Raw genomic sequence first — 121,896 nt, 5'->3', positions numbered from 1 at the left:
TTTCGTTTAGCAAATGCTCTAAAGCACTTTCACATCTCACAGCTTTACTTTAAAATTAAGATGCCTATCATTGTGTTGGTTCTTCTCCAAGTAAGAAAGTAAAGGCAACACCCATGGTAGTGGTAAGTTAAGAATCGGCAGTAGAAAATGCCTGGGTACTTTTCCTGATGTCAGTGTTACAATAAGTTATCTTTAAATTTTTCCAAAATATGTGCACTGTATTAAAGCCAACATAGTCAAACTTGAAAGAATGAGTTCACAAAATCTGATTTAATTCAGATCTGGAGGGGGGAAGGGAGCACACTGTGAAAATCCTATGCTAGACAAATAATGTATTAGTTTACAATATAACAGGATAAGCACACATAGGAAGGCTCTAATTCAGTCCATGAGCTGTAAGCACAACTTTATATTTGGCTCAAGTGGCGCTGAGTTTCCTCACAGCACCTAAGGACCCCCCTTGGCTACAGAAGGAGCTTCTCCATAGTCTCAGAAGTCCCAGTCATCCCTTGTATTCTTTTGGCCTTGGGAGTCTCTGCTCCCCTAAACACAAATGCAGGCCCGGGATTCCCAGTGGCCACATGTTATTGCACAGAGAACAGTCTGTCCTAAGCCAGACTCCTATGGCTAAGAAGGTGTGAGACTAGCCTTAATATAGTAGCCTAGCATTAACACCATCTACAAAAGCTCATGAGCAGCTACTAGTTATCAGGCTAACAGAAAAGGCAAAATGGCAGCTTCACATTTTACACAGAAGACTAGCAATGACTGGGCCTGGCTTGCTGGATTGAGTCTCCCATAAATATAGTGATCATTTTCTTCATTTAGACCCAGGAAAACATGACTTCATACCAGTCTTTTCTTCACATAAGGTTTGCGTAGCATTAAAATTGTTAGGGACTAATGACTAGCTGTGAAGGCAAATATGTCTAACTCTCCTTTGTAAAACAGAAACATCCCTGTTTTGAAACATGTCCAGTTTCCCCAAACAAAACATACACCTTTGTTATTGCACATCTTTCAGACAAACTTGTGTGTATGTGATATATATATTTAAATATGCTACACATAAAAAGACTATGGCACTTTACAGAATGCATGTTTAACAAAAACCATTCATTACATCACAGATGTTCAGAACTACATAGAAACCCTTCCACAGTTATGTCATGCTGTTGAATTACCACACAGGTTTAAAGAATTCACAGATTTCCGGGGTCTCTGCTTTAGTCTTCATTGAGAGGCTGAGCACAAACACAGGCAAAGTAAGACCTTTCCTGTAGTAGGAACAGTCCTATTACTAGAAAAATGGGTATAGGCCCATAAGTGGTTTTTAAAGAGCCAAAGGTAAGTTTCATTCTACACTACCATGATTGTAGATGGGCCTTTCATTCCCTGAAAATGTCTGTATCTTGGTTTGAAGATCTCAAATGGTGGATGTACCTCTCTCTCTGCTCCATCAAGTCAGCATCTAGGTGGTTTTCAATAGCAATGGCATTTCATCTGTGCACCCCCCCCATTTTTGGGGGGGTTTCTCTAATGAAAAAAACACTGTTAAGTAACTTTATGTGGCAGAGTGGTCACATTTTCATTTGTGACTGACATAGTCCACTGCCACCTTACTAAAAGAACAGGCGATGGGCTTTCATATAGGATCCCTGGTTTGGGACTAGCTTGTATGTAAAAAAAATACCTAAAAATTAATCTGGTTAAGTTCAAGGAAAACAAAGTATTCTCGTCGAACAAAACTGTGTTTTGTGCCAAGTATTGCCCAGGTTGGAAACACAGTCACTATGCTGGCAGAAGGACAAGTCTTTCCACATGCTGTATGGCCCATGCACTTGGTGATCTGTTCCTGTTTCCCGAGTCTTCCTAGGGGCCTCCCACTTCTAATTCTAAAGAAGGCACAGCATCTTTACCTTGCTGATTTTGAACACTGGTTCAAAACTGAACTTAAGATCTGATTCAATACCATCTTCCCTAACCTTTCCCTTCATGAGAGATAAGATGGTTTTTGGTATAAACCAAAGGGCAAATAAATATAATTAAACCCCAGTGGGCCTAGCCCATCTCTATATAAGGCAGTTGTTCTGGAGCAAGGCTGTAGACTCAATCAGGGTGTGTACCTGGTTGTACTTAACAAACACTTGCCAGTAGAAGGTGCTTAACTATTTAACTGTTAAGACAAAGCCCTTAGTGGAACATATCTCTAAAACCAAATGGGTCCACTCCACTTATGCTACTGCAGATGGTCTCTATCTGCAAGGCTTATTTGTTGCCAGACTGGTATTTCTGGCTGCTTTGGTTATATGGATAATTTACAGAGACTGGATTAAAAGCCCTGAGTCCTTTCTAGTAGTGGTATTTAGTGGGTTTTGTAAGCATGCTTAGGCAGATGTGTTAAGTTTGGTCCAGCCCCCACTTCTGCATTAAATTTTTGTTCTTTGCCTCCCTGGGGATGGGATTTTTGATGCAAGTCTTCAGTGGCATGATTCCGTGTCACCCAGTCTTTTCTTAGGCTCAACACTAGAAGCTGCCATGGCTAGGTCCTGCTTTCTCTGCAAAGAACACCAATGGGACTGGAAGCCAGCTGACTATACAGCACAGTCAGGCAGCCCCTCCCTCTGAACATCTGCATGAGCCCCAGCTGGGCTGGAGGCTGCCGCTGTCCTTGGAAGGAGGAAACACTGAGGTTTCCCTGGGCAGCCAAGCACAACCCCAGGAGAAAACTAACTAATGAAACAGGACTAGTTTAGGCATTAGGCTGGCTGCAGGGAGCCATCTGCCTGACTGCCTGGGGTGATTGTCTGTCTGTCTGAACTCAAATCCTGAGGATAATTCCACAGATGCATCTTGCCCTGGAACACAAATGTAGAGTAGTCCGCAGAAGGATTCTACATTTGTCCCTGTTAAGCCCTTTGGTCTGATAAGCAAAACCTGGTATCTTGCTGTGACCTTCAGCATACAACCTGCCATCAGTAAGTCTGTAATCTTCCTTTCAGTCTCCAATTGAAACAACTTAGAAGAAAACCAAGACACTGCCTCCTGCCCTCATTCTGAGATGTTCACAGTCACACAGCTGTGGGCCAGAAAGCTGCCTCAAACCACCCTGGGGCTGGCTGGCCTCTCCTCTGCTGCCAGCCTTGCTGAGTCAGATCACTATCCTTCATTGAGCCCTGGGCAGACAGAGTCTGACTCCACAGTCAGGGGCTAAACCATGTCCTTGTCTGGTCTGGTCTCATTATTTGCTTGGTGGGTGATGCCCCTCACTGGTCCCACGAAGGCCTGGGGCTGTGGAATGTGGCTCTGGTAGGTCAAGACTGGTTCCTCACTTGATTCAAATGACAAAGACTGTGTCACAAGTCATAAAGGTAACAGTAGCAGTCATGTCTTCCAAACTAAAGGAGGCAGATCAGGTTCTTCCCCTCTTCGATTTCTTCCTGGACCTTGTCACTGGAGGTCGCAATTTCTGCTTGTGCGGAGAAGACAGCACAGATGAATGTGAGAACTGTGCCCCCAGTGGCTGTATAAAAGGCCCAGCCCAGGGAGCAGTCTCCAGGTTTGTAGGGAGATGCATGCCGTCCACAGTCTATGGCTTTCTGGCAGCCCCAGCCTGCAGGGTAGAGTATCAGGCCGAGGATAAGGAACAGACCTGAGGGACAGAAGAGAAAAACAAGTGAAGCCCCTTGGTGCCTGATAACCTGCAGTACCTGCTCTGTATTACAGAATGTATCATTTATATATAAGCCCCACCCAAATAACCAATGCCACTGTGTAACTTAGGAGGAGTTTGCCTAGAAATGTTTTCAGCCAGTTTGTATATCTTGGAATGTCACTATCAATTAGAAAAGTGAGTTTCTTTGCACAAGGGGTTACTTCCAAAGGCCAAACATGGCTTTATAAAATTTTAGGATCTGGAGAGATGGCTTAGTAGTTAAGAGCAGTTGGTGCTCTTGCAGAGAGAGGACCTGGGTTTGACTACTAGCACCCACATGGTGGCCTACTACTGTCCTTAACGCCAGTTCTAGAGGACAGGACACCCTCTTCTGACCGCCATAGGTACCAGACATGCATTATGGTGCACATACAACCAAAACTCCATAATAAAAATACCTAAAATTTTATTAGAACAGAGCCATGCCCATTTTTTACAGACTTGCTTTGGTGATAGAAGAACATGTGGCCCCACCAAAACACAAAATAGTTACTATCTGGCTTTTGGCAGAGTTTGCCAACCACTGGTGTAAAGTCATTCACTCAGAACCTTCTGGCCTCTGCTTGGTCATAGACTAAAGACGGGAGACTGTATCTTAACCTACACCTATGAAAAGTGTTGTTTGTACTGTATGCTAAGGGCAGTGATATCTCCATGCCTATTTAGAAATAAATTGTAAGCGTCACAGGACTTTTCTCTCTGATTTGAAGTGAACTCTCCCTTGCATAAAGACTAACATGCTTGGCCCCCCTTGGCCAGCTCGCTTCTGTACCTCACAGCTGCATGTTCACGGGTCACTGCAGATGTGGATACACACTAGTCCACTGTGGATGGAAGGCTGATTGGGGACTAGCAATCTCGAGCAGGGTCTCAATTCCATTCCAAAGCCCATAAGTGGATGCAGAAAAGCTCCTAGAGTTTATCACAGCTCATTTGTTAGGAGCCCTGACTTTGGAGTAAGGTAAGGTTTGAATCAAGATCTGGCCTCTATAAGCTGGATTCTACTTCGTGACCTGCCTGATTCTTCATCATAAAAATGCACTAATCTTAGTGGGTGTGATTTTTTAAAGTCTGCAAACAGTACTTTCTAATAAAAACAAGACTGACACACCCTTAAGCCAAACCGAAAGAAAAAAAGATAATAGTTAACCAGGGAAATTGAAGGGGTCATTTGGAGATTGGAAAATCTACAATAGATAAATCAAGAGGATACAAGCAAAGAGGTCGCTTATGAGCAACAAGACTAATAAGTCTCCCAGCACGGTATGAACTCATTGCTGAATTCTAGATATTTACAGATGAACTGACACCTTTAACTATTGTAGGATTATTTTTTCTGTCAGTGAAGAATACTTTTGGAGTCTGGATGGAATTCAAGCATCTATAAGTTCTGAGAATTTTCTGGTAGAGGGCTTAGGTGTTACTATAGGATTGTGTCTTTGCAAACTGGGACCACTAATTCTTCCTTTTCTATTTGTCCCCCGCCCCTTTTTATTTCTTCCTCTTGGCATTATTGCTGTGTCTGAGACTTTAAGCTCAGTATTGAATAAAATTGGAGTAGACCTTTACCTCCAAAGTTTTGGGATAGAGATAATTACCCCCCCCATTTACTATGCTTGTTATGTGCTAAATTCAAACTATTTACACCTAATAGTTTAAAGTGCTCTTCAAAGTATTCGTAAATTACAAAGGGAATGGTTATTACTAATCTCATTTTTAAGAGCCAGGATCACTCTGGTTTCAAAACCAGATATGAGAACATGCACATAAATGAAAGCCACAGCCCAAACTCTTCGATATACATTTGCAGACCCAAGTCATCAACAGAATAATGGTCATCTTGGATGTTTCAACAAATGTAAACAACAATACATAAGTTATAGAAACAAAAATCTACAGCATCTCAAATGATACGGAAAAGACCTTGGGCAAACTTTAACATCCCACTTTGATAAGGCTATATATAACATACTTCTAGCAAATGTAGTATGGGGGAAATTACCTCGAAAGTTTGGGGATAGAGATAAAGGTCTGCTAGAACTTTATTCAATATTGTGCTAGAAGTCTCAGACACATTAATAAGGCAAGAGGAAGAAATAAGGGGAGGGGCACAAATAGAAAAGGAAGAATTACACTGGTCCCTGTTTGCAAAGATACAATCCTATACCAATACCCTAAGCCAACTACCAGAAATTTCCCAGAATTTATAAATTGAATTTCATCCAGACTCCAAAAGCATTTTTCATAGAGTGAAGAAAAGTAATCCTATAATACAAATGTCTCCAACTAGCCAAAGCACTCACAAGAAGAAGAGCAAGATTGTAGACATAGCACCCCATTTCCAGTTATACTGCAGAGCTGAACTAACACAAACAGCAGAGACCAGAGTTAGAGGACACAGAAATAAACCCACTCACTCTACAGCAACTGATTTTCAACAAAGGTGTCAAAAACACACAGGAGAAAACGTACTCTCGTCAATGAATGTGGTGTGTAAACTGGACACCCACACGTAAAGGAATAAAAACATCTCTCAAGTAACTTTAGTACAGGGTGAGACGAGGGGTAGAAAGTGGGTCAGTAAGGCATGAAACCAGAAGAGGAAACACTTCAGGATATAGACCAAGTCTTTTCTGAGAACTCCAGCAGCAAGACTTGATTAATAGGACTATCTGCAGTGAAAGAGCTCTTACACAGCAAAGGACAACCTGCAGATGGGAGAAAATTTCTGTTATTCGATGGGCAGAGGATTAATCCCAGATCATAATAGAAGGTTACTCAAAAGATTAAATACCAAATAATGTAATCAGTGAGTTAAGATGCAGCTTAAGCACAAGGAATCAAGTTTGGATGCCAGCACCTATGCAAAAAGCCAGGCTCGGCTGCTTCTGTGCCCTTGTAACCCCAGCATCTGGGCAGAGACAAGTGGACTACTGGGACTTGCTGGCTGCCAACCTAGCTCCAGGTTCAGTGAGACCCTGAGCTAGAGAGTGATATGGCAGGACCCCTAATGTCCTTCTCTCTGACCTTTGCATTCACCTGTGCACGTGCACCTATAGCACACAAAGGAGACCCCCCCAAAAAAAAAAAAACAAATTCAAACTACATTTTGAAATGCTATCTTAACTCAGAGTGGCTATTTTTAAGAAAACAACAAATGGTGGTTAGGGTTGGGGAGGGGGAGAGCCTCTGGGAAGAATGTAAAGTACTGCCTACATGAAATTGGTATGCAAGTTTTACCAAAGAACTGGAAACAACTACATCCCACCCAGTTACACCAGTCTAACCAGCACACAACAGATACAATGTGCGCCCATGTTTCCAGTGATGTAGCCAAGTTGGATGTCACCAGATGAATGAATACAAAAGTGATATGTATATAAAGAAGAATTAAATGTGTCATTTGCAGGAAAATGGCTTGAACTGAAGATTAAAATATAAAGTGAAATAAGTCAGATTCAGAAATGCAAATATCCCATTTTTCTTCTCACATGGAATCTAGATTAAAATTGGACATACCATAGATGACATGAATGAATAAGGTGGGCACGATGGCACACACCTTTATTGCAGCACTCAGGAGGCAAAGGTAGGTGGTTCCCAAGCCAGCCAGGGTTACATAATTGAATGGAGGTGAACAAGGTAGTGTGGGGGATGTGACGAAAAGTATGGTACACATGGATGAAAAGTTACAATGAAGCCCATTTAAGAAAAGTCTACATTAAGCAAGAACAACAAAGACTGACGGCTGATGCCAGAGTAAAGCCAGCAGTAGAGCTCTCCAAATACAAACAAGTATAGCTTCCATCTGAATAGAGCTTTGCTTGGTGAGGAGACCTAGTATCACTTACCTAGTTCTTAAGTTCTGCAAGGCCACTAAGAAACCCCAGTTAATCCTGCAGAAATGCATGGTTCTTTAGGAAGCCTTCCACAAGACACCGAGGAAATATTGATGGAGTCCTCCATCCAGGTCCTAAGTGGCTGGTCTTAGAAGCTGCACACCACTGCTGAGCCTTTTACGGTCTACAAGCTGGCTCACAGCACCTCTTCCAGTCTAAGGCTCCAGGTGCAGGCCCCACACAAAGGCTGCTCTTTGGCGAAGATTGGAGTGTTCCAATTAAGCATCAAATACTGCACATTTCTAGTGGCACCCTGTTCTAGGCTCAGACTCACTGGAAAGTGTACAACATATGTGGCTGATGGGATCCCGTTAGGAAAAGTTTCAAGAGGTATCTTCCCTTTAATAGCTTCAAAGCCCCCTTTTGCAGCCTGCCAAAAATATATCTTCCTGTTCCACAGGGCAGGTGTGGTTCCTTGCCCTACAGACCATTTGAGAGCCTCATGGTTGCAGGGAACTTATCACAGAAGTGTGTCAGGCTCAAATCTATCAAAGCCTTGGCTAGGATATAGGATCAACAAAGGGTCTATGTGGGAGGGTGATGAAAAGTGGGCCATGGTGTATCCATTGGAGGCACACAATGTGTGCAGCGGCAGCAGCTACCATCTCTTCCACCAGCCTGGCAGCCAGCTGGGTTGTGGCAAGACCTGAGTTGGACTTCTCAGCGTGCCAGTGGAAGGAATCACCCTGTCCACTCCAAAGGCCCTGGCTGGTGTACCTTTACTCTCAGCATTCACCAGAGCCATCACTAACATGGCCAGTGCCATGAAAATGCAAGAATTAAGTCTGCTTGAGGGACAATGGTCCTTCAGATAGATAACTCTTAACAATACACATATTCATTCATTCATACCCCCCCATCTCTCTCTCTCTCACACACACACACAATCCCAAAGGGAGGCAGAGGCAGGTGGCTCTCTGAGTTTGAGGCCAGCCTGATTTATAGAATGAGTTCTAGGACAGCTAGGACTTCACAGAGACACCCTGTCTGAAAACAAAACTAATCTGTGTGTGTGTGTGTGTGTATCCCAACTGTCATTTCTCTGGGTTTAGGTAAGGCCCCGTGCTTCTGGTGGCCCCTTCACATGAATGCCACACTTGCTTGTTTCCATAAGAGCCACTGTGATGAGCACAGCCCAGGGTTTCCGCAGTCTTCAGGGTGGGAGCAGCTGCCCTGGCAGGGGTCCCTGGACCCTAGCAAGTATCCCCTAGTCACAGTATGTTTGAAGCTGTTGTGGAGGGCAAAGGAGAATGCTCTCTTGCTTTCTTCTGACTGGAACCTTAATGTGATACCTGGTTGGGTTGTGGTAAGACCAGGAAGAAGAAATGGTGGAGAGAATGGCTGTGGCCAGCACCTGAAGACCATGGACCCAGCATGGGAAGCTCTCACCTGCTGAGGTCCTGGGCTATATCTAGACCTAACAGGACAGTGTTCTAGAAGGTTCCATTTTCATCATAACTAAAGGAAATCCTCATCCTGTCTCCTTTCTTGCTAACAGCCTCACAGTCCACTAGACAAGAGGGTTAAAAGATGGTGGCATCTGCTGACCATTGGTCACCACTGTTGCCTGTGAGAAACACTGTTTCACTCAGTCTGAAGATAACCACTCAGGCTCTGTGAGTTTGGAGTGCAAGGCACAGGCAACCAGTGTGTGGAGCACAGTGGAGGCAGGGGAGGCTTGGTGGCTATATTACAGCCTCTCCTTCACCTTTTGACACCTCACTTCCAACCAGTCACACGATGCTACACTGCAGGTCAAGGAGCCAGACCGAACCTTCCTCTCTTAGTGGATCACCCACTACTTAACACAGGTGCCTGGCCAGTGAACACTGCAGTCCTGCCTGTGGAATGTCTGTCTGTGCAAGCTTAATCTCCACGTGACATTACCTGTTCCTCAGAGAGACCTGTTTGCAGAGTAAATTTTCTAAGAACATGAATGAAGGAAAGCTACCTGTAGAGCACCACAGTGAGACAGAACACTGACCACTTTCTCTAAGTCATAATCCAGAGACCCTTTGTGAAGCTACTGGGCACCCTAAAGTCCCCGGAGAAGGATGTACAAAGGGATGCCAGAATGCACACTGTGGGCTTGTGCTCTCGGTGGCACATTGTTGAGGGCCATGGTGTGTGTGTGTGTGTGAGCATCCACATGTGCATTTGTAGCATATATCATTGAGTTTCATAGTCTTTCTGCACCTTGGGCCAGAGACTCTCTGGGCCAGAATCAGATCAGACTATGTAAGCTGCCATTCCCCAAACAAGGCACTCTCATGTCAACTCTGTACTCAACATCTGCCTAGAAATGTCTCCATCATCTTAGTCCAAATGTCACCACTTCCTATAGGATTACTTCTCTATTCCCCACTGCCCTATGGACTGCCTCTTCAGCCATTTGTCACACTGTTGTTTTCATTTATTCAACTGCTACATACCAAGTTACCGACTGTAAGTCATCACTCTTAGTTCTAGAGATAGTGTAGCTTCTTGGTGTGTGCCTCTGAGCTGCTTGAGTATATAAAGGTTTTATTCCTCATAGAACCTCCCCTGTCTTGCACACATGTGACACATGCTCTTAAATATTTGCTGACTGATTCAATGTCCTAATGACACATCTTAATTTGGTTTTCATCATAAACATACTGGGTATGTCATGGTTAACACCGAGTAACCAGGGTCAAGAGTTAATGTTATTTCAGACTGTGAAACAGCCACCAACTGTTTGGAACACAGAAGACCATCTACCACCAACAAATAGCCAATTCCCTTTCCAATGTTTCTGAAGGAACACAGAGGTGTGGTGGGGATCTACTGTGTGGTGTCTTCCTATCTAGTTAGTGACTCAGAGATCTGGACTTGAGTAAGCTTACTAAAGTAAACTTCAGGCCTGGTCTATGTTGATTCAGCTCAGTCTACTACCACACAGCACCAGAGGACCATTACTCTGGGTCTCTCACTCCCATGTGACCATCAAACATGAATCAAGTCAACTAAAGGAGTGACTGACCTCCAGAAACCCATCCATTCTGGGACATGGCTCAGAAGTTGTCCTAAGTCTGTGAGGGGTGTTCCCTTCAACCACCAAATTCAACAAGTGCTGTTGGTACTAATTAAAGAGCAAACCAAGACAGGACTGGAATTCCCACCTGGAATGTGGGTCATGTGTCAGTGTCCTCCACTCCCAAAGCTGCTGTGGCTTTTCTAGAACCCTGTGCTGCCTTCCCCAAATCCACAAGTCAGAGAGCATGTGGTTCTGTGGCTCCAAATACTGGCCATGCTCCTGCCTCCAAGTTTGGGCTACAACTCTGCACATCCAACTGCAGGTGTGGACATTTGATAAGGAATATGAGACTACCGACCAAACCTGAACTCTTGTGCCTCAAATTACCAACTTTACCTGCACAAACTTGAGTTCAATTCTTACACTTACTTAACTCAGAAACCTTGGTGTCACTTCTGACTCATCTCTTTGTCACTCACACATTAGTTTCAGGAACGGTTGGTTTCTCAGGAAACCCTGCTGACCTTTGTTTTAGCCTTGCGGATTGCTGGGAGCACTCTTTTTCTGAATCACCTCCAAGTCATTTTTTTTCCCTCTCCAAGGAATTACCTAGCCTTATCTCCCCAGTGACTCCCACCCAATGACCCATCTAATTTATGCAGTTTCTCCTTACTACTCCAGGGTATGCTGGCTATGATGGGTGAAAACAAAGTAGGCTTGATTAAAAAGTCCAGATACCCTGGAGTAGTAAGAAGATGGGTCACTGGGTAGGAGTCACTGGGGAGATAAGGCTTAGCACCCTTTTGCAATTCACTTATTCATTTGTTCATTTCCTGTCTCTAGCAGCTTGAGTACCAATTCCACATGGGTGAGAACTGTCTGCAACTTATTTTGTGCTCCAGTTGCCTGAAAGAGTATCTGATGTGTAATCTGTACTTAGTGAATATTTGCTCACTGAATGGATGATTAAAACTAGAACAGCAAGATTTCACTGCACTGTTACATGGAGCCATCATGGACAGTTATTGTGCGGGCATGCACACATGACACTCGAAGAAGACCATGTTTAGTGATTTAGGAACCATCTATTTCATTCACAGTGGTGTTAAGAGCACACCTGTGCTGGTTATCATTTACCTATATGTCTCCCCCTTTAAGTTTTCTTTTTCTAGAGTTAGCGTGCATGTCAACAACCACGACTCAGCAGTCCCCAAGGTCTTTGGGTCAACACCTATTGTTAGATGGGGCCATTTTTATGTGTCACTTCTGGGGTGGACATTACAAAGACTGACAAAGGTGTACCATAACTGACCACAGCTAGCTTCCAAGCCACTGCATTGGCCACTGAGGTCTGAGATCTGTCCTCGCACAGGCACAGGAGTGACCTGTATGCATCTCATGGGCAGTGCCTCTGGGACATTCTTCAGTGAAGACTGACTGCCACCAGGACAAAACCCTGAGTAGGCTGCCTTGGGAAGAGGAGGCAGATATGGGGGAATTTTTTTAAAAATTCAGAAGCAAAGCTTTGAATAAAAGTTTTAAGCAAATTGTCAGCCAACTAGTGGGAGGCCAATGTATTTATTTTGCTCAAATGAGGACACACTGGAAATAACAAATAAAAAGGGTGAAGGACATAATCTGAAAATAAAGGATTATTCTTAAACATGAATATATCTAGTTCTATGGACTCTCACTAAACTGGCCTTAGCTTTCTGTTTTGCTGTGGACCAGTGGAGATCTTAGCAGGGTATATACTGACACTTGATCCCAGGCAGCAACTATGGGTGAAGAGTTCTTCAGAGGAGTCCTCTGGAGGCTGCTGAGTGGGTGTAAGGAGTGGGTGAGTGTGTGGGGACGACGCTGGAAGAACTGTGCCTTTATGAGGTAAGAGGGAAGGAGGCTGCATTTGAGTCTTCTGTCTTCTTGCTGTCTAGCTGCAAACTTCCTCCAGTTGTACTGCTTTGGAAAACCTTTTAGAGTTTATGATGAGGCAGGCCAGGGCCTGGTTTTGATGTTCAGTAACAGCCTCACAGACTGAACCAGGGGCTGCAGTCAGAGGTCACTAGTAAGGAACTGGCTGTCAGCTGATGGCTAGTGGGCCTTTGTGGAACAGTGCTGTCTGTCAATGAGGTATATGATTAATAGTAATAACAGGGGCAGGAGAGGAAAATCGGAACTGGGCGATATTTCAGATGTTAATAATTACAAACAATAACAAAAGGGCCTGCAAGTAATGCTTACTCCATCTCCCCAGAGGTACCCAGTAGGCCAGCTCTTTCTACTAACAGCACTCCCATGGTAGAGTAATTGGCAAGGAAAATACTCTCCAGTGTCAAGGGTGGGGTGGGAGGACATGGAATTTTCTGGATGACAACCAGTGGAAGCTGCTGTTGTAATTACTGAAAACTGATGGTGGCTAATTAAGAGTTATCTGATGCCCTTGGAGTATGGAGATGTGATATGGGGGTCACATCTCTGTGGAAGATGGGGCCTCTCCTCTGTCCATGCCTCCCTAGGTCTTTCCCAGCCGACTTAGCAGGAGCAGCTTTCACTCTAAGCTGGAGAAATCCATCCCACAAGCCAGTTTCACTTACCATTCCCTCCAAGTGATGGGGACCATTTCCCATTCAGAGAGAACCTGCTTATCAACTGCAGTTGGGTAGCAAGGAGAACTTTACAAAGTACTTAACCAGTGACTTATTCATCAGTCATAAAATACGGCTCTTGTGTGGCAATTCCAGAAAACCTTGCATGGGGCTGGAGAGACAGGTCAGTGGTTAGAGCAGTTGTGGCTTTTGCCTGAATTTGGTTCCCAGCACCCACATAACTGCTTCTAATTCCAGTTCCAGGGCATCCAAAATGCCCCCTTCTGACCTCTGCACACATATGGTCCACATATGTACATCCAGGCACACCCACATACACATAATAAAAAGTGTGTCATGCTAAAAGATACTTATTTTCCTTTTCGGTGCTAGGGATGGAACCCAGGGCTTAATGCATGCTAAGCATGTACTCTCAGAATTGACATACCCCTGTCCCTAAAAGACACTTAAAAAAAATCCCAAAACTTAAGTGATTGAGAGTGAAAATTTCCAGACAGTAAGTGACCTCTTGCTCACTAAGGTCTCCAGGTACAGCTGTTAAATAATTCCCACAGCACACTAGATGTCATCTCTCAACTCCAAGCCACTGGGATTGGCCTGTATGACAACACGGCCACTCTGCACTTTGACTTGAAATTAGAGTTGTGAGTTGTGAAAACAGACAGGCACTGTATTTTGTTTTCTTTCTCTCTCCCCCCCCCCAGTGTTGGGGCTAGAACCGAGGCCTTTATACATACTAAACAAGCTTATCACCACTGAGCTCTAAACCCCACCCTTGGTTTTCTTAGACATGATCTGAACATGTAGCCTACATTGGCCTGGAACTTGTCATTCTCCTGCCTGACTATTAGTATTATAAGTATGTGCAGTGTTTTAACACTGGCTTTAAATTCTCAATGTTTGTATTTTTAGAGTGTGTGTGTATTAGCCATTGGGAAGAATACTATTAAATAAAGAGCTCATATTTGTGCTATGGCACAGAGATGTGGATTGTTTTTAAAGTGACTTTATAGAGCTGAGTGTTGGTGGCACATATCTTTAATCCCAGCACTCAGGAGGCAGAGGCAGATGGATCTCTGTGAGTTCAAGGCCAGCCTAGTCTACAGAGTGAGTTCCCGGACAGCCAAAGATCCATAGAGAAACCCTGTCTCAAAAAAATCAAAATTAAAAAAGTGATTTCACAGCTTAGGAGAATACTACCATTGCCTTGAGCTCTTAAAACAGAGTGCCCCAAATGCCCAAGTAAATATTCACAACCATGCTCAGGTCATTATTTGCCAATGCAGGTTGAACCTAGATCATCAATGGCTCCATAATTTTTGTCTGCAATGGAGTAGTTGTCGTGGCAAACCATTTTCACATTTTACTTGCAGATCAAACACAGTATCTGAATTTTAGGGGGGTTTGCAATTTTCCTCAGGATTTTACAGCAGACCCTTTAAAAACTACATCCCAGTCTCTGTCTTCTTCACATTAGTGGCTGGTTTATTTGTGTTTTGGCATTAGTCTTTTATTTCACGATATATGATACATATTTATACATCTTTGTGCTTCGTTAGAGTACAGTGTATGAAATGATAACTAACGCTCTAATACACCTTGGAAACAGAAATTCAAGAAGCTTGTCAACCCCAGTCTACAAATCTGTGCACTTAGTAGGTATCTTATGACATCTTCTTGGATTGAGGTTTGCTTTTGGCCTGCCTTAGAACACGTATTTCTCTACTTCCTACCAAGGGATCACTAAAGGCTGGTCACTCTATAAATGTATCCATTGGTGGCATTCTGTTTTACTTTTAAAAGTATGTGTGTGCATGTGCATGTGTCTGTATACTAGTGCCTTTGGAGAGGGCAGAGGTGTTGGGATTCTCCTGGAGCTGGAGTCCCAGTGGTTGTGATCCACCCGATGCAGGCTCTGCTATGGAACTGGGTCCTCTCACAGAGTGGCACATGCTCTTAACTGCTGAGTCATCGCTGCAGGCCCCATCTGTGACATTCTTAAACTGATTCAAACATGAAACTGCTAACAGAGATGCTATCTACTTAGGGAAATCAAGAGTCCCTCATTGGTGGCTGAAAGTCCTTAGTGCCTGGCTTTCACCAAGAAGGAAAGCGGGCACATCCCCACAGTTCTCCCTAAGTCCCTTCTCGTGGGTAAGATTTGGAGTGGCTCACTAAAGTCACACTACCTTCTTGAGGTAAGGTAGGTGACTTTCTCAGGGGTAGAATTATGGCCAGGCTCTTTTGCCTCCCAAGTCCCTGATTTCATTTCTCTCCTCTTCCTAGTGAGTTCATATTTCTGACCTTGAATGAACGAACAGGGATTAGGCTGGGACCAAATTGTGCTAGCGATTACATCTTGATGCTTATTTCACATCCTGTGGAAGAAAAGTAATGAAACCAATCCCAGATGGCAGTCATGGTATATCTCATACCCACTCATTCCTCTCAGACTCTGGTTCTGGAAGGTCAATCCTGGATGGAACTCGTGGTGTGTGACCTGCCCTCCATTGCTCCACTCACACTCTGGGGTCCATGGAGGAAGGCTGCCTGGCTTGCAGTGGTGGTGTTCTCCATGCCACTCATCCTTCCATACAGGCTCAGATTGATAATAAATACGAAGCCTGGATGGCAGTTGGTGTTGCACACGACCATTCACACTCTGATCCATGACAAAGGCAGTGACACAGTTACCAAAGCCAAGTCTTCCATGTCCTCTCACATTCTTTTACTCCCTTTCCATTTGTTCCAGTCTTCCCTACACTACCATTCTGTTCACTTTTAAGGAAGCAGAACTATGCAAACCAGGCCCTTCATGGCCAAGGCTACATGACTCCACCCTCCACTGCATTCTGTAGAGACAGGCCAGCCCATAGGAGTCTGCCTAGTCAGAATGGTAGGAGGATGTCCTGCTAGGCTGAGATACACAGGGCTGGAAGGAGTAGAGAGGATGCGAGCCAACAGACAGAAAGAGGCCTGTGTAGACGGACTGGAAGACAGCAGACAGACAGGCCCACAACCCTCATGGTAAATCTCAGTAGAACAGTCGCTGCCAACACAGCTGAGCCAACTCCTGAGCTCATTTGAATGGCTTCTGTCCCAAGCCTGAGTCACTGGGGATTCCACGGACTTCTACATTTACCCTCCATGAATTTCCGAAAACAAACTGCTTGGTGCTGTCATGGAAAACCTGGATCTTTGCATTCTACAGTTTCACTATGGATTACATCCAGGTCACAACCTAAGGAAGACAGCTGGCAAAAACCAGGCCTGCTGGCTGGTTACCCAGCATTTGTAATGAATCCCAGAGGAATCTGAACCCATGTGTGCAGCTGGCTCTGCCAAGTCCCAGCCATGCTCTCCTCTAGTGCAGGCTAGTCTGAAGTCTCTGCTGCCAGGGGAGTGTGAGCAGCCACCTGCAGCCAGACTCAAGTGTGGATGCTGCCTCCGGGAAGAGAGCACAGGGAAGCGTATGTGTGGAAGACAGGGAGAGGTGGATTGTGTTCCTCTGTTTCTGAGAACTGTGGTCTAAGAAGATCTAATGGTCCAAAGCCTCAGGTCAGCTCTACACCTGCGCCCTGCAACCTCATCCCAGGCAGGCAATCAAGGAACTAGAGAGCAGTATCATGCAGAAAATACAGGACTTGAGGACAATAAGGTCAATTCCAGAGGCCTATAAAACATACTCTATTCTGTAGAACACATCAATTCTTGGAAACACGGAAACATCCTAAAACTCTGCAAGAAAGCAGAAACACTTTCATAGTCACCGCAGAGCTACCATGGTTTCCTAAATGCCAAACATCATGCTTGTCTTGCTAACATATTATCTCATTTAATCCTCACACAACCCTGAGCTATGCACTATGATTATATCTGTTTCCAAGTGAGCAAACCTGGAGGTTACGCAAGTGGGCAAATTTGGTCAGTAAATCCTAACACCAATGATGGCCTGAGGTGACTTCTGTGTGAAGGTAGGAACGAGCAGCTTCCTGGCTGCCATTAGGTCCAGTCTTGAAACAAATTCTGCATTTTCAGGTAACTGTAGTTGTTGCTTTAAAAGCATCAGGTAGAAATTTCTACTGAGGTAGAGTCTTTCACTTTCTCTACTGAGGTAGAGAAATTTCACTGAGGTAGAGTCTACTGAGGTAGAGTCAAAGCATCAATATTTTAAATGTATGTTTTATTCTGAGAGAGGGTCTTGATATGTAGGCCAGGCTGGATTTGAACTTATGATCCACCCTCTGCCTTCCTCTCCCAACTGCTCAGATTACAGACATGACGCCACATCCACTCCACAGTTTATATTTCTGCAAAAGCCTGTGCACTATTTATTTTTTTTAAATTATGTGTGCCTGGGCAATGTGCTTTTGTCATCTCATAGTTTTATATCCAGCCAGTTGCCTGTTTAAGTGTAGTTTTGCTATAGGGTAAGAACAAATACGTCCCCAGCACTCACTTCCTTGCTCCTTCTCTGCTTCACTGTAAGCAGACCACAAGGGGGCGTAGTAGAGGAATGCCTGGGGCAGTCATTCTCATACAGCTCATACAGCTGCTTATGGAGATAATGACAGCCACTGTCTTCACACTGGGGTGGCTACTTTTGTAGTCAAATATCCCAGGATCAGGCCTGCTGCCTATACAGGGTTGAACTCTCTGTGGTGTGGACCTCCTTCCTGAGAGCCCCTCTAGCAGACGTGGGAATACAGGAAGAATAGTTTATCCATATCTATCGTTATTTCACTGTGGTGTATCATCAGTCTGACTATGGACAAAAAGCCTGCCTTTTCTGTATTTCAGATCTTCACCTTAAGCCTGTGGCCCCTAGAGAGCAGAGTGCCAGACAGGAAGGCCCTCTGCCTCTTGCCAATTGAAAACTGTGAGTAGCTTCAGAATTTCTGAACTGTGCCCAAGTCATGGGTTAGAGAGAAAATTCAGATCTCTTTAGAGAGCTCACATTTTTGGAGCTGCCATCTCTATCTAGCAGGCTGGTTCATGAGGGGTACTTCTCCTCAACTCCTCTCAGCTAATTTATGCATGGAGGGAGGGGGAAAGGGAGAAAGAGGGAGGGAAGGGCATAAAAATTCACTGGTGTAAATACACATTGAACACTGTAAGAAAATGTTTGCTTGCCAATTAAGTGCAGCAGCACACAAGGGCATAAGGACATCTGTTGGGCTAACTCATCCTCAGGGATGACATTGACTGGAATGACCCTTGTTAAAAACAACAAATAAAGCTGGATGTGATGGTCCAAGCCTGTAATGCCAGCACCTAGAAGTTGAGGCAGGAGGATTCCCATATGTTCAAGGAAAAGTGAAACAGAAACATAAAAACAAAACAGGCTGCATGGGACTGGTCTTCAAGTCCAAAAGATAAAGGATGTCTCTACTTTGTACCCTAAAACTACAAGACATGTGTTGGAGCAGAGATGTCTCACCCCATGCTGTAAATGACCCCCCCTTTTTTTGCTAGATATTTCTGTGATGTGAGCTTCTCAGGGGAAGAGCTCTCCCACGAGGACAAACCACTAGAGTCTCCCAGGCCAGCTCACTAATAAGCCCACAAGCAAGCTGTGAAAGCATGGAGGGTCTTTGGATGTGGTTGGGGTGTCAATCCCTCCTTTCTTTACCAGGGCTCTTTCCAAGAGCATGAATGAACCCTGAGCACAGGCCATGTGTTTAGATTGACCTTTTAAAACCTTTTGGTAACACTTCACAAATAAATGTTTTCAGATGGACACCTGAGGCACTATGAGGAGAAGAAAGCTAAAAAGAAAAAGGACCCAAACCCTCTGCCTTTAATGTTTCTCGGAGGTGAAACACCAAGGGACAGACTTCAGATTTCAGGCCTGAATCTAAAGAACAAAGAGCTTCACAGAATTAGAACACTAAGATTAAAACAAACAAACATTGAGGTGATGTCATGTTCTAGTCTTCCCACTTTTCACAGAGAGGTGGTACTCTGACCCAAAGTGAATCTCCTAGCTAGTAACAAAGCAGATTCTGTGAGTGTCTATAGCTACCTGGACCATTCATGGCACAGCTGATAAGTGCCTGAAGACTGTCCGTGGAGAATAACCTGTGGAGGGAGCTCAGGCAGAAAAAACATTCTGTCATCTCTTAGCCCATTACCCCATCCTTAATCACAACGTGCAGTGCCCGCCCCTGCCCCAGATCTGAGGAACAGAAAAAAAATGTTATCTTATCAGTTGTTTGGAAAAAGCCCTGTCATTTGATCTGTTTATTTGGAAGCAGCCCTGCTGAACCCAAGAGTTGTTATGAGACTGAGTGGAGTTAGTTCATGTAGGGTCTACTGTTCGCTAGCTCCCTGGCTCCAGGGCTCAGCTGGTCCCCACTGATGAATGGCCCAGACCCAGCTCCTGCCATGGTGAGAGGTGAGAGGGAACCACCAGTGCTCTTCAATAGGGCGGTGGTAGACTCCTGCCCCTCCCACCCCTCCCACCAAGGCTGAAACAGAACAATACCCTGTTTAAAATGGTAATGCTCCCCTGTCCATTCTACCTCTGTGAGATGCTTTCTAATTCAGCTGCCTGGAGGCAGTCCCTCCAGCTGGGCTAACGGCTGCTGTCTTGGTTCACTGTCCACCTTTGAATCTTTGGGGAAACCTGGGTAGTATCAAGAGTCCACACACCTTTTCTTGCAGCCTTCCCTCCTGGATCACTGTCAAAAACTCAGACTTTCCATCCATTTTCAACAAGCTCATTAGTGAGAAATGCCCAGAAAAATGAAGTTAGCTTGCATCTCTGATCTGACTGCACAGAACATGCTATGAGGCTCCAGGAGACAATTTAAGTGGAAACACCATTAACTACAGAGCAGCTGACGCTAATCCCCCACCCCTACCCCCATCCCCAGTCCTCCCATTCCAGAGCTGAACTCACCAGGGTAGGGGAACCTCTCTGCCTCTAACTAAACAAGGAACTAACTAAGGCAATGCTTTTCCGTGTTAGCAGAGTTCTTGCTGCAGCTGAGACTAAGCTCTGATCAAACCTCTCAGACATGACTCCCCCTCCCTGTCGACCCTAAAGTTTTATTTTAATAAGAAAAGCAAAAAAGTAGGCACAGTTACTCAAACAAAATCCAACAACTCAGACCCACAGGAAACAAGCAAAGAGTGCCAGACTGCAAGCCTGGTACTACTGAAAGTGACCCCAGGGGAAAAGGACCCTGGCCAGCCCTCTTCAGCAGAGGCAGGCAGCACGTGCCACAAGTCCCGAGCTCAGGCTCCTCCCCTCACCCCAGTACTCACCTGCGATTCCCTGAAGGAGCCCGCAGACGTTGAAAATGCTTTTTTTCATGATGCTTTGTACACACATGGTGAAGACGGACACCAAGGCCACCACACAGAGAATGAAGATCCCCACGGCCAGGAAGATAGCAGTGGCCTGCCAGAAGCCGCTGGCGATATCCCCGAAGCTCTTGGCGTAAGTCCCGCACAGTGCGTCTCTAGGGGCTTGCTGCATGCCGGGCGTGCGGATGCAAAGGATGCCCAGATAGTAGGGCTCTGAGTCAGTGTCTGCCGGCTCAGCGCCGCGGGTCTTGGCTTTTCCGATCAGCCAGTCTGCGCTTATGAAGGCGACGAGCTCGGCAAAGGCCACTACGATACTCAGGAGGGTCCAGAGCATCGAGCGGCAGGTGACAATGACATGACACATATTGATGTTCACGGTGGGAAAGCGAGGCAGGAGGCCACGGGGTCAATCCAGAAAGACAGCAGTGAGATGCGAGGGGGGCCGGGAAGGAAGTCGCGGCAAGGGTCGCTTAGTTCCTCGGTCTGAGGCGGAAGAAGCAGTGAGGTCCTGGTCCCAGGCTGGCGGCATTCATGCAGAGTGGGAAGTCCTAACGGCCTCTGGCCTCACCTATGTCCAGAGAGGAGGAGTGTGAGCAGCTGGCCAGGCCCCGCCCCGCCCTGCGCCGCCCCCACCCGGGACGCCCGCCACCTTCCCGCCCACCTTCCCGCGCTCAGCTCCCAGCCCCCCAGCCCGGGGCACTTTCTGGATGTCATTGTTTCTTGTTCTTTGAGGCAACACCCAGTGTGGGGCGGTAGGGGTCCTTATCTGGCTCCCACCAATCTTCTGCTGGGGCGCTCTCAACCTGGGACACTGCCCCAGCAGCCAAACATCACGGACAGATGCAGGCACGGCTGGCAGGGAACTTTGTCAATGCTCTGGCGGCCCTTTGTAGAGTTTGTGAGGCAGTGGCCACTGCTGTGCTACCACATGAGCTAAGTTCTCTAAAACACCAACCGTCTTGGCTATTTAACCGCAGTGAGTAACGAGCTTCAACAACAACAACCTGGAAATCAGATCACCAGTGTCTGGTTCCTGGCTGAGTAAGAAGGTAAAGGGAAATGATCCCAGGAGAAAGAATAAGCAGGCCATTCTCATCCATTTCTCACGTTATTTTTGAGAAGTTAAATTTGTGCTAGTTAAAACTTTTCAAAAAGCCCTAAAGAGGTCATGACTTAAGAAAACTGTTCAAAATGGTACACTGAAGACGGTTAACTGGGCACCAAAACAGCGGGCTCCACTTGTTGACAACATAAAGTTGTCCTTGAAGAATGCATCTCTTGAATTGTTCTGATTCATCTCACGTCCCTTGGCCTGAGCTTCCATTCACCCCAGGTCTTGGACTCAACATGCTCATTGTTTGTGATATCACAGAGAGCTCATTCTTGCTCTTGAGGACACATGACTTCATTACCAGAGGACTTTTGCCCCAGTGGCTCAACCTTCCTTCAGAGTTTGAACCCTCAATCAGGGGCTGGCACTGCTGGTCTGCAGCCGGGGGTTCTCTGTCCCCTCTCCAAGGTCAGGCAGGATCATATGGCTCCTATCTGACATCTGGGCATATGGCCCTGCTCTGAGCAACTCCATCTCATTAACCGAGGTCATGTCAACGCCATGAGAACTACAAAGAGCCCCTAGAAACACTGGGCTTGGGTGAGGCAGGCAATTGTGGGAGAGGGAGGGAAATAGGGAAATAACAAAGTCCACTGTCAAAGCTTAAAATGGCGGTTGGTGTGCCACACAGCAGCACTCTGCTTGCTGGCTGACACTCCAGGGAGCGGCGACTGTACTCATCCTATGAAACATGAAACAGGAAGTATTTTAACCCTACCACAGTAGTTATATCGTATGTTATTCCTAAAACGCAGTCTGCAGAATATGAAGGACATATGTGCATAAACTACCGGGCTGTGCTTGGCTTGGTGAAGGCAGAAGTGGTGTGTTCCACTAAAAACCTTTTGGAATCCCTCAGATCTGGGCTCTGGAGCTAACACCACCACTGTCTGGCCATGTGGATAAGTAACTTCTCATGTGCCATACAACTGTATTGGCTAGTTTTGTGTGTCAACTTGACACAAGCTAGAGTTATCAGAGGAAGGAGCCTCAGCTGAGGAAATGCCTCCATGAGATCTAGCTGTAAGGCATTTTCTCAATTGATCAACGGTGAGGGCCCAGCCCATGGTGGGTGATGCCATCCCTGGGCTGCTGATCTTGGGTTCTATAAGAAAATAGGCTGAGCAAGCAAGCCATGGGAAGCAAGTCAGTAATCAGCACCCCTCCATGGTCTCTGCATCAGCTCCTGCCTCCAGGATCCTGCCCTGTTTGAGTTCCTGTCCTGACTTCCTTCAGTGAAGAACAGCAATCCTAAGTGTAAGCCAAATAAACCCTTTCCTCCCAGCTTGCTTTTTGGTCATGATGTTTCGTCGCAGCAATAGAAACCCTGACTAAAACAACGACCTACATGGAGACTGCAAGGCTGCCTCTCCCTCACCAGACAGTTGTAAGAGATGAACAGGAGCCTGTGAAAGCACCATACCCCCTGCCCCCAGCAGCTTTTCTCCCATGCCACTGGTCTGATGAGAGCTGAGCCAGCAGAGATGCTTGGGTAGGCCAGAGGTCATGATGATGGAAAGACTGAACATGAGCTATTTAACGATGATGGAGCTGTCACTCGTGCCTAAGTCTGACCTCACTTGGTGCTTCTGCACTGTCTAAGCTAGACTTCCCAATTCAACTGGAGAGAAAAGATTAGCATGAAGCACAAACACAGGTGTCACTTACAAGTGCATCTTACCACATACTGCAACACAGAAAAGCCTTCTGAGAAACCAGAGAGTTTCACAGGCAATTGTTTGATTGTTTATAATGAAAACGATCATGCTGGATGAGAACTGGAAAAGGAGCCAGGAGGACTCCCTGGAGGCCCTGGGAGGCTGCACCTGCCCTGTCTGTTAAGAGAAGCAGAGAGACCTCTGCCCCTCCCCCCGCACCCGGGACTGATTGGAAAAGCAACATGCTATTACTTCCAGTTCATTCCCACCCTTGTCCCTCTTCACTTTGAAATGGTTTTTCAGAATGTATTTGTTTCCTTGCTGAACTGTGGGGCTCTGTCCTGAACTCTCAGATGGCTTGTACCAACCACAGTGGCAATGCACAGTGTCCATTGTGCTGCCACAAGGTCTGCTCTGAGTCAGGAGTGTGAGGCAGCTGCGATCTCAGAAAAGAAAGGCTGTGAAACTTCAGGCCTGCGGGCTTAGTAAAATGGTCCATGCCAAATTCAAGGCAGGATTATTTATGGATCCACATGTTTAAGCTTAGAAAATAGAGCACTTTCCCCATCTGCACCCAAAGAACACATCCTCTCCTTCCAAACCAGGTCCCATGCGAATAACAGAATGGCTGAGGTGAGGCGGCCTGCTTCTTCTGTTCTGAGATCCTAGCAAGTTTCCTTACTGCTGCTGACAGTGAACTGCCATGATAGCCTAGGCAGACTAACAAGGCAGCTTCCCCAGCTCAGAACAGAGTCGTGGTAGCTGGACAAGGGACAATCTGGGAACTCAGCAGGGGACTTGAGTAGGTTGTGTTCTGTGAAATATCCCCATTTGGCTAAATGCACTGAAAGGCAGCCACCTGCTGAGACAACCTCCCTGTCAATGTGGAAATAGATCTTCATTATAGATCTTTGTTAACCACAGGGGCCCCAGGCTCAGTACTCCTCAGCAGGGGCACTCTCTGCTGCTAACTGCCATTTCTGTCCCCACACTCCCTCATAAGCCACCTGGGAAAAAGCCACTAAATACATCTCCTGTCTAGGACACCCAGTCTTACTGTCAGAGGCACAATGGTTGTGGGTCACCTGGACAACCTCTTACAGAAAAATAATGTTACAAAATTGTCATGAAGACCCACAACATAAGTCTCTGGGGGAAACAGAAGAGAATGACACAGGAAACGACAATAATCACATCATCCAAATAGAGAGCTAGAAGGAGTTCATAGGGGCAGGGGTTGTATCCTGTATATAGTCTTCACAAGCTCTAATTGTACAAGAAAGATGTGCACAGCTGGGGTGTGCACCGTAGAATATGAGGTCCCCAATGTTTTCCAAGTTCCTATCATCAGAAGTGAACAAAGTGCACACAAAACCGGAATGAGGTGGTGCCCGCTGGCCAGCTTTCTTAGATTACCAGAACACATACCCTGGAACAAAGTTCATCTCCACCCAGAAGGTGTAAGGAAGCCAGGGATGTCAATCAATGCCACATTGCATCCAACACTCCCATCTTGGCAGAAGAGGCAGGCAGGGGAATAAGGTGAGGTCAGGGCTCTAACTTGCCTTGCATCTGCTTTTCACTTGGATGATGATAATGTTGAACACAGCCATACATTGGTAAGAATAGACAAGGAGCCAAGATTCAACATTTGCTGTGAACATTCCCCCTTAATTTTTTTCCTGATCTAAAGCATGCACACAAGTTTTTTTTTTTTTTGCAACTTGCAAATGAGATGTCCTAATACTTCATCCCTAAATGCTTTAGCACTGACTCCTAAAATAAGGATATCTCCCCCACATAGCTATAAGACAAGAAAACAGTCTTCCCCCCTAAAGCTGTGACTCAATCAGCAATCATAAATTGCATTTCACCCTCTCCCATTTATCCCCTGAAGTCATTAGGACTGTTAACTTAAGTATACCCAACAACCTGAATATTGACACTTGCTTTCTATGGTCACTTCACAGAAATGGGATGTTCTCTCTCAAGAGTTCAGTTTAGGTACATGCAGTGAGCATCCTTTGGAGGCCAGGCCCTTCAATCCCCACGGCCCTGCTTGGAGGATAGCACTAGTATCCACAGACCTCAAGCCAGAACAACTTTATGCTCGCACTCAGACACACTCTTAGACACCATGCCAGGGTTTTCTCTAGGCTGATATGGAACCCGAATCTATAGAGAAAGATGGGAGCCTCGAGCCTCAGGTTTGAGAGTGCCCTGGGTGGATTTTTTTCGCTACAGTTCAATCCGAAGATGACACTCTGAAGCTAGAAAGGAATGCCACTTCTCAGCAATGAGCTCTGCCTCTCCTTGTAACACAATCGTGTTTTATATATAACCTATAAAAATTTAATTTAGGACCCACAGATCTAGGAAGGGAGATAAACTCCAAATGGCCCGTCCCTGGGAAATGAACTGAGAAAACACAAGTCATATAGAGAAAAACTTTCTTGCAACCAGGAAGTTCATAACGGAATAGCAGCCCGGAGGCCTCTGGACGACCTGAGGCTCTATAAGAAAAGGACAAACTAGCCTGGCAGAGATGGAGCTCACCTTTAATCCCAGAGGCAGGTGGATCTCTGTGCATTTGAGGCCAGCCTGGTCAGAAAGCTACACACAGACACCCTGTCTCAAAAATCAAACAAAAACAAAACAAAAAAGAAAGGAAGGAAGGAAGGAAGGAAGGAAAAAAGAAAGAAAGAAAAGAAAAAGAAAAGAAAAGAAAGAAGGAAGCAAAGGGACAAACTTGGTGTCCTCTGACATTGCTCTCTGCCCACCAGTCCTGCCCTCAGCAAACAATATCGTATTGGGAGATGGACATGCAAACCAACCATGTGACTTGGGTGGTATTGTGCTTTTCAGAGTTTCATACACAGGCTTGAGACAAACTCGGCTCTGTCAATGAAACACTGGGGGCTCAGACAGGCTGTTTGTATTTAGCCTCTCCAAGTCTGGTTCCCGGTAGCCCCAGAACAGAAGAATGCCTTGCTCCCCCTGCTGCAGTAAGGAAGAAGATGTGGACAACTGGGTGATGACCAGCCAGCCCACAGTGCCAGCTATTACTCACTGCTAACATGGGATTAGCACAATGCTTAGGGTACAGGGAGTTCTCGAAAATATTAGCTGGAGGGAGCTGGAGGGATTCTGGGCCTATTAGTAAAAAGTGTCTCCTTTTGTTGCACATTCTTCTGAGATTCCAGGGTCCCTCAGGCTCCAGTTTTGTGACACAGCCTTAGATAATAAAAAGAAAAAGGACTTGAGCAAGTGGCAAATCAGTGGGCCAAAAAGAAGCCCCAGGTCAGAGCCCTGAACAAGATGAATGACCCAGTCTAGGATGATGAACCTACTTAGGGCAGACTCTGTAAGGGTGTTCCAGCTTTGGTCTCTGACGGACTAAAGATGTACTCATCCCTGGCCATAGTGGTCCTTCAGGAGCCTCACAGAAAACGATATACCATGCTGTTTTCAAAGCACAAAGCCCAAGCAGTTTACAGTGGAAATAACAAAGGAGGAGATGCTTTTCTGCTGGTGATCTTTAGTGTGGAAGAATAAAATACTAAATTAAAAATATAAGCTCCAATTAACAGATTTACTGCACTGATTTGGGGGGCACATCTAATCATGTGCCTCCAGGAAAACTGCATTTGTTTCTTGGTCCATTTCTGCATCATTGCTTTCTCCTCTAGACACAGGAACTCCACAAGGACATGGCAAATTGGCCTTCATTCCCAGGTCTTCTGCAAGCACAAGACAGCTGGATAAAGCCAGCTGCATGTGGTTTTGCTTCTGAAAGTGAGGAAAATCATCCAGTGCACTGCTTCTTGAAGGATGGTCCCTGGCTCAGTCCCCATCTCCTAGAAAGGCTTTTCAGGGAGGCACTGGGGGAACCTGCATCTCTAACCAGCCCCCACAGATCCTGTCACAGTTTAGTGAAGGCTCTCACAACAGGGTGTATGACCCAATGTGACCAGGACACAGTGACCAGCCACCTGTCCTCTGCCTAGATCTCAAGCTGCCAAGCTGAGGGGAACAAGGGATTCTGTCACCAGAGCAGCTGTTCTCCAGAAAATCCCAGGATAGCAAGGGAACTCCCTGATAGCTTGGGATTTTTTTCCTCAGAGCACAAACATGACCTTCAGATCCAAGGCCAATGCTGGTATGAAATGTAGAGCACCTTGCATAGGCTGCTATTATCTTCGGATTTTAAGATATCTACCAGAGGAGGATTTTTAAGCTTTCACTCTGATGACCACATAACACATACTGGTTATAGAAAACAGGCATCCTGAGGACCAGCAGTTGGCTGTGTTGGCTGTAGTGGGAGAAGGATGGGAGAAAGAGGAGACCTCAAATTTTGTTTTCAGTCATTGTTCTCCAGAGATGGAAAATAGCTATGGTGCCTAGTGGAAGAGTTGTACTTGAGTAGTATTGGCTTGTGTGTTTCTGGAGAAGGAGTAAAATGGACTGAATCTCCTTCACTGCTTCCAGTCAGGTGGAAAGAATTGTTGACAAAAGGAAAAATAAGAAAGGAAAGACAGAGTTTCTGGTGCGTTGGAAAGGCTGTGAGAATGAGGATGACACGTGGGACCCGGAGCAGCACCTGGTGAACTGTGAGGAATACATCCAAGACTTCAATCGACGCCACAGCAAGAGGCAGAAGGAAGGTAGCCTGGCCCGTGCCAACAGATCTTCCGCCAACATCATCCAGAAGCAGATCTCCAGGTCCACCCACAGCAACCTCTCCAAGACTACCCCCAAAGCGCTCGTAGTAGGCAAACACCATGAGTCCAAAAACAGCCAGCTGTTGGCTACCAGCCAGAAATTCAGGAAAAATACAGCCCCATCTCTTGCAAACCGCAAGAACATGGATGGACCTCGCTGAGTCAGGGATCAAGATTCTCGTGCCTAAGAGCCCCGTAAAGGGCAGGACCTTGGTGGACAGCTTTCAGGGGGAAAGCCCTGAGAAGCTGGACCCTGTAGAGCAGGGTCCTGAGGACACCACAGCACCAGAGGTGACTGCAGAGAAGCCAATTGGAGCTTTGCTGGGCTCTGGTGCAGAATGAGCCAGGATGGGGAGCGGAAAAAGGAAATTTATTGACAACAGAAGAGACCAACCTTTTGACAAGCACTTGCGTTTCAGTGTGAGGCAGACAGAAAGTGCCTTATAGATACAGAGATATTGTTGTCAGGAAGCAAGATGGCTTCACCCACATCTTGTTATCCACAAAGTCATCAGAGAATAACTCACAAAACCCAGAGGTGATGAAAGAAGTTCAGAGTGCCCTGAGCACCGCTGTGGCCAATGACAGCAAGCTGGTGCTGCTCAGCACTGTGGGCAGTGTCTTCTGTTGTGGTCTGGACTTTATTTATTTTATTCGGCATCTCACAGATGACAGAAAGAGAGAAAGCACTAAGACGGCAGATGCTATCAGAAACTTTGTGAATACTTTCATTCAGTTTAAGAAGCCTATTATTGTAATAGTTAATGGCCCAGCCATTGGACTAGGAGCATCCATATTACTTCTTTGTAATGTGGTTTAGGCTAACGAAAAGGCTTGGTTTCAAACACCCTATACCACCTTTGGACAGAGTCCAGATGTTTCCCAAGATTATAGGAGGAGCGTCTGCAAATGAAATGCTGCTCAGTTGGCGCAAGCTGACAACACAGGAGGCATGTGGCAAGGGCCTGGTCTCCCAGGTGTTTTGGCCAGGGACCTTCACCAGGAAGTCATGGTTCGCATCAAGGAGCTGGCCTCATATAATCCAGTTGTCCTGAGGAATCCAAAGCCCTGGTATGCTGTAACATGAAGATGGAACTGGAGCAGACCAATGAGAGAGAATGTGAAGTGCTGAAGAAGATCTGGGGCTCCGCCCAGGGCACAGACTCCATGTTAAAGTACTTGCAGAGGAAAATCAATGAGTTTTGATTGGCAGGCAGAGCAGGACATCAGTGGCTCCCACTTGCCACGGCCATCCTCAACAGTAGCTGGTGCTTGGAGGCAGGACTGGAAGCATCCAAGCTATTTATTACCGAGGAGTTTTTAAGTACTGTAACTTAAAAATAACTACAAAGCTTCTTTGTTCAAGCGTCTTTATTTTATACTCATGTATACACAGTATAAAAATGTAATTGAGCACCAGGCTGCTCTTAGAAGCTCTAATATTCTTGTAAGCTAGTTGTGGGGGTTTTGTTGTGTGTTTTTTTTTAAAGGAATTATGTTTTCATTTTGGATGACAGAAGAGTTTGCAATAATGTTTGTTTTACTCATCTGTTTTGTTTTGTTTTTTTAATCTAGAACACAGACCCTAAAGAGTGCTAGCCAGCCTCATCCCCTCTACCTCTACCTAAACAGGTGCATAATTATTTGAAACATGTTCCTGCATCTGGGGAGATGGGGGGGGCAAGTACCTCAATGCTGAAAAAAATTCTAATCAAAATAAAAACCAACTTTGCATCATTGATGAAAAATCTCTCGTGAACTCTGGGCTCATGCTGTTGTGCCCACCAATTCTCCCTTTCTTAATGTGACCCATTCTTACCCAGCTAACACGAAGAAATCATGTCTGCGGAGGGAAACGAATAGGGCAGTGTTCATGAGTCACTCCATGACCTGAGTGCTACTTGCTAAGTTATGAATTAGCATTAGTGGGTTTAAATCGTTTTTCTGACCCTTTCAAAAAAAAAAAAAAAAAAACTACGTAAGTGCTTCTTGTGGCTGGGTGAGGAATTCTACTTTGCATAGTTTTGTCTGTCTATCTGCAAATATGATTGATGTATTACACCAAAAAAGTATTTTTATGTTTATAAAGTGTAATTTTTAGGTTCACTTAGAATATATTTTATTTAATTTAAAATTCTCTTGGCACACTATTAAATACAGAAACTCCTTTCAAAACAGAAAAGAACTTATATTTGACATTTATTGTTTGCGGTCTCTGCTTTTATATCTGCCATATACTGTGCATAGTATCGTGTTCACGAGTACCCCATGGAGTGGGGACTGATTCCTGACTACAGACGCCTATTACTACTTAGGCTTCTGGTCTTGCAATCATATTGAATGTATGAAGATTGAAATAAAATCGAAACCTTATTTTTGTATAGTTTTGAAGTTTATACTCAGAACTGACGCCTCCCCAGCATGTAGGCACTGTGCAGTGTGTAAATCTTCCTTTACTGTGGATGGATTGGCACAGTATTTTTGCATCTGTGGGACCTACTCTTTTGTTCAGTAGTTTGAACTATATGTAAACTGTACAATCTGTGAAGTTTTTATAGAATAAATATTCAGCTGTGAAAACTGGTTAAATAAAACTAATATTTCTTAACAACAACAAAAAAGAAAGAAAACAGGCATCCTACCTGCTGAAGGGTCAAAGGCTCTACCAAGTGCATTTTCTTTGAGTTGAATATGCTCAGCACCTACCTGCTTTAGCCAATAAACTTCTGCAGTCCTAGGACAAGCATCTTCTCCTTCCATCTCTGACCCTCTGGAAAGACACTGAAACTGGGGTTCTCATTTCTCCTGGGAAGACTGTGCCCCGCCCATGCAGGGATGTGTGCTAATGTTGCCAATGTCTGGAGGCACTATTGCCTGTCACATTTTTGGGGAGAGGGGTGTGTATGGTATTTATTTCTCATGAATCAAAGATGCCATTAGGTATTATACAAGGATAGCAAGGACAATAAAGAATTGTCCTGTGCAGATGTCAGAGGTTTTGATCTAGAGGATCCTTGCTCTAGTGGCTTCCCACAAATGAAATGTATAGTGCAACTTAAAATAGATTTCTTCCATTGCCACACTGACTTCCAGTGGTATCTCCTGTCCCACAGTCTGGACAGACACGATACTTACTAGAGGCGATGCCTTTTTAGCTGGGTTTCTGAATTTTTCAAAGGTCTGTGCTAGTCTGCATGTTTTGAGAAAGAGGATGACAGGAGGACAGAAACTGTCTTGCCAGAAAGGACTATGCCGGGACAGGGCTGTGCTTTCTCTGTCTCTGGTTTCCCTGGGAAATGTGCTCAAATTAGCTTTTGTTTTCAGTAACCACTACCCCAAGCCAAGCATGGTTCACAATCCTATCATCCCAGCACTTGGGAGGCTGAGAAGAAGACAGTGAATCTGAGGCCACTCTGGTTACAGACATACACACCCACATAAACATGCACCCCCCCCCCACACACACACGTGCACGCACGCACGCACGCGCACACACACACAGTCCCTAGACTCTGCCTCTGAGCCCTGCAAGTGTGGCCATTTATCTCTATCAAACTAACCTCTCCTTTTGACCTGGGGTGGGCCACTCTACATGCATGGAAAACTCCACGTATCAAGATGGGCCAAGCAGACAATGGCTACGTGATTTTCGTGCATCCTGGCCCTCCATGAGCCCAGCTCAGCTCTCCTCTGCACAAGAGGCTTTCATGACCTGCTATACTTGTGGTTTCAGCTGCCTAGAAGTCTCTAGCAGTTCAAACAGCCTCATTCTGTGAGTTCTCTTGACCCCATTTACTTTGTTTTTTAACTCACAAGCCCTGGCTAACCCCAGACCTTTCTACAAGCCTACATCAACCCTACATGTGCAGCCTGCTTCCCTAAGTCCCCTTTCAGGACAGCACATTGTTCCTCGGGCAGGGTTAGTCCCAGAAAGCACCTATCCTATTTTCTAAATGATTCTTCCTTGAAGACCTCAGAAGATCACTTGCATATTTCAAACTTTCCCCTCCCCTTTCTACAAATGCCCATGTGAACTCTTAAGAAGGTGGGTCTTCTTTGGTGGGTTTGCAGCTGTGTCTATCAGAGGGCAGGGCTGAGAAAACCAGCCTTCTGGGCAGGCAGTCAGGTATGACTGAGCTATGGACACCATGCCCACCCCTGTGCCTCCATGGGTCCAAAGCTGCTTTTGGGTTGTTAATGAAGTAAGAAGTTAATTCCAAAGGTTGCCTTTTTATGCCATTGCTTTGTATCATTTTTAAAACCCAGTTATGTTTCCAATGTATAATGCATTCTGTATCAGGACAAAGTCTTAATGTGACGTCAGGTGTCATGTCATTCCAGGATCAATAGGAAAGCATCAGGGGGAAAAAAAAAAGGTCCCAAAGACAGGAAAAACAAGAACTTGGAAATAACTCTGGGGCACAGCAGAGGGCATGCTCCATGCACCCCTGTTCAAGTTGCTGCACTCTAGAATAAATGACCCTAAGAGAACAGACTAGTGACTAGTCTGAGAGGACAGCTGGGCAGTTCTGTGCCCAGGGAACACTGACATCATTTGCACAGCAAATGCAGGCTTTCTGGCCACTTCTGTGCCCAGGCAGAAAGAAATGTCACTTGTTCAGGCACAATGCCATCAGCCAGGTCCCTCCCAGATACTACAAGCCCCAAACAAGATACACAGAGGATTACTCCATCTGTTGTTCTGAAGACTCTCACTACAAGCCCATAAAACACCAGAAAATCTAAGGACCACCTAGAACAAGATCCGCCCCCTGCCTGGAAGCTGCTCAAACAGCCTCCATACAAGATGACATTGTTATTTCCCATAGTTCCCGTCTCTCCTGAGGGCAGTGTTTTCCCACCCTATTGACTGACTGGCTTGCTTTGGCCCTTCTAACTTGAGAAGTGGCACATATCACTCCCAATCTACAGCTGACAAGCTCTCCTTCCCCTTTGCTATGACATCCGAGACTCCATCTGCTGTGTCCCCAGCAACATGAATCAAGTCAACAGCCACTCTCAATGAACACAAATGGTAAAGAAGCCAAACCTCAGCTGTTACCAGTGCTGAGATTTTTAGCGTCCAGGCAAACGCCACCTCCTTGACAGAGGGCCTTTCGATTCCATTCACCATTCTTCTGAGAGCTTTCAGTGGATCATTTATGGTCACCTCCTGCCCTGTGGTCAGGGCTACAACTAAGAAGTTGGCTTCTAGTACCCATAGGCTAGTACCCATAGGCAGGGTGCTGTGTGCTTTGTCTGAAGGGCAGGACCACCTCTCCTCTAATCCCCCCCCAGCCCCACTCTCCCACCCCACCCACAACACACACACTAAGAGAACAGCTCCAAAGACAACTCAGGGACCATTTGGTATCAGGTGTCAGCACAGAACAAAACTGTAAGATGTCCCAGAGGCCAGCCTCCAACATGTAGCAGGGTGTGTCTTTCTGAACATTGAAGACAACTGGGCCAACAACTAACAGAGGGAGATGAGAAGCCACCAAGGGAACAGCAAAGGTAAGTCAGACTACACAATAGAGAGACAACCATAGGGCAGCATTCTCGAGAGTAAAAGTTGAGCCCTCGGTAGAGATTATCTATGCCTACATTCCCTGCTTCTCCACCTTTGTCATAAAATCCTAATAAGCCCTCTGAGAGTATGGTCACTTCAGGGGTCAGGGGAAGAATATACATGTACATAGAAATGGTGGCTTCCATCCAACAACATTCATCAACTCAAAAGGTTCCTACACAGCTAATAATTTTAACCTGGGCATTGCCTCCTTGGACACAGTCCTGTGTTTGCTTAAGACAGTAATCTGATATCACCTATTAGCTATTAGCTCAAATAGCTATTTCTATTAGCTCAAAATTGCTAATAGAAAGAAATGTTGATTTGGAAGTATACACAGATAGTTAAATTACAGGAAAAACAAAAATTCTTTCCTTCTACCTTCACTGTCTGATACTGGACAAAAGCAAGCTAAAGTAGTTAATGTGCTGCCTGGCATTATAGCCCAGGTCCCTGGTGCCCATGAAAAAGGTGGCATGTATGAAAGAGGTAGGCAGAAATCTCTTTCTAAAGTGGTAAAGGGAGACAGGCAGGTGGCACACCCTTAAGTCCCAGTGCTCAGGAGCCAGAGGCAGGTGGGTCTCTGTGAGTTTGAGGCCAGCCTGGTTTGCAGAGCAAGTTCAAAAAAACAAGGGGCGGGGGTGGGGGTGGGGTGGGGGAGAAAGCAGTAAAGGGGACAGACTATTGGCATGACCCACTGAGAGGACCTAGAACCTTCCAGCTCATTCCAGCAGTTTCCTGGAGAGGCAGAGGCAGGAGCTATCTACAACACAGCAAAGGCCATGACCTGGATCCCATTAAAGCAAACACTCCAAGCGTATCCCAAAGCCACCTTAACTCAGGTTTATTTCCAAGCCGCTGCAGAGTGGCACGTTTCTAATCACCTGCTTGCTCAAAGACTGTCAGCAAACTGGGCCTAATGATGTAAGACAACCCATATCCTTCAGACTCAGAGCCTAAGTGAGATTCACCCAGGGACCAGGGCAGTGCTCGTGGCTATTTATTCACTCTTTCTTTTGAGAACCATTGATTCTCTATCTGAGGTCACTGCTGTTTCCCAGCAGCAAGGCAGAGCAGTAGCAGAATGTGACAAATAGGAATGACAGACAGCCAAGGGCTGAAGTCTGGTCTCAGCTTGGTTCCCACTTCTGAGTGTGTTACCGAAATGGCCTCTGGTTTTTATTTCTCAATCAGATGGGTGCTTTTTGCCTCCGAAGACACAAACTCCAGCCTCAGACCCCAGAGGTCTGCCTCATGTGTCCCCACTGCTGAGAGCCATTTCTGTGCAGCTTTTGAAAGTAGCCCAAGTCTTACGTGCTGAGCACAAATGTAATAAAGAACAATATACCAGTGGTGTTCACCAAAGAGGCTTGGTGATTTATTTATGTTCTGAAAATCTCTTCTCCACTATTTCGTTTCTGTCAGAGATTTAAAATCAACAAAAGATTCGGTGATCCAGTATAATGACATATATGGATGGACACATCATATTGGAATCCACTAGATATACTCACTAGATATATCCACTAGATATATATTCTAGGATGATGGCCATGCATATACAAATATTAGCGATGTGTAAACTTCATCAACGCCCAGCTTATTAAACATGATATGTTTCAGTGATTTCATAATTAGTGGCCAACCTATCCAGCATTCTTTACCCTTCCCTAATGAGAATGCCAAATCTAAAACCACCACCAAAGAAAGTTTAAATTTTCTTTATTAAGTAAAAATGAATCCCCCAGATAGTTAGGGTTCAAGTTATGTTTGAACATAACTTAAAAACAGATCTTAAGTGCAACTTTGAAAGGATACCCACTTTTCAAGCAAACACTTAAGTTCAAGACATGGCATCAGAAGCTTCAGGAACTTGCCAACCCAGAGTAACCCTTAAGCTCACACAGCATCCTTGGCCTTGAACACAGGCTGGCCTAATGGCTCAGGAATGCACCACCGGGAAGAGGAGGCCCAGTGTTCCCCCTTCCTGGGGCAGCCCAGGTGAAGTCACTGCAAACTCAGAGTTCAAGAGGGTCACAGGGCACACACCCCTCCAAGCCCCTCCCTTTGGAAACCTGAAATCCATGTATTCAATCACATGACCCAGTATATTGTTTCTGGGAACAGGGGCTTCTTATCACAGCCACCATGACTCCACCCAGTATTTATAAGGCCACTTCTGAGGTCATGCCAAGGCATCCTCTGTGGGGCCATTGGTCTGTTCAAATACTAATTTCCTGTGTTAACAGAGTCATATGACTGAAAAGGCATAGCATGGAGCCAACTCTGTTTCAACTCTATAATCCAGGCCCTATCATTAACTAGTTTTTGGTTTCAATGAGCTTTCCCTTGATAGAAATTACTTCCTCATCCCCAAGGGGATGAATGAAGAAGTATCCAGCTCACAAGGACTACAAACACTGGGATAACTGTGGGTATCACCCCACCTCCCGAGTCAGCATTACATACTGATCAATATTTATGTTTCACTGACTTATCTCCATGAGACAAAAATCATCTCCTCTTATAAGCAACTGACAGATGTTTGTCTCATGACAAAATAATTGTTGCAGAAGGCTAGGTGGGAATCCAGGTAAACTACAGTCCAGTCCTAGGCCCCTGACTAACTGAAATGTGACCCTGTGCCACTCTCTTAATGAGCCTGGCTTTAGTGTCTTAGATGATGATGGATTTGGTGTCGCCCCTCTCACTTTTTATTTATGTCAAGAACATGACTACCTCCAACCACCTTCCCCCAGGGACACAGTCCCTCCTGGAGCAAAGGGCTCATAAGATCCACTGCTCTGAAGACAAGAGCAGTCAGGATAAGAAGGGTTTAGGCAGTTTTTTTTTTTTAATTTTTTTTTATTAGTTCAAGTTAGGAACAAGCTTGTTTCACATGTCAATCCCTTCTCCCTCTCCTTCCCCTCACTCCCATCCCTCCTCCCTCACCCCAACCTACCCCCCACTCCATCCACCCTCCACTCCCCAGGCAGGGTAGGGCCCTCAACGGCTCTGCAAAGTCCACCATATCTTCCTGGGCTGGGCCTGGGCCCTCCCCCATGTGTCCAGGGCAAGAGAGTAACCCTTCACATGGGATGGGCTCTCAAAGTCCCTTCTTACACCAGGGAAAAATACTAATCCACTACCAGGGGCTCCCTGGAGTGCAGAGGCCTCCTCATTGACATCCATGTTCAGGGGTTAGGCAGGTTTTAAGTAATGACAAGGGCAGGGGTGTGACAGTATAAGCAGAAAAGGTCACATCCAAACACAGAGCTGAGTAGACAGATGCAGGATGCTACACAGAAAATGCCCAAGGGCCATGGCCAAACGATGTAGACAAGACCAGCTCCCCTTTATGATCTTTGTGGGGAGTGAGAGACCCAATTCTAACTCTCATTCTTGAGAATACCTAATGAACCATAGTCCAGCCTTTGGGCTAAAGCTAAAGGCAAGATCCCCCACCCCTTTGTAGTCAGCATCAAAGACAGACTACAGTTTCTCAGTTCTGAAAAGACTTGATCCTAAAAAGGGCCCTTCCTTCTTGATGCACTTTTGCTTCCTATTCCAGAAAATGAAATGCATGGACTTATGAAGACACTAAATGCCACAGAGCAGGACAGAATATAAAGGTTTCATCTGTTTTTTAAAAGTGTTGGCTGGATGGTGGTGGTGCACGCCTTTGATCCCAGCACTCAGGAGGCAGAGGCAGGCAGATCTCTGTTAAGTCAGCCTGGTCTACAGAGCTAGTTCTAGGACAGCCAGCTACAGAGAAACCCTGTCTTGAAAAGCAAACAAAAACAAACAAACAAACAAAAAGTATATTGATCTCATCTTATGTCACAAAAGATATGGAGTGATGGATAAATGCATATTAAGATGTTCCAGATGAGAAATCAGCAATAAGGGGATTATTGTCTGTCTGTCTGTCTGTCTGTCTGTCTGTCTGTCTGTCTGTCTGTCTGTCATTTATTTTGTGCTGGGGTTAAAGGCATGCACCACCACCACCCAGCCGTGGAGTGGTCAGGGACTACTCTTTAAGTCCTTTAGTTTCCAGCAAAGAAAGGTTCTATCTTTTTTATTTCACAGCAGTAACCATATGAAATTGTCCTGTAAAATTGTTTGCTGTTTGGTCCCTGGTGGATTATTAAAATCAAGCAGTGTGATTCTCTCATTGGTCAAGAATATCCCAAGAAGGTTCATTCACATCTATCCAGCAGCATATACTTCTTAACTGTTTTCAATTAATGATCTAATAAAACATCTTATTTTGTTATAATCAGCCAAATGATTCAAATGGCACTTAAAAACTCAACATTCTGGCCCAGTTGTCTGGGGATGAAGCTACCCAGCTGACTTTAATCTAATTTTCAACTTTATTTGGCATGGTAACTGGGATCACATGCACTTTTAAATGTTGTTTTTACAATTTGGTCAAAGGCAGTATTTTACAAGCTTTGGTAAAAATTGATCCCATTGATATGATGGCCTCAATGGTAATGGCCAAGGGATAGAGGCTCTGGCAAGATCAATTGTTTGTGATCAGCTACATACATCAATAGGAGGGCCATATGCTTGAGCTGGGAAAATCAAACTGTTCCCATTCTGTTTATTTTCATGTCCCTCAACTTCCTAGTCTTCATCACAACCTGCCCTCTGGAGTGGGTGGCACTTATAATAGCAAGAACTAAATCACATTAGGTTTTATGATGCCATGGGATGGGGAGATGAAAATGGAGGCCTTCTTGGACTGCTATGTATAGGGAGCAATTGATCCTACTTTTGCCTGAAGAATCGAGGTGCAATGTGTGAGGCAAGGGATGAAACCACAATGAGAAAAAACTTACACGGCCATCAAATTTGATCATTTCCTCTCTTCATTAAGTCCTACTCTTCCTGAGAATCATGCTCATTAAGCATCTCCTAAAACAAAACCATTTAAAGGGAACCTCTTGGTACAGTACTCCCAAAGGGAGAATTCGATTACTGAGCCTTTGTTGGCCTTTGTACTGAGTATCCACAGCTTACTCTGAGCCACACCCTAAGGTTCTATAAGGAAGCTTGGGTAACGTCAAATCCTGTACATACCGGGACTGTTCAAAGTCCGAAGAAATGAGTGTGGGCAGTGGGTGGGTGATGGAAACAGACCTAACCTCCAACTGCCCTACTACTGGGAGCTGTCTTGCCTCACACATCCTACTACTGAGAAGGCCATTGGGAACTCTGGGTGGAATGGGTTAGAATCCCGAGGAGAGCTGATGGAGCTTTGCTAGGAGCATACTTGATGAGAAGTCAAGAGATGGCTAATGGCAGCAGGGGAGTTACAGTTAGGAAAATAGAGGCCATTTTCCAGCTCCTATTGAGTAACCCTAGAAGGCTGCATAAACACTTTTTAAAACAAGTTGAAAAGGGTGGGCTCTACCCACATGGCTTATGCTCTAAGCAGAATAAATTGCTTCATATGTGCACCTGTGTGTTCATGTGTGTCTAATATAGTAGCTAAAAAGGCACAATCAGGGCATACTTGCTAGCTATTGAGCATGGTAATTTTAAATTACCTATGCACATTCACTTTTTTAAACTTTGAAAACATTTTTATTTACTTATTTTTTATGTATGAGTGCCCTGCATGTATGTATACCTACATGATGGAAGAAGGCATCAGATCTTATTATAGATGGTTGTGAGCCAGCATGTGGGTGCCAGGAATCAAACTCAGGACCTCTAAAAGAGCAGCCAGTGCTCTTAACCCTTGAACCATCTCTCCAGCCCCCAACCCCCTCCACTTTTTAACTCATGGCATCATTTGTGAACTCTCTGCACCATTTTTCAAGGAGTCGAGGGTGGCCTTTACATTAGTCCAGATCTGGAAGAAAGAAACTCCCAGGAAGCACTGCAGGGAGCAAGTGTCAGGCAGTTTGAAGAGAAGAACATACCCTGTTGGCCTGAATGGGGGTGGATTAGGAGGGTGGAGTGACACATGGCACACAGCAAAGACCCCTCGATGTCTGGACACTGATATGGACTGAACTTGTAATCATCCCAAAAGGCTTACACCTGGTAGAACAGATGCTCAATATACATGATTCAGGCAAATGGCCCCACCAGGGAATGTTTTCATGACTGTGAAGTCCTTTTGCAGTTGGTCTCTTCCCACTGAAATTTCAGAGATCACCACAAACATCCTATTCCTCCATCATAATTAAAGCAAAGTTAAAGTGCCCCCTGAGTGTCCCTAGAAGTCACATGAACAGCTCTGTGAGTGAAGTAGTAGACTGAGATCTCAGTTCAGGTACCAGACAGTGTTTGGCACACCATGTTCGCATACCGCACACTGGGGTGTCTGGAGTCTGGTCATGTGCCTGGTTCTGAGGCATGGGCTAAATGGCAAAATGACAGCTCTCCATCCTCAAAGAGTCCCAGGTGTAGTGGGATCATAGATCAGTCAGCAGGGGTGATCACAATCAAGAGTCGCCTGTGTTCTGTTCACTACGTGGGGTGGGAAAAAGCAGACCACAGACAGCAAATTTTGAGCACACGTTCTGTTAGGAGTTGGGACACAAGACGACCTGAGTAGAAGGAGGAGGAGCCATGTGTAGGGGGCTGGATATGTGTTTAGGATTGTTGATGATGTCTTACAATGTGATAGGAGGAACTACAATACTTTTCTACATAAAGGTGACAATATCTGGGCTGGAGAGATGGCTCAGTGGTTAAGAACATGTGTTGCTCTTGCTGAGGACCTCAGGTGCGGTTCCCAGCACTCATGTGATGGTTCACGACTGTCTGCAATTACACTTTCAGGGTCCCTGACACCTTATTTTGACCTCTATAGCACCAGGCACAAAAGGGACAGCCAGATGCCAGGGAGAGCCATGATCAAAGAGGCTGCTCAGGGCTGTGCTGCCAGGTTCAGGATACTTACCAACAGCAAGGAGCAACCTGGAGGGTCAAGAAGCTCCTACTGTGGTCCAGGGAAGGAAATCTAGGTGCTTTGATCATTATAGCAGAGAGAGAGGCTCAAGCAATGTTTGAGGTAGGGAGTCAAGACTTGACATCTAATTGCTACAGAGGTTGCTGAGATAGGAGTCAGGGATGACGCCCAGATTTCTGTGTGACTATTCTCCAGGAATAAAAAACATGTAGATAGGACATGGTCCATGTCAACAGGAACTTTTGAGTCCTGTACACTCAGGAGAGATGAGAACTGTGGGAATGAGGAAGGCCAAGGGGACAGAGAAGCTTAGCCATAGCGATGTTGTGTTGTAAGAAGGCAAAGGGCCTCTGCCCTCAGCCTGCCACCTGAGAGCCTTCATCCAGTAGCTGTTTGAAGCAGAAACAGGCACCCACAGCCAAGCACTGAACCATACTCCTGGAATCCAGTTGTGGAGAGGGAGGAGGGATGAGCAAAGGAGCCAAGATGGGGATGGAGAAACCTGCAGAAATAGTTGACCTGACCTAGTGAGAGCATGGAGACACTAGTTATAAAGCTGGGGAACCAGCATTGGACTGAACCAAGCCCTCCAAATGTGGGTGCCAGCTAGGAGGACAAGACAGTCTATGGGACCTCTAACAGTGGAGCCAGTCTTTATCCCTAGAGCACAAATGGACTTTGGGAGACCATTACTTTTGGAGGGATACTATTGCAGCCCAGATACAGCAAGGAGGGCCTAGGCCCTCCCCTAAATGATATGAAGAACTTCGGAGATCCCCAATGGAGGGCCTCACTATCCCTGGGGATAGTTGGGGGATGGGTTGGGGGGGCTTGGAGGGAAACATGGGAGGATGAGGGAATGGGGGGATGATATGTAAATATGAGTAGTAATTAAAGAATTTAAATAAATAAATAAAGAAGGCAAAGGGCTAGGGATGGGCCCTGGGTTAGCACCAGCTCAGGACAGGCAAGGGACCTGTCAGAGAGACCAGGGAGGTCTAGGGGAAGAATGAGGGAGCATGGTGTATTTTGGAGGGAGAAGGAAGAGTGGGGTAAGGGAGTGTGTAGCAATGGGTAGCAGAGACCAGAGGCCATCCTGACATCTGTGCCTTATGAAACACAAATCCTTTACCCTAAGGAAGCAAATGATAAGCAAGAACCAAAGCCAGTCTCAAAGGGGCCTGGGATGGGCTTCAAAATGTCTTGTGCAGCATTTTAGCTTGACCCTTGGTTTTTCACCTCCAAGTAGTGGACTAAAAAAGTCCCAGGGAGTGCTTTATCTGAGGCTCCATTCCTGTAAACGGGCATCCCAAGGTCAAGATGAGGAAGAATGGGAAAGGCACAATGGTGCAGATACTGCTGGGGGCTCGGAGGGCTGCAGGGAAGGAAGCCAGCAGGACAATGCACAGATGTCTCCATTTTTGCAGCCAGGAGTTCAGACAAACAGGAAGACCTTCAATTCCTCCAACTGGGAAAGCTCCATTTTTGCCTGATGAGCAGAGGCACTGAGCACATGACTGGAGCACAGACACAGAAGGTTGTGATTAAGGCTGCAAGAACTGCTCCATACAAAACTTGCCTCCCGCCTCCTCTGCAGAAACCCATGAGCCTGGCTCCCCAGGCCATGGGCTCTGCTCCTCATTATGTTCCTCAGCCTCAAGGCCTCCTCCAGGCTCTTCACTGGGGGGTGAGGAGGGACACATGGTCTGAGAGGCTGTAAGAGCAACATCCACTCATGGGACCCAAACAAGGCCAGACAGCAAATTTCATAATTCTAAAATTTCCTGCTGACATCTAACAAGGAGTTATGTGCATGCAGCTCTCAGAGGGAACTAAAGAAAGTCCAGCTGGCACAATTATCCAAATGGCCATGCCCTGTCGCAATACATGTATTGTACCAGAGGCAGCAGGACTGTTTGGATGCCTATGAATTTCAAGAATTAAGGGTTGCATAAAATGTTTCCTAATTTTATAGTTACAAGTCTCACCCCCCATAAGAAGTTTAAAAATATTTTATGACTATGCAAATATGGAGTGTTTCTTGAAGTAATTAAGATTTCAAGACATTGCGTGGATGGTGCTCCCCTTGACTGTCAAACACGAACACTTGGATGCACTCTATAGAACAGTACCCCAGCACTGCTACTTTAAACACATGTGGCTAGATAATGCTTGGCTGTGGGGCTTGTCATGAAAGTGTCGAGTGTTTTGCAGAACCTCCAGCTGCTGTTAACTTTATGCCACTAGTGCCCTCCCAGATGTGTAAAAAGAAATAAAAGTCTTTAGACATCACACTTAGTCCCTGGAAACCAGATAACTCCAGAAGGTTCCACTTGAGGTTAAGAAAGATACAGTTTCAGGGTTGAGTTGAGTGTTCAAGACTCAGCTAGGCTTCCCACTAACAAAGCAGAGTAAGGCAAATAGCTAACTTTTCCATTCCTGCATCTCCCTAGCTGCAAAATGAGAACTATACTGCTAACTTCATGGGTGATCTGAAGATAAACAGAAGGTACAGGCGAATGCATTGTAGACAGCCTGGCACATAGTAGGCATTTAGTACATGGTAGCAATGAAATGGAGTAAAGAAGACAGCCCTAGACCTGTCTTCCTCAAGACAGAATTGAGCAATCCTTTATCCAATCAACCAAGGAGCAAGCAGCTCACCTAGTTCCTATCTCTTGAGTTTGTACCAAGGCTCATGCTTTCAACACATAGCACTTGTTAATACTAAGCTTGATAGGAATCAAGTTCTTTCAATTCCTTGAAAGGAAACAGTAGTAAAAGAAAATTAATAAAATGGAAAAACTAGCTGCAAACCAAAGAAAAATATCTTGATCCAAATAAAATAATAATAAAAAGGCCAAATTTTATACTCTGTAAAAAGTCCTTACAGTTACTAGCTAAAATAGCCAGGCTGGATCTGGAGAGCAGCTAGGAGAACAAGATGGTGAGCATCTGAGATGGCTACTGCAATGCTAGAGAGTGTTACTCCCACAGCACATTCTTGATATAGGGAAATATATCAAGAGGGAAAATAAAACAGCCAAGTATCAGATGAGGAGAAAGGAGACTCAAAGACTCTGGACAACAGCTTCTTCTTGTCAACACAACAGAATCTGCAGAAGTGGCAGAGAACCAGAGTCCATTCCCTGTTAGAGAAAAGCAGGAAGTCTTCTCAGGGTCCCTCTCCCACTGGCTGAGAGAGAGACCCCCTTTTCCCTAGTTGGGATCTAAGAAATCTGACTTCATTCTCACACACCAGCTCCAGGCCTCCACAGGACACCAGGATAGTGCCCTCTTCAGCCCCACTTCACACATAGGTTGGACATGGGCAGAACCATCAGAACTTGGGTGCTGTATCAGACCCAGACCTCCGGCATGGAAAACACTGAGACTTCCCCAATGACTTCAGCCAGAGTCCAAAAGTATTTGAAAAACAAAAACACCATCCAGAATTTCTACCTTAATGCAAAGAAAATTATCTCCCAAATGAACCATTCTAAAATATCCCCAAATCTTTGTAAGACAAAACATCTAAGTCAGTGGTTCTCAACTTATGGGTCATGGCCCTCCTCCCCCCACCCTTGGGATGACCAACCCTTTCACAAGGTTGTTTATCAGATATCTTGCACAGCAGATGTTTATAATATGATTTATAACAGTAACAAAATTACAGTTATGAAGTAGCAATGAAGTAATTTTATGGTTGTGGGTCCCCACAACATGAGGAACTGTATTAAAGGGTTGCAGCATTAGGAAGGTGAGAACCACTGCTCTAAGTAGTGAATGAAATACTCTCTTTACCATCATTTTTATAAACTCGTATTATACACTTGCACATCTCAGAACATACAATTATCTGTTAGCACATAGGCCATGTTTCCTTTCCACATTAAAGGAAAGCTAGAAACCCAGATGCAACAATGTATCCTACCCAGCTCGTCTCCTGAACCCAGGTTGTATTTTTGCAAAATCCCACTGGAGGCAAGTGATCTTTTGCCCCAATTCACTCTCGTGTGTTGCTGAATATGCGCTAAAAACCAAGGGAGGGAAGAAAGACAACCCAGCGTTCTTTCCTCTATGGGACCCCAACACTAAATCAAGGGCATCATTATGACATTGACCTTCCAAGGTAATCTTTACAAGATGAAAACCTCCCCAACACAACTTAGGAAAGTAAAATATTTGATGTAAAGGAATAGGTAAATGGAAATGTAACCAGTTACAGCAGTTAGAAATTTGAAAAACAACGTTAACATATATGCAGTTGACTGAAAAACCCTCTTTAGCTATTCTGAGAAACTGCAGAAGGCTGAATGTTAATCTTACTTTGTCAGAATCAATTAGGGAAACGCTTGGTGGCCTTGTGCACAGTGCACTTCCCTAGCCCTTTACCAAGTCACTGTTTCCACTGAGTTCACATCAGCATTAAGTGTGAGTAACCAACGGCTTCTCTCCCACCCTGGCTGGGAGGAGTACCATGGGGCCAGGCACCTTGGAGACCAAAACAACAAACGGACTCAGTTACTTTGGTTTTAAATCAATTCTGTTTGGAAATCAGGAAGCAAGACCAAGGATGGAGCTTTGGGGAAGCTTCCATGTGATGCATTGGCCATCCCACCCCCCAAGTTCAAATGAACAGCTCCAGAGAGCCCAGGGAGAAAGAAGATGGAAACGACCTGGGGCAGTGTTTAACTCAAAAGGGTCAGAAATGTGGATAACTCTCAGTCTGTCCTTGGACATGGCTCTTCTGTGTCTGAACATGCTGTAGAGTGTGTCCTCTGCCTGGAGATGAGCATATCAGGCCAAGTTCATGGCCCTTCTTCGGGGGCCCAGCCAGGAATGATGGATTTAGCTATTACTTCATTCATACCAAAACAGTGAGTAAAGACTGTCAATTTTTAAAATTTTAATCTTATAAGCTTCTAGCCAATAAAAACAGAGACCCAACAACTAGAAATTACTGTCCCTTTCTGATGACCCCCTTGGGCCTTTTATATTCAGATACACTTTGTTCACTGAACTGTCCAGAGAACACCGCTGGACTCTTGAGCACAAAGGATGGGCTCTGGACTGGTGGAGCACAGCATCCAAGGCCACCCAGCTGTGCTCCACTTCTCTCCTTTCTTGGCCATGACATCCCCCTTTCCTTGCTAAACCTGAAGCTGCCAGGAAGTTTCCGTCTCGGAACCATTTGTTAGCCCCAAAGTGGGCACTTCTCAGGGTAAATGTCCTGAGACACATGGAAAACAGTGCTGGACTATGTTAAACCACCCTGTTTCCTATGAGCAATTAACTACCGAACTGTACCTGCTGTGGGCCCTCCTTCCAAGATGGTCTCCATTGCCCATTCTACTCTCTCAGACTGTCCTAAATGCTAAGTCCCTTGCAGCATCCAGAAACCTATTGTTATCATGTGTCAAAAATGGGGAGGCTTGCCAGATGGTGCACACCTGTAATCCCAGCACTAGGGAGACACAGGCAGCAGGATCTTTGTGAGTTTGAAGCCAGCCTGGTCTACAAAGTGAGTTCAAGGACAGCCAGGCCTGTTATACATAGAAACCCTGTCTCAAAAAACCAAAAAGGAGAGACTTGGAATGCTGGCCATGTAAGTGTATCAGTAATAAATACTGAACCTTCTCTCCCAACACCCTTTTCAAAGACACTGATAAATAAGGACAACCAAGACACTTCCATTTCAGCCAGTTTAATGCTAACCAATGATGACATACTTTTCAGAAACTCATTCTGACTGGAAGCAATCAACCTTACACTGACTGGCAGAGGCCTGCATAGAGGCAAGTGCCCCTACTACACCTGGAATTCTGGGGCAGGTATCTTCATAAACGTAAAAGAGACTTTTGCTGGTGACCTCATCGTTATGGCACAGCACTCCTGTGACAGGCTGAAATAAATGTAATGAAGTGCAGCACTGCTCCCTGAAGTAGAACACCACGTGGCCTCTGGAGAGTTCCACCATCTTGAAGGCAATGGAAGTTAGTGTAGCACGAAGCTAGACCATGCAGCAAGCCTGGCATGGAGCTGAACAGGAAAAAGCCCACAGCTTTGGAAATAGAAGTTCCTATGTGAAGATGCAGATGAAAGGACTTGTGAAACAAACCGCTGAACTTTTGCAACACTACAGTCTCAGGAGGGAAATCATCTGACAGACTGAATCATGGATTTGCAAAATGCAAGCGTTTATAAAAGCATAGAGAAGTGAGTCACCGCCACAAAATGCTGTTCTTTGGACATCTTCGCAAAACCCAACCCTCACAGACGCAGTGGCTCTTCCAAAAGCTCGAGTCATTCATTTTAATATTAGCTCATTGAACAATTTGATTCAAGACATTACAAATTATAGACCAGACTTGGTGGGGCATGCCTTTAACCCCAGCACTCTAGAGGCAGAGGCAGGCAAGTCTCACTGAGTTATAGGCCAACCAGGACTATATAATGAGCCCCTGTCTCAAAATAAAAATAAAAATATAAGCAAACAAAACCTACAAAATTTACTAGGTGAAGAAAAGAAAACAGGTTGATTTAAGTGAGAGCCACTTTCCCCAGAGTAACTTAAGTTACAATAGCTACCATATATGCTATTTTTACTACAATTATTCAAGGATAATCCAACATAAAACCAACCACCATTAGTATAATGTTGCCAAAATTATAAACAATTTTAGCAATAATTTAGAAACTTTCTGAAAATTTAAAATGTGTACTTTCTCTGAATTAAAAACTTAAAAAAAAAAAAACAACCATACCCAGTCTCCGGTAATCATATCAGTAGCTATTTTTGGTGTCTACTGGTAGCTATTTTTGTTCTTCATGTGTTGTGTAAATGATCATAACTTCTAAGAAGGTCCATAGAAAATCAAAGATACCCATGAACGCTCATTCCAAAGAGTCCATCTGTATGTGTCACAGGGACCTGAAAATCACCTCCCTGCCATGCTGTATTTGTTTATCACTTCCTAATCTGATTCTATCATGCAGTAGGATTATTGGCCTTGAGTTTCTACACAACTAATCAAGTGTTGTGAGTCAGTGGCTCTCTGCAGACATTTTATACTCCATAGCTATTGACTCTGAACCTACTGGGTCAGACTTTATTGTTACTTTTATAGCATGAACCTCAAACTGACCACAAGACTTAGACCACACAAACTCATCCTCGGTCTCCAACAATGCTCCTACTGCCTAGAATCCCACATGCAAACATGGTTGTTTCTGTAGCCTTGGTTTTGCTCTCAGTGGCTTCAGTTAACTGTGGTCAGTCATGGTCTGAAAGTATTTAATGGAAAGTTCCAGAAATAATTCCCAAGTTATAATTTGTGTGCCACTCTGAGTGGCATGATGGAATGTCATACCTCCCTACTCTGTCCCTACCAGAAGATGAGTCCTCCCTTTGGTGCATGTACAGTATATATAGTGTCTTCCTGACAGAGTACACAGTGTAATATTGAGAAAGAGGCAGAACACACTCTCATGTGATTTTCATTATGATGTCCTTCCAGTTGTTCTATTTGACTATTCATCATTGTTAACCTTTCCCTGTGTCTAATTTGTAAACTAAATAAATACATGTGTACACAGAAGAAAAAAGTTCCATGTAAGTTCTGGTACTATCTGAGGTTGCAGACACTCACTTGGAATCTTGGGATGTATTCCTCATAGCTTGGGGGTGGTGGTGGAAGAATGAGTCTATACTTGGAGGGTTATGACTGCCTCTGACCAGTTCTTGAAAATAATGTCCTATCGTTGCTGCCCTCAGCCTTACGGACACTCATTTTACAACCAGCCACGAGTAAGGACTTGATGACTCACAGTGATAATTCCTTGGCACAGACTCCTAGATTCCCATTTGATCACTCTCCCCTCCTTTGCTAATAGGACCCATGGCAGAGCCTTTGTGAGTGAGCTAACTTAGCTAAGGCACAAATACAAGGGGTATAATCATGGATTAATCATGATGAATATCTCAAAATAACAGTATTCCTAAAAATAAAAATTAAATATCAACAATGAACAAAATATCAAAATTTTAAATGAAGACAGGTTTCTTGTTGTCAATGTTTGCTTTTATCTCAGTCTCCAACATGGCACTGAACACTGAACACTGAACACAGAGGATTGCTGGTATCCTTTGAACTTGACACTGTATTTCCTTTGTGTTAGTCTTGGTGGAGAAGTGGCAGGAGGCCCAGCTGGGATCTCTGTAGCTCCTCTGTAGTCAATGTGATTTCAGTGAAGAGTTGAGAGGGGGCCTCTGGAAAAGCTCTTAGTTAGAACGTGACTCGGCACTGACACCAGCCTTTTTTTCTTCTGGGACCATAATGATCCTAGTGCCTATCTCATGACAATGGAGGACTCAGAAAATGAAAACCCTATGGCTATTCTAGAGATACAAGGAGCCTGGTGATATCACAGAACTAAGATCTTGATTCAGATACTTCAAGATTACTTGTTAACTGATAGCAATGCAAACTCAAATTGCTTAAAGCACTGGGGCTGGGTTTTAGTTAATAATTGATAAATGAATCTCTTAATGGATATACAAATATCAAAAAGCCAAACACAATAATAAAATCACCACTTTAGTTAAATGGGGCTGTTCTAGAGATAGCACCATTTCAGTGTTTCTCTTTTTACTAATGGAAACCAAGTCAATGTATTACTACCAAGTCTATCTCATCTCCTTTCAAACAGTGACAGAGACAAAACTCAAGGAAGACCAGTAATTAGAAATGACCCCTGGAGCTGGGCATTGGTGGCACATGCCTTTAATACCAGAACTCGGGAAACAGAGGCAGGTGGATCTCTGTGAGTTGGAGACCAGCCTGGTCTACAAGAGTTAGTTCCAGGACAGCCTCCAAAGCCACAGAGAAACCCTGTCTTGAAACAAACAAACAAACAAACAAACAAAAAAAGAAATGTCCCCTGACCAGTGACAAGAGGCACTAATGCCTGCTATGTACTGGTAACATGGGTGCATCACTTCATGCCAAGGTACCAAACAGCCTGGTGCAGACCGTACCCATGAGCCAAGCTGACTAAACTCTTCTGCCTCCCTAGTGCACCAGGCCCACCACTCAACTAGGGCAAGCACTTAGGTCTAGGGCAAAACCTGATACTTTCCTGTACCAGAGAAAGGTCCTATATTGGGATATTCTCCAGAGTGCCGAATATTAAGCCTTCACTGTGGGGTATGTTTGAACAAATGAAGCTTTGTTCCATTCCATACAAGAGTAACTCAAACTATATGAACAAGGTGCCGCTGGTGCACTTCCTTAGAAGACATGCGACAGATACATGTGAGAAAAAGCATAAGCAAAAAGGAGTGTATGCTTTGCTCTGTGCAGTTGACCCTGAGGGAGCAGGAGGTACAGTGTGGGAGGGGAAAGGTGAGCAAACTGGGAGCTTCTGATAGCCTTACACAGTGGGGGCAGGGGCCTTTATGGCCCAGACAATTCGAATGTTTGAACTAAGCCTCCTGAACCAAGGACAGAGCCCCACCCCCCTTTCAGCAGAGTGCCAGCATCACCTGCCTTTCTCTTTGCTTATGTAGGTTAAGTATAAACCATGTGCCAAAACCCTAATCTGCAGCATCAGCTCCGGAAGGAGGGAGAAAACTCTGCCAAGCACTTATCAACACCCGAAAATGGTTCTTTTCATCCCCAGAGAGCAAGCAGCCTTATTAAAAACTTTAAGCCTTGAGTCCATTGCTTCTTTCCAGACCTCTGCTTTTAAACCACTGCTTTAAGAAAGACTAAATGAAGGTGACTGAATTCACACAGCTATCTATCCCTGAATCAGGTGGAGACAGGAGACAACAAATGCTGGAGCTGGGAACCTCCATGGCCTTCTGGGAATTCAGGAGAGCAGGCATCATTCTGGGAATGAGATGCTGGGAACTGTGGTCAATTCAATCAAGGGATAAGGAACTGTGGTAGGGGCCCAATGCATATGGGTCCTTGCCCTACAATGCGTGAGTAGACACTTGGGGGACCAGATGCCTGGCTCAGAAGCTGGAATCCTTCACTGAGGGCTGTGAGGTCAAAGGCTGAAATATTAGAACAGGCTAGTTTCTCCAGCCAGGGCTCAGCAGGCTCTCCCTGGCTACAATAGGAAGCAGGAAGCATCCCTGAGAATAACTATATATGGAGTAGGAAAGACCCGACTAGGAACCCAGAAACCTGCTGTAGGTTCCCGATCAGGGTGTGTTCCTTCTCTGGGAGCTCAGGGAGTTCTGCCACAAATAATGAGGCCATCCATCAGAAAGAGCAGTTGAGGGGCCTAATAGCTCCAAACACCATGACTCTATGATTCCATGTTCTGGAACCTCACCCCTCTGTGGTGATTCACTGCAACACTTGGTGACCGCTTGGGTTTTCTTTTCCTGACTATCTTTTTGATTCAAAGCAAACCAGGAATGGAAAAGCAGAACTCCACATGGGGCCCCATTGTCTCCATTTCTTATGTCACTAAGTGCCTCCTTTGCCCAGGCTGTGTTTTGTCAGAAGTTTTCATGAGCAGTAAATGTTGCCATAAAATACTTCCACTGTCCACAAAGGCAGGAGGGAGAGGGTGGGATAAGGCCCAAGAAGAAACACTGTCAAAACCACAGCTGCCACCACAGAAGTGTCTTAGGTCCTCCAAAGAGTGTTATAAAACCATGACAAAAAGCTTAAAACCTTCTGTGGTGTCTCACTGAAAGTTGAACAAGTCTGTTAGACTATTAGAAGAGAAACTATGAACTCCTTGGGAGGAGGGGAAAAGTTCATCTTGGCATGTCTTGGAACAGTTACCATTCTGTTTCTAATGTCTGGATATCACCAAAGTGAGGCTTCATCTGATCCCAGGGATACATCACAGGGTTCAGACACAGGAGTGACCAATAAGGAACGGTGGCCTGCCAAGACAGTCCTACACTGATGTGTCACATTCAGTATAAGGGAAGATGGGTCCTGACCTTCCACATACCTCCTGCACATGACGCTAACAGTTTGAGAAAAAGACATGGTTAACATTTGGAAACCCACCGGGCGTTGGTGGCACACGCCTTTAATCCCAGCACTAGGGAGGCAGAGGCAGGTGGATCTCTGTGAGTTCGAGACCAGCCTGGTCTACAAGAGCTAGTTCCAGGACAGCCTCCAAAGCCACAGAGAAACCCTGTCTCGGAAAAAAAAAAAAAAAAATTGGAAACCCCATTTAAACCTCTCTTCTGGACCCACTTCCCACATCCTCTCCTTTCTTCTTCATAGTGCTTCCCAGAGGGAAGAGGGCATTGTCCCTGGTGGTCAAGTTGACAGGGAAGGGGAAAGAAAGGCAAGGATGATTCTATTAACCAAGGATGACTAGCTCAGCCAAGGCTGAGGAGAAGTGTCAGGCCGAATGGCAAGTCCATCATAGCAATGCCAGCTCTCACCTCCCCAGGCCAATGCACCCGCTTCTAATCCATGGCCTCCCAATCTGCTGAAGCCTCCCAGGCCGGTCTCCTCCTTTGAAGTTGTGGAGGCTATAGCCTTGCTCCTGTGCCCAGACCGGGGCTTTGGTTGTCTCTGGAACTCCCGAATATCAACTAGACATGCTGTTATCATTGCATTGATCACAGGGCTATGCTACTGCAGTACCCCACACCTCAGGAGTAGGTCATTAGCAAGCTCCTCATATTCCTGACAATGTATGTGCACATGACAGCAAGCACCAGATTCTCACTTAGCATGATAAATATCTCTGGTATAATTAGAATCACAAGCTGAAACCTTCTGGTGTCAGAGTTATAAAATGGGACTGACTACCCATACATCAAAGGGACTTGACCATTTCTCATCAGAGGTGCAAGAGTCCTTGAGGATGTTGGAGATTTGTGAAAATGTAGCTGACTGGGCTTCCCCTGTGAGACCAACCAGACAAACTCAAGTTTGTCAGAAACCCTTCCAGGCTTTGAAAACATCCTGGTGACCAAACCCGACAACATGGAGGATGGAAAGAATCAAGAACTGCATGTGGGCAGAAGAACTCACTCAGTGGGTGAGTAGGGGTACAGTGCCATGACACAAGTGGCATTTGGCCAGGACACTGCCAACAGCTGCTGCCATCACTGTTCACACACAGTCCTTTGATGGAAGAGTAAAAAATGCCCAACCATCACCACCACCAGAGACACATCTACAGTGCCCCAGAATAACTTGTAAACACTTAAAACAGCACAGAATTAGGCTTCTTTGTCAACTCCCACTTTGCTCAGGGGTTCTTGTCCCCCTCCCCTTCTTCGAGAGAGCCCATTCCCTATGGAGGGTTACTATTGCAGCCCAGATACAGCAAGGAGGGCCTAGGCCCTCCCCCAAATGATATGATGGACTTTGTGGGTCCCCTCTGGAGGGCCTCATTATCCCTGGGGAGGAGTTGGGGGATGGGTTGGTGGGGAACATGGGAGGATGGGAGGGTGAGGGAACAGGGAGGAGGGATGGATATGTAAATATGGGTAGTAATTAAAGAATTAAAAAGAAAAAACAAGATCAAAGGAAATTTTAATCTCAAGGCTTCAGTGTCTGGTCTGGGCTAGTCTTTATCCTTACAATTTTGGTGATGTCTACTCCATAATGTTTCAAGAGCCTCAGTTATGTATCAACTAGCCTAGGGCTATGTTTTCTTTAGTCAGTTATCATATTTGTAATGTTCAGATTCTGTACAGGTCTATAGGCCTTTTTACTAGTAATATAATGCATAACATTCAAAATCTTGTCGTTACACAAAAGTGTCGTTACCACCACACAACAAAAACATCCACAGAATGTTTCATAGGAATAGAGAAGAAACTCACAGATGTACTCTCAAGCCCTGGCAACCTACAGTACAACCCCCGACTAGCCCCATGGCTGTCCCCTCAAGCCAAACCCCAGTCAGACCCACTGAATCAGGTTCTTGCACATTCACTGGCATGGTCAAGTTTAAGGATCCCTGCTCCCAGACTGTCCCTGCCCCACCCATCTCTTACATCACCCTCCCTTGGAGGCCATGTGGCTTTCTCCAAAGAGTCCAGTCACCATGGCAAACTCAATCTGAATGGCATTACACCCACCTGGCTGTACCTGGCTCACTCGGCCTCCTTCCTTGACTTTCAAGGCCAGGTTGGTTCAGGGGGGTTAAAATAGGCATTTTTTTGCTCCGCCCCAAATGTTTATTCATAAGGAAAACAACCTATTTTTAGGCATCAATTGCCAGCCCATCCTGGCTCGTGGGGTCCTTCTCCTCCCACTTGCCCAATTAGAAAGATCATATTGTTTCCTGGCATACAATTCCAAGGGCTTTTGAACACAGGCAGGGGACCAGGAGAAGGGATCCAAAAACAGCTCTTGGAGAATGGAAAAAAGATGATTTCTGCTCAAAGCAATTTCCTCAGCACCCACCCTTTCCTCCCCCCACAGACACCATGCTGAAGGGACGCCAAGGCCACGTGCAAGTAACAGAACACCAATGTATGCAACACTTACTTTCACCCCCACAATACAGCAGAAGAAAGAAACAGCCAATCTACTGACTCTCCCGTTATCCCACCCAAGTTGAAGGCTTAACAAAATAATCCCAATTTCCCAGATGACAGGAAACTATGTTTTTTTGGAGGGGTGTAAGTACAACAATATGAAGTTTAAAAGCTTCTCACATGCTGCATCCCTGAATTCTTGAATCCCCTATTAAGGGGATTTTACCTTGTCCCCACACTATACTTCAGGGCTGGTAGCAAGAGAGAACGTTTCTTTTCTCACAGTAGAGGGCACTAATCTATCACTATACTTTCCCTACTGAGCCTACTTGTTGCTCTAACAATCCTCAATCAAGGCTTCGTGAATAGTCCTACAGTACACCAAACCCACCCCAAACTTCTGAACTGAGGTCCACATCTACAAACTCCATTTGTGCACCAAGAAGTGGGCTGATGGACTAGAAAGCACAGTCTATGTAGTCCTCACTGTATAAGCAAGAGGACCAGCTTTGATCCCCAGAACCCAAGTTAAAAATCCTTGTGTGGAACATGCCTGTGATCTCATCATGGGGGTACATTCATCACTGAGGAGGCTGGACAGTAGAGCCTGGGACTTGCTAGCTAACTGACCTATCCTATCTGTGGACACCAAGCTAATAAGACATTACCCCAAAGCCCCAAAACATTCAAAGTAGACAGTACTTGAAGTTGAATGGTAACTGAGATTATTGTCCTTTGCCCTCTGCACGTGCACGCACGTGCACACGCACTCACGTGTTGCTGTCACTGATGTGGAGCCACAAAGCAATATGCGCCTGCTATCCTGGGCTACTGTCTGGAACTACCCAACCTTTGCATACCAGTTTCTACAACTCCAGAGGTTCCAAGTTGCAGGCTCCTATACAACTGACTCATTAAAACAGCTTAAATTAGCAGTAAATATCCAAAAACAGAAGGCAATATGAAAACCCAGATTTCAGGTTGAAAAACAGCTTTCCCCTTGCAAAACCAAACCCACATTTGCACATGACACTGGGGAGCTAAGTAGTGGTTAGTGATTGTAAACAGGACACTGGCTCTCCAGTTTATCCCAGTTGCCACCACTCTGATCTGCCTTATATAGCCTGTTCTACACTGCCTTCCTGAATGCATGACTGTCCCCCAGCAGACTACAGTAGCTCCCCAAACCACCAGGACCTACTGCTCACACCACCATCACCTCCTCTCTTAGCAGCCACATCTGCACAGGCAGGGGTTCCCCTGATTTAGGGGACACATTTGGGGAGAAGAGAAGCCACCTACTCTCCATACAGCCCCAACCTGAGACTTACAGTCTGCCCAACCACACCCCAGCAAGCATATCCTTTAGAGCAGGAGACACCCATCTCCAACCTACTTCAGGCTTCTAGCGCTGCCATTCAATAAGTGTGTGACACTGTTAGACCTCTGCCTGGTTTGAACAATGGCACTCTTCCAAGTTCATGGTACAACAATCCCCAAGGCAACAGAAGCAAGAAGTAGGGTTATGCTTGCCTCAGCAGCACACACACTAAGGCTGTAACAACACAGAGAAAATTAGCATGACCCTTATACAAGGGTGACAGGCAGGCCTGTGAAGTGTTCCACAATAGAGAGAAAAATGGGCCCTGTGGTAGGTGATATCACGGGACTTTGTACTCCTTTGTAGATTAGTCCTCTTATAGCAGGGCTCCAGGTGGCAGGGAGTTCTCTTGACCTCCACCTTCCACTAAGTGAGTATACAACGGTACCCATGTTGCTACCTAAATCTTGAACTTGCCAGTGTTCAGAGTTGTGGAAATATTTTTCTGTTCTTTATCTGTTATGCAGGTTCTCTATCTGTTAAAGGCTTTGTTCATTTGATGATGATGATGAATTATTTGCAATGCTAAGGACTGAATCCAGAACCTTAAGCATGCTAGGTTAAGTATTCGAACACTGAGCTACATTACCAGCCCCAAGGTGTATTTTTATAGTAACAAATAAAAACAGGGATAACCCAGAAACAGTTAACCTATTCCTTTACCGAGTTATCCTAAGAAGTAAAAAGGAGGGCTTGGGACCATGGCAGTATGTAGTAGAAGGTGCTCAGTGAAGTTGGTACCTGTTGATACAGTTGGTACTTGGAATATATTCATTACTGAGCCCACTTTTCTATCACCTTTGGCTACAACCCTCAGCCCCTCTTAAAAAGATCTGCCATATGCTCATTACCTGAGGCAGAAGATAAGGTACTTTAACCTGTGGTGTGCTCTGGTCAAGTTGTCTACATCAGCACCAGAGGGTGTTGGCTGGAGGAGTAAGTCACAAAACCACACAGCTGCTACATCAGTGCTTGGTGTTCTCCCCCGCCACATCCCTCCGAGCTTCTGTAAGAACCTGCCAAACACTTCATTTGTTGTTATTTTTTAAGTTACAGTGTTCATCTGTCTCTCTTCAAAGTTAGTAAGTACTTTTCATTCTGGGTTGGCCCACACAAACCTCTCCCTTCTCTGATCTCACACGGCACTTGGTCAGGACCACACAGCTCAACAGTGAATGACCTCTCAGTATTTCACACATACTGAGTGACTTTCCAGAGAAACTGTGAGCAGCCCAAGGGTGGTGGCCTCTAAAATACACAGATGAACATCCCCCATACTCTTTCCTTATTTTAGGAAAAACAGACCCCCATTTTTGGCATTCATTTTATACCAGCAAATGCTAAGCAATGGGGCAAACAGAATCCACATCAATGCCCATTCCCCATGTGCTAAGAGACATGTTTTATGTTAACCAACCCATGGCATGGAAGGTTTCTAGTCATCTTTGGTACTGTTTGATCCATGCACGGTATTATAAATGAAAAGGGACTGAACTGGGTCACTGTCTTGTTTGTTTCCTTAAAAAGGAGCTGTCTGTGATCCTGAGGCTGCAGAATTTCATCTGCCAACACTGCCAACCAGACAGGAGAAAAAAAATGATGTGTCTTTCCCAAACATAACAGTTTCCGTGCAAGTTCCTCCTCTCAGTTCCAAATGCCAGTCACTGATTTCAACAGGCGACAGCTCTGCTTCAGCTGTCCTTTTCAAAATTCAGAAGGCCTCGTGGTCAACAGCAGGGGCTGTTCAAAGCATGTCGCCATCTGGCGTCTCAGAGCTTGGAGGTGTTTGGGAGAGTTCTTGTCTGTGGCATCTCTTTAAGCATCCATTTACTGTAGTTACTTTCAAAAGCCCATATCACCCCGTGTTAGTGCACAGCTCATGCTCCCCAACCCCACCTTCATGGTTGCTGTCCTAATATGTGTGCTCTCAACTTCTGCTCCAGCACCAGGCCTGCCTGCCTGCCTGCCTGCCTGCCACCATGATGGTCATGGACTCACCCTGTGGAACTCTAAGCAAGCCCCCAATTAAATGCTTTCTCTTCTAAGTTACCTTGGTCATGGTGACTTACCACAGCGTTTAGAAAGTAACTAAATACCCCCAAACAACGTCCTCCTCTATGGGATGGACACAGCCTTATCAGAGAGGCTCTCAGGGGCTGACTCCAGTGATGCCGTGTGGTGCTGCCAGGCCTTTAGTAACAAGATGTCTGTGATATTCCTGTGGCCTTGATAAAGGAACAATGCTGACCTCTAGCAGTGGCAGACGTGTCTGGTCAGAGCCTGAGGTCTCCCTGAAGGAAAATAAGACCAACACTGGCACGAAGAACAAAGAAACAGAAAACTCTTTGCCTCCCACTTAGAGCAAGTTGGAAGCCCATTCCTTAATTAACTGCTTGATCTATCACTCGAGTCTGCAATCCTGCATCTCTGCCATCCCTGTATTCTAGTTTTACCTCAGCCCTATGTGTGCCTATTCCCAGGACCTGTGGGTGGGGAGGAGTGGGACCCTAAGGAAGAAAGCCTGGGGGAGAGAAGGAGATAACGTTTCCCAAGTATTCCTTGATTAAACAGAACACACCCACGAGGGCCAGGGCCCAGTGAGCAGAGCCTCCTTTCCCCTTCATTCCTGACTTGTGCTGGTGGCCCTGGGAGGCCAGGGAGCTCCCATTTCAAATGAAAGTCCCTTTTGAAAAGCCATGTCCTATGTACTCTGCTGTGGCCTGACCACTCTGTCCAAGGCTCCTTGCCACTTTAGCGACTAAGCTCTGGGAAGGAGGTGGAGTCCTCTTCCTCTTGCAGTGAGGTACCAAATAAATGAGTTACTAAAACAGGTACCAAGCCCTCCAAGAGAGATTCAGTGACACACAAGGAGGGGAGAAATAGGAAATAAACACATAGATGACTGCTAAAAACCCATTAAAAAAAAAAACAGCTTTCATTGGCTTGGGACATGATCCTAGCACCTCTCACAGGACCCATAGGCACAGTCCCTCACAGCTCAGAAAGTTAGTGACTCTGCCACTTTTAGATTGTTTCAAATGACTGGTCATCAAGCTTGTGTCCAATTACTTCCACACTCTTCTGAAGTAAATTCTGCACCACTGTGATGGCTCCGATGCATCCTAAGGAGAGAAGGTAGTGGTCTCTAACAGGCTTCCCATTATCCCAGCTTGCTTTCTCCAACAGGCTCCTCGGGAGGCTCTGCTTCCTGCATGGGAATGGCTGAGGCCATCAGGAACTGGGTCAGATACACCCACTGCTGCTTACAGGTGCCCTAATCCCTCTGTCTAATCCACCAAAAAGGGCACATGTGAGTCGATTCCTGGGACTTCCAGGGATCCCTAGATGGCTGTTCGTAGCCATGGCTACTCTGTGCATATCCTGAACATACCTGATCCTACCTTCTGCTCTCCAGCCAAGCTGAGGTTCTGCTGAGCCTGTCCTTTGCTTAGCTCATACCAGTAACTCTTCCCCTTTGATTTCCCATGTCTACTCCCTACCTGCCCTTTGAGAGCTAGCTCACAGCCATGGAACTTTCCCTCTATAGTACTGCTCTTCTGAAGAGGCCCTGGTCTTTATCTAATCCATTTCAATTCCACAACTCCCTTTCCACAGTCTAGTGGACTTGAGAGCACGTCTCTTCTCCCTCACTTCACAGTAGTACACACAGCCTCGAGGTCAAGTCCTTTTGGATTCCCCTTCACATCTCCATGCAGCCTCCGGACACCCAGTAACAGATTCTTTAAGACGCCCCCCTGTAGCTCTGTACTGCTTGCAGAGATGGAGCATGCATCCACAAAACACCTTGGGTGTGCCCTCTTTGAGGGTGGAGTCCAGTGGCAGAGTCCTGCCCTCAGCCCTGCCCTGAGAACCAATCACCAGACTCAAGTGCACAGCTTCCTAGGTGCAGACACAGAGTTGGAATGCCCAGGCAGCTGCCATGGGACAGGAGTTCCAGGGAACATCAAGGTCCAGGCAGAAACATAGAAAAGGCATTTTTTATGTAGTCAGGTCATGTTCTGGTACATACAGTTGGAGGGCTCAGGGTCACAATAAGATATGGCCTTGGTGATAAGGACAATATATTAGGCCAAACATATTGCCCACAGTTACATGACAACTGAGAGTAGCTGGTACTTGTGAAGGAGCTGGGGGAGTCAGAGCCTTTGTTCCAGACAATTCCATGAGATTGAAGAGGCTAGGAATGCAGGAGGCTGGTTTACTTCTAGTGGCCCAGGTGGGAGGATCAGCCAGGCACTCTCTTCTCTGCTTCTTGGGAAGAATGTTGAGGAAGGTTAAGGACAGTTACTGACTCTAGTGCCCAGGAAGGCGGACAGGCCTGACCCACCAGCTCAGTCTCCCTCCACAGCAGCCCCCAAGGGTAGTGAATTCCCTTTATTTGGAGTGCCAATGCCCAGACAGCTATAGGCAATAAACTCACAAGGGCAAAGACTGTGTGGTCCTATCTGCACACTATGTCTTTGTAAAGCCATGAGTGTGGTTGAATGGTACAGAGTTCAGATTCTTTACCTTGAACATCACAGGCAGTCCATTTTGGGGATCCTGTCAGTCTTACACAGTAGGGAATGGGGTAAGGTATATAAAACAGATGAGCATCTTAATGGTGAGATACAGCCCCAAAAGCATCTGCTGTGGTTGTTAGCAGGGAAGCCTGTTGCATTTACTTGAACCCTTCAGTGAGGGATCCACAGAGATGCAACAAAGGTCCACAGCTTTGCTGACCACAGCAGTTTTGAAGCAGCCTGTCAGGTCTGACCACCTTAGCAGGAGTGTCAAGCCATAGACAAAGAAGCAACCCAGCAGGTTCTGGGCCATTTTCTTAAACACACGCATACATGGAAACTAAAAACAAAAAGCAACAAATCAACCACCTCAACAGGCTGTAGCTGTATGTCAGTCTGCTTCCCAGAAACTAGGTCAGCCACTTAGCCTTCCTTTTCTCTTGGAAAAAAAAAAAATCCCTAACAAAAATATGGAATTCATCTGCATTGCAATCCCAAGTGGAGAGAGGATTCATTTCCTCTCTGTGTATGGCTGCTCCTCCCACTCACTCATTTCTCAGGCACAATGAGTGAAAACACCCCCTGGTAGGAATTCCAACAGCCCCACAGAGACAGATGTCTTGGAAAGCTGCTTGCCCCGGTGATGTGGATAACATATGCTCTCCGGCCTCCACAGTCTGTGACTGTGCCTGGAATGTGCATGCATACCCGTGTGCATGTATGTATGTACCTGGAGAAAGTGTGTGTTCACCTGTCCACTTACGAGCATGAGTGTGTGATTCCCTTCTGTAAATGCAACTTAAGCCTTTAGGCAGCTCTTTCTTGTTTGGCAACCCTTCCCAGTGACTCCTTGGCCAACACATTGTCCACTACAGAATCAAGAATGGGAGTTTCTATGCATGGGTTTCTCTGTAAAAGTCCAGCATTGTCAACCCTTCAATGAAAATGTTACTTGCAGGAAATGAGACAGGTCCCTGGGAAGGAACAAGAACACTTTCAAGCTACCAGGGCACCATTCATGAATTTCTGCCTGGCAGATAAGGTCCTTGAGGCTTAAGAGTTATTTACTACTCCACATTTCCCAAGTACCCACATTAGGTCACATTTCCACAGGGCCCTCTTGCTCCCTGGGAGAAACTCGCTACACCACACACTTACATCTTGCTGAAATGGTGGCCTGGTGGGTGTGTGTGTGTGTGGGTGGGTGGGTGGGTGGGTGGGTGGGTGTGTGTGTGTGTGTGTGGTGTGTGTGTGTGTGTGTGTGTGTGTGTGTTGGCAGATCAATGAAGCCACCTGGGTGTTCTGTGAAATAGTTTCTCGAACAGCCCCAACTTTTCCAAATGCACCTATAAAAACAAACCTGACACCTGTTGAATTCACTTCCTTAGAGACCTACTTTGCTCCAGTAGAGGCAACTGACCAAGACAATATGACAGCAGAGTGGAAGGGTATAAAGAGCGCACTCTCACTGAGATGCAGGTTCATCGTTGCTCACCAGTGTCTGTTGAGGGCCGTGGGAGAGAAGGCATTAGAGAAGCTGAGGTAGAAATGGGAGAAAAAACATACTCTGTTTTAAAAACTCATAACCACACATAGGTTATGCTCATCAACCATGACAATATCATCTGCTGTCGAGGCATCAAAAGTAGCAACTTCTACTGTGTCAGGAAAGGCTCCAGAGTGGCTGAGAGCCACTGATGTCACACACACTTTCTCAGAGCAACACTGGTTGCTAGTATACACTGCAATGCCATGTTGCTGGCTCCCTTTCTCCTTCACTTTTCTGTCAGCGAAGATCATTTACAAGCAGCATCAGATCTCAGCTTCATATGAGCAATCTTTGTGTGTATGGGATATGACAAGAAGGACAATGTTTCAGACTTAATATCCTTAGGGGCTCTACTTCCCAGAACCATAAGAGAAAGAGGGGTGGGTGGGTGGGTGGGTGGGTGTTGTGTGTGTGTGTGTGTGTGTGTGTGTGTGTGTGTGTGTGTGTGTATAACATGAGGTTAGAACAGCTCTCAACATGGATGAGCAGGCATCCCTGTAGTAAGATGTAGTCCTTCTGGGTGTATGTCCAAGAGTGGTATAGTTAGATCTTTAGATTTCTGAGGAAACTCTGTACTGATTTCCAGCAATGCATTAGTACTCCCCTTGCCCACATCCTCACCAGAACCTGATGTCATTTGTTTTTTGTTTTTGTTTATGTTTTTAATCTTGGCAATAAGGTAATAGGAATTCTCAAAATAATTTAAATTTGCATTCCGGGGGCTGGAGAGATGGCTCAGAGGGATTGGAGAGATGGCCCAGAGGTTAAGAACACTGACTACTCTTCCAGAGGTCCTGAGTTCAATTCCTAGTGACCACATGGTGGCTCACAACCATCTGTAATGAGATATGGTGCCCTCTTCTGCCATACAGGCATACATGAAGGCAGAATAAATAAATAAATAAATCTTTAAAAAACGTACATTCCCTTAGTAGCTAAGGATGTTGAACATTTTCTTAAAGTGTTTCTCAGCCATTTGTTCTCATCTGCTGAGAACTCTGCCTAGTGGATTGTTTTCTTGATGTTCAGGTTTTTTTTTTTTTTTAATTCATTGTATATTCTAAATAGAAACCTTCTGTTAGATGTATACTTAGTAAGAACTTTCCCCAATTCTGTAAGATGCTGCTTTGCATGAATGATGGTGTCCTTTGTTGTATAGAGGCTTTTCAACTTTCTGAAGTCCCAGGTTTTAACTATTGATCTCAGTGCCGGTGCTACCCTGTCCTGTTCAAAAAGTCCAGTCCTATGCCAACAAGTTCAAGCAAACTACTCAGCCCGTCACTCAACCTTCACTAGTAGACAGGGATCAAAACAGAGACCCCCAACTGGACGATGTGCAGAGGTCAAGAGATTTTTGGAGCATGCAGTCCTAAATTGGATGTCTCCATCAAACTCTCCCCTCAAGGCTTGGGCCCTATGCAGACAGGAGCTGGACGCACTGTCAGAGCCAAAGGTGCTGAGAACTCCAAGGAAACAGAACCTCCAAACACACATGGCTGATGCAAATCTGACACAGAGGAGGAGAAGTAGGCACAAAGTTCTACCCCTCAACCAGAAGCTATTTGTAATTGGTACCTCATGGGAAAGGGAAAGTCAGTTTTCTCCAAAGGAATGACAGTGTTTATCTACCCCACTCCAGAGCAGGCCTCATGCTCAGAAGTAGTGGGCTACCTCGAAACAGACTCCATAATTTTGTGTGTGTGTGTGTGGGGGGGGTTGCTGTTGTTTGTTACTGTTTGGTGTTTTCTGTATTTTTTTTTTTTGAGAGAGAGAAAGACATAAAGTTGGGTGAGTAAGGAGGTGGGGAGGACCTCGGAGGAGTCTGGGGAAGACAGAGAATATGATAAAAATATATTGTATGAAAAATTTTATAAATAATTAAAAATAAAATAAACTTTGAAGGTGTTAGTACAATGGATACATCTCCATGAAATGTTTAGCCACAAATGCAATGTTTCTAACATATGCCCTCCCGATAAGGATCAGGGACCATTGAGGAAGAAAGGCAGAAAAATTTGAGGAGCCAGCTGGGCAATGGTGGCGCACACCTTTAATCCCAGCACTCGGGAGGCAGAGGCAAGAGGAGCTCAATGAGTTCGAGGCCAGCCTGGTCTACAGAGGGAGTTCCAGGACAGGCTCCAAAGCTACAGAGAAACCCTGTCTCAAAAAAAAAAAAAAAAAAAAAAAAAAAAAAAAAAAAAAAAAGAAGGAAGGAAGGAAGGAAAGATGGAAAGAAGGAAAGAAGGAAGGAAAATTTGAGGAGCCAAAGGCTGGGGAAAACAGTGGTAAAACAGGAACACAGGACCACGGCATCCATGGACTCAGAGCAGCAGTGGGTGCCAGAACAAGCCCTGAACAAGATCAAGCCAGTAAACACACTAAGATGGGGCAGGGAGTGGTTCATGAGCCCTACTCCCTTGTTGAAGAAATACTGACAGCTAGTGGCTTCTGGGGGAAGAAGAGTCAGTTTTCTTTAAGGGTGTGGCCCCATAGGTTGATCTTGTGGTCATGGATGGCCACACACTCATGAGCATATGGGCTATACAAATTAGAATTAGTGAATAATAATATATATTATATATATAGGAGGACATGAAATTGGGAGTGAGTGGGGGAGTGGGGATGGATCTAGGAGGATTTAGGGAGAAAAGCAGGAGGGTGAATGTAAACAAAACATATTGCATACATATATAAAATTATCAAAGATTTAATGGAAATGTGTTGTTTTTTAAATGAGATTCAAAAGACACAATACAATAGACCATTCAAGGGAACATGTCAAGCCAAATGAACCCAGCCCTCGGCTCCATTACTCTATCACCTGTATGACCTTAAGCAAATCACTCAACCTCCAAGTCTCCATTTCCTTGCCTGTGACAGAACCTTCACTTCCTAGAATACAGGAGGCATGCTAGGCACAGTGCCCAGCACACAGAAAGCTCTCAGTAAATGTCATTGTCAATCACAAGGTTTTCACAAACCTTAACACTGATGTTTGCTGGTGCTTGGATAAGACAACATGAGTCACCTGCACATACGGCCAAAACAGCCGTCTCTTTTCTCTTGGCACTCAAAGGCTGCAGTCTGCATGTCCTGTTTACACTGGCTGAGAGTTTCCTGGTGACAGAGCAGTTACACCGGGACTTGTATTTGTTTAGTTCTTTGCATTTGCTGCTCCCAAATGTCTGTGGATTGATCTATGTGGATCTCAGAAATGTAATCATTAGCTGCCCGGCTGAAGAGGTCTCTCTCTCTCTGTGTTTGTTTTTCCTAGAAGGCAGGCCTCTGAACCTGTGGTTTGCAAACTTCCCTTTTAAGCATGGAACACTATTTATCAAACAGACTCTGACAAGCAAGCCTGGTTCTGTACATGAAGCAGATGAAAGTGGAGTTGGACTGATTTAAAAGCAGAGGGTGACAAAGAGGCCTCCTTCTCCAAACACATTTCCACGTACAATCCCTAAAAATGGCCCTAGGACCTGGATCATTCTCTAGAACATGCTCAGGAAAACACTGATTTAAATTCATTATCCAGCTTGATCCTATGGCCTATAAACGCCACCCAGCCTGCATTGGAGAGTCCTTGCTTCATCAGTGACATGAAGCCAGAGACCCACAAACCACAATGGCCTACTTCCTAAATATCCCAGCATGGCTGTGAGCTGGCCAGATACACCAACAACCTCTCCACCAAGCTCCCCAGGAGCAGTGTTTAAGGGCCATGTCACCTGTGTGTATGACTTACAATGTCATCTTTACTAGCTTCTTGGGGAGATATATTCCACTGACAGTTCCTCATCCACACTCAGTAATGGCATGTGAACCAAAGTCAACAGTCTGTCAAAAGCTCAGAAAAAAGATCCAAACAATTTTCAATAAACATGCATTTTCCTGGTGGAATATCTACTCCTTATGATGTTGGTCTCGACACAGCACAAGCTCCACATGTATGAAGTGTGACAGGGACAAAAATTAACAATTCAAAGCAGGGAGCAGAAAGCTGAAGCAGCTGAGTAAAGTCATTACTCCAGAAAACACAAGGCCAGGAAGCAGGCCCCTCCTCCTCGGCTTAATTGCGGCTCAGCGGAAGCATGTCATGGGTTTAAGTGTGGGAATCTAAGAGGTAGAGACCGGACTTGTTCAGGGTGGTCTGAGGGAGACCAGCCAGGAGTGATGGGGCTGGAGCCAACTGACAGAAAATCCCGACCAATCGTGAGGAAAATATTTCCTTCTCAGAAAAGACTGCTCTACTTCCCCAGGGACCAATGGAAGACTCCCAGCCTAAGTCATTGGAAACACATTTTATAAAGCGCTACAGGGGATCTCAAGGGGATGGTCTGGCCATTGACAGAGACGATTCAAGATTTCCCAGTTCCAACTCCCATGATTCCTGGGTCTTTCTTGCTTCTTCCCAACCCACCCCCAGACAGCTTTGTCTAAGTACAGCTGCCAGAATCCTCTGGCTTGACTGCTTCAGGGCTTGCATATAACTGTTCATGGCCCTCTGGCTGAGGAGACTCAGCCATAGCCTGACTTCCATGTTAGCCAGCTCCACCTGGCCTCAAGCACCAAGGAAAATAGCAAAGGTCATGTCCAAGGACCTGGTGCTGCGCTGGTGCTGGCCCAGACACTCATTAGCCAGGCTTGGCTACCCATCCATGCTGTCTCTTATCTCCATCTCACCGGTTGCCTACTGAAAACAGCCCTCCTGGAGACATCTGCTAATCAGCTCTGTTCCTTTGGAGTCAGGGATAATAAAGCCTGCTCTTGACAGGAACACTGGGAAATCTTATATCCCACAGCTGGACAGCGGATGGGTAGATTTCAGTGGGTCGGATATCCGCTGAAGTGCAATTATCAAGTTGTATGAATGAGCTGTAAATGACATTGGTCACCCTCACAGGTAGCTGTTAGGCAGGCCTTGGGAAGTCCCCTCCCACCTTTTCCAGGCAGTATGAGTTCAACTTTCCTGGGTCACTCAATCTGGATTTAAGTGCCATTTTCTTGCATTGTTCATTAGATGCCAAACATTATGTTCTTGTTAACTATTTACCAGACTTAGGAAAACCCCTGTCTAGAAATTTAGTTTAAAGCCAGATTAGATTTTTGAAACTCATTTTTTTTTCTTCTGTCTGGTTTCAGAGCTCTTGGTGAGTATCATCACATTTATGTTAGGGTATCCATTAACTACTGTCGTGTGGCAAAGTACCTCTAGTTAGTGGCTTCAGACAGGAATGATTTATCATGGTTCTCCTGGTTGGCTGCTGATCTGACCTAGACTTGCTTACGGCCTATCATCAGGCAGGCCCCTGTGCTAGAAGGCTGGTGGAAGCTTCAATCCTCCACCCACTGGCAGTCTGTTAATATGTACCCCTAATTCTCCCGAGCCTAGATCAGCTTCCTCATTACATGGTCTCAGCTGTGTTTCAAGAGAGTAAAAGCAGAAGTTGCCAATGCCATTGAGAGTGTGACTCTGGAATTTACATAGTACTCTGTCACATCTCATCCATAAAGTCAGAAGGACAGTCCAGACTCAAGCAACAGGGACACACCCCTAACTAGTTTGAGATGGAAGAGCTGAAGAAGAATCTGTGACCATTTAAATCAACCTGTGTCAGTGTTCCCTGTGTCCAAATGACATGAGTTGTGGGATGTGGCCACAGTCCCTCTGAGACCAAAGGGATCTCAGGACAAAACCAAGTCCTGTATCTGACCCCTGAAGAGCCATTACACACATGCATAGTCTTGCAATAAAGATAAATCCTGTCCACTTGGTACAATTATTAACAGAATGCAGAGAGACATTCTCCTGGAACACTGTTTTGGAAAAGCCTGGTCAGGAATTCTAGACTTTCAGTGCAGTTCTAGTTCAGCTGACTTTCTCTTGCTCTCTTGTAAAACATTGTCAACATCACATATGTGTTTAAAATACCATCTATCACAGGGAGGTGGCATGGAATCTGGCAAGTCCCTGATTTGGAGTTTTCCACACAGATCACCACCCAGCTCTCTCTCTCAGGTACTTAGGAAGAAAACTGCTCCTAAATTTGTATTCACAATAACCCAAGGCCTTTTCTTTGGGGTATAATATTTCTAAATACTGAGAGAAGTATTGATTCTCACAGAGTGAACATTAAATTTCACTGTGGCTAACTTTCATACTTTCAAAAACCCAAGGACAGCCATGCAACCAACAGCAGATCAAGAACACAATGACAACTTTCTAAAAGGGCTAACCAGCCACTAAGGACCACAGCCTGTTGGCTGACGGCCTGTACCTCTTCCCATACATTTCACCCCCACATGAAAAGGAAATTCCTGTCCATCCTCAGAACCAGGTTTCTCATCTGGTTCCTTTCAATAACCACCATGCTGTTGGAATAAACTATTACTATGCCAGCCATGAGACCATGGTAGAGAGAGTTAAATCAAGATTTAAGTTATTGTCCCAAGAGCACTCAGGGCCAGAACAGTGAAGGGCAGTCACCTCAAATTCAAGGGCCATGTCCCTGTGCACAGAGGTGGCTGTCTGTACACAGCCAAAAAGCACACTGAATTATTGGGTGCCAAATCCAAGGCTGAGGAAGTATCGTATTTACTTTGGCACTCACTCTTATATTGGAGAGAGTGGCTGAGAATGTGACAGAGAAGGTTCCCATCATCTGACTGGTGGAGCAATTTATTAGAATTAACTATTCTCATATTCATTCAGTAACTGACAGAGGTCCACTCAAAGATGCAGTGGCCAATGGCCACATTGCTCAAGGCATTTTTCACATTTCTCTATTGGAAATGTGTAAAATAGCCTTAAGACTTTAATCTTGTGCTGTGAAATCACCATGGAAACTTATTCTGAAAGCCGAGCTGCAATTTCAAAAGCTGGAGTAAAAGGGAATCTAAAGAGGAACGGGGAATTCCATGGGAAGCAAACCAATCCCCAAGTGATAAAAGCAGAAGTGGGGAATACCTAAGAGGGAAAGCTTGTCAGGCTAGGAAATAAACAAGGTGGCTGCTTGCTGGCTCTAGGGCAGTCACTTGAGAGCCTCTGTGAGCCTGGATGAACACAAAATCTTCTATGCAGTGTTTTGTCTGTTGCGGTTTTTGGACAGAGCCCAAGTCCTAACCAAGTCCTTTACCATTGGGCTACATCCCCAGATCTTATATGTAGGTTTTAACCTAAGTAGCAAGAGTTCTTTCAGTCCAAGTGTGAGAGTGATGGCAGTTGACCTACCATCCTGAGGGGCTGTGAAATGGGATCTGGGGGTCACTTTCAGCTCCTGCTCCTCATCATTTCTAGCAATTGCCCCACATCCTGGACACGGCACATTGAGTTTCTACCCCCAAGGTATCTATCTATTCTGTCAGGTATGAAAAGGTATGAAGAGATGAGGAAGGAGGCTGAGCTGGATAGTGAAATATGAGAGAACACTTGATATTGGTGTATGGTTTTGTTCCATACCTCCACCCGTGCATTATGAGATGCTAAGAGCAGTCATGCCCCACAAACATGGCCAACAGCACCAACATCAAGGGTGAGAGGCAACTACTGCTGAGAAGTTAGGAAAAATCAGCAATTACTCCTATGTGCTATTAAATAGCCAGAGAGATGGCTCAGCCATTAGAACTATATAGTATGCTGCTCTTGCAGAGGACTCCAGGTCTGTTCCTAGCACCTGTATCAGGTGGCTCGCAACAGTCTGTAATTCCAGTTTCAGGGTAACAGCTTCTTCAGGTTACTGCATGCATGTGGTGTCTGTAAACTCATGCTGGCTAATATACATAATGCATGAATTAAAAAATAGATGTTTAAATATAGATGAATACTAACTAAATATCAAATAGCTGAGACTTGCCAGAAAGACAGAAATCACATGGGAAATACACACTGTGGTAATATAATATTGAACACCTTCATGAACATGACTTCAGGAAGGCACCCACAGCCACCACTCACTAGCCACCAGGTACAAAATGTATCACTACCACAAGGTTTCACTGGGGGACACCAGTGAGTGCTCTAAACGCCATTGTCACCACGCACCTAAGTTGTTACAACAGTGGCAGAATGTTTGTCAGAGACTTGCTTATCCACCAACACAAATAGTTCAGCCAAAAACAGTACACATGTATGTAGATGTCTGCATGGGACAGAGGGTGAAAACAGGGGCATGATGCTCAGGACACAACTGACTTCACCTGCCTCTCTACACCTCCAGTCCAAGTCCCCCCTAACCTTGCTTCCTTGTCACACTCTGAATCTCCACCCCTCTTGACCTGCACCCACACTCATTTCTACCTGATATCCAGTGAAAGATCCAGTTTTTTGTGTCATGGGTTTGGGGGACTTAAAGCAGCTGGTAGAGATCATTGTTCTGTCTTCTGTCCTCAATATATCTGGTTTACCACAGTGACATCTCTGCTAGATGTCACTGACATTGGCTAGATCAGGAGCTCTTTAAGGACAAAGGCACTATCCTATTATCACACAAGCTAAAATGATTAGATATCTACAGCCTCAATCTTACCCTTGTCCTCTAAGTGACAGGAAGGAAAGTAGCCAATAGGCTACTGAAAGATACGATCTATGTTAAAAAGCACCTACAAGGCCTGCACTTTAGTGTAACAGCAAAGAGTAGAAAAATACAGCGCAGGGGATACCTTTTAAGGTCCACTAACAGCACTGGACTGTACCGTCTCTGCTCCCTAGGAATTCCCCCAAGTAATCAAGTCTGTGTTGAGACTTGGCTGGCTACACATTTCCGACAGATTTTTGTTTTCTTCTAGATCTAAGTACTTGGAAAAATGTTGTAATTTCCTTGTGGGTCTTGTTATATCACTGAAGGCTGACTAGGGCTAAGGAAACACCAACCCCCAATCACCCTTGTCACACTCCAGCAGGTCTACGTGTTAAGCTCAGACTGTGTCCCCATGTGCTACTGAGGCATAGTCTGTCATTTGGGAACATAATTTGGCCACCTGTGGTAGTTTGAATATCTGTCCCTCATAATCTCATAGGGAATGGCACAATTTAGAATGTGTTGAGGTGGGTATGGCCTTATTGAAGGAAGTGTGTCAAGGTGGGGTGGGCTTTGAGGTTTCTTGTGCTTAGAATATGGCCTAGTGAGTCAGTTGATTTCCTGTTGCCTACAAGATGTAGCTTTTTCAGCTCCCACACCATGTCAGCATGCATGCTGCCATGCTCCCCTTCATGATCATAATGGACTGAACCTCTGAAACTGTAAGCAAACCACCTCAATTAAACGTTTTCTTTATAAGAGTTGCCATGGTCATGGTGTCTCTTCACAGCAATAGAACCCTAACTAAGACAGCCCCCACTTAGAGATTCTCCTAAGAATTCTTGGAGCATCCTTCTCCATGTCAGGACCAGCAGACCTCAATTTAAGGAACTCAAGCCACTTGATACAGTGAGGAAGGCAGCCTGCAATGCCCCACCTAGAGGCATAAAAATAGGCCCATTCATGAAAACTGCCATGCCATGTCCCCTCAGAGGGACCTTTCTGTGTCACCATTATACCGGCAGCATTAGGAGGAGAACTGGACTGTCTCAAATCTCTGAGAATGAGCTTGCAATGTGTGTTCTAACACAGATTGGATTTCAGGGGCCGTTTCCAACTCATGGTATTAAATTTCTTTTTATTCTTTCCAGCACCATATTTCTAATAAGCCCTTTAAAAAATACAAAAGCCCATACCCTGGGGAGAGATTTTGCTATCTTAATAAAGTCTTCCAATCCTTAGGAGACAAGTCACCATATTTCCATTCTCAAAACTATTAATTTTATTCCCTTAAAGAATCTTATGAAAATATTTGTATTTCTTGCCTGAGATCCCTGGGAGGCAAACTGAAAAAAACTAGCTAATAAGGGATAATTCCAATATGACCAAAACAATACATACTGGAGTATGGAAATAATTAAGACCCAAAGGAAAAAAATTGTTAAGCTCTCAAGGCAAAAACCTTCTAACCAGAAAGTGCTGTGACGGCTCTCACTTCACTAATGTGCACCAGATACAAATCAGGGTGTATTCTGTTTTAAACTAACGAAGTTGCTTAAAAAAAAAAAAAGTCAAGTTTCTATAAATGGTAAATTAGTAGTTAAGGGTTTACTTCATATAAAGATTTTGTAACTAGGACCTAGGGTAGGATGACTCAGTCTATGAAGTACTTGCCACTCAACAAAAAGCGCTGAGTGCTGTCTGATTCCAATGCTCACACAGAAGCTGAACGTGGCAGTGTGTGCCTGTAACCCTGCCACTGAGGACACATAGATGGGGAACCTTTGAGGCTTGCCAGCCATCCAGTCCATCTGAGTCAATGAGCTCCAGGTTCAATGAGAGACCCTGTATCAAAAAAATAAGGTAGGAAAAGATCAAAGAAGATACCCAACATCAAACACACAAACATATACACAAAACAAGTTCATGGACTCCACTGAAATAGCACAACTTGCAAAATTCCAACTTTAGTGTATTTTGGAGACATCTGATTTACCTGTTTGGTTAGAATGCATTTAATTGGGGAAACAAACTTCTGTTCGTTCATCCTGGAATGAAGCAGGGTGGAGGAATAGGGTTGCAGGTAGAGGGAGGAGAAGGTTAATTTGGAGGCACACTGCATTAGAAGAGGCAGAGGGACACTGGGGCAACAGAACAAGCAGAGAGTTGGCTTTATTAAGTCTGGAAGAGATATTTGGTGTGGGGAGAGCCAGACTGTAGGGAGCAGCTCAGGCCACAGGGCGGGCTACATCAGAGAATGCAAGGGGACCATAGAGAGAAGGGACCAAAGATTAAGGAGTAAAGGAGCCATCCAAGAAGACTGAAGAGAGAAATCAGGAGAAAAGCTGGCAAGGGCTTTAAAGTCTATGAAAACTCCCATACAGAAAGCCAGTGTGTTGTGTTTATTTAGTTAAACCCAACTGCCTGTAAGACAGAAGTGACAAATATGAGGACAGGTGACAGCAGGACTGGGTACTCACAAGGTCTATGAGATCAGACACAGGTGTTCCTGGGTAGGACTGACCTTCCCAGTGCCAGCAGCTACAACCAAGACACCACACAAGAACTTATACTCCAGTCTCTTTATCCTGTCCACACCACAGAGAAACACTAACAATGTACCAAAAAAGAAAAAGTAACCAAATGTAAAGTTGTATGTAGATTAAGGGCTCAACTATGTGACTATCTTAGTTTGGGTCACTATTCCTATGATGAAGTACCATGAGCAAAAACAACTTGGCGAAGCAAAGGTTTATCTGGCTTACACTTCCACATCAGAGTACATCACTGAAGGAAGTCAGGATAGGAACTCAACTAGGGCAAGATCCTGGAGGCAGAAGCTGATGCAGAGACTATGGATAGAGGGTGCTCCTCATGGCTTGCTCAGCCTGCTTTATTATAGAGCACAGGCTCACCAGCCCAGGGGTAACCCCATCCACAATGGGCTGGGCCCTCCCCCATCAATCACTAATTAAGAAAATTAGCCCTACATGCTTGCTTCCAAACCCATCTTATGGAAGTAGTTTTCTTAATTGAGATTCCCTCCTCCAGGATGACTTTAGCTCATGTCAATTTGACATAAAACTATCCAACACAGTAACAAAGAGAACGTCAAGGATAGATACTCAGGCTGGAAAGGTGGCATGGTGGTCTGTGTCATTCCCCCCCACTGCCTCCACACACAAATGCCTGCAACTCCAGCTCCAGGGGATCTGACATCCTCTTCTGAGTACCTCAGTGGGTACTGCACTCATGTCCATATAGCGACACACATGCACACACAATTAAAAATCAAAATAAAAGTATTTAAAAAAACCAAAAAAGAGATATTCTTAGGAACTTGGTCATTAGCAACAATCGCTAAAAACTGGGTGATTTTCTTGCCCTGCATGCTTCTGCTTCAAGGGACACACACAAATATCTCCTGGCAGTTCCAGTTCAAACCATATTAGTAACAGTGTAAGGTCGCTGCTTGGTTTTAAGAGTGTACCCCAGTGTTCTGTGGCATCAAAGGAGATGGAAGTGTGACCCTTAGGCATGTTAAATCTATCTTTACCTTGAAATGTAGAAATGTTATAAATGTGCAGTCACATGAAACTGAAAAACCACAGAAGCTAGAAAACAATGTATCTGTGCAGAATTTGCCATGTGATTTTCTCTGCAACGCCCCCCTTCACCCAAATGCTCATTGATGTCCAGATGCAGCCATCAAAATACCTGATGGAGGGTATGAATTGCCCCAAACTGGTAACTCTGGATGAATAATGAGGAGTCTGTGGAACCATGTGATCACCATTCTACACTGTCTTTCCAATCCGCAGGTGCACTGTTTACTGAAGAAACCTGCTTCTTGCTGTGGTATGATCCAGCCCTAACACACAACTTTAATCCAAGAGCCTTCTGTTTGAATATTGTAAACAGGATAAAATAAAGTCAACCATAGGTCTAGAGGCAGAGCAAGAAACCAGTTGACCGGAAGTGAACATACCGTTATTAAGAAAAAACCCACAGAGAGTTAAAAGGGAGTCAGAAGGACAGGGAGAGAGATGCACAAGGAGTAGATGGGAGGGACATCCAGTTGAAGGAATTGGTGTTGTAGGAGAAAGCTCTTTCTCTGGGATGATTCAGAGGAAGAAGGTCAACCAGTTGCTTTCTCTACCTCTCTGAGGTAGCTGGTTTTCACCCCAGCATCTGGCTCCCAAGTCTTTACTGACAATAGAGACTTAGTTAAAAAGAACAAGGGGACCAGCCCTTTCACAGGAATTACCCTGGATTCCTAACATGGAGAGCTGAGATGACCTGAGCTGGGGTTATGAACCGGACATTTCAGGTGCCTGACACAACTTGGTTGTGTACAGAATAACTTGCATCAAAATCAAGTAAACCTAACAACACACCCAAGATTTCCAATTGGCCTGAACAGTTTTCTGACTGTGTCTGACACCCTTGCTTGTGACAGGCAGAGAGTGGCTGGTCTGTGGCTTTGGGGAATGCCGGTGCTGGGCACATCTGGAAAGATAATACCATTGAATGACTTGTGGTTTACCCAACATGGAGCCCTGGAGAGGAAAAGATTATAAAAACATGACTGTGGTGATGGAACTGGTTCAAATGGAGATGCAGGTGAGATCAATACTTAATTCAGAAGAAGTCAGTTTCACTTAGGGAGTCAGGACAAATTCTCAATGAGCAGAGAAGGGATTTATGGGGCAGGATCTAGGCACTTCAGAGGCATGCTATTGCCCTCTGTAGTGGTGAACGGGGACTGCTGTGGTTTGGCATAAAAGCACGATTTCTTTAAAGAAAAAGAAATAGAGGCATATACAGATACACCCCCCTCCACTGTGTCTTTCAAGTCCATGGCCACAAATTAAGATTCATATAAAACCATTCATACGTTTTATGGTCACTATGAGAGGGTGACTCTACCATCCCTGTGCATGTTCATTCAGCTCAGTCTGGTTATCTCCTTCTGTTATGTTTGGATCTGAAGTGTCCCCAACAGGCTCATGTTTTAAGTGCCTGATCCTCAGCTGGCAGCACCATCTGGAAGGCTACAGAGCCATTAGGAGGTGGGGCCTGGCAAAAGGAGCCCACTAAAGGTGGTCTGAAGGACATCCTACCCCTGAAGGCTGATTCCTGCTTTCTCTGTGTCTCGTTTTCCATGCTGTAAACCAGCTTCTGCCTCACACTTGGGAATCAGGAACACTGTCAAGTCTTCCCCATAACACTGGACTGAAATCAAGAGCCTTGGTTCCCTTAGGTTTCTCCTTCCAGTATTTTGATTATAATAATGAAAAAAGTAACTAATGCAGCTTCCTTTTACAGAGCACTTGAAATACTATATCATCAAAGTAAAAAGCTTTCTAGAGCCAGGTGTGGTGTACCACTTTAATTCCAGCACTTGGGAGGCAGAAGCAGGTGATCTCTGCCTTTGAGGCCAGCCTGGTCTACAGAGCCATTTCCAGGCCACCCAGGGCTACATAAAACCCTGGTCTCAAAAATGAAAGAGAGAATAAGCTTTCCAAGTAGTGAACATGGTCCTTTATGTAGATGAATGACAGAAAAAGCATCAACTAGAGCCAAATTTGTTTGCTGCAATACCTGCACTATTTTTTTTTTAAAAAAAAGAACTCAATATTCAACCACAATGAAACCATACTTTTTTATCCTTTGATGAGATCCACAGCATCTCTGTGAATAATCCCATCAAGATCCCCTATGACCAATCCATCAGATGGAGTTACAGAACTCACAGGAAGATGGGCACTCTTTGGTGGCAGGAAGACAAGGTCCTTTCATTGTCCCAGAGGTTCCTTTTAAGCTTCTCCTCCCCTCCTCAAAGCAGCTTACTGTCCCTGCTGCTTCTCCCCAGGTCTGAAGTCACAACAAGAAGTGTCTTTTTAACATCTGTCCACTGCACTTTAAGCATTATGGCAATGCAACTCTTCTAACGGTACCTCTTACATCCCTACTTCTTACTTTCTTACCTCTGCACCTATCTCCGGTTAACCCACCAGCTCCTGCCTATCAGTTAGCCGAGGTCCTGCCCGTCCTGCCCACGCTGCTTGCCCTCTCAGTCCTCTCTCTCTAGCCATGGCATCTTCCTGCCTGTTTTCCTGCCCTCTGGATTTGGCTCCAGCAAGGGATACTCTCCCACGTGCACTTTATCCACACAAAGACATTGTGGTTTTCAGATAGACGGCTGGTGTTAAACTTCTTTCTCTGATTGAGAGACCCTTTACGGCTTCCCAAGTTTTAAGTGGGTCATTCTCAAACTCATCTTATAGGACAGGGTAAGAGAGGTCCTTCGGTATCTGGATTTGATTCTCTAGTACCACAATACAATGCAGAACAAAGCAAACTCCTTTATGAACTGGGACTTACATTAAGTCCACATTCACCCCTCCAGTTCCCAGCATTCCCTGAGCACGTGTTATGAATCAGGCAGTGATGTTGGGTACCCTACCACACCCCTCATTCATTCAGCTGGCATTCATCAGGCATCTACTTTGCACCATCACTGAGGATATCCTCAAACAGCCTTTTTTCAACCCATGAGTTGCCCCCTCACAGGGGTTATATATCAGATTCCCTGCATATCAGAAATTTTCGTTATGATTCATAACAGTAGCAAAATCACAGTTATGAAGTAGAAATGAGGTAATTTTTATGGTTGGGTGTCCCCACAGCATGAGGAACTGTACTAAAGGGTTGAAGCATTAGGGAGGTTGAGAACCACGGGAAAAGATTCAGACCTTCCTCTTCAAAGTTATAGCTTGTCAAAGAAGGTTACTTTTCATGGAAAGAAGGGGAACATCCCTAGGAGGCTTTTGTAGCCAGAGGTCCGTATCAAAAGAAAATCAAGTTGTTAACTCAAACTTAACAAAAGTGGAGGGGGGCAGGGCACTGGAAAGATGGCTCAGCAGTTAAAAGCACTGGCTTCTTTTCAGAGGACCCATGTGACCCCCAGCATTCACATGGTGCTCAAAAATGTGTGTAACTCCAGTTCTAGGGCCCCTGGGTACTGGGCACATACATGGTACACAGATCTACAGGCAGTCAAAAAAAAAAAAAAACCCTTTACATATAAAATAGTAAGAATGAAAAGAAATAAAAGGAGAAATCAGAACTTAAAACCATCTATGTATCTCATGATTCTGATGGTCTTTTTCAAACCATGAAGGTGACTATCATTATTCCAGAAATAATATATTTGGTTCAATTCACACCTAGTAAAGGAAGAAAGTTGCCGTACCCTCACTTACTAAACAAACACTTCTCTACTCCCTTTAACTACTTCCCGATTAATTATGTAAATGAGTTCTACACTGTGTGATGGCAAATTTAGAATATCAGCAGTGTAAGCTAAAAATATACAAGGAAAAGCCACCCTTCCCGCTAAGGAAACATTCATCACAAAATTTATAGTTGGGAAACCAGATCCAGTTTCCCAAGTTGTCCTAGAGGAACCAGAAGATTTCCCAATAAGAACTTCAGTGCCAACTTTTAAAATAATGAAAATGGAATAAAATTTAAAAATTCAGTGCCTCAGTGGCACTGGACATTTTCAATGGCTCAGCTGATATCATGGGGTCTGTGCCAGGCTGAGCACCTTCACTCACTGGTTCACTTGGTTCCAAGCCAGGAGGAAAACCCAGGAAGACCAAGTCTCACTGTGGCATCTCCAGAGACAGTGTTCACTGTGTGATTACTCTCCATCTATCCAGATTATCTACCTAGCTAAATAAGCATAACCCAGTACTGCAAGGGACTTTAAACTGTGGACACTTTTTGGTCACGACTCTTCCTCCTGCCAGCACCATGATGGAGCTAGGAACATTGTACTTAAGATTCACTAGGTATCTGTTCCCTACACCCCACTCGAATGTACAATACCTTGCTGCCTTCCTAACAGCCTGAGACACCAGAGAACTAGACAAGGTTTCAAGAACTTCATCAGGGCTACACACCTAATTATAAACAGGGATTCAAGCCCAGAAAGTCTGACTTTCTTTCTTTTTTTTTCCTTAAGGGCTGCCAATTGAAGTTCTCTGATGTTAACCACATACTTGAATTTGCCCTCTTTAAAGCCTTTCCACAATTCCCTTAGGGCAGGAGCAGAGCACAGCAGGACACCTACCAAGGAGGTTTGGTAAGTGAGACATTTGTCCAAAGAGCCTCAGTGAGAGGGCTGGGACAATCAGTTCTCAGACTCCACTCCAAGCAACTCTCACAATACCTGGTGTCAGGGAACCAGGTGGGAGACACTGGTTGACCATCTCGACACACGGGACTCCCTATTTACTTCTATCAACCTCCCAAACCAGTGACAAGGAAGAAACCATTCCCAAATACAGAGGTGGAGTTCAGGAGGTTCTGAAATCTGCCTTAGGTAGAGCCACCTGGCCCCTCAGCTGGGACTCCAGCCCATGTGTATCCAGGGCAGGGGCATAAATGTTGAGGACAAATGATGCTCAAAAGTCTCCTCAAACTGCAGTTATTCTTTCTGCTCAAGAGAAACCTGCTACCATGCAGCATGAACATAGGAAACAGGAAGAAGGACCACATTTCTCTTCAATTCAGTTTCGAATGCCTGTTCTTGTCTGACCATGTTTGCATTGCTGGTCTCAGATGAATTCACAACTAAAACTAACATGAAGGACACGGAGGAGGCTGGTTGAGCGGAGGACAAAAAGGGCAAACATGACTTGGCTCCTCAAGGCACTGCAAAATGGAACTGGTTTTTCCCCAGAGCAGGATTAAACAGGCCAGCCCGGCAGTGATCCAGGGTGACATCCCACAATGGGGAAACCAAACCTCCAGCAGAACATACGGGGCCCTTAGCCAGGGTTTTCACATGATTCCTTGCGTGGTACGCAGCATGGTCTGGCTCCCATTCCTGGGAACTCTCAAGCAGATGGTTCCGCTGAACAGAGTGAAGACATACTGGTTCCTCACAGCACAGACTCCCTCCTGTTGAGCATATTTTCCCTGTAGAATGTTATGAGTGAACACAGGCCTCGCTGCCCATCCCCCACCCTGTGCCTATCACCTGGCTGACATGATACTCTGGATCTGAACAATGCATGGCAGACTGGCATCACTAACCACATTCTAAGGTTTAAGAAGGAAATTCTGTGCCATAGATCTCTTTAGCATACAGGAAAGGGTGTTATATATGTGTGTATGCACAAAAATATGCCTATTTATGTATATATATTGTGTAGGTATTTTTGAGACAGGATCTCAAGTAGCCCAGGCTAGCTTCCAAGTCATTGCAGTCAAGGATAAACCTTGAACTTCTCTTCTTTCCTGCCTCCACCTCCCATGATTACAAGTATCTATTAACATGCCTGGTTTAATCATTTTTATTAATAGAAAAATCAGCTTCTCCCATCTGTACTAAATAAATACAGAACAGATATGTAAAGATTAACAGTTTGATAAGGTGCAAACATTCCCTCTGCCCAGGACACCACCTAGCTCTTGTTTTCCCATGAGAATGCTGCCACTCAAATCATTTCACAACTCATGAGTGTTTGCAGTTCTCATTAAACGGTGTGGAAATCTCCCAAACAGCCCTACTGGTAGAACATAATAACACTTGAGAAGTCAATATCCTAAAATGGAATGGGGGGGGTTGTTCTCAAGACCTATAAACCACTTTTCTACAAATGGGATGATATTTGTAGGAACACACTATTTAAATCCTCCTAGTATAGCAGACTCTACTGGACAATCTTCAGTCTGACTAAATCTGGACGGTGCCCTGGTTCCTTAGATCTAAGCTCATTGCCAAAGTTATAACACTAACAGGGTCCCCAGAGAACAGAGGTGAACAGCCTTTCCCATTGGAGAAACAAAGCTGGATCAATCTTTAGCGAGTTATTCAACTACCCACCGCCTAGATTTTCCTGAATGCATATGGCTAGGGATTATATTTAACCTCTACTGCTAATGTTTTCCAAAGGTGACCTTTATAAATTAAAATCTACTCAATTAATCACCTGTGACTGAATCACTTCCAACTTTCTTTCTAGCAGTACCTCTGTAAGAGTGATCATCAAGTAATAAATCTGGGGTATTTAAATTGGCCACGTTTACTTCCCGTCTGGGAGAAATGACACAGAAGTTGAAATGCTCTATAGAGAGGCTAAAAAGGGAAGCCTGGTCCCACAATGTAGATCTCTGAAACTTGTTCCTGATCAGGGACAGAACAAAGCAGATCAGAACTGGAGAAAAAAATTAGAATAATTAAATTCAACCCTGTTTATTCAACTCCACTGAATTCTTCATGATAATGATGCTGCCCCCTAGGAAAACTAGTGTTCAACAGATGTGGTGGTTTAGATTAGAATGCCCCCTCCCCCAATTGCTCATATGTTTGAATGCTTGGTCCCTAGTTGGTAGAACTGTTTGGGAAGGATTAGGAGGTGTGGCCTTGTTGGAGGAAGAGTATCACTGGGGCTTTGAGGTTTAAAAAACTCATGCCAGGTCCATTTGTCTCTCTCTACCTCTTGCTTGAAGCTAAGGATGTGACCTCTCAGTTGCTGTTGCCATGTCTTTGCTGCACCATCATCGATTCTACCCCTCTGAAACTGTAAGTCACTTTGGTCATGGTGTTTTATCACAGCAATAGAAAAGTAACTAAGATAGCAGGCAAGGTCCCAAAATGTGAAAAGCTACCCCTTTCTCAAAACTGCTTCCCACCTGGAGAATACTTCCAACAAAAAGAGCATAGGCTGGGAATGATGTCCCCCACCTGTTATCCTAGCACACAGAGGGCTGGGGCAGCAGGACTGCTGTGAGTTTCAAGACTCCATTACAAGACACTGTCTTGAAAAAGAAAACAAACAGAAGCAAACAATGAGGACCTTTGATGTTACTTACCTATTTATGTCTGCAACAATGCTGAGAAATCTCGATGAACAACTTCAGAAAAGCACCACCTGCAGAGACCAACCAAAAACATTGAACAAAACATTAGGTATTTATTTAAAGTACCACAAAAACTTGCCATGCAACTTTATATCTCATTAAGATGTGTGATGCTTCTTCAACTATGGATCCCACATCAACAGTGCAACTTGAATTAAAGCACAGCCCCTTCCTTCATCCTGGGGAAAGAAAAAACACTAATCCAAGGTCCAGCCCACAGGTGGGGAGGGGACCATGTGGCAATGTGCAGTTCACCATGCATCAATCCACATCTCTTCCTTTCTCCTCACAAAGGGAACAACTTCAAAATGCATATGCAAATAAGACCACTTTAGATGTAAGACAGGCAATCCAGAAATAAACTAAGGAACACGAAACTGTGAGTTACCTATCCTAACCAGCTACTCTAACTTATTTTAAAGCTAAATGCACAACGATAGACAAAAGAAAAAAGAAAAAAAAACAAGAAAATGGAAAAATGAACATTAAAACCATAACAACAAAACAATGGGAGGAATTATTTTGATTCAGATGTCAAGTATTCCTTCTAGCCATTTCAATGTCTTTTAGGTAACCTTTAGAAAATGATATGTCTAGAAATACATCCAGAAAACATAGATCCCCAATTATCTGTCCAGCTTTGCTTTGGCACATTAAACATAAATGAAACAAATTTTAAAATAAAATATCATAAACCTTGAAAATGTATCACACCTTTACACTGTTACCATATTACAATCTTCCCAGGCAACTATGCCAATTAACAAGTGAGGAATCTGTTATTTAAGCAGAGAGCTTTGCCGCATCACACAGACCCAGGGTTGAGGAGTCATGCTCTAGCACACATCATTTTACTCTTGACCGTTTCCTTTCTATTCTGTGTCTATTATATTCCTAGATAGAAACCTGGCACTGCTTAACACAAAATCCCATAAAACCAAATGACTAGCAGGTAACATTAACTTCTTCTCTTTGCATATTTAAAAGTTATTTCTACATCTGAAAACAAAAATGGTTATGTAGGAGTATGATATTATATAAAAGTAAATATTTAGTAACCAAGAATTTAGTGTACAAGAAATACTTAATATATAACCAGAAGTGAAGAAATACATCAAATTCCACATAAGGGTGCTCAAACAAAATATTCCACGACCTGAACTGCACCACTAAATAGGGAAACAGGAAGTCCATATGCCCATAGTCTATAATAAAACTTTCAAATGGGGCTGACAATGAAAGTCTGTAATAGTGAGCAATAAATATCTATGCCTATATCAAGCTGTAGGTCAGTATCAGCAAAGCCCATGTCAATCCAAACTGTTCCCGAGCCTGAAGAACCAGGAGTGACTCAAAGGCCTCTTTCCAGTGGGCTGGAGCAATGTTTTGATAGTTAAGCACACTGGTTGCTCTTTTAGAGGATCAGGGTTTGATTCCCAGCACCTTCACGACAGCTCACAACTTCCCGTAACTCCACTCCCAAGGGGTGCAGTGTCCTCTTCTGGAATCTACAGGCATGTATTGTACATATATGTGTGCAAGTAAAACACTCACATACATAAAATGAAAATAAGTCATTTTTTAAAAGGGAAAAATTAATTTTAGCTTACAAATGAAATTGAAGATACTGTACAAAAACCTGAATTTCACATACTAAAACAATAAATACATAAAAGAATTATGTATCTTTAAAGTCCTTAGCTCTACTTGATTTTAGGTTTTTTCTTTGCTCAATGGCTCTTTGAAAGCTAACTGCTAGCTACATTCTAAGCACCCCCCACCACTTTATTAGGGGATCCTGGTAACTCATCATCAGTGTGTTTATCTGGATATGCCCTCTGTGAAACTAGTGTTATTATGAATGGGCTTTTGATAAGTAGAGGGCTTCATCAACATCGTATGCTCCTTAAAATCTAAATGAGACATAGAAGTACTACAATCCTAGAACCATTAAAAGTCAAGTACATTTTTTGAATTCTCTCTTTTATGTATGATACCAGCCAAGCTCTAGACATAGTTCAAGACTACAATAGTACTAGAGACGACTGGGTGGGACACTGATTCCCACCCACTGCTTCCTAAGCTCATAAGGCTGGGAAAGAACATTCCTAGAATAAATCCATTTAGCCCAAAGCTCCAAAGACAAAAGATAATTAGGAGTAATAAGTCCTCAGTGTCATAACTAAACCTTCATGATTAAGTCATACTTTTTAACCAGTCAAGAGGCTCAGAAGTATCAGCCAAGCAAATTAGTTTTCTAGGTTTCACTGGTAAATAATATGCTTATTTTATTAAAAGTGTGTGTATGTGTAAGAGAGAGACAGACAGAGAGAGAGAGAGAGAGAGAGAGAGAGAGAGAGAATGTATGCCCTGTGTGACTATTTAATGGCCACATTTCTAAATGTATCTCTCTCTTAAAAATATGTTATTCAAAGTTATGTGTATATGTGTATATGTATATTCTGTGTGTATGTGTATGTCTGTGTGTATGTGTATGTCTGTGTATTAAATGCAGGACCTCTAGAGGCTAGAGGAGAGCCTTGGAGCTGGAGTCACAGGAGGCTATGAGCCTGACGTGGGGGCTGGGAACTAAACTCAGTTCCTCTGCAACAGCAGTACATGTTCTTAACTGACAAGCTATTGCTTCAGCTCTGGAAGGTGATGTTTTTATTATTTAAAATTAGGTTCTAAAACAAAACAAAATAAAAAACAGAAGCACACACAGGACACTAAAAACACATTATCTTGTAGCCTTCAAAAATTCACAAAAGATAATGAATACTTAGGCATTACCCACCAGTCACAGTTCTGCATCCTACATGGGAATTATCTCATGCACTCCCCACAAAGAGAGGCACTAGAACTGCCTCCACCTTCAACAGGAGGAACTGTGAGGCTTATGGAACCTTCCAAAAGCTACACAATTCCGAAGGAGCTGTGTTAAGACTCAGATCCAAATTTTCACAATTAACCCTAAAAAACTCACACAGGCCAAGAGGAGGAACATGTAGGCTCGTTTTCAAGTGGAGGGAAATAATGATTTTGAGCAGCACAGTCCCATGCTCCGAGTCATGCTGCTGCCTGGCAACAGAGTCCAAACAGGACACTGGATGTCATGGCCAGTGCTGCCTCTTCAGCAGCTGACCTCTGTGCACATTCTATAAATCAAGATGCAACCTGTGGTGAGAACTTGATACCGTCACTCACTGGACAGATACTCAGAAACCCTCTCACACCTTACAATCACACTCCCATGACATGAACACTCCCATGACACCATTTTTCATTATCCTACATGCAACTATGTCTTTTCACTTAATGGCTGTTAAACATACAGGTTTGCATAAAAGTGAAATATCTGTCTTCATTAGTTACCCTTCTCTCACCTATATTTTTATATGTTATTGGTCTGGTTGACCATTTAAACTATTTATTGCCCAATAACTGTGGGCACTGTTTACTCCAGAAGGCATCATAAATAATGTGAAAACCACTGTGGCTATTCACATTAAGAGTTAAAAGGTTGGTACTTCCATTTATCTCCATCTGGGCTGCATGGCCCCCTGTTCCACTTCCGGGCATCAGGAGGAGAAACAATAGCTGCCCTTTGTGTCCACGCATAGCACGCATGAGACAGTCACCAGCACTCACTGCCCACAGTGAATTGTGAGAAACAGGAAGCAGAGCCCTAAGACCCCTTTCTCGCTTACAGATTGCTAAGACTTGAAATGCCCCAGTCTGAACGTTTCATGTGAAACTAGAACTGAAGAGTGAAAACCGCCCGGGCAGCTACAAGGATAGATTTCAGCCTAATGAAAAAGGAACTCAGTTAGAAACAGAGCTGCCCACAGTGGTCCAGTGTGTCTCAGAGGTGGTTAGAGGCAGCTGTTCATGATCACAAAAGCCACAGAGATGGAAGGTCTCAGTAACTGTCCTTGAACAGGGCGTCTTTTCCTGAAACCTGAGCTAGTTCACTCCATCCACCCTGGCAAGGGTGGGCTGGGCATTCCACAGCCGATAATCAGCCCCCTCCCCCCAGTGCAGCTTCTCATTTGATCCATGCCAAGCATTAAAGGGGACTGTAGTGTGGTGGAGACACACATCATTTATTATTCCCACCTTTCTGAGTAGGAAGCTGGGCGGTTTAAACTGAGTCACTAAATTATTACATACAACAATCTGGGTCTCAAAACAGGATATTCTCTTTACATAAAAAGTGTGTGTGTGTGTGTGTGTGTGTGTGTGTCTGTGTCTTTGTGTGAGTATTTATGCAAGAACCACAACACCTATGTGGAAGTCCCAGGATAACCTCAGGTGTTGGTCCCCACCATCCCCCTTGATACACAGTCTCCTGTCCCTCCACTAGCCAGCCTGCAAACTTCCACTGATTCTCCCCATCTCCTACCTCACCAGAGGAACTCAGAGTTATAGATGTCTACTGCCACGCCTGGCTTTCCACGGGTTCTGGGGGTGTGACATCAGGTCCTCACACTGGCATGGCATGAGCTTTGCCCACTGACCCATCTCCCCAGCCTTCAATCTAGAATGTTCTGACTCCAAGCCTAGTCAATTTTCATCGAGACAATTCTTCAACAATCAGGATGTGGCAATCTGAGTCACAAAACACATACACACAGCCTTGAAAAACACAGAGCATGGAGGCGAACACTAAGGGAGAGCAGCTAGCAGTGGTACACACGGAGGGCTCCTAAACTCTAGCAGGTTACCCTTTGTCCCTAACAAAGAGAGGCTCAGTATATTCCCAGCAGCAAAGTTCTCTAGGTTCTGTTTACACAAGTCAACTCAAGGGATAATTATCCAAAGTCTATTTTACTGGCTTTGTTGGTAAAACAAATGCTTGGAGAAGTTTCTCCACGTTTTAAGGGCAGCTTGGCATAACAAACATGGAGAACAGTGCCCCAGTTCTGTGTCCAAAGCATAAACTGTGGCTCAAAGCTCAGCCTGGTAGCTATTAAAGAAGAGTGTGGGCAGGGAGTTGCTGGAGTACATTCTCTGACTATTCCACAACAACCTCACACTTGCATCTGACAAGGAGTGTTGGGGGTTGGGGATCAGTCACTGGAGGGATGCTGAAACTTGCAGCATTTTCAAAGAAAGACATGAAAGTGTCACATTTCAGGAACCTATCTACCAAACACAGCAGGTGGCAGGCTGCCAAGGGCTGGCTGTGCTCACTCATGTGAAATGCTGGGAACTTGAACCTTCCACAGTGCCTGCCCTGCCACTCGGGAGCAGTGCGGTATGACTCAATTTCATGACCTTGTGGACTTCAAGTCAAGTCTGGAAATCATGAACACTTCCTTTTACTTTTAAGGACGGGATAGCTCCTTGCAGCAAACATGGCAATGTCAGCAAGGAGCTATTAGAGAGCATGCCTGGATTCAGTATCAGCATGGAGCTATTAGAGAGTATGTCTGCCATTCAGTATCAACATGGAGCTGCCAGAGAATATGTCTGCATTCAGTATCTGGACACCTCAGAACTGCCTACCCATATGCCAGCAACAAGTGAGACTCAATCAGACTGTGGTTTTATCACATCAGGTTTGGGCATCACACCACAGTTGTTTCCACACAGATGGGATCACGTTCATACACATGGCCATGACTCCTTTTCTTATACTTAGCTATAAATTCATGAGAATAAAACAATTCTGACTTACTTCTCACTGTTTCTTGCATACAACACAGCACATGGGACAGAACAGAAAGTTCATGAATATTTGAATTTGTGACTAAGAAACAGGAATAGTAACAATAAAAAAAAAGAGAGAGAGAGAAAGATGACTACAACTACAGTAGGAATTCCTACAGACTAGCCACCAAAGAGCTGGCATGAGGTAGAGAGAAACACCAGGAGTGGAGAAAATGACGAGTCAGAGATGACTGCAAGAATTGTGGAACAAATAGAAAGTAGAGGAGGCAGGTGTGAACCAGCAGACAGCAAAGGGGTGTCGGGGTAAGGATTATGTTATATAATGCAAGGGCAAACAAAAAATGAGTGTGTTTCCAAATGCTTGTATCCATCTGGACCAGCCTCCATGAACATCCAGATTACAAGTATTTTAGTTTGTGTCACAGCAGACTGGCAGGGGCCAGTGTGCATAGTAAGTCTGAAAGCCTTCCTCCAGAAGCAATGACTTGATAGCCTTACCTCTTTTGTATCCTTGACTACATATAACCATTTTGTAATGCAAACTGTTGTGAGAATTGTCCAGCATGAGCAATGTGCACCTCATCAAACACTCCAAATACTTCTTTAAAACAGGTGATTTCAGTTGGACAGACACGAGCTGCAACAGGCAGACAGGTGGGTGCTGCACACCTGGGGAACATGCCAAGGTATACAGGTGGCCACAGTGAGCAATGTGGACTGTGAGTGCTGACAGGTACTCTCTGTTTAACATTTCCCAGCAGTCTGCATTCCAAACCTAGGCATAAACGTTAAGTAATAACAGACCAATGTTTCCAATAACAGATGCCAAGGTTAAAAGTGGAAATAAAGAATATTTACTCGTTAAAGAGATTTCCAAGCACAGGACTTATGAATACACATATAGGCCAAGGCATAGATCCCACAAGTAGAGATCGTAATTCCAGGATGGCCGCCATGTATAAATCTCTTGGAGTCCAAGAAACAACCTATTTAATCTATGAACTGGTTCCCAGAGACCATGTTACCTGCACAGCTCCTCCTGAAAGTCTGAGATCTTTCCCCAGGGGAAGCTCATTCAAGGGCATGACCATTGAGAGACACCATCATCACCACTGAGACATACCTACACCACCTTACCCTCTGAATGTCTTCTGAAAACAAAGGAAAGAAACCAAAGAGGGATGGAGAGACGATGGGCAAGCATAAAGACTGGAGTTTGATATCTCAGGACCCACATAAAAAAGACCAAGAGTGGGCACCACGTGCCTGTAATTTCAGTCCTGGGGAGACAGAGACAGAAGAACTTCTAGGGCTTGCTGGCTAGCAAGTTTTAACTAATTGGTGAGCTCCAGGTTCAGTAAAACTCAAAAAATAAGATAAATGGTCATCAATGAGGACATCCACCAACCCCCACACAAACAAAAAAAAAGAAAAGAAAAAAGAAAAAAAAAGGGGGGAAAGAGGAAAAGAAACCAGCATTAAGAACCCTGAGTGATGGTGTGGGTGGTGTCACTGCTTCTATTCAAGACAGGATGTAATGATGAAAAGGATGGATGTGTTTGGATTACCAACCTTTATATACTTAAATTTCTTAAATTTCTCATTATCGTCCACATGCACAGACACATTCATTTGCTTATTCACTTTTAGTCAAAAAAGTATCAATTGGGGACATATTCTTTGCCAGGAACAAAGACAGCAAGAACCTTGGTTCTACCCATGAAATGGCTCGCCCCTTCCCGCTTCTCTGTTCTCTGTATTCTATGATCTTCGGCATTCCTCCTCTGAGGGCCTCAAGGGCACTGAGATGTGGTAGCTGCTACCACAGGACAATACACAGAGGCCAATGCTATCTCTTCCAGCCTACACAATCAACAGCTTCAAGCCTTTCTAAAAAGTTGGCATGGACAAGCAGGTGAGGACGTGAAGTCACACAGTGGAAGACTGCAAAGGCCTGCATGACTTCAGGAGGAGTAAATACCTCTGCATACCTCTTTCTCTCTTATGACTAAGCTTTTATTACTTTCAGAAGCACAAAGCTCATAAGGTTACACATGGGCTTGGAATATGGCTCAATGGCAGAGAGCTTGTCTAGCATACACAAAGCCTCTGGTTTGACACCCAGCACCACATAAGTAAAACATGGCAACATACAAGTGTAATCAAAGCCCTTGGGGTATAGAGACAGAAACATGAGAAGTTCAAGGTCATCCTTGCCTACACAGTGAATGGAAGACATATCCACATGCCCCCCCCCCAACCTGTGACACATGAAACACTGTCTCCAACAAATAAAGCACAAATCCTTGTGTTAGAACAGAAAAGGGGCCTCTGAACTTTCAAACAGTATTATAAAGCCTTTGACAGAGCTTTTATCAAAAACATTCACTATCCTTTATTAACAAAAATAAATCCTAAAAACCATTCTCAGCCATGAAGCCCTTATGGTCACTTTCACTTTATACAACAGATACATTGTAAGAAAACAAGACAAATCTGTCATCCCTTTAAAAGGACCCAATGAAATGAGGATTTACTCAGAAAATCTCCTGGAACAACTTTGCCACCCTAACCAGGAATATTATACAATAGGAAAGGGTATGTTATTTACAACTAAAAGCAATAACACATACCAGAACTGCAGTGAACCTCTGTATTTACAGTCTCCTGTGGAAAAGTAGGTAGGATGCTGTGTCAAATTAGAGAAAATTAGGGCAAGCAAACTAAAATCAAAGTTGCACCCAAGGAACACACAGATGTTACCATAGCTTCCTGGAGAGTCCCTCTACATACTCACTCTATCCCCAATTGTTATATAACAAAGCTTTTCCTGGAAGATGCAACACCCACATCTACTCACCCCAGATAGGGAACCCATGATAGACCAAAGTACAGATGACACCAAAGTTGAACTTGGTGAACCAATGAGTTTTATTAGAGCTACTTACAGGAGCAGAAATGACCCAGAGACAGCTGCATCACCAAAACCCAAGGCTGACAGGTCATAAAGCTGGGAACCTGGAACATACTGCACAGCCTGCAGGCAGCTCAAAGGATGGGGAGTGTTCTTTTCAGGTGCCTCAGTTGGTTTAAACCTCTTCCAGGCAGCTCGGCTGCTTTCTGGTTCTTTCAGGAAGTGGGTAGGGTCTCAAACTCATCTTTTTTCCTCTTTGAAGCTCAGCACTTAGTCTGAAAAAAACTCTCAGCTCTTACTGTTTACTCACACAGGGAAGGACTTCGTGAATCTGCTCAGTTTCAGGGACTTCCTGAAGCTATTCCGAGTTGTTTACCTTCCTTTCTTAGGAGCTTCCTACAGGATAGAATGTTTCAATCTCTTAGGAAACTGTTACACAATACTAAAGTTCACTGCATCGTAGCTCCCATTTCAGCCTTAAACCCACATCCCTTCACTTAATGGAGCCACCCCTTCTGCAAGATTCCCCCATCTTTGTCTTAGGTCAGGAGCACCTAAGACAACCCCTCCCCCTCAAATGTTCAGGCTCCCCTGGCCAAGTCTGCTCCTGGCAGTGTCACATGCTGTTGTTCTTTTCTAGAATGTGCAAAATGGCAGAGACTTTGGAACAGCACTCAGAACATGAGTCCTGTGGTAACTGATTCTATGATCAGAAAAGGACACAGGGTACTTAAGGGACATGTGGAGAGGTTCCCAAGGAGGCAGCTCAGCACAGAGGAAATTGGGAAAATCCTTGGTCTTTCTCCCCCCTTTCTTTCAGTGAATTTGTCCTTCTGCAGCATGCCTGTCCCATTCACTGGTCCTGAGCTCTGCTAGATGCTCCCCCATCATAAGCCATGGGATGCACTGCCCTCCTGCTCTCTACTGCTTTGACAACACATCTAGCATCGTCTTCTCCTAACTTCAGTTTTGAGGGTCCAGGTCATTTCCTCCATGACTGCTTTGCTCCTACATCTGTCCCAACTCCCGATGAGGAACTCTGCTTGAGACTCATGCCAGTGCTAGCCTCCTCTAAAACCCTCTTCCATGTGTGCCCTGCCTAGGTCTCCTCTGAGCTCATGCAGCTCTGTGCCACACCTCCTCATACACCTTGTGCAATAACAAAGAACTTGTATATATCCTGATCACAGCACCATCACCTTACTTGTCTGACTCCCTCTGTCCAATCCATCCATCCATCTCTTGGCCAGCATTAATGAGCAGTACCAACAAACACCACAAAATTCACCCCAAATCAGTTTTGGATGAGACAAGACCAACAAAGGTTGAGCGAGACCCTTCAAAAATAGGAAGCAGAATCCCACAAATCCAGATTCATATGTATTTCCCCTCTTTTGATTTTACTATCACCTCCTTTCCCACCCCACCCCTAGCTGAAGGAGCACGGGTCCTCTGGGTCTCTGAGTGGTTGCTTTGTCCTTCCTAAAGGCTACCACCACTGCCTGACAGCCACCACACAGTAGGATGAACTGGAGCTAAGCACCGTCTAGACAAGTGACATCTCATCAGATAGCACCTCACAAGGTAGTGGCTTGTCCATCTCCTGGAACACTCCATTAAGATGCTATCCTGTGTGTGTGTGTGTGTGTGTGTGTGTGTGTGTGTGTGTGTGTGTGTGTGGCCTGTGATTAACAGACTCCAACACATCTGGAATAGCACACGAGAAGGACCACATTCTCAGTAAGCATCAATCAATAAGTGCATGTGCAGGCAGATGACATAGGAAATCCAGAAACAACGCTTGTTGTTGTTGTTAAAGGGACCATCATGGGGCAGCTAGTCTGAAACTTAGGAAATGGTCTAGATCAAGCAGCTTTGTTTGGAAATGAATCAGCACAGAAGAGGTGACTTGAGCCATGGGTCAGGGGGTAAGGGTGAGGCAAAAAAGGGAAGAGTTGCCTACTATGTATATAGAAATAATAACAGCACCAACCTCACAGTATGTGGGCACTGATGGAGTGGGCACAGGTGAGATGTGCTCTCTTACCTCTCCAAGGCTTAGCCATATAACTCTACATACACAGTGCTCACCAACTGTTTACAGGACATGTGAACTAATAACTACAGATCCAGTGTGTTCATCAGCTGCTTCAGGATGCACAAACAAATAACTGTACCCAGCATTCACCAACTGTTTACAGGACGTTTGAACACCTCTCAGTAGTGAGGTAGAACGCTTATAGTGCCACACAGTGACCATCTAGGGACATATCATTTACCCAAGGCTGTGTTCTTTTGTAGATCCCTGAGTTACTCTAGTCAGTTCAAAACTTAAGAAATATCTCAGGGTTAGTGACAGTATAAAATTATCCAGTATTACTTTTTATTACTTAGTGGGCAAATGAAAATAGATAGAACTCTATTCCCAAAACAGGCTTTTATAAAAAGAACATGATCATTCCACAAGGTCCGTGAATGTGAGTGTCTACCACTGACAGGAGCAGAAACTATCATTAGCGACTACAAATCAAGTCTAAAAGAAAACCTTCCTGGCACAGACTAAAAAGAACTGACAGATGTGGTGCTGGAACTAAAGTCAGAGGCTGAGCTGAATGTACAGGTCAAAAATGACAGAAAAGGCACTGGTTGGCTGAAGTGCTGAGGTTTTAAGTTTGCAACTGACTATATAGCTCAACAGTAACACCACCACCCAAGCAGCCACCCTCAGTGATGGGAAGCAGACAACCCGCAGAAATCCCATTTACAGCAGTCGGGCTGGTCAATGCCAACACTGATGGCCCTCCACTTCCACAGGTGCCTGCAGACAGGCTCTTCCAGTGGACAGCACCAGAGTCTGGCCGAGTTGCTCCCGAGTGACAGCCAGGACAGTTTTGCTTTTCTCTCCCCCATTCCCAGCATTAGAATTCCACGTATAATTCTGAAGAAAATATCCACAGTTAAAACACTTCAGAAGCCACTGACTACCCTTGACCTAATAAACACAATGGAATCCTAATTTTTGTGGTCAGTTTTCCAATTGGCTGAGGACTGTCTAGGAGATGGTTCTAGTAGAGGCAGGCTGGGGCAGAGGATCAGAGACTGGCAAGCTTTCGAATGCTGTAATGTTTACATTTTCTAGAAAGGAAGCCAATGCTTTTCTAATTTACAAAGTGCCCGAGATAGTTCACCCCAGACTACTCATCCTTCCTAATTTCACAGAAAAGAAAACAATATAATGTAATATAACATAAACAACTGAATCCAGGTGATTTCTGGGGAAGGATCTCCCTGCCAAAGCCCCATACAGTAACTGCAATCTCTGCTCAGACACAGAGGAGCCACCCATGCTTAGCAGTAAAGATCTACTCATGCACAAACATTCTCCAAGGGAGTTTTGGGCATTGTTATCATACTTTATGTGCCCCCCACTGTGCATATGCTGGGGCTGGAGTGATGGCTCAGGGGTTAAATGAACTAGCTGCTTTTCCAGAGGACCTGGGTTCAATTCTTACCACATGCATGGCAGCTTACAAGTTTGTAACTTCAGTTTCAGGGTCTTGAATATCCTCTCTGGCCTCCAGAGGTACCAGGAATATATGCAGACATGTATGCAGGTAAAATACCCATACACATACAAAAATTAATTATAATGGAAAGAAAAAATTTAATATTTAATTAGAAGAATTAAAATTTAATTTTTAAAATACTGTGTGCTATGAAATAAAAAAATCAAATGTTTCACATTTTAATTAAAAAATGACATTTAACAAACTGAGAAACTAAAACAAATAATGAAGTCAAAGCAGCCCAGTTCCCCACAGTAGGGAAGAGTATGTCCACACCAAGACATGTGGAATATTCACTGAAACAGTTGGGCTCCTTCAAAAGGAGGAGACACACTGAGTATCCAGATGTCAAGTAGGTAGGCAGGTTCCCCATACAGCTTTGTCCTCTATTAGGACAAAGGCTCTCCATGGTCCCCAGGAGACCCTGAGTTGACTTTTCCTCCATGCTCTCTCTAACCCCTCCTGTGAACAACCCATGGCACACATAAGAAGCCACTGATCAGGGTTATAAGAACAGTCTGGCCACAGAGCCCAACCAAGCCGACTGGCCCACACAGTGGCTGAACCTGAGCTTGACCTGATCACTTCCATTCTCAGACCAAATGTGTTAGCAGGCTACATATTCCTGAATGAGGTCTTAGATGCATTCCTCATCCAACAACAAAACAGAACAGAGTGATAGGCCACAACTTATTTCCTATTAAGAAAAAAACACACTTTACTTATTAATAGTTACCAGCTTACAGCAGATTCAGCTAGAGTCAATGGTAAACAACAACCTACAACTGTTTTAAACCTCTTTCTCCACAGGCTTCTTCAATGCCAGAGGGTTGCATGTGCCTCATTGAAGCCTCTGAAAATCTTCCTCAAGAGACAAATGGCATGGTAGACCATTTGTGAAGATGAAGCAAGGACATTTGTGCTAGAATGGATTGATTCTTCCTACCACCTAGGCCTGTCCTCGACTGTTCCATCACCACACACCTCAGTACCTCAGCACTTTCCGTGTAACTCAGAGCTGCCATTCTAGCAAGAGCACACTCAGGGAGAGGCTGATGCATACAACATTCTCTCAGAGAGTAATCTCCAATCCGGGGAACCGGGGTGACCAAAAACATCCTGCCAAGCATGATGGTATACATATGTTGTTCCCATACTAGGATAACTGAGGCAGAAGTAACATTGAATTCAAATCCAGCCTGAGCTCCTCATTGAGGCTCTAGGTTAACAACTGTCATAAAGTCTTGGTCGTTGAGCCAGCTGGGACAGTAATTCTGTGTTCCTGGGATCCTGTACAAACCAGGTTCCTCAGGGCCTGGTGCACTCCATGTGGCTTGGGAATGCTGGGGCAGGAGGGACCTGAGAATGACCTAAACAATGGTGTCCTATTATTTGCTTCCCATATTAGGGTTGCACAAGCAATTAAGGCCCTGCTGTAAGTAAGCAAATACCATGAGAGGCACCACAGGCAGAACTAACTTCAAACAAAAGGAAAGTTGCAAAGGAGAAGGAACTCAGCTCATGGCCTCATTTTACTGAGTATGCTCTTTAAAGAGCTGAAATAAAGAAAGAAACCAGTGCTAAAACCAGATGTTGTAGCTCAAGACTTCTTGCATCTATTTTTACCTGCCCAAGAAAAAAGAAAAAGACAGAGGAAGTGGAGCCCAGAGACACAGGCCTATGGTTCAGGTACTCGAGACTGGACAGAAGAGCTGTCTAAACTAGGAGTTCAAGACCGACCTCAGCAATGTAGAGAGAGAAATAAACACAAAGAAAAAAAGAGGGAGGCAGGTCCACACTCTATGCCAGCAGAGCCATTACCAGAGAGAGAACCATGGTGGACATTTAACCTTCTAATTTAAGTTCCTAAATCCTTCTGGGTGGACTGGTTCACACCTGCAATCCCAGCTCTCAGGAGCCTGAGACAGGAGGCTGGAAAAGTCCCAGGTCAGCTTGAGTACAGAGAGGTCTACTCTCAAAAATAATAACTAAGATGCTGGAGAGCTGACTCAGTGGTTAAAAGCATTTGTTGCTTTTGCAGAGGTCCTGGATTCCGTTCCCAGCACCCCCATGGCAGCTCACAACTGTCTGTAACTCCAGTTCCAGAGGATCCCACACCCTTTCTTTGACCTCCACAGGCACCAGGCATTCCTATGGTGACATACATACATTCAGGCAAAATTTTAAAAGACTTAAAAATAAAGAAAAAATAAAATTCCAAAATCTTTACCTGAAAAACATGGAAAAACATAAGAGTTCTCAAAATTACCCACAAACATAAAAATAAAAACTGCGACTTTACCATTTGAGTTTCTCTCTGCTAAGTACCTTCTGGGGATGTCTATTCGCAATGTTGAGAAAACCTCCACAGTTTTTGGTGTGAGTACCCACAGGCCCTGAGAGTTTGCCTCTTTAAGGTTAGTGGGAGGGAGGCAGATGGGCTGGCCACTGTGTGGTAGGAGGTAGAGATGGATACAATTTGCAGAAGGAGAAGGAAATGGCCCTGGGGACAGTGGGAATCCAGCAAGTCCCCAGGAGCTATGTTCACTGTGGTTTGGCATGCCACAAAGAACCTTTTCTGTGACTTTTCAATTTTTATCATTCTAGGCTCATACTGGAGCCAGATGAGTTTAAAGGCTTGTTCCAGGCAATCTGCTTAACTCTTTAGAGTGAAGAGTTCCCCGTGGCATGGACCTAAACATCCCTGTGGTACAGCCACAGCTCCTCATGGGTAGTGCCCCTACACTGTGGGGCTGTTTGGTGTCACCCTCGTACTCCATCCACTCTGGCAGCCGTGTGAGAGCAGCTTCCTCTTCGTGCCATCCTCCACATGCTGTTTTCTAAGGGGAAGTCCCCTTACTTTCTCCCTTCTACTCACCCCCAATTGGCAAGCCAGTACTACAGCACAAGGTGGGACAGAGGGCATGGCCATTCCCAGACCCGCAGAACTCAAGAATTTGAAGTCATGTAGACTGTGACAAAGGACTGACTATTCCACCCTGCTGATACATGAATACTAACCCGAGTGGTTAATACATTTGGAACACTGCAAAAGGACATTTTGGTCACCCTCCAAGCAGACTACTTAAGTGACCAAGTTTTTTTGTTCTACTTTGAAGAACTCCAGGACAGAAATTCCACAATTTCCACAAGTTGCTTAACCTGCGGTTTCATTTCTTTCCTTGTCAATGGGGACTGTTTCAGCTTCTTTTTCAAATTAAATGAGAAATAGACTTCTAGATGGAGTTGAGTGTGATGGTGTCAGAAGCTATGCACCTAAATGATTCTTGGGAGGATGTTCTCCAGAGAAACTGTGCATCATCTTAACCCTGGCTCTCTTGATAGAGAAAGACCAGGCTTCCTGAAGCTGGGGATAGGAACACCACAGAAATGAACAGCTAGAAATGAAGTTAGCCTACAGCCTCAACGGCAGGGCCAAGGGAGTGGGAGGGTATCTGGCTTCCCAAGAACACAGATGCTGTCCCCAGGGGCCTGTGGTGTGTGGATTTAAAACCCAAGCTCAGTGAAACCATCGTAGCTCCTAGAGGGAGAGTGGGTCAGTGAGCAATAAAGAAATGTGCTCCAGTCACTAGGGAAGATCTTCCATATTTCTCAGATAAAGAAGGAACCTTGGGTTTAGTATCCTTTTCTGCTTTATTTAGCAGCTCCCTTGGTGGTATTCTATCGGATTTTCTGACATTTTTAAAAAGAACAACTTTCCACCATGCTACCCTCCCATAACAAGTCTTCCTGAGACCTTGCCCTCGACTTTCTGGAATTTTTCAATGAAACTCGAAAGCGATGTTTACCTGACCTCCAAATGCTACCCTAATGAAATTTCTGTTTTTAATTCTTTGAACTCTTCTCCTCCTCTTTCCTTGTCATGCCCTCTGGGAAGGAAAGACAAGCACAAGGGTTGGCTGGCCCTCAGCTGGCAAACACCAGCATAACTGAGTTTGAATAGTTTCTCAGAACTTGGACCGACTCACAAAAGTATTAATTATACTCCCTTGTCTGGCATGCATGCTTGCTGCATTTCACCTGCAGAAAGAATCAATTTAAAGACAGGACATGCCAGTACAGTTATTTTTTTTTTTCTGACAGACAAGATGTCAATCACGTGAAGAGTAGATCTATCTTCTGATTTTTCTATCTTTTATTTTAAGATAGAGCAGAAAGAAGCACGGCCTCAGGCTGGAAAGATAGCTTAGTGGATAAAGTATTTGCCCTGCAAGCATGAGAAACAAGAGTTCATATCCCCGGTGCCCACATAGAGCAAGACTTGAGAGAATGTTTCAGTAATCCCAGTGCTCCTGTGGTGAGATGGGGTCAGAGACAGGAGCATCCTCAGAAGCTTGTGGGTGGGCTGGAGAGCTTCAGAAGGGGTATCTCAGATGAGGCAGAAGGCAGGACAAGCCTCCAAAGATGTCTTAGACCTTCACGTGGGTGTGTATGCTCACACAGAGAGAAACAAATGTACTTGAGGGTCAGGAGAACAAGAAGGAATAAGGACAAGTAGAGTCTAAACCAGGCTGGTTAGGCTTCCCTACCAGGAGCCCTTTGAAGAGTTTTAGTTGGTAATTTCCTGTCCTTGCCAGAGGGAGTACTTTATTGTAGAGAGTTTTTGTTTTGCTTTTCAATTTCATTTAAAATGGTTGGAATTAACCATGTTTAGGAAAGGCTGAACTACATGGATGGAGAGGGAGAAAGTGTGAAGAGGATGAGTGGGAGAGAGAGAAAAAGAGACAGGCAGAGACAAATCTCCAGTCTTATCTCAAAAGGGCTTCTGCCTGGGGGCACTTGCTTTCCTCTGGCAAAAGATCAAGGAGAAAGATGGAGTACTTCTTCCCGGAATCTCCACTCCATTCCTCTCCATCTGTATGTCTGGGTGCCTCATAGCAGACTTGCTCCCAACATGAGTGAGCACCGCCCAGACTCACACCCTCAACCCTACCCCTTGCTCCCAGAAACTACAAGGAGAAGGGACACATACTCAGTGTAACAGGAAACTTAATTCAAATGGCATACAAAAGGCTTGTCTACTTCCTCTACCTTTTGGAAACTGATTCTGCAAAAGAAAAGATGAAAACTGCCTTCAACCAATGCTTATGACCTCCATTTCATGGCCTATTAAAGCGGGGCAAGTTTGGTAGTTTTGCTATTTGTTATAGCAGAGCCATTTCCCTGAGCTACAGGTTAGACCTTAGGCCATGGCTAAATGGGTCAGGTATGCATCAGAAAGATGTGCATCCTGCAGTGCCCACCACCAAATGCTTAACTACTGTCGACAACAGGCCTGACAGGCTGATCAGAACCCCGTAAGCTGGGCCTAGAAATTTCATTTACTAAGAAAACTTTTTACTTCTATCCCAGTTCAGGGTTTCAAATCAAAGACTATAAGGGAGTTTTAGGAGAAGGAAAAACAAATTCCTGAAGTTTCCTCATATTCGTGAATCAGAAGTTAACTGTTGGAAGCCAGCTACAGGAGAAGTCACAGATCAGCAGTAATAGGCAGTAAATATAATAACAGTAAAGAAGCAAACGAGCCATTAACTCAACTCAGACTAGATTCTGCCTTAATCCTGGGCTCCTTTGTAGAGCAGAGGCCCCAGCATTACAGTAAGGGAACTATTTTGTTCCCATTCAAAGGCCAAGAAGAAATGGCCTTTAAAATGCTGCTGTTGTTGCTATTGCTAACTATGTGTATGTTCATGATGAGAAGTACATTGCCACAGGGCACATGTGGAGGTCAGAGGACAACATTATGGAGCTGGTTCTCTCCTTCCATCTTTATGTGGGTTCTGAAGACTGAACTTGGGTTGTCAGGTTCACACCACACCAGCCATCTGCTGGCCAAGGGGACATGATCTGTACAAAGGGTTTAACTTCTAGATGATCAATAAACTCTTTCATCTCAGTGCATGATGAAGTCATCTGGCGCCAGTGACAACTCGATATTTCTAAATTCCAAACAGCAGTCGAGAAGAAGGGTTTGTGGTTTTCACAAAGTTTTGATTAAAATTAAATTAACAGAAGCCTCCTGAGACTGTTTTTTTTTTTTTTTTTTTTTTTTTTTTTTCAGTTCCCCATACAAGGTACCCAAGAAGAAAGTCAAATAGCACAAACAACTTCTCAAGGAAGACAAAGGAAAACAGCAACAACTTTGCTGGAGAGTAGATCCCACCCACGCACAGTCAAGTGAAGGATGGGCCTTCAGTATGGGGCCTTGAGTACTCGTGGCCTCTCTCTACCTGTTTCAAGAATATGTACAGTGATGGCGTCTGGTCAAGTGACACAGAAGGACATAAGGTACTTGGTTCTGTTAAGGTTCAGTTGGTAGAGTGTGTGCTTGGCATGGATGAAGTCTGGCTTTCAATTCTTAGCACCACACAAACGGGCATTGGAAATACCTATAATCCTAGCATTTAGGAGGTAGAGGATCAGAAGTTCAAGGTCATTTCCTACTACCTACTAAGTTTAAGGCCATTCAGTGATGCATGAGATCCTCTCCCCACCACCACCAAAGAAGAAAAAAGAAGAGGAGGAGGAAGAAGAGGGTGAGGAGGATAAAAAAGGAGAAAGAAGACAGAGGAGGAGGAAGAACTTGAGGTCATCAAGACAGCTGGGTGGATAAAGGCACTTGCCACCAAACCTAACAACTTTAGTTAGATCCCCTAGACTCATGGTGGAAAGAGCACTCCCATAAGTTAATCTCTGATCTCCACATGCTTGGCATGATATATGCATGCATGCATGCATGCATACATACATACATACACACACACACACACACACACACACACACACACACACACACACTGAGGCAGACAACACACATGCACACACAATATATTTTTAATGTTAAAGTACTTGTTATGCTGGGGACATGTGTATTTATATAACTTTAAATGATGATTTAAAGGGCTCACTCTAGACAGAGGCTGTAAGTGCCACTGACCTTCAGAAGACATGGAGTCAGCATGAGCCATAGGTCCAGGGGCTTCCATTGTTTGAGGGGGTAGAATATTGTGAAAGCTTTAACTGGAGTATGTGGAGTAAATAGGAAACAGGTGATGAGTAAGACCCAAAAGCTGTTCTTCCTGGAAACTACAGATCAGGAAGAGAATGTGTGGAGCGGGGAAGGTTCATGAGTGTGTTGTTCAGCTGGGAAATTACCCAGCCACCCATGAGTTCAGGGAATCAGAACCTTCCATGTGGGGGAAAAATCACAGCATCAATCATCATCATACCTGCCCCCTTCCCTGCTCTTCTTCATCATCACTGTGTATGGACTGATCCCTTTCTGGATCTGCACCATGGACTGCACTAAGCACTTAAAGCATTCTTTCTATGGGCCAGGCACAAAAGTCTTATGAGACAGGCTATTCTATAGGTGGAGACACTATGGGCTGGGGCTGAGTTGGAGAGTAGCGTGACTGAGAAGCAGTATAGCTCACATCTACACACCTCCCAGTGGTCTAAAAGGCCACAGAACCTCAGAGCTTAATGTGGAAGGAGAGACAAAGTCATGTCTTATACAAAATGCTTTACCTCTTTAAAATATTTGGGAATGATGAACAGCATCAGTCCTGTAGTTCTAATTCTTGAGTTTAATAAGCACCAAATTCTCCACTTTGGTGTTTGACTATAATTATATTACCCTACCTAGTTGTAGATGGAAGTTTCTGTCCCACCTGGTCCTGCAGCTGTTTAGTCCCAAATAAACACACAGAGGCTTATATTAATTATAAACTGTTTGACCAATGGCTCAGGTTTCATATTGACTAGTTCTCTCTTAATTATTAACCCATTTCTATTAATCTATGTATCTCCACGTGTTCTATGTTTACCAGAGAATTACCAGGCATCCTATCTTCCCAGTAGCTACATGGCACCTCTCTCATGACTCACTCTCTGAGTTCCTCTTCCTAGCATTCTCCTAGTCTGGCAGCCCTGCCTATACTTCCTGCCTGGCTATATCCTGCCGGTCCATTGGTCAAAGCAGTTTTATTTATCAACCAATAAGAGAAACATATATTCACAGCCTACAGAAGGACATCCCCCATCACCTAGCTCAGAGCCCAGTTCCCACAGTGGGTCAGCAACCCTCCATTTCACAATATCTTCCTTGGGCAGAATAGTTTTTGTCTTGTCTAACATGGGGATGGCCATTGGGCCACCTCACTGGATAGCTCTAACATGTGATTTCATGGTGATGCAGCAGTCCACACACAGTGACAACAGCTGTTACTTGACATTATCCTACTTGACTTCCAAGCTGTCTTGCCTTCAGAAAAGCGCTATTTGAGCAGGTCTTCCATAAGCACATGGGGCGGTAATATGTTCATTCCAAAGACACAGTAATGTATGTCCAGGCCTATGGAGACATTGTCACACAGAGTTTACATCTCACAGACTTCTTTCCTCTGCCCTTTGTTGCATTTTTCACAAAAGTCTCAACACTCAGAACTGTGTCTGTGATGACATATGTGACCACTCAACATGACCCAAGTGTCTTAATGGTGATTCCATGAAAGTCCTATTACACTCAGACAAAGAACAGGTACAGTACCAAAAACTGCCAGGTTTTATGGGATATCTTGATATGGATATCATGACAATATTACCCACTATTGAACTTAGGGTCTTCTCTTATTTGCATAGTGTACATCATAGGTTCCAGCGCTTACTCAGAAAGCTCTGGAAAAGGGCATCCCAATACAACAAGGACTAGAACATTCTTTTTCTATACACCAACACTTAGAATATTCTTTTAAATTCTCTTTTTTTCTGTCTAATGGGAGCTCAATGGCTTTTAAACTCAATGAGCTTATTTCTTTTAATCTGTAGTGGGAAGACATAGCAGCTGTCACTTCAGTAACAAGCAACTGCTGGATGACCGCAACCATTCATCCTTGACCTCCATTATTAGCAATGAAAGTATTTCTTATAGTCATCTAAAGAGCTTGACATAAGAATTTTAAGAAGAACATATCAAACAAGACCAGCCTGAAGACCTTGAACTTCATGAGCAATATACTAAATTAAAATAAAATGTCTGCTGCATAGTCAGTTAAAAATGGTCACAAAGACCTGCTTTCATCCTTTCTCTGGCATTGCAATGCTTGTTGGCAAAGAAGCCACCTAAATCCTTCTTACTAAGTAGGGCAGACTGTAGGGGAAGCTGTAGCCACGCCTTCTTAGTCACACTACGTCACTCTGACCACGCCCTCACAAGTCTGGTCAGGCACACCTGTAGCCAGCCCCTAAGAAGGCGTGGCTACAGCTTCCCCTACTGCAGACGATGCCACCAAACCAGTAAGAAAGAATTTCATCATTTTAAAGGGCCAATAGGCTAAGAATAAATGAAACAATAGAAAAAGAGCCGCAGAAAAGGCTGATACCGCTAATCTTTACTTCTGTCTATATATTCCATACCCCTGGTACAAAAAATAGAGAGACTCAGGCCTCAGTTGAAAATGTTTCTTAGCCACAGGAAAGCCAATGCAGGTAACTGTAGGAATTTAATTCCACATCTGCTCTTCTGCAGCCTTTGGAGATTTCATCAATTTCTTTGATAGATGTCTGGCAAGAGCATAATCACAGGCAACCCCAACTACAGGAACCACATTATCCCAGGAGGCCATTGGGAAATACTTACCTTGGCTTCTCATCTCTCTCACACTCTAAAACTGTGATAAGCTTCCAATGTCCAGGGAGCCACCTAGTGCTGAAAAAACGCATCCCAGGACCTCTACATCCTATAATGGGGGCCAGGAAGAAGGCATCCCAGGACCTCTTCATCCTATAATGGGGGCCAGGAAGAAGGCATCCTCTGGCCTCCTTTTTGTCCTATAACAGGGGCCAGGGCAAACCTATTATCTTCCTTTGAGGTGTGGCCCCCACAGGCCACTTTTAAAGGAGCTTCATAGAAAAGTCAGGGTGCCTTGGCCACCTCATGTTCCCGCCTGGTGGTTCTAGACTCTCAGGAGGATCTGTGATGGTAGAGCCTGTCCATAAAATAGACATCTCAGTACTTTTCCAGCTCACTTGGAACATCAGAATTGAGCTAAGTGGCTCAGGGCTGGACCTACCCTTCTGATCCAAGTAACTAGTAGCCTGCTCCCTCAATTAACATCCTTGTGTTTATTTCACATTAACAAATTTTAGCAGAAACTATTTTTTTAAAAAAAGGATTCATGATGTGTATAAACAGAAAAGTCAAAGGGCAAAAGGTTTCAGGACCAACTTGGACACCAAGTAAGTAACTCCAGGCAAGTAACCTCACTTCTCTGGACACCTGAGATTTCTACTTCAGTCTCTAGCCAGCTCCTGTTTTCCTTTCTGAGGAACAAAGGTGCAGAGTTCTTCCAAGGATGAAGGCCTTAGGAATCTGAGGTGTCATTGCTGTGGGTCACCATTATAGTTAAGAGCGATAGTGTCACGAGGGCAGGACCAATAAAAACTATGCAGCCACTGCAGCCTTAGAGTTCTCAACTATCAGGTGAGGATGAACTAACAACACAATTTGTGAGGGTGATCAAACCGGAAGACCGCACTTAAAAATAATGTCGGCACCATTAACAAATGGTGCCTTCTTGTTATCCACAATAACTTTGTCTCCTTGTTTTTTCAAGAGACATTTTTTAAAACTTGTTTCCTTGGCTTTCAAGCCATTATCACCTTTAGTATGCTAAAGAAAAAGGGATTGGATAAATGTGTTTACCTATCTCACTTCTTCCTGTCAGCCACATGTGGAAGATCTTATTATCCTTTTTACATAATTGTTCAGGAAGGGTAAGTGGCTATTAGGTGGTGGCCAGAATTCAGTCAGTCTGAATGACTCAGGGGTAGCTTTCACCACACTCAGCTTCTAGTAAGAAAATGGGGGAATTAAAGTTTCACTACAAAATTAGAAAGTCAACTCATTTACACAGGTTCCGAAACAGACAGGGACTGACTCAATCATGGCTCAGCTTGGATGGTGCCTACTTGGCCTGTTTGCCCTGCCCCTTCTCAACCTGCCCTGGCATGAACAGATGGGTAGGTTCCTCTCTATTCCCAACCTCTTCAGATTCTGTGCAGCACTGCCCTATCTCTACCAACACACCATGTGCCAGCTCACCTCCTGTGCCCCAGAAGGACACATAAGACAGTTAACTGACTGCATATACGAATGCCTTAAGACCTGCTGGTAGATCGCTCCTGCTGCCCTGAGGACAAGCTCATCTGCCAATTACTACCAGTGAAAGAAACCCAGAATTCCATCTGGGCCCCTTGTAGAACGTTGCTTCAGAATATCATCTATAGTATAGACAAGACCACATCTTAGAAAGAACGTTTCATTAGTGCCATTAGAAAGCTATTTAACTGAAATATTCTGTCATCACTATAGAACAGCATGTCATGTCTGCTATGACACATTCTTGCATCATTATGCAAAATAGTAGTTCACTATGACTCTCTGTGTGCCCTCTTTATCTTCCCCTAGTCCAGCAAGACCCAGTCAGTACCAACAACAAAAGGGCAATACTTTAAAGATAGATTGCAATGAAAGTTACATTTGGATCATTGTGTTTCCTACCTGACAAGCACTCTAACAAAGTCTGTATCAAATGGGCTAGAACATTGAGTTTTAGAAAAACTCTGAAGAGCAACACAAAATCCTACTAGTGCTGAGATTTTGTCCAAGTAGATAATACCAGTTCTGCCTAGATAGTTCCTGTGCACATAGCCTCTGATTCTACTTAGCCATCGTTGACCCTTTACATCTGTGGGATGTGACACTCCTGAGAAAATCAAACTGTTATCATTGCCAACCTTGAGACACATGTGATGCTCTCACTTGTGGAGGGAGAGGGAAACCTGTTACTTTTATGAAATCTCATCCGTGGCCTCTGCCTGCCTATGCAGGAAGAAATCCAGGAAACAAAGCATCCATGAATCATAGGTTAGCTTGGAAGAGAATGAAGACACAGCTTACCCCTGAGACCGATCTGTCTGTTCCCATGAGCAAACACCAAATGAAATCTGAAAACAGGGGAAGCACTTGACCTCAAGTGCCCCAACATTTCCCCCCTCTGCAGCTTTTGAAACCGTTTACAGTTTCTTTATCTTTATTAGGACATTTTCCTCATCAAACTAATGAGTCATCAAACAGAAGGCTCACTAAGATGTTTACATTTGGGAACTAAACACTGTTGAGGTCCTAGTAGAAAAGACAAGCCACAATTTGCCATTGCATTTCAATAAAAATCATCTGGGAAAGGAAAGGCAGTGAGGTCAGTGTAGAAATAGGATGATGAAGGAAGTTCAAAGTACTAATAACTCCAAAGGCCAGGACAAAGCAAACGTTTGCAATCCTGTCTGCACTACAGTCCCTAACTTCACCACCACTACCTTCCTGCTCTCAAGGAGGACTGGCTTTCTGGTGATTATTGAAAACAAAATGTCCCTTTGAAATAATTAGGCTTGTTAAAAATGAGGACGACAATGGGAAGCCTTGCATCTAGGGCCTTGGAGTGAAAAGGAAACTTGTTGAGGCAGTGAAAGCAAAATCAAGGCATGTGCAGAATACAGTTGGAATAGGTGGCAGGTGCATAGACATTGCATTTTCTTACAGTTCTGTTGGGCACACACAACTGGCATGAACTCTGGCTGCTGGGTCAAGAGCTAACTCCTATGTGAACCCAAGACTGAGAGCCAGAACAAGACATCTTTGAAGAGCACACCCACACAACATCTGGAAAGTGACTCAGAAGACATGCTTCCTTTCAGACCACTGCCATTTGGTGATCTCTCCACCATGGTCAAGGAGATATACTATTGAATTAGCAAGTAATGCAATATTCTTTTCAACCAGCAGCCCTGGCCTTCAGTTCCAGGGCAAAGGAAAGTGAGACAAATGGAAGTAGAAGCCCCATGGCGGGATTGTGGAAGAGTCTAGCAATTTCCAGAGATGGCAAGGCATTCTTTCCCTACCACGCCCCCACCCCTGCCAGAGACACAGAGGAGAAAGCTCTGCAGAAGAACTGCCAAGGGAACCTCTCTCTCATGAAGACATGCCAAAAGTTAGCGCCAACCCATGCTGGCCTCCTGCGTGATGTCCACTACTTAAAATACACAGCTTAAAGTCTCCATCTCGTAGGGAAGCAGAGCTCTTAAGTCTTCCCTCTCTACCAGTTTCCTAAGTGTAAATCCCAGGAACTCTTTTTAAACACCACCTGTTGTCTTCACTTTTACTTCCATCTACAATAAGTTCTGTACCACACACCTCCAATGTTCGGGTGCTGCACTGTGTATTAGGTATCCTTTACCACTATTGAAAATGAAAATAGTACCAGAACTTGGCAGGCTGAGATGGGAGGATCTTGAGTTCAAATCAAGTCTGGGCTATATAATGAGACAGAGGAAGGAAGGGGGTAGGAGAGAAAGAAGAGAGAAGGGACAGAGGGAAAGAAGAAGGGAGTGTGGTTGCCAGTTGGGAAGCTTCATTTGACAGCCATGCTGGGTCCCCGCCAGGCAGACAGTCTCATGGGCACTGAAGGGGCTGTCCACTGTTTCTCACAGCAAATCCTTCTGATGGGAGTGCAGTGACTGTCAAGGAGGCTGAACTCACTATTTTCCTCGTGGGAATTTTAAAAAATGCACTACTGAAGTGCGACAAGGAGTCAGACTTCCAGGACCCCAGAATTAAGGAACGGGAAGCACAAAGAGTAAGATCCAAGTGCTTTGAGATCTCTGGGGCTGTTTTTCTACCTATACTTTTCAGACTGAGCCTGGGGTGTGAAAGGCGCCATGTACTTTGCTCATACACCTTTTGTATACCCCAATTGAATTTTCATGATTAAAAGTACCGTTTTAAAAAACACTCTCCAAGGTCCTCAGACTCAGTCCTTGCCTCCACAAGGTCACAATACATAATATGCCAGGGTGGCCACACCTGTTGAAATGTATGAGCAATGATCCAGGATGTTAAATCAATGTTTGAATAAGCAGTGATATCTTTGTGGCACATGTGTTAGAGGTGAAGATGGGGGGGGGCAGTGATAACCTGCAAAAGAAAGAAAGCCAGAGTATACAAGTGTGTATGGGGGAAATCAGGAGTTCCATGCACAACCCAGAGTAGAAAGGCTGGACCAGGGTCCACAAATGCTAACCCTCTGTCTCAGTTAAGAGTTTTCCTTGCTGTGAAGAGACACCATGACTCTTGTTTTTTTTTCAAATTTTTTATTTGAATTAGAAACAAGATGATTTTACATGACAACCCCAGTTCCCTTCTCCCTCCCGTCCTCCCCTACCACCCCCCAACTAAAATCCTACCTATCACAAATCCTTTCTGCTCCCCCTAGATGGTGAGGCCTTCCATAGGGTGTCATCAGACTCTATTATATCCTTTGGGATAGGGCCTAGGCCCACCCCCGTGTGTCTTGGCTCAGGGAGTATTCCTCTATATGGAATGGACTCCCAAAGTCCACACCTATGCTAGGGATAAATACTGGGCTTCTACAGGAGGTCCTGTAGATTTCCGAAGTTTCCTCAATGAAACTCATGTTCCTGGGGTCTGGATCAGCCCCATGCTGGTATTCCAGCTATCAGTCTGGGGAGCAAGAGTTCCCTGATGTTCAGATCAGTTGTTTCTGGGTGTTTCACCAGCCTGGTCTGGAACCCTTTGCTCTTCACTCATCCTTCTCTGCAACTGGATTCCTGTTCAGTTCAGTTTTAAGTTGTGGATGTCAGCTTCTACTTCCACCAGCTGCTGGATGAGGGTTACGGGTGGCATATAAGTCAGTCATCAATCTCATTATTAGGGGAGGGCATTTAAGGTAGCCTCTCCTCTGTTGCTTAGATTGTTAGCTGGTGTCATCTTTGTAGATCTCCAGATATTTCCCTAGTGCCTGATTTCTCTGTAAACCTAAAATGTCTCCCTCTATTATGGTATCTCCATTCTTGTTATCTTCTATTCTTCCCCTGATTCAACCTTTCTGCTCCCTCATGTCCTCTGCATCCTTCCTCTCCTTCCCTTCTCATTCTCCTAGCTCCCTCCCCACTCTTCCCGTGCTCTCAATTTGCTCAGGGGATCTTGACCCTTTCCCCTTCCTTTGTTAAGTTTCTGTCTGGTGTTCCTGTCCAGTGGTGAGAGTGGGGTGTTGAAGTCTCCCACTATAAGTGTGTACAGTTTTATGTGTGATTTGAGTTTTAGTAATATTTACAAACGTGGATGCCTTTGTATTTGGGGCATAAATGTTCAGAATCGAGACTTCATCCTGATGAATTTCTCCTGTGATGAGTAGGAAGTGACCTCCTTCATCTCTTTTGATTGATTTTAGTTTAAAGTCCAATTTGCTGGATATTGGGATTGCTAACCCTGTTTGTTTCTTGGGTCCATTTGATTGGAAAAATCTTTCCCCAATCTTTATTCTTAGGTACCGTCTGTCTTTGAAGTTGAGGCGTATTTCTTGTATGCAACAGGATGGTTTCTGCCTTCTTATCCATTCTGCTAATCTGTGTCGTTTTATAGGTGAGTTAAGACCATTAATGTTGATGGATGTTAGTGACCATTGATTGTTCATTCTTGTTTGTTTTTGATTTGATGATGGTGACAAGATTATGTGTAGGATTCTATCCCTTTTTCCTTTTAGCTGTTGGTAAAGTGGGTTTATCTATTGCCTATATTTTTCTGGTTGTAGTTAACTTCCTTGGGTTGCAGTTTTCCTTCTAGAACTTTCTGTAGGGCTGGATTGGTGGATATGTATTGTTTGAATCTGGTTTTGTCATGGAATATCTTGTTTTCTCCATCTATATTGATTGAAAGCTTTGCTGGGTATAGTAGTCTGGGCTGGCATCCATGGTCTCTTAGTGTAGGTAGAATATCTATCCAGGACCTTCTGGCTTTCAGAGTTTCCATGGAAAAATCAGACGTAATTCTGATAGGTTTGCCTTTATAAGTTAATTGACCTTTTTCCTTTGCTGCTCTTAATATTTTCTCTTTATTCTGTATGTTTGGTATTTTGATTATTATGTGGCAAGGTGACTTTTTTTGGTTCAGTCTATTTGGTGTTCTGTAGGCTTCTTGTATTTTCATTGGCATGTCTTTCTTTAGGTTGGGAAAGTTTTCTTCTATGATTTTGTTGAATATGTTTTCTGTGCCTTTGAGTTGGATTTCTTCACCTTCTTCTCTACCTATTATTCTTATGTTTGGTCTTTCCATGGTATGCCATATTTCCTGGATATTTTGTGTTAGGGATTTGTTGGACTTAAGATTTTCTTTGGTTGATGATTCTATTTCTGCTAGTGTGTCTTCGTTGGGAAAGTTTTCTTCTATGATTTTGTTGAATATGTTTTCTGTGCCTTTGAGTTGGATTTTTTCACCTTCTTCTCTACCTATTATTCTTATGTTTGGTCTTTCCATGGTATGCCATATTTCCTGGATATTTTGTGTTAGGGATTTGTTGGACTTAAGATTTTCTTTGGTTGATGATTCTATTTCTGCTAGTGTGTCTTCAACTCCTGAGATTCTCTCTTCCATCTCTTGTATTCTGTTGGTTATGCTTCCGTCTGTAATTCCTGATCATTTACCCAGCTTTTGTATTTCCAACATTCCCTCAGATTGTGCTTTCTTTATTGTCTCTATTTCAGTTTTTAGGTCTTGAACTGTTTCCTTGAGAGATTTCTTGATATCTTGTATTTTTTTGGTTTGTTTTTTCTTCCATTTCTTTAAGGGATTTTCTCATGTCCTCTTTGAGGTCCTCTATCATTTTCATGAAGATGTCTTTAAGGTCGTTCTCTTCTGCTTCATCTGCATTGTGATGTTCAGGTCTTGCTGGTGTATGGTTCCTAGTCTCCGGTGATGTCATATTGGGTTTTCTGTTGTTGAATGTGCTTTTACATTGTCCTCTTCTCATCCTTTCTTTCTGGTGGGTGTAGCAGTTGTCTTTTCCTCTCCTGCTGGGTGTGGAACCAAGGTTCCCTTCTGGTAGATGCAAACAGATGCAATACTCTGATGTCTGTCCTCTTCTTGTGGATGGAGGTGGCACTGTTATGGGGGTCTCGGCAGTGTCCACGTGTGTTGGATCCTGCTGCTGAGTTCTGATCCGGTGAGCAGATCCCTGGCATCAGATGTCTCTGAGCAGGGCCTCCAAACCCAACACCATGACTCTTAGAAAGGAAATATTTAATTGGGGTGACTCACAGTTTCAGAGGTTCAGTCCATTATCATAATGGGGAACATGGCAGTGTGCAGACAGACATGGTTCTGGAGCTGACAGTCCTTACATCTTGACTCAGAGGCAACAGGAAATCAACTGACAGTCACACTGAGGAAAGTTGGAGCAAAAGAGAACTCAAAGCCCACCCCTACAGTGACACACTTCTTCCAACAATGCCATGCCTTCCAATAGTGCCACTCCATCTGGGGCCATTTTCTTCCAAGCCACCACCCCCTCTAACACTGGTCGCAGTCCTTCCTATTCCACAGGCAGATGCAGGGCATGTGGCCCAAGGAAGCAAGAAGATAGAGTGAATCTCATTTGTGTTTCTTTCCAAGGAGGTATAGAAATCAGCAAATGCTTGCAAAGCATTTATCATGAACCATCTGATAACTGTGGTGAAAGGAACTCACCAAAACATCACAACCGCAGGCATGATCTCACCCACTGATGAGATGACTAGACATAAATGGTTAAAGAAAGTAGCCCAACACTTCAGAGATAGTCAGTGTGAGAGCCAGACACTCCTAACAACTGTGCAACCCTATTTCTTTGAGAGAATAGACTATATTTATACATCACTAGGTATCAGCAAGGCGATGGAGTACTGTGGACTAATCCTTCTGTACACTGTGAATATGTGTTGCTCTCACTGGTTAATAAAGAAGCTGCTTTGGCCTATAACAAGGCAGAATAAAGCCAGGCAGGAAAGCCAAACTGAGTACAGAGAGAAAGGAGGATAGAGTAAGAGGGAGATTTGAGCCAGTAGCTCAAGAAGCAAAATGTCAGTGGACCAGTAAAGTCACAGCCACATAGCAATACATAGATTAATATAAATATAAATGGGTTCATTTAAATGTAAGAGCTAGTTAGTAATAAGCCAACTATAGGACAAACACTTTGTAATTAATACTAAGCCTCTGAGTGATTATTTAGAAGCAGTTGCAGGACAGGGTGGGGCAGAGAAACCTCATTACAATGGAGACCATCAGCTCTGTAGAGAAGTTTAACTCTGTCCCCCTAAGGAGAGGCAGTAGAGTTCTGTAGACTCGGGTTAAGTTGGCCACTTAATAACTACAATGCCATTAGATGACATATTGGTTCTTTATTGTATCGTGTGTATGTCCTGTGTAGTGTATTCATGAAAATAAAATACACCTGGGCATGAAGAATGCTCAGAACAGCGCTTGCCATGCAATCATGAGGACCCAAATTGATTCCCTTAGCACCTACACAGAGGCCAAGTGCAGTGAGGTGCACTTACAACCCAACTAGGGAGGCAGAGATAGAAGGATTGCTGGAATTCATACGCCAGACAGTCTAACTAAATCAATGAGCTCCAGGTTCAGTGAGAGACCCAGCCTCAAAAATTAAGGGGGTAGAATAGTGAGTAAAACACCTGATGTCTACTTCTGTCCTTCACACAAGGACACATGCACACACAGCCAGGTACAAGCCAATAAAACCCCTTTTAACACATACACATAAATTGAAGCTATTATTCTCCCAGGTATCTGGTCTGTAATCACCATCTAACAAATTAACCAAGATTCTATAACAATAAAATTATGACAACTGGTTAAACAGTGTTAGTCAGTTCAAAGGGGCCCAGCAAATGCAGTGTTTTCTCTTTGCTGTTTGGGAAGGGATTCCATAGTTTAAATGTTCTCCTGGGATGTGTAAGAACAAGACCCAAGAAAGACAAAGGGGACATATTTACAAGTTAGCAGAATGTTTCATTTAAAAACACAGTGCAAAAGTTAAAGACAATAAAATAACCTGACATTTTACAAGAGCCTGTTTGATTCTAGAGAGCCAAACATTCCACAATTACTAAATCACATATAGAATGGGCAGCCTCCAAAGAAGGAATATAAATTGCATGTCACATCTAAACTGCAGAGAAAAGCCAGCTGATGAGGTTAGCCTGCTGAGTGGGGGCTAGCTCTGGGCTCCTTCCCTTAGCATGGAGCAGCTGGCAGGCCCTCCTAACCTACTCCTCTTGCCAACAATTCTCCCCTGGACAGCAGAGGAGAAACTTCCTACACCAGGTGTCTTTTGAATTTGCATTCAAAATATACAAATCACTAGCAACACCATCTGAATGTGAACTGTTGGATATTTTCCAGTCCCATTTCAAACCAGGATCTAAGGCAGAGTTAAAAAAAAGAAAAGAAAAGAAAAGAAAAGCCATGGGCAGCCATGCAGCCTCTGGTCAGGACACAGGGATTCTCTTTCCTGGAGATGGGTTATATTTTTACAACAGACTTTTCTATTTTTCCTTACAGAATGCTTCACCTACAGCAACACAAACCAAACATCTGAAATAGTGAGTCACCTACTGGCCTGAATCCAAACCCCGGGGTCAAATGCAGTTGATACCACGTCAGGGCTTGAAGCAACCCTGACAGCGTGAGTGGTCAGGTTTCTGCCACCAGAAACAGGTAAGCCCTCTTCATCTTTGTGGAAGAGTTCCCCACGACAGGCGACAAGACAAACCAACTCCTGACCTTCCAAGATGGTACCAGGGGAAATCTATGCCAGTCTTTCTTTTTTTGACAGCTCCTCTTTGGAGGGAATTCTTGACAAACAAAAGCCAGAGAAGAAATTCAAACTGTGAGCAGTTCTGTTCAAGAGGAGTCTGGGGGAAAGGGGGCTTAAGGGACAACAGTGACAGTGAGCAATATTTCTTTTATTTGACAATTTATCGTAAATTTGTTCCTGATTGTATCAGACACAAAAGTTGAAGCATTCTTTCATGAGTTAAAAACAGAAAAAGCAGTCCTCTGTGGCCGTTCCAAATTAAAGAAATAGATTATAGAAGTTACAATAAATGATCAATGACATCTGACCATACATTGCTCCTTCCAAACCACCATCATGACCCCAATAAAATCCAGGCAGGAGTCATTTAAAATTGAATTTGGAATCCGTGCAGCTATAGATTACTTCTCAAGAAAGATAGAGAAGCTATGATTCTGAAAGATAGGGCTTTTGGGAAACATGAGCTCATTCAACTCAGGCCACCACAGAAGGTAGGAAGCCCCTCAGCAAGTATACATGACATGTAACCGTGAGACTTGGGGAACCTGATGGCCCTTTATTAGATAATCCGTGTGACTCTTCTCCTGTCATTCCAACTCTGACTGCATGTAAAAGTGTCACATACCAACCTAAAATGTCCCCAAGCCCCCTCCTTCCCATAATCCCCGAATCTATGTAGCGATCCAGCAGCTGAAAGAGGACCTCATAAAGTAAGAGACACCGGGCAGGCATGGTTTCTAATACACAAAGCCCAGTAATGCTAGTTCTTCCTCTTACAACAATGCTGAGGGATCTACTCTCAAGTTGCTTGTCTTGTTGTTAAACCACAAGAATGAAGTGAGCCTAAGTTGTCCGGGATCCACAACCTGTCAATTCTTAGGAAACAAATTTAAATATGTAAAGAGAATTGAATACATAATCATTAGCTAGATACACCACAAACAAATCTTTGACACACAAACAATACTTTTGTGAATCGACTGCCAACAACTGGGACATTTATATATGGCAATCATGGAGTTTGAGAAACTCACAGATTATCCAGCACCCAACCCAGAGATCAAGGCTAAATGGGCCTGAGGTGACAGCAGGCAGGGAGAGTAATCCTAATCCCAATGTGACCTTGCACCACCCAGATAACATCTCTTCTCATCTCTTCTCTGGTTCCTTCTAGGGTTCTTGAGAATGGGAACACTACATTGGATAAAAATCTAAATCTTGTCATGCCCCCTCCACAGCCAAATGTGAACACAATGGACCTGAGTGAATCGTCACATAGAATGGCCCCCACACCACAGCATGTAAGGTTTGCAATGGATCAGGGGAGGCATGGGTAAGAGGCTTGGGAAAGAAACCTCTGAAGATAATTTTTCCTCCTCAGCCCACCTCTCCTCTCCTAAATGACAGAGTAGAAAAGTTGGGAAGTAAGGACAGGAAAGCAAGGGCAATTGCTCACTGACCTCTTAGCAAATGCACATTGTGGTGTCACAGAGGAAGGGATTTAGGTGAACAACACCATGGGCTCTGAACTCTAGCCATATGTGAAGGAATTCAGTGGCTCTAGGCTCAAGAGGCATTCATATCACCTGGCAACCTTGTTAAAAACATACAGATACCTACATTCCACCCCCCATCCCAAACACAATGAATCAACTTCCAGGATGCAGGGTTTACTAATGAGGCAGTTAGTCACTAGAACTTGACAACCACAAGCTAAACAATGATGGAAACCAACTTTTGAATAATGCTGATAAATAAATACATGGATCCTGTGAGACAGTCCTGACTTAGTCTTACAGAATGAATGTTGTCTAAGACTAGGAATCCGATGCCATGTGACCAGAGGTTACAGTAGTACACATATGTAGTGCCAGCTATTCAAGAGGATGAGGCAGGAGGATAACTGGAGGCTCAGGAGTTTGAGACCAGCATCTGCAGCATAGTGAGATACATCTCAAAAAGACAATGAAAGCCAGGCAGAGTTTTATCATAGAGACTACCATGTCTCCTCACAGGCCCTTGTAAGCTCAAAGATTACATGAATAACAAGCATCGAGGCTCCCTGTCTAGTTTTGGGACTTTGCCTGTTGTGGCCTGGCACAGGAAATGAGGTGAGAGTTAGAAGTGGCTACAGTGAGACATAACTGTCTCCATGGGTAACTATCTCAGCCATTACAAAAGTTTCCTTTCCCCTAAGATCCAAGGCTTTGCAAAACTGCCTACTAGTTATTGGTGATTTCAAGACTTCTTTTGGGAACCAGAAGAGACAAGACAAAGTGACTGTCTTGAGAAAAACTTCTGTTCAAAAAATCTATTGGTGCTCACAGAAGTCATGAACTGTGGCCTCTGCACCACCATCCTTTCACTTAGATGATGAATAAGGTGCAAACAACACAGTCTTCAAATAGCCACTCCAGGGAAGCAGGGGGCAGCCATCTGCTCATGTGGAGAAGTTACTATGACAGACTCAAAGGTGACAGCATGGTATCTGTTAAATCATTTTCCACCTTGAATCCTTTAAATACAAACAAAAAAGTCACACACACACACACACACACACACACACACACACACACACACACACACACACTCTTACTTGTTAAATGATCAAATATGACTGGTAACAGGTCATGCTATCTTCCCAGTGGACAGCCACAGCAAGGCTTCAATCTAAGGGACAATCAAAAGCTCTCCATTTGAGGACAGGATTGGGGGACAATCTGGGTCAAAAGATAATTCCTCTACTTGCTGACTTTTAGGGTTCAAATCCTAAGGTTCTCAAGGAGGCAAATAACATTACCAAATGCACTTACCCTGCCAGACAGGTTAGTAGTGTATGGAGTTTCTAACCAAAGCACAAATGCTGGCTGAGAAAACTTTCCACAATGGAACAAAAAGAGTGGATGACCAAGCCAAGATTTTATTTTGGCCTGCATCTGAATTCAAGTTAGCCACACACACACAAAAAAAGCCAATTCAAACTCCAAAACACTAGAAAGTAAAAGGAAATCATATTTAAATCCCCCAGCAAGTTTGCCATTTGTTCCAAGTCTGCATCAGAAATGACCCCCCAGGCCAGGAGGTCACTGGTGTCTGGGAGATCAGCAGGCAAGGAAACCTCAGAGGAGAACTGTGAAAACACAATTAAGTAAACAACTCGGACCATTTGGCCTAGTGATGAAAGGAGAAATGAAGTGTCAAGGGGAATGATTAAAACCTGGACCTGTGATTTCTCTGTGATGGTAAGGGGACAGAACAAACATCTTTTCTTCAAGAGGTGATCTGGCTTGCCTGGAGATGTACCAAGCTGAGATGACTCTGCCATGTTCATAAAACCACAGGCAAGAAGGCAGGTCTCAGGGTAGATGGGACCAAGAATTCAGAGAAAAAGTGCATTGACAGAATCCCCCTGCCAGGTGTAGGTCTTCTCTAACCACGTGAATTCATGATGCAGAAGGTTCCCATGAGTTGTGTAGCTCTTTCAAAGGAAGATACATACACTCACAGTAAACAAGTACAGATAAAGATCATCAAACATAACTACATAGTAAATGTGCACAACCCCTGGATCCAGCAACATTAGAAGAGGAGCTCGACCAAAGAAACCCTGCCTGTGCCTCATTCTCAGCCAGCCAATCGCTAACTGGCTGGGAGGGAAGAGAAGCCAGAAGGGCCAGGGAGTGGAGGTTTAGAGGAAACACCCACTCCAGCCTTTCAATCTTTACATGGGAAAGTCATTTCCCAAACATCGTTAAGTTTATCCATCAACGGAAACTCAGCGTACTCTTAAGCCTTGCCCAACAATCATAAACACCATGGCTAGGCCTCAACACTTACAGAAAAAGGAATATGAAGAAACCTCCCTTAAAGCTAAAAGTAATTTCAAAGTTGGTTTTTAAAATACATTAATATTGAGGCCTGAGAGATGAATGAGTGGTTAAGAGCACTGGCTGCACTTGCAGGTGATTCAGGTTAGAGTCCCAGCACCCACATGAGGGCTCAAAACACATGCCACTCCAGTTTCAGGGGGTCTGATGTGCTCTTCTGGTCTACATAGATACAAGGAATACATGTGGAGCACTATCATACATGCAAGCAAACATCACACATAAAACAAAATTAAATTCTGTATATGTGAAGGCAGGAAAAGACAGACATAACATTAGACTTTTCACTCCCACTGAAGTTTCCAGAGGAAAGTACATCTGACATACCTTCTGAGGAGTATCAAATCACTGATATAGACACACACCTACATTCCATGGGATAATGTTGGCGATGAAGGAAGGAAAGGGAAGGAGCTACTTTGAATTTCACAATTATCTGGTCCCAAGATTTCTGTTAATGTGACAGACAAGCAAAAACCCAAGCCACTGAAGACCATGCCTATCATCTTCAGGAGAGACTGCTTTTAGGTCTATTTTGATTATATATATCTATGTCTCTGTGTGAGTGTATGCAGGTGTGCCTGGCGGCCAGAAGAAGGTGTCAGATCTGGAGTTACAGGCAGTTGTAAGCCCTGGGTGCTGGGAACTGAACCCAGGACTCTGGAAGATCACTAAGTCTCCTGACCTGAGACAGCTCCCCAGCTCCTTCTAGAAATATTTTATTCGAGCTAATGAAATAACATGTTTGAAATAAACATATACTTCTCAAGCTTCCTTTTCTTTCAGCTTTTCCAGATGGGGTTTCTCTGTGTAGCCTTGGCTGTACTGGAACTCATTCTTGTAGAACAGACTGGCCTTGTATTCACAGAGATTCACCTGCCTCTACCTCATGGGCCACCACCACCTGACTTTAAGTCTCTGTTTTGTTTTTACCCAAATCAAACAACCTGGTGCCAGGAGAATGTGGTGGGTGTTCACTACATAGAACTGGCTGACACTCTTACTAGATTTCATCATCATTTCTTGGTTCTTAAAGGAAAGTACTTCGTAGGGAGTCTGCCTGGCTCATAATGACCTTTAGCCACCAATATTAATTCACACAACTAGTCTGAGAACTTGTCCTGGGTAGAGCAACTCAGATCCAAACTTCAGTGGGCACACTGAGAGGGCTGGATGATGAAGAGACCTGCCAATCCAATATTAAGCCAAACTCCAAGGCCTAATGCCATGAACCCCCAGCCAGAACAGATCCCCCAGCTCTAAGTTATGAGTTCTGAAGCTGGACTCCATGACAATCAATCAATTCCTTTATAGTACATTATCTTATTTAAACCTCAGCACTGCCCATATAACGTGGCAACACACACATCTCACCAAGATGGAAACCGAGGCTGAGGGGTATTTAATGGATTTGAACTCCACTGCCTGTGCCTTTAACACTGAAATACTTAAATTATTGATTAGTGCACAACAAACAAAATCTTGGTTCTGAGATCTAAAACACCACCACCATCGCCGCCACCCCCATTTTCTTACCAGTAAAAGGTTGTAAGCCTCAAAGACAATTTGTTTTCCTTCCAGATTTTTTTTCTGCATTATACCTCCTTAGAGGACTCCTGAAGCAAATAGGAGGCAGCAATAAGGAACAAAAAACAAACAAACAAAAAACAAAAACAAAGAAAAAAACCCCAAAACTCCCTTTATCAGACTCCTCTTTGGAGAAATATTCCCAAGAAGTAGTCCCCAAAGAGGGAGAAACGTGGCTGGCTTATATATTGTATACAGCACCAATCTGGGAAGAGTTCAGTAGGTGGGGGTGCTAAGCACGCTATGACACATAAAATATGAAACACTGAATCAGCTGTTCAAAACAAGCAGAATGTGTTTAATGCAGAGGTGTGTGTGTCAAATTACAATGGTGGCAAGTATTTAAATACCGTAGTTTTCACCCACCACTTAAAACATTCATTCCTTTGGAGACAGAGCATCAAAACCACCCACAGAAATGGCCATAGTCCACTGTTGTCCAAGTTATAAGATGCTCAGTAAAACAACTAGCCAGAAAGTCAAAAGAAACTATAAATAGGTTTCTAGGAATTCAGGTCAACTCTACTCAAGGACACTTTGTATGCATACTCTGAAAACTGGGGTGATATCTGTTGCTCTGAGCTTTGAGAAGGCTGACTTTAAAGTAAAGGCAATTGCATCCTGGGGGAGAAGACAGTGCTCAGCTCTGCATCAGCACCACTCAGGAGGTGTTCCTTCATCCTTTACATTGGTCCTATGTCCTGCATTTAGGGATGCTCTAAATCTCTCCAAAGATGTGGTAAATTTCCTACCAGGATGAACTGAACTTTATGTCTGAGCAATGTTTTACAGTCTTAACAGTTTGAACCCAGCCCAGAGGTCTGTCTTGAGGGCATGGGCTGTCAGGTCTTCCTTTATTGTTCTTCAAGATACACCAAGGTTTGGGGATATTCATGTCATTGTCCCACAGCCACTCTATGTCCTGAACTGAATGGATTTCCAACAAGTCTTTTCCAACATACCTGACAATCCCACAGACAAGGCTGGCCTTTGAAGTATCAATTTAAAATCAAGCATTGTTACTAATTCATGTTCTCTTTGACCTGTCACAACAGTTAACTCAGTAATGAGAGCACCACAAACTGCAGACATTGCCTTTGAGTTAATCATCACTATATCTTGAAGTTCCTCAGAATTCCATATAATATAAAGATGAATCATGGCTCCATATGATCTAGCCCAGAGTTCTTCTGCAGCCTTGAGCTGTGCTGTCAACCTAACCCTCACAATTCAAACACAATATAAATTATCTTTTGTAGCCACATCTGGTAATGCATACGGAATTAGCATCTTCAGGATGAGGTCTTATGAAATAATGGCAAAATTAAATATGTGTCAACAGCAAAAGTCTGGCCTAAAATACAGAGATCACTTCAGTTCAGGAGGTCAGAGTTCCCAAAGTGTTCCTAAGTTGGGTTTTTTAAGGGAAATACAACTTGACAAAATTAGGTCAATAACCCTTTGTCAGTCCATGAGCATTTTTGTTAAACTGTCTATGAAATCCAAAAGTCTGGGGCCCCGATCCCAAAGATTAATCGCACCTTTACTCTATCAGTTAGTAAATGGCCATCTGGCCTCACAGGCACATCTCTGCAAGAAGCATTAACTTATTTATGCCACTGGGGACTAGGCTGTGAATTATTGCTCACTGCCATTTAATGTACAAGAGTGAAATTTATTAAATGACAATGAAGCAGTAATTACTAAATGGTTCCCTGGTGGCTCAAAAAGTCAGTAATTAAATACCACTCACTGCACTACGATTGTTAGTTATTAAACAGCACTAATGGAACAGTTCATTAAATGGTACCTTGGTGTCCTAAAAGGGGCATTTCCATGTGACCTACCATGAGCAAACACAGACCCTGGGGAAATCTGGCTGTTGCAGGGGACATGAATCACCACACAGCGGACTACCCCAGTCTGGCATTTAGCTAGGCAGCTGAACATACTTCATGCAAAAACATCCCTTGCAAGTTGCTGACGTTCTGGTTCATCAGGCTGCTGGATTACAGGTATAACAAGGGAACAGCCCCCATCACAGGCTGTCAAAGGCCTGTCTCAAGTATCAATCACACCCAAGGTTCCAGGGCATCTTCTCTTCATAAGTTTCTTTCCGCTATTCTGGCACATGAACAAAGGATATTTAAAAATGAAGTCACAATCTAGTTAAAAGCTAGACATCATTGAACACGTCTGTATTTCTAGAATTCCTAAGGTATACAACACACACACACACACACACACACACACACACAGAGAGAGAGAGAGAGAGAGAGAGAGAGAGAGAGAGAGAGAGTGTGTGTCTTTGATTCTATTTGGTTGGTTTCCATTTCACACTCTCATTTTATCCCAGAATGTCCTCTTTGCCAGCAATCATGTCCCTTCCCTCCAGACAGAAAGCCCAGGCATGTCAATCAAAATTCACTAGAAAAATTTATCTTCCCAAGAAGGCTTTACCTGATGAACTAAACAATGAAAATTCTATAACTACTTTAAATTCACCACTTCAAATTCCAAATACATTGACAATGAAAAGATGGCAGTGTTTTGGTTTGGTTTTCCTCCCAAGGCACCTCAGTCTTATTGTGGTGACTCCATATGTGGCCCCTCTGCATAACTTCCAGACAAAGACAGCACGTAATGAATGGTACTATGAAATCACTCTGGGCAGTAAAAGAGCACACAGTGAAAAGGCTTTTAAAAGAGACACACGATATCTTACCATTGGATGAAAGTGTCAAAGAAAGTTAAGCAATGAACCAGTGAACTGGTGAAAAGTGTCAGGTGACACTGAGGATGGACAAATGAGATCAAGGAGATAAAGTTCAAAGTGGGGGACAATGGGTCATTAATCACAGGGATCTGGGCAGACCCTCCCAGACTAAGTGGCCTGGAGAAAAGCATTCTAGAAGAAGCCAGAGATGACAAAAGCAGTGCTAGAGAACACACCTGATGTAGAACCTTTGGCTATGAACTCAGCATTGGGTTTATAAATCCCATCCAATGACAGGGCAGACTGACTTTACTTAAGAGAAATAAAGTTTAGAAATAACATGAAAACACAGAATTGTAAAGACTGTCCAAAGCAGAGGCTGAAGGGGGCACTGTTTTAATTATACAACCTTCATGGGACAATTAGTTAAAATCAAAGAAGAAAAAAGATAACTGTATGCCAGGATAACAGAGAAAATAAATGCTGGATAGATGGTTTTGGTTTTGAACTACTGGAGCTATAAAATTATCAGAAATGTTCCCTGATCTGAACTTACTTTGAAAAAGAAGAAAGTAAGAGGTTGGGGACATCCGCCTTCTAAAGCATCCTGGGATACACTAATGTGCTTCTTTGTGTAAGACCATCTTTCTGCGGAGAGATAACTGCCATCCTTTCCTTTTCACTTATTGTGTGTGTGAGCGCATGTGTACATGATGGGAGTGTGTCCACCACAGCATGTGTGTAAGTGGACAGCTGGTGAATCCTTTCTGTCTGTCCAGCTTGCCACAAGTTCCCAGGTGTAGCCAATTCCCTTACCCACTGAGGCATCAATGGTCATCCTTTCTTTATGAAAAGTCACTACTGTCCTT

General features: G+C 44.3%; 1 protein-coding gene, 1 non-coding gene and 1 pseudogene across 3 annotated transcripts; 2 read left to right on the top strand and 1 right to left on the bottom strand.

Annotated features, from left to right (window-relative positions):
- Positions 1-251: 251 nt before the first annotated feature.
- Positions 252-80,928, bottom strand: Lhfpl2 (LHFPL tetraspan subfamily member 2). Of its 2 annotated transcripts, XM_035440501.1 has the most exons (3): positions 80,883-80,928; positions 20,491-21,100; positions 252-3,652 (listed from the first exon to the last, which is right to left on the bottom strand). In XM_035440501.1, exons 2-3 carry the CDS (start codon positions 20,894-20,896, stop codon positions 3,399-3,401), a joined length of 660 nt encoding a protein of 219 aa, XP_035296392.1. In that variant the 5' UTR covers positions 20,897-21,100; positions 80,883-80,928; the 3' UTR covers positions 252-3,398. The 2 variants fall into 2 exon arrangements, with proteins under 2 accessions (XP_035296392.1, XP_035296391.1); XM_035440500.1 differs by lacking the exon at positions 80,883-80,928 and having other exon boundaries at positions 20,491-21,135.
- Positions 27,773-29,999, top strand: LOC100760087 (annotated as a pseudogene).
- LOC113834207 lies at positions 55,546-55,652 on the top strand. Its single transcript, XR_003482585.1, has one exon. It is a non-coding gene; the product is annotated as a U6 spliceosomal RNA (small nuclear RNA).
- Positions 80,929-121,896: the final 40,968 nt, after the last annotated feature.

Source organism: Cricetulus griseus, chromosome 2, assembly GCF_003668045.3.
Source record: "Cricetulus griseus strain 17A/GY chromosome 2, alternate assembly CriGri-PICRH-1.0, whole genome shotgun sequence".
Classification (NCBI taxonomy): domain Eukaryota; kingdom Metazoa; phylum Chordata; class Mammalia; order Rodentia; family Cricetidae; genus Cricetulus; species Cricetulus griseus.
The sequence above is the reverse complement of the archived record's forward strand: the minus strand, read 5'-3'. Positions and strand labels throughout refer to the sequence as shown.

Bases quoted from the DNA above. Each gene is read 5' to 3' on its own strand.
- Lhfpl2 (XM_035440501.1), bottom strand. From the start codon at position 20,896: ATGTGTCATGTCATTGTCACCTGCCGCTCGATGCTCTGGACCCTCCTG. The intron at 3,653-20,490 runs GTGAGTACTGGG...TCTGTCCCTCAG, and splicing joins GCTCCTTCAGGGAATCGCAG to GTCTGTTCCTTATCCTCGGC.